The sequence below is a fragment of the Cajanus cajan genome, chromosome 6 (assembly GCF_000230855.2).
Source record: "Cajanus cajan strain Asha chromosome 6, NIPB_CcT2T_4, whole genome shotgun sequence".
NCBI classification, from domain to species: domain Eukaryota; kingdom Viridiplantae; phylum Streptophyta; class Magnoliopsida; order Fabales; family Fabaceae; genus Cajanus; species Cajanus cajan.
Genome location: NC_138522.1, coordinates 45265797 through 45408153, shown reverse-complemented (window position 1 = coordinate 45408153; position 142357 = coordinate 45265797). Strand labels below are relative to the sequence as shown.

Below are 142357 nucleotides of genomic sequence, written 5' to 3'. Positions count from 1 at the left end.
AAGACTAAATAGGAACAACTAAAACTAAAAATAAAAAAATCACACATAACAGAATATAAGAATTGTAGTTGAGCACAAATTAAAAATGTAGTCTCTCCAACAACTTTACATAATATAAAGACCGAGTCACATTTAATCAACAAATACTAGTTTTTGGCTGTCACTTGTCACCTTTAAAATACAGTGTGAACTGTGAACTATCCCTATAAACTTTAAAAAACAAAATAAACAAAAACTACAATCAGAAAACAACGAAATCAATACTAATTAGTAGTTAGCACTACCGGCAAGTGAGTAGTTTCTGTTGTGTAGCATCTAGAGAACCTTAAAAAATTTAAAAATAAAATGAAACGGCAATGACATTATAAGGAAAATGACGGTCTTAATAATATCATAAACGCCTAAATCTTTAAGAATATTGTTATGCTTGAATAACAATAATATATTTGGACAAAAGACCATTTTTTATTTATATTTTTTCATATTTGGTACAATTTGTTGCGTCCATATGATGGGAGTATTACCCGGTTCTGTTATCAGTGAGTGTTAACTACATCTTTTTCGCGACACTGTTCTGGACTCCATCTGGTGATTGTGCGTTCTTCAACGCTGTAATTTGCCAAACACAATGGAGACTCATTGTAGTTACCATTTTTATTAACATGTAAAACCAGTAAGCTTTTTGCAACGCTTCCAAGAAGTCGAGTTGCGCAATGAACATCAGACCATACTCTCAATCTTCCATCTAGATCGTTATCATCCCCATCTGATAAAACAAGCACACCATACTCCGAATGGACTCGAGCTGGATGATGACGATACACAATGAAGTCTACACCATACTGAGCTCCTGATCTCACCACCCAATTTTTCATTCTAAGGTGAGAATAAGCCTTGTAAAGACAAGGGAATGTTTCTTTCTGGGACTTCATGTAATGCCACAGCTCTTCATCATTTTGGGGACCAGTATCACTCTCATTAATATTAAGGCATTTCAAGGAATAGCTTAGGTAGAATGCCTCCTCGAAGCTTAGTTGAAACCATAATTTGTCCTTCTCAACTGTTCTCACAGGTCGACCAAAGCATGCTTTATCAAATAAATCAATTTGTTCTGCTCCCACTGCTAGGTGTACACTGTTATCAGATAGAAATCCACATGTATCTGATTGAACTAGAGAAGACTGAAGCTGAGATATAATCTTTGACATGGGTTCCTTGAGCGCTTCGGCTTCTGCATCCTTCTTAGCTTTTGCATCTTTTCCTTTCCATCTTGGTGCCATTTGGACTTACAACATGAGTTAACAATGCGTCAAATTCAAGTCAATGCTGATTTAACAAAGCTCAATCAAAAAGGTAATGACAAAGGATATGGAATTTCTTGCATGAAAAAGGGGGAAAGAGTCGAGTTCCCACCAAAAAATCACCAGAATGCATGGGAAAAAGGTCTACCCCATTTGCAATGAATACATTATTTAATTGAATATTATCACCAATAAGTCAATAGAATATACATCATCTTGATTGGATTTTGGGTAGCATCTTAGCATCTTTATATGCACCACCGGGTAGATTTTTGTTATCTCTAATAGCAAGTTTGCATTCATCTTACAAATAAACAAAATGTCCATTATTCCTATTCAAATTAATGTAACGTCGTCACCTAGAATAATATTATATGTGATGCAGTAAATGTTTTATATCGTACAAAATCATATTAAGAAACATTTAGGTGATCCTTGTTCACTAAAATAAGACTAATTTCAGAATTAAAAGTACAAGAACTGGATCAAAAAATGCTGAGTGGTGCTTAGTTTTACAATTTAAGCTAAAAAGTATATATACTGAAATCAATTAAGAGAACACTGAATGACTGACCAACAAAACATATAGAATTTCTTAATAGCCTCCAAACATACAACTTGAAACAAAATGATTGAGAAGCAAACAAGTCACAACACGTAGGAGTGTTCAAATTGTTGAACTGAACTACAATAAACAGTTCACCAAATTGAACTGAACTAGAACAAAAATTGACTAAACTGAATTTAACTATTTTCTAGTTTAGCGCACTATAATTTTACCTCAAACTAAACTATTATCTATATATTAAAAAAAAAATTATATATATATACACTAAACTGAACTACCGAATCACTGTCATTAACTATAAGTTCAATTTAAAATAGTTTGAAATGTAAAACAAACAAGTATAACATTGATAAAAATTCCCTACAGCCTACAGCCCTCTAATTCTGGCAAAGTAGGTTCCATCTAATTCTTTTCTCCCCTACAACCCTCACACCAAATTTTTTTTTTAAAAGAATAAGAACTTTCAATTTCCAATAGAAAAATATATTCAAAGATCAGTTCAAAACAGAAAAAAGATGCGCATTTTCCAATAAACAGCCTAAATTTAGCATTTGATATTACTGGAGGCAAAAAGTATAATAGAGCTAGAGTGAAATTCTTACAGCAGAGAATCCAGACGCCTATAACTATCAAGAGCATTCATCACAAGCTTTGAAGTTTGAACAGACTAACACATAAATGCAGGAAGTACCCTCATTAGCAAGGAGTTAGAAAATACTACAAATAGTTTTCTAATCCAACTCTGTTTAGTTAGCATCCAAAATTAGTTTTACATGCTGCAACATCCTAATTAATACATTCTAATTATATTTAATAATTTAAAATAAATTGTATTATAATATAATAAACTCCACTAAAATTTAAAATAAACACATGATGCAGCAAATATTGGAATATACTTTGCTCTCTGGACTCCCAATTCCCAAAAGCAAATTCCCTATTGAACTCATTTGAAAATCACTATGCTTAAATCAAAATATGAAGAAAGTATATAAAGCTCTCCCCACATTCTTGTCTGGAGATATGCAGATAATCTTATCAACAATTCTTGTTTCATAACATGTTGCATAGTGGCTTGCCTTTCAATGGGAAACTATTTCTTCAAAAACAAAATACTAGGTACAGTGGGTTGAAAAGAAAAGATAGTGGAACTTAACTCAAATCTAAAATGTGACTTCAATAAAGCTAGAATGCGTTCTCCCATGAAGTCCATTACAGTTTTTGTACCCCAAAGAAATGTCTATTACAATTATATACAGATCAATATAATATATGTGCTGTAAACTGAGCAAGTGCTAGCTGTTTAGAGGAATATTCTAAAATCTATTTGACTTATTAGCTGGATAAATTGTGTCTTGTCATATAAAAGTATGTACAAGAAGAATGCTCTTCCTTCTACTATCAAAGACAAAAACTCATTTCTAAAGAAAAATGTCATCTTGCATCAAAGGACAACTTATTCGCAAACAACCTGGTTACCGGTATGCTTTCTTAACTATAACTTTATTGACAACCTCATAATGCATACACCATATAGTACACGAGGTTTATCTTGCTGAACATGTAAAAGCATATAACTACTAAAGTGGAAGATTCAATATTCATCAATGTAATTTACTGTACTTTCTCTCTTTTTAAATAAATCTTAAATAAAATGATTATTCTCTCTTCGTATTAAACTAAAGCAAGGAGATTAAGGTGGTAATCCTCAATAAAATTCACAACTAATGGCATTTTAATTCCCTTAATAAGCACTCGTTAACATACCATACCAAACTCAGCATTGTTCAGACATATTTTAGTAGAGCTATGAGAGCTGACTTTATCCTGTACACCATTTAATTATCAAGAAAAATGACTGGACACAAGCTGTTTATAAATATACGTAGCTAATCCTGATTTTTCATCCTAAGGTAAAAATTTAAGCAGTACTATTACTTGTGTTAGCAATAACATGTAGACCACACTGAGTGCATGTTGATCTTTGAGAAACTGATTTCTCAAATTTAAATTCAAGAGCCAAAAATGCAATCAGGCTGATAATTAATTACTTATACCAATTAGGACTATTTTTAACACAGCCAAAGTTATCAATAGCAGATAACGGTCTATGGTATGAGGCCGAAAATCCTTTATAACTCTATGGCAGATGCCATGACGGACAAAATATATACATAAAGAAAACAACAAAATAAATAACAAGCAACAAAACTAAATTAAAAGCAACATAATATCAACTTAAATACTTAAATATCATAACAACAATATCATAATTCATTAAGACTCATAACATAATTGATTAAAACACAACAAAAAACATAGAAAAACAAGAGTGCAAGAAGTATTTTGCTAATCTAATCATCCTTCTCCTCAATAATAAAATAGGCACTCAATGTTAGTTTAAAATTTAAAAGAAAATAGGAATTTAAATGGACCCAATTGGTAGAAGAATTGGGATTAAAACTAAAAGAAGGAGGAGGATTAACCGATTAAAACTGAAAAGAAAAAAAAAAGGATTAAAACTGGAAAAAAATGGAGAATTAAAACTGAAAAAATAAAAGGAGGAGGAGGATTAAAACTGGAAAGAAAAAAAAAACCTGTTAAATTTTAAGTTTATCTATATCGCCGGAGTTGCTCGCCGGAGTTGCTCGCCGGAGTGCTGGGCCACCACGGTTCAGGTTGCCGACCAGCAAGGGACGGTGAACGAAGGTGGTTAGGGGCAGTTTCGACTTCCGTAAGTGCTGTTCACGCGTCGTGGACCCGTGGTTGCTTGCTGGAGTGTTGGGCCACCGCGGTTCAGATGGTCGGTCGCAGAGGTGACCGGAGAGCAGCGATCGGAGTTGAACGAAGGTGACCAAAGAGGTTTAAAACCTAGGGCAGATTGTGCGACTGTGCGTGACCTCCTCTTCCAAGTGCAGAACTTCGCCCGACTGAGGGAGAAGTGAGTCGAGCCAAAAAAAGAATTAGGGCTCACTCCATCTGGGCCTGTTTCGAAGCCCAAAAATAGGTTTTTTCAAGAAAAAACCCATCATGACCGCCATAAAGCTTCACGGCGCCATGACCATGGCGGGCGCCATATCGGAAATGGCGAACACCGCCATAAACCTTCATAAAACGGTTGGCGAATGACGTTTTTTCCGTTATAACGGCGTTATAACGGATATTTGACAACATTAGACACAGCAGTAGAGTTATCCATGCCACAATCATTTAACTGACATTTTTTCTGTTGTTTGCACTGTACTGTTCAAAATTCAGTACATTGAAAATTGCAGGTCTTCTGTCCAGTAAAATGTATCTCACGTTAGAAAACTCTCACCTATTGTAGACATTTAGACATCAAAACCCACATAAAAAGTCCAAAAAAACAAACAGTACAATACCAATGTAACAAAGAGGTATTGAGGAGGAATAGGAATTGATCAAATGTATAGCACTTCATCACGCTGTGACGATAAATGGAGAAGAAGAAATGCACCAGATTGATGATACAGACAAGCAGGACAACAAATGCACTACACGCAAGTTATCAAAAACATGGAGTGCAAGCAACAGAAAATTTTGCTTTACCTACGCAGAGCACACCAACAAGAACAGAAATTTCCAATCGTTCAATCAGAATAAAATAACTCATAAGGTTTAGGATTCTTACCTAGTGCGGTGTCGTCACTAAATGTCGAAGGAAATTGAGACAAAGGTATGAAGAGCACATCCAAAAATGGCGGTGTGATTCCAATTTGGGATTTAGGGTTTCAATTTAGCAGTAATATTTTGTTTGTCATTCATCATTTCACCTAATATGTTTTAACTGTATCTCCCATGCTTCTCACTTGAACAAAAGATTTCACAAATCAAGCCCCAAATCCAAATGACGGAAAATTGTAGAACAGAGCAAATATTAAGTAGCAGTGCAATTCAAAGGTTAAGCTTTTCAACCCCTTTCTCCTTCCTAATCTAAAGTAACTGACAAATTCGGAAAAATATCCAACTTGGTGAAGATTTGGATGTAACAAACAAACATTGACTTGGTGATGGAAGATTTTGCTCAATGGACTTAAACTTTGAAGAAACCCGAGAGTCCAGTTCAGAGGAAACAAGGGGAAAATGAGGTTAGGTTGAAGCAAAAGAGTGTGAGAAAAGAGAAAAGTGATATGGGATGGGTGATAAGCCTCTGAATGGCGAGAGAAAGGAGGGAGAATCACATAGGCATTTCGTCGAACAGTTACTATTCACCTTACATTACTCATTGGCTTCAATTCATTTTGGGGCTCTATTGAGCAGAATCTAGTTTACGAAATAAAATTAAAGGGAGAAGAAAGTGAGATACGAGAGAAACTAACAAGAGGTCTTGCTGCCTACGCATCCAAGGAATGCGGCAATCTCCTTCAACTGCGAGGTCTTGTTGCTTCAATCTTCTGCTCTATAGCTGCTTATTGCTTAATCCTCACTCACTTTTAGGCTTTGTTTGGATTTGTGGATAGAAAAGGAGGGATTTGAAGGGAAAGTGAGTGGAAAGTGAGGTTGTTTAGATTAAGGAAAAGTGAGTGAAAAGTGTAAAGAAAGTTTGTGAAAGTTTACGAGTGAATTGATTGATGTAATAGATAAAAATAAATTTTTAATTGATGATTTTGTAAGATTACTATTTTGCCCTTAGATTAAAAAAAAGTTTATAATTATTATAATTAAAAGATAAATATAAAAATTTTAACTAAAAAAATAAATATAAAATGTTAATTTAAAAATAATTTTATTTAAATATTTCCTTTAAATTTAATGATAGATAAAAATTAAAAATTTAATAGATGAATATGTAATTTACACTTTTACTCTCGGATTAAAAATGAGTATAATATTATTTATTGTAAATAATAATAATTACAATAAAATTATATTAATAGGTATAATTTATTAAAAAAATAATAAATAACGATAATATTAATAATAAATATTAGAAAAATAATAAGAATCATAATAAATAATAATAATATTAATAATAATGATAATAATAATAATATTTATAATAATAAATAATAATAACAAAATATATTATAATAATTATATTTTCTATTTTTTTTAATGTTTATGAAAGTGTTATTATTTTAATTTTATAAACATGTATTATTTTATTTTATTTTTATATTCCCACTTTTTGATGTCAATATTTAAATAATATAATTTTCTTAATATAAAAAAATGTACAATAAAATTTTTGAAAGTTAATTAATAAATTAAAAAAATGATAAATCATTGACATAAACTAAAAGGAAATGAAGATACATTTGTTAATTGTACAAGTTAATTTTTACCAATTAAAAAATTAAGAAATTTTTAACATTACAAAGTACATGGGTAATAACATATTTGTAAAATGGAACAGAAAATACAATTCAGTCATCAATTAAATAAACAATAATTAAATATGACATAAAATAATAGAAATGAAAAATGTTGCAACTAAATAAAACATATTTAAATTACAATAATAAAAAAGAAAATAAGATAACATAGTTTATTCAAATGAACGCTGAAAGTCATCAAATTTTTGTTCCAGGTCATCAAGCATGTTATGTACTCGATCGAAACCTGTGTTAACATTGATGGTCAAATTATTTAATCCTTCTTGTAACCCTTGAATGCCAGTCCATATTTGGGAAAGCATTTGACCATCATACTGGACTGAGGGTTGTTCTGTGATGTCGGCAGGCTGCTCGTCAGCATGGTCCTCAGGCATTGCATGCTCTTCATCTTCAACATTTTGGCCATGATGATGATTATCCCTGCCATGTATCCATTCCCCGTTGACATTCACGACATTTAATTTTTTCAAGGTATTTTTATTAAAAAAAATTTGCCCACCCTAATTCAACTGCAACATCAATTGATAAGTCTACGCCATAAACAGCCAAAATGTGTGAAATTAAAATGGGGTATGGAAGAAGCATCCCATTGTCCTTGCATTTGACCATGTGTTGCATGATATAATGGGGCCAGTTGATCAAAATGTTATTATTTAAGGCCCATAACAGAAAAATGTCTTCCTGCAAGAGTTGGGAAATGTTACTTGATCGGGGAGCCAATATATGGACGTAGACATAATGTAGGAGTCTGTCGTTAAGGTTAAGACTTCCTACATTTCTGACATTTCGGCCATGCAGCTCTAGTCTAATCATAGATGTCAGTGCTATGTGACGGTCGAACTGCATCTCCTTTGGGATGTTTGGATATGCTAATTTGTGCCCCTGATACTTCAAACCAGCCAGAGTTAACCAATCAGATGGTTTTATTTTTATCTTTGTTTTGTTCACCTCACTATAGAGGAAACCAGCTTCAGATACTCTCAAGTTGGAATAGAACACCTTAATAAGATCTTCAAAGAAATCACATTTGAGAGCCACAAAATGTTGTAAACCTTGATATTCTATATGGTGGTGAAAATACAACCCTGATGTGGCAAAGTAGTTAAAGTCCATAACCTTTGGATGAAGGACTATCCTGTGGTAAAACTCCTTGCCATATTTAATCATCTGATCACGCTGGCTGAAAAAACGTGTCTGATTTAGAACTTTTTCAATTTGTGGTAATCTAGGACCAGCTGCTCTGTCCGAGGTGGCAGGAGTTTTTCCTTTTCTTTCTTTTGAACTTCTTTTTCTTGAACCGGATGCCATACCTGAAAATTATATATAAAATAACCAATAACAAATATGATGTTAAACATAAGACATATTCCATAAAACATAATTGCAAGTAATAACATTAAAATGTATCTTTGACCATTAATAAATACTTTTATAACATTATGGTCAAGTTTACAATGTTTAAACCATTAGTAAAACATTACATACAATGCATAAAAAAAATACAATAATTACGAATCACAAATCAACCACTTTGACCCATGAACTTTAACAATTGGTTGAGGCGGAGATGTGGGGGTAAGCCAAAAAGTCGCCTAACATGTGATGGATTATTACACAAAAAATCATAACATTGAACCATAACTTGCTCGTCTTGCAAGTTCATAGCGACTAACATGTCCCAAATATTTGATTCTGAATATTGAACTGTTGATGTTCGCCTCAAGATATTAACTTGCTCATTAATTATTTCGTTTCTTCGTTCAATGGTGACCACTTGTCGTTCAACAATATCATATAATCTTTGGGTCAACGCATTACCTTGACCAAGGTAATCTGTAAATGCATCGAGCCTCGTAGTTAGCCTGTCAAATTGTGCATCCATCACATCAATCATTGGGGCTTTTCTTTTTGTGCCTCGAGATGACGATGTTCCAGTAGTACCACCAGATGCAGCAGATGGCACTGATTGAGTACCATCAACAGGACTACAGGAACCATAGTGTGGTGGCGACTGATATGCTGTATCAAACCCTGCCTGAAAAGGGTCGTCCTGTGGTATGTCATTCACATCATCGTTCAAGTCGACCGTTACACTTGGCATACCGATATTTCTACGGGCTTGTCGCGCAGTCCTAGCCATATGGCCTGTCGCCCGATCAACTCCCCATAATTCTTCCATCAAGTCATAGTACCTAATGGAAGACACTCTCCATTTAGCTGCAGCTAGCTTCGCCTGCAAATAAAAACCATGATTATCACTCATAATTACTATGTTTCACTAATTCAATAAAACTCAAATGTTAAAACATTACCTGCAGCAGGTCATCCCATACTTCAGGCTCAGCTGTAAACCGTTTTGTGAACTCATCCCACGCAAATCCACTAAGTCTACTAAACAAGTCGTGAACCTCCCACCATCTATCCTTCAGACTTTTTTGTTTATTTTTAACATTATTTTTCGTGATACCCGTTAATCTAGTCTGTCAGAGGGCTTCAACAATATTATTGTATGCTTGGGTTGTCCAACTACCATCAACCCGATTGCCCAACCTAGCCTCGTCAAGCATGGCAGTTAATAAACGAAAGTCCATGTCATCAGTCCATTTGGTGAACTCGCGGACCGTAGTCGAGGAATCAGGTACAACATTTTTTCCTCTATTCATTTTCTACCTAGTGGAAAAACAAGGCACACAATGATGATAATCATATGTAAAATTTATGAATGAAAAATTCTAACAGAATATTTTATTACAATTAAAACATGACATCTTATTAAATACATTATTAAATACATGATCTAATTATTAGTATAATTTGTCCACATTTCATATGCTATAGCATCTCGTATAGTTGACCCTTCCCTATGATCATCCTCACGAGCTTGATTCGGCATGGTATCCATAGGTTGTTCCATCAACTCTCGATCGACCTCTGATAACAACGATTCATCATTGTCTACGCCTCGAAGAAAATTGTGTAAAATGCAACATGCTAGTACAATATTCGTCATTGTATCGAACGAATAATGAGGTTCTGTTCCACTAGCTATTATAGGAAATCTTTTCTTCAAAACGCCAAATGTTCTTTCAATCACATTTCTAAGTGACGAATGTCGATGGTTAAACAATTCTCTTGGGTTTTGTGGAGCTCTTCGAGAATACTCTTTAAGGTGATATCGAACCCCTCGATACGGCGTAATTATTTGTCCTTTTAACATAAATCCAGCATCCCCAAGTAGTATTTACCTAATTAAAGTCATTGAAGTTATACTCATTATAATATCGTAAGTACGTTACTATACACTAATTACGAAGTAAATAATAACTAACCTTGTGGTATGATAAGTTGATCCTCTCTACCTAGGACATCCTTTAATATTCTTGAATCAGATGCTGTTCCTTCCCACCCTCCTAGAACATATGTGAATTTCATGTCGAAATCACAAGCTGCAAATACGTTTTGGGTTGGCCAATCTTTTCTTCCACGAAAACGGGGGGCATCTGATCTTCCTACTTTAACTCGGACATGAGTTCCATCTATTGCCCCTAAACAATCCTAAGTACAAACAATATGATAGTAATACCTTATTTTTAATGTTCAAATACGTCTATGTGATGTAATACTTTAGTTTGGCACTGAATTACCTTAAAGTACGAGTAAAACTGGCAATTGTTTAAGATGTAACGATGAACATTTCTGCCTGATGGCTGAACTAACATTTCTCCCTCCAACATAATGACTGCATTCAACACGTTATGAAAGTATCGACTAACGATTTCCCCATATTGATGGAAAAAAAATGAAACACTTCGATTTTTAACATTGTGTCCGATAATATGGAGGAACTTAGCCACTTATTCTTCCACTGTTGATCGGAAGGCATCATTGACCAATCCAGTTGCCCTTACTCGTTCACATAAGTTAATGAATGTCGCAGGTCCCATGCGAATAATGTCACGACATTGTTCGGTGTGAATAAGGTATGACATCAACTCATTCCTACGACGTTCTTTTTGAGAAATGAAGTCCCTAATGTTACTTGTGGGACAACATATGGTACACAACATATTTAACCCAAAAGCTACGAGACAAAGGATTGTCATTGCTCCTACTTGGGTTCGCATTTGTATTTGACTTTGTATTTGTGTAATTAAATTCAAGTCCAAATCATTATCCATTTCTTCATTGTCTAAACTAACAACATCGATATTTTCGTGTGCCATCTGAATATTTTTCAAAATAACAAATTTATTATTCTAATCAAATTTGATTAAAAACGAAAATATAAACCCTAAAAATACATAACCGAACTTTAATATATATCAAAGTGAGAACATAAAAATATTAATATTTAATATTAATATTTAATTTATATATATAAATTAAATAAATATTTAATTTATATATATATATATATTTAATATTTAATATTTAATATATATATAAATTAAATATTAATATTAAATAATTATATTTAATTTAAGGTATTATATATTAAATATTAATATTATATATATATATAGGGTATTAAATAACCATCATTTAATACAAAATTAATGTGGCCAGAACGGCCCGTTTCGAATCCGGAACGGGCCGTTCTGGGTGTGAAAATGAGGCATGGAAAATGAGTCCAGAACGGCCCGTTCCCAATGTGCAACGGCCCGTTCTACTGTCGCATATTGCTCATAAAATGCATTTTTGGAACGGGTCGTTCTAGGTTCCACTGGCAGCGAAAATACCCAGCATAATCGATTATGCTTGGCCAGATAATCGATTATGGCCTTGCATAATCGATTATCCCATAATCGATTAATCGATTATGCAAGGCCATAATCGATTATGTGGCCAACCATAATCGATTATGCTCATTCGTATATACCAAATGAGATCAAACTTACCTTCAATGGAGGACCTCCTTCCACTATCACTCACCACCAACACACACCAGCCACGCACCAGCCCCGTAACGTCGAGAATCAGTCACCAGCGGAGAACGTGGAGAATCAATGAGCAACACCAACCACCAGCGTCGAAATTTTGTGAAGACACACCACAAAGAGAGCTTCAAACTCTCTTATAATATTATTTCAAACGCACTCAACGACAAAACTTCTTCAATAATGGCAGTCAACAATGGTAGAGATTCCTGGCAGTATGCATTGTTAAGTCTCAATTTTACCTCTTTTTGGATGAGACTTATTGAACAAATTCCACTCATCCTTTGAACCATTGCAATATAATTGTTCTCTTTTTGGTTCATTTTGTGTGCAGATATAACTAACCCAAATTCATCTAACAATACCTTAATCCACCTCATTTTTTGTGCAGGTATTGAGGAAGAGTGGAAAGTTGAAGACTCTTAGGATTGGAAATCTAAGAAGCTAAGGAGCAGAGAAGAGGTTCTGCGCCGGGCGCAAGGTGATCCGCGCCAGGCGAGCAAAACAGAGTATCTCACCTCTGGGAGCCATTGCGCCGGGCGTAATGTGAATTGCGCCGGGCTTGTCCTAAGGCAGAGAGTATCTGGAAGGCCCCGCGCCGGGCGCGAAGACTTATGCGCCGGGCGCGAAACCCTAATCTGACTCCCCAAGCTCGTATTTGAAGCCATTTTCGGGGGAGAAACCCCCATTCTCACATTGGGCGCCTCCAGGAGCTGCGGAAGGGATTCCCAGGGCTTGGGATCGTCCGTGTGCGGATCTTTCCTTCGGTTCTTCACTTCCTCTTCCATCTCTATTTTGTATTTGCCCTCTTTGTTGAGTGATTTCACCCATTTTGTGGGGTTAGATGTAACCAACGTACTCTATTGTAATCTTTACGGTTTTAATGATATATATACATGTTGTTTTATTCGTTGTTGTGTTTGTTTCTATTCTTAATGCTTGCTTTGGATTTAATCTCATTGCATGATATAGGTTCCATTGGGTATTGGAAAATAACCCTTGAAACTAGCTCTGAAACAAATGCCTAGTGGGAAATGTATCTAGGAATGGAGCTTAGCCCATTAGTAGTCTTAAACCCTAGCCCGTAATGCGGATGTAGATATTGGGTACTCAAGGGATTGATATTCAATATCCACATCTAGGCTCTTGCTCTAAGGGATTAGGTTTGAGTAAACTTATGGGTTGACTAAGCAATAAATTCAATAAGAGATTAAGGATACATTAGTGTTACGTTTGGTGAAATCTGACCCCCACAACCTCACAATACCACAATACCATTCCTTACCTTTTCCACTCACAAAACAATATTTATTTACAGCTTTCATTCCAATAGTCACAACTTTGCATTCACTGCACAAACTATGAAATTGGAATTATTCTTTAGTCACGAATAGTCAATAAATGCTTATATTACCTTCTAATCCCTGTGGATACGATATTTTTACTACTTGAACGGCCGGTATACTTGCCGTGTTTGAGACCGTTGATAGAATTAAACGAATTTACAAATATTAACAAAAGTGTTTCAACGGAAATCTCAACAAGTTTTTGGCGCCGTTGCCGGGGATTAGAATGGCGATTTAGTATTTATAGCTATTTGTGATTTAATCCTTTATTATTTTCTGTTATTTTTTTTTTGTTAGCAATGAATTGATGAAGCTAACTTGTGTACTCTAGTCTTCAGCTTTCTCTTGTATGCAAGGTACTGTTCAAATTAGAATGACCAATTCCTCTGAGCAGTTGCTGAACAGTGCTCAGATTGAGCACAAAGTAAGGAGGAACAAGAGCAACAGGAGGAGAAGGAGAGTAGAGCACTTCAAGTTGGTCACTGTCAGGCTCGGGACAGTAAACAAGCGCTTCCTGGGAGGCAACCCAGAGATCTGAACTGTGTTTTAGATTTTTGTTGCATGTTGTTCTGTGTTATAAGTGTTGTTTTGTATTATGTGTTGTGTTTTGTGTTATATGTTTTGTGGTATATGTTGTTTGTGTTATGTGTTAGTTGTTAGAATCATGTTTGAATGGGTAAATATAGGGTACATTTTGTTTGGAATGTGAGGAATGAGGCAATTCTGTGTCTAGGTGGAAATAAGGCCTGATCCTAATTTAAAACCTGGGCAAATTGACCTTTTAAAGTGACTACGCGCCGGGCGTGACTCTTTTGCGCCCGGCCTAATACTCAATTTTTGGTCTCTGGAACCACCACGCCGGGCGCGTTTAACGCACGCCCGACGCGATATCAGATTTTGAAACCTCGTTGATTTTTACTGATATTAAGCCCGGCGCATCTGTGTTAAGCCCGGCGCACCACATTCCTGACAGCCTATATTTATCTGTTTTCAATCATGTTTCTTTATGTTCTGTTGTATGTTGTATGTTTGTGTGCTTTATGTTGCATTGTTATAGTTCATTTCCGTGTGCATGCATGTTGTGCTTAATTTTGGTCTAAGGATATTCTCCATTTTTGCTATATTTGCTTGGTCATCACTGTGTATAAATTTTGTGCTCACCATGTTCTTTCATGAGTACACTCTGCAATCACTTCTGGTTACCAGGACTTTCAGGCGTATACTGGTTGGCCTGGGGACCAGGCTCCTAAGTTTGGGGGAGTGGAGCTGCTGAGGTTGATGGAGTTGATGACGGTGGAGCAGCTCTTGGAGATGATGATGACCAGACCCCATAGATGGAAGCAGACGGAGCCTACCTTAGTTTACCTTTGTTATTGCAATTTACTTTTCTGTCTTTTATTTTCAGTATTTAACTATTTTTATATATAGTCTTTTTGATGATTACTCTGTTGGTTCTTTTTGTGAATAGTCTGCCTTAGCATGGTTTTTAATCTTGTTGATACTTGTTTTGCTTGTGGTCGATTCTGGATTATAGTTTGCTTGATGTTTATGGTGTGTGTACCTTAGACATTTTCAAGTCACATTAGATCTTTAGTTCATGACTAGTTGCATACGGGTTTCAATGTTGATCATAGAACTGAGCTGAGTTTGATAGTTTGTGGATGCATAGCCGGGTGAGGTTTGAGCCTAAATACCTATGAGTGAACTACGCTTAGGTTGCATGATAGACTTTGCTTGAGTTTCCTTGGTGGTTTGCTTATGTTGTGCACTTATATGATCAAGGCATTTACATTTCCATATTTTGTTAATCATCTAAGCCAAAAAGCCATATCCACTTTCCACTTGACCCATACCTTCCTAAGCCTAAACACCACACCTTCCACTTGTCCCAAACCATGGAAAATTAACCATAACCTTTGCCTTGGTTAAGAGAGCAAAATGATGACATCAAATAAGTTTGGGAGAGTTGAAGAATGAGGAAATTTTGGGAAGAAGAAAGTATGTGGTCAGCCATTACAAAACAAAATAAATAAAAAAAAAAAAAAAGAGAAAAACAAAGCAAAACAAAAACAAAAATATTAAGATGCAAAAATGTAAATATGCATCTCATAAAGGCTAATGGCTTGGATCAGGTAAAGGGCATGTGCCAAATTGTTGTAATGGGGTATGGAGAGGGACATCATTGTAAAATCTTATTTGCTCTCTTAAGCTATAGCACCTTCAATCCTTGAAAAACCATAAAACTGCTACCGCTTGACCCTACTTGACCCAGATTGCCCTAATAAAGACCTTGTGATAAGTGTCTACATTTGTTTTACCACTGGTTTCATTTGGAAACGAAGAGCAAAGTTGAATTATGTGGCGTGAGTAGTAGACTAGAGAGAAACACTCACCCTGATACACTAGTGTGCATAGAGAGAAACATTTTCCTAGTGAGGATGCATACACAGATAGTCATTACTCTTCTCAGCCCTTTGATCTCTTTTGAAACCTTTGTTTGCACCTTGTCATGTTCTATTACAATAATTGTGATTGGAAATTCATCTGAGGTTCATGCTTGCGAAAAAAAGATACAAGTAAACTAGGATGTAGAAATTGACTCACTTGCATTGCTTGTTATCTGCTAGATTAATTACCTTTTGCTTGAGGACAAGCAAGGTTCTAAGTTTGGGGGAGTTGTTAAGTCTCAATTTTACCTCTTTTTGGATGAGACTTATTGAACAAATTCCACTCATCCTTTGAACCATTGCAATATAATTGTTCTCTTTTTGGTTCATTTTGTGTGCAGATATAACTAACCCAAATTCATCTAACAATACCTTAATCCACCTCATTTTTTGTGCAGGTATTGAGGAAGAGTGGAAAGTTGAAGACTCTTAGGATTGGAAATCTAAGAAGCTAAGGAGCAGAGAAGAGGTTCTGCGCCGGGCGCAAGGTGATCCGCGCCAGGCGAGCAAAACAGAGTATCTCACCTCTGGGAGCCATTGCGCCGGGCGTAATGTGAATTGCGCCGGGCTTGTCCTAAGGCAGAGAGTATCTGGAAGGCCCCGCGCCGGGCGCGAAGACTTATGCGCCGGGCGCGAAACCCTAATCTGACTCCCCAAGCTCGTATTTGAAGCCATTTTCGGGGGAGAAACCCCCATTCTCACATTGGGCGCCTCCAGGAGCTGCGGAAGGGATTCCCAGGGCTTGGGATCGTCCGTGTGCGGATCTTTCCTTCGGTTCTTCACTTCCTCTTCCATCTCTATTTTGTATTTGCCCTCTTTGTTGAGTGGTTTCACCCATTTTGTGGGGTTAGATGTAACCAACGTACTCTATTGTAATCTTTACGGTTTTAATGATATATATACATGTTGTTTTATTCGTTGTTGTGTTTGTTTCTATTCTTAATGCTTGCTTTGGATTTAATCTCATTGCATGATATAGGTTCCATTGGGTATTGGAAAATAACCCTTGAAACTAGCTCTGAAACAAATGCCTAGTGGGAAATGTATCTAGGAATGGAGCTTAGCCCATTAGTAGTCTTAAACCCTAGCCCGTAATGCGGATGTAGATATTGGGTACTCAAGGGATTGATATTCAATATCCACATCTAGGCTCTTGCTCTAAGGGATTAGGTTTGAGTAAACTTATGGGTTGACTAAGCAATAAATTCAACAAGAGATTAAGGATACATTAGTGTTACGTTTGGTGAAATCTGACCCCCACAACCTCACAATACCACAATACCATTCCTTACCTTTTCCACTCACAAAACAATATTTATTTACAGCTTTCATTCCAATAGTCACAACTTTGCATTCACTGCACAAACTATGAAATTGGAATTATTCTTTAGTCACGAATAGTCAATAAATGCTTATATTACCTTCTAATCCCTGTGGATACGATATTTTTACTACTTGAACGGCCGGTATACTTGCCGTGTTTGAGACCGTTGATAGAATTAAACGAATTTACAAATATTAACAAAAGTGTTTCAACGGAAATCTCAACATGCATGCATGAGACAAGGATACAGGGAAGGTCCGTGAACCATGGCAGAGATTCCTCTGCTGCATGGCACATGCATGGGAGGGGCATTTCCGGGTTTTCACAAATCCTACGTGTCTTTCAGCTCCTTTCTTCGCTTTTGTGCGAGGACAGCAACAGTACTTCTCCTCCCTTTTCTTCGTCTTTCCTTCGTTCCAAATCACGGGAAACAAACACATACTTTCCTCGCCTTTGTTTGCTCGTAAACAGTACATCACCGAAAACAAACACTACCTTAGAGTGAGGAGGAGGGGTTTCGTTGCAATTTGCAACTTTTAAAAATTATAGCCACCAAATAAAATAGTAAACCCTAAACTCTTTATTATATGTTTCTTACATGAAAAGTGTATTTAGTGCTAATTAAAAAATTATATAGTAGTTTATTCATTCAACGTTAAAAAACTTATTTATAACTTGTTCGAACTTTGAACTTATCTGGTGATATAAGTATTTATGTAAAGTATTTAAAAAAAATACTTATTAATATAAGTTGTATGTTGTTAGAAAAAAAGCCATTTGTAGTTCTGAATTTGCATATGAAATTCGTTATTACATTTTTTTGTAATTTTATTTATACACAACGTTGGAGCTCTATATGTCATTTTTGGGTTCATTTTTGGGTTCATTGTAACAAGTGATCTTCACAGCACTTTTGTTTCTAAACGAAATTCAACCTTCAATGCTTCATAAACCCTGTCTATTTTGCAATTAAATGTCTCTTTAGTCTAACAAATAAAGCAATGAAGTCTTGGTAGAATAGAGGGAATTCGAGTGCAAAGTATAAACTAGCTGCACTGCTGCTGAATCAACAATAAACGAGGGACTAAATGCTTTGTGATTTGAGTGGGAAAAGAAAAAACGAAAAAGAAAGAAAATACTGCAAGTAATTCAAAATGAAAGTAGCTTGTTCAGGAAAACCCTCATAAAGAGCCAATCATTTAAGTAGCATTCAATGAACAAAGCATCTCACTCCGATGATAGTTCAGTAGCAGTCCGTTCTATGATTTTACAATCTTGAATCAATCATCTCATGGATTGAATAACCCCTATAGTTAGTATACATAGTAATAATAATATTATATAAGAATCGCATGCCAATTCATCTTCCCTTCTGGCCAAAGAAAATCCAGGTTTCCAACCGCCTCTGACAAATAGAAGACATGGAAATCCCGCTAAATGTTGAGACCGCTCAAATCACTGCTAACTGCGAATACTATATTTGATATATACACTACTAGGCTAATAGCTACCGAAACGGCTTCTGTACGCTTTCAGAGCTCCATCTTCAACTGATTTGAGTGCAGAGACGCTGTAACACAATTTAAATTGAACTTAAATACATTTAAAATTTTCACGTCGAGAAATAACAAAAGATTAAATTAAACAACTTTACTACCCATCTTTCTCACACTTAAATACTTTTGTATTTCGCATTTGAATTTACTCCTTTCCAGCAATTTGTAACATTAAATAAGCGACTGGAATGCCCAATTTATTGTTTTATGAGCAATGAGCAATGAGCATCCTTCCAAGATCCTCATTTGATTTTCATTATCGGAATATCCCATATTCCCATCAAAGACAGAAAACAATTCCAATCCCTTTCTATTTATGAACTCATGGCCAATGGAAGTAGGAATCATGATGCCATGGAGTCAGAAAAAGTTTTGTTAAACATGGCTTGTGAGACAATGGAGACTAAAATTCTGATCTACCTGAGTTTGCCGACGAGTCATAACTCAAAAGTGAGTTTTCCGGCGTTATGAAATTATGGTTGACTTCTTCCCTCTCCCATAGTGGTTGGTGGAATGCATCGAATTGCCACTGCTGTTGATAATGCTGTCGGTTGCCATTGAGTGGGATTTCTGGCCACATGAGAGGTGTCACCATGCTAGGTAAGTTACTGTCCATTAGAGATGCCCCCTGTAAGTTACAAAGGATATTTTATCAACATTAACCGAAAAGGTTGAACTGGCCCTAAAATGTTTTGTATTTCGTCAAAATCTCTCATGCCCCACTCCACCTATAGCTGAAGACATTCAAATACTCATTTTCAATTCTATAAACCAAGCTGGCCACCCCTGACCCTGATTTAAGGATTAAAATGCAATAACTTCAATTAAAAATAAGTCATTTGTCTAACATGCACATTGCTACTTAGTGCAATGTTATACTATTTCTTAGTTGCTCTGGCATGATATCCAACAGAATGCCATAAATCGCAGTAACTGTCTACAAGCCTCTATTTCACTGTCCCACATGTACCATTTCTGTTTTCAGACAAATATTAATTAAGCAAAGACCATTAAATAGGATGACAACAACATTTTGAAAATTTTATGAATCTCAGTCCAACTACATGATGCATAAAGCATAAGCGCCAATGGCTACAATGAAGGCAGAATAAAAAGCTTCAGAAAGAGAGTCATGCATTATCCCTCAAATAGAGCCTTTTAGCTAAGCCAAGGAATTTTAGGCTTCAGATTGCTCCCCCAATCAAAAATGAATAGATAAAATATATTTTTTTCCACAGAAGATAAAACTGAGTTAGATTAATTAATAACTTACATCAGTAGCCAATAAGCTGTCGAGGCTGAAATCAATTCTTGGGTTAACTGCTGCCAGTTTCATCGATAAGATCTGCAACCAGAGCATAAATCAGTGAGACCAAAATCATATTCATGAAAGTTAAAGTAGACAAAATATTATTACAAGAATATTGTAACTTTTGAGCATCTTCACTAAATAAAAAGATGAACAATTCCAAGAGTATGCCCTGTCTCGAGTCCAAAATATGAGGGGAGAATGGTATGTAGACCCATTAGGGAATATTTTAGTAGATTACAAACCATATAGTCCAAAATAATAGGACCATTACTGCTAATACTTGATGTTTGCTTACAGTTACAGGCAATCAATGTTTTATTTGTTCCAAATGATCCCCAAATCATTCCGGTATACGACACTGACTTTGGAGGGCACAATATCAACTTTTAAGAGTAAAAAAAGTTCGAAATTTGGGAAGGAAATCAAGCCCATTTTTTCAAAAAATTCTAATCATAATCCAAAATTAATTGAGAATCAAATAGATAATAATTAACAAGCATAGGTTGTTCATTGTAAAAATATTTATGCAAAATGTTTGCAATATGAGAGTTTGACCTCCACTTGACGCTGTAGAGATTGCACATGGTTTATGATTTCATCCAGAACCATTGCCGTTCCTGATATCTGTACAGAAAATCAATTCATATCAGCTATACTTGACCTACATCAGCTATTTTGAGAATATTAACGCAATCCAAATCCACTACAAAATCATAGAATGACTCTGTAATTAAAGCTTCCATATCAAACAAAAACAAAGGCCCATTTATGGTAACAACTTAAAACATATTATTCTTCCCCTATTTCCGAATATTACAGCCTAGAATAATTCGAATAGTACTTCAATATCATCAAGAAAGATGAGATAATTTTTTACACATTGCAGCAAAGCTCACTAATCTCTAATTTTTGCATCATAGTTGACAACTCAATTTAAAACCAACCCCTCAATTTTAGTTTCCGAAAATACAATAAAACTGGTGCTAAAATGCAAGTGCCATTTTGAATCGATTAATGAAGAGAACTGGTCCAAAACTATTTTGAACTAAAACTAAATGTGGCTTATTCACTAAGCAAACAAAAAGAAAGAAAGTAAGAAAACTGTTGATTGAAGCATCAATAAAAACGGAAAAAGGAAGTGATTTTCTTTTTTATAATTTATAATGCTAATATCATATTTGTTTTCATTTGCATTTGTTCTTCTAATACTGAAAAAAAAAAAAATAGTTGTCTGTTTGAAATATATTACATATTTTAGTTTGATAAATCTTTTCTTGTTTTTGTTGCTGACTATTTCATCTGTCAATATCACGTAAACAGCAATTTACATATAAATATGCGAATGTGATTTCAAAAACTGTATATTGTGCAGTGTATTATGTTGATATAAACACTTGAAATTTGATTTCCAATATCAATGCACATGACGTATATTATAACATGTTCTTTTGGGATAAATCTTGAGGTATGTATTTAGTTAATTAGTTTATGTTAACGTGACATTATTTTTATTACATAAAAAATGTGTTTAGGTGACATTAATTGGATCGTACAAATGACCCAAGTCAATTAGGTGAAAGGTTTGCTGGTTGGCAGCTGCACTCAGCGCGCATTCTTTTCTCGCCCAATTTTCTTCATCCCATAAATGATGGATACCAAACTCATAAAGATAACGGGACCATCCATGTCAAGTGATGGATTAAATATTAATTTCACTTGCCATAGGGACCCATGGCCATGGATCACTTGTTTGAAGTTCAAGTAGAACCACCCCCTGCCCCCTTCTCTGTCTCTTCCGCCCCCACACGCCCACCATTTTGTCTCTTTAATAAGCCAGAAGGCCGAAGAAAGGAACGATAGGGGACTACCAAAATTGTCGAGTATAACCCATGACGTGTGTTTGTGTAAGCATATATTGTCCTATTTAATAAGTAGCAAACTTATCACCCAAAAATTACCACTTTGTTCTATGTAATATTCTACATGTCAAATTTTTAGGAGTAATAACTTTTTTCTTCTTCTGCATTTTAAGGCTATTTAACTTTTTTTCTTCTGCATTTTATGTTTAGAATATAACTGAATGGGATGGAATGGGATGAGAATATCATTCTATTTTGGTTTTGGATATTTTATAATGGAACGAAAAGAAAATCATTCCATTGTTTGGAAAAAAGATGGAATGAGATGAGTTATAACTTTTTAATTCTTATATTATTCTTATTTTAAATATATTATCCTCAAGAGACTAATGATTAGGATAAATTGGGCAAAATAATAGGAGTTAAGCAATGGAATGGCATGAATTATGATTCATCTTCTTTCATTGTGTTCTACTCTTAATTTTACAAACCAAATAATGGAACTTCTTTTCCCTCCACTTTATGCCTCTCAATTTCGTCCTCTACCACCAATTTAAACATAGTCAAAGAAAATTAAAGGTATATCCAGTTATTTTCTAGAATGAGTTCATTAACAAATTATAACTACAATTATCCTTACATAGATTGGGGTATAACTTGTAAACGTACACCTAAAAAATAATAACTAGGTTACTTTAAAACTTCTCATAGAATTTGCTAACTAGGGGTCATAAACAATAGTACTGTTCACGCAATGCTTCCAAGTCCTGATCAGTCAGAGTGAGGGATGTCTAACTAAACCTGGCCTGAAAAGGCCAAACGGTGATGATGTCGCCTAGCTCTGTTGCCTGCCCATTTATGCTTGGAGGAGCTTTAACGACAGGCGGGATTCTTGGGATCACAGTTATAATTTGGTAAAATTTATTCCTAATTGAGCTGAATTTGTGGAATATATGTGATTCCGATACGGGCCATAACAAGTCATTATGAGGATTTAGTCAGTCGTCGATTCCTTCGTATGATCCTCAGCAGTCAGCAGTAATTAGTGGTGGCATCATGCCCATTAGAACTTACCTAATGTGATAATTAGTTTCAAAAGAGTCTAGATTGATAAATTCTAATGGGTCCTGAAAATCTTGTGAAGAAAACATCACAATCACGACTTTGCCAAACATATTTCTTGTGGATAAAACTCAATTTGCACTCTACCAATAATTGTTTGGGGTGTGCAAACTGTAATCAATCATGCTTTAATAAAGCATGTAAGGCTACACATAGATCACGTTCAATCAGATTTGGTATAAAAAAATGATCCAATCAATAGAGATCGAGTTTTGACATCATTTTCTACAATTAGATTGCACTTGTTTATAAAAATCAAAATTAAAGAATAAAAAATAAAGGTTGGGGTTGAATTACCTAGGAATATTAACCTGATTGCTTAATCAATTCAATTGGATTTAACATAATTCAACCTTTTATAATTAGATCAAGTTGGATTGAGTGAGTTGGTTAAGTTAGTCAGGTTAGTCTAATCCATGTGCAGCCCTAGGAACGCCCTACATAATTGTCAATTGTGTACAAGGCACAACTTATTTTTGCTTTCTTCATAAAAATACTTGAATCTAATTAAAAGTTAACTAACATGTAATACAAACAAAATCAAGACAAAAGTAAGGATTCACTTAAACCCGTGCCGTTGATCATGTGCTGCCACGTAGCTAACATGCGCACCACCCCTACATATAATCTGTTTTTCTTCCCTGACTTTGTACTATAAGTGTCTAAAAATTACTCAAAAAAATAAGATTTAAAGATTTTGTACTCATCAAATAGGTATAGATTTAGGCTTGGATAATTATTTGCGATACTTTGCACGTTTAAGTGAGTTTTGATACTATAATATAATATTCACCCCACACCACAGTACCTACATATAATACAGACTATTATATAATTACATATTTATTATATTTTATAAAAGATTTTTTTAAAAAGAATTCAGTTTATATATTGCACTTTTAATTAAAAAAAATCTCGTTTTGTTGATTTTTCATTTTTAACTTTAATATTAAAATAACATCTTATTTTACTAATTTGTTAAGAAAAGATAAGTTAAAAGCACAAAATATTCTATTCAACCAAAAGGCAAGTAATGAATCCATATCCAAAGGTACTAAAATTACACTTTTTGGATATAAGTAGAAGACTAGTTACAAGTATTTCTTTTATAGAGCTTGGGTATGAACACCAATGCCCTATTTCCTATTTACACACTACCAATTATCATCCCTATCAATACTTCCAGGGACGGAGCCAGGATTTCAATACTGGGGGTGCCATATAGGGGGTGCCATATAGTAATATACATATGAGTTTATATTAAAAATATGAGTTTATATTAAAAATAGGGGGTGCCATATAGTAATATATATGTATATAAAAAAAAATTAAAATTGTTGGGGGGGGCCGTGGCACCCGTAGGTCCCCCCTTAGCTCCGTCCTTGAATACTTCCACCTTCTTTATTCCTTCCTTTATACTCTCTTTTTCTTCCTTCAACCAGTAGTGGACCGTGATGAAATAGACAATGCATTTATTTATTTTCCATTTTAGTTCAGTTTGACATTGACTGAGATCCATGTTCAAGTGTTGGCAGCTCACGTACCACTACTAACATCGAAAGCTCATACAAATTTGGTTTCCTTCACTAATTGTATTTTAAATTCACTTATTTTTTTATAAAAAATTCCATAAATTCCCAAGAAATTTAAAAATGCCTTTTTTAAATCATTCTTTTTCAAACATTTATATAAATAAACTCATGCATAATTGCCAGTGTTGGGGCCTTCACCACGTGATAGCACTAGGTGAAAAGCACAAGTGCCGTCTTGTTAGAAGCCACGTCGAGTTGAGTCTTTTCTTTAGTACAGCTCGTTTTATGGTTAAAGCCTTATTTATTTATTCATTTTCATTTCATGCACATCAGCATATTTGTTATCACATTAAAAGGTTGTGAATTAATTTTATGGAAAAAAATTATGCCTTAAACTGAGTGAGGACACGTGTCCCAATTATCCAATCAAGCATGATCATGTAAAGAAGGCCCAACTTCACGTGGCTTATACATGATTACACATGAAGTTGTGCCTTAAGAGTTGTCCACTTAGGCTGTTCAAAGAAACAGAGTAAATAAATAAAAGAAAAATAAAATAAGGGTAGAAGGCAAGTATATTGTATATATATATATATATATATATATATATATATATATATATATATATATATATATATATATATATATATATGGGAATGCTAATATACTCCACCTATTTTTTAGTGGGAGTATATTAACAACCTACACCAAAATTTTAGAACAAAAAAACCAGTCATTTCTTTTAATTTAGTTAATTCGTACAAAGGATATTATAGTAATTTAATTTTATTTTAAAATAAAATTAAATATTTTCTCTCTTATTAACTTCATTCATTAAGTCATTTCTTTTTTCTATTAATTAATTTTTATTTGTTCAGAGAGAGAGGGGGAGACATCATGAAAGATGAGAGAGAAATGAATTAAAGAAAGAATTTAATAGGAGAGAGATAAATAAGTTAGAGAAAAAATTTAATAGGAAAGATGAATGGGTTGAAGAAGGAATTTAATAGGAGAAAGGAATGACTTAGTGAAATAAATTAATAAGAAAAAAAAAATATTTAATTTTTATTTAAAATTAAATTAAATTATTATAATATCCTTTATAGAAATTAACCAAATCAAAAGAAATGAGTGATTTTTTTGTCCTAAAATTTTAGTGTAGGTTACTAACATACTCTCACTAAAAAATAGGTGGGAGTATCATATATATATATATAAATTAAAAATTTTAGTTTATAAAATTATTTATAATTTTTATGATATAAACAATTTGTTTAATTTTTTTTTTTTAAGTTAAAAAATCTCACTTTAGGAATTTATATGTGTGTGTGGAATTCAAAAAAAAAAAGTCATTTTTTTATCAAACAAACAATAAAAAAAAAAACTTAACAATTTCATCCTATTTCATTCATTTCTGTTTCAATTATTTTTATTTACATTCAAATAAAATAGGATAAGAAAATACAGATACACTCAGGTCCCTAACGTCTCAGCTTAAAAAGGAGTTAGGTAAAAATAACGAGATTCTTTTTAATAATGTTTAAGGCTTTTTTATCCGTGAATTATCCATCTCTTTGTTTAAGTTCAAGGTATGTATGTAGGCTAGGCTATATTTGGTTGAATAGTGCAAAATATTGCATCGTAGAGCTCAGCTCATGTGTTTTTTTCGACTTAAATATGGGCTAGGTACACAAGCTGATTTAGACTCAGTTTATGAGCCTCCAAATTTGAAAACGGGCCGAAACGTACTATAGGGGGTCCGTTCCTATTGTTACACAAAAAAAAGGCCCCAAATCAAACAATAAATTTAAAATATTCTAATTTAATATGTTATTTCGGAAAGTGACTAATTTGTTCAAAAAGTCCCCCTTTACTTACTTCGCTCTATTGAGGCTAATATCAAAGATATTAAAAGTTAAAAGTTTGAAATGACTAAACTAACCTTAAAAAAAAAAACTGTAACCACTAACAAGAAAGAAACCCCCAAAAGGCAAAAGCAAAGGAGATGGTGAAATTACTCAGATGCCACGTTTGACACTCGGTGCTAGTAAGCACTTATCCCTTGATGTAAAAGGGAAAACTTTTTTTTAGAGGGTTGAAAAGGTGACAATGACAAAAACCGTTGTTAAAGCCCGTAACCTAGATATATAATTGCACTTTTGGGAGACAAATTAGAGGGAAAAGGATGGCATAATCCAAAAGAACGAATAAAGCACAATTAATTAATTACGGTTTTAAGCTTTTAGGGGTTTAAGGTTTTAAGATTAAGACGACGAGGAAAACAAACTGACCTTGTCGCAGCCTGGGACCAGCTCTTGTAAAAGCTTCATGCGAGCATTGATCTTCTCTCTCCTAGCCTACATAAGAAAAGAAACTCAGTTACACATACTTACATCATAAAAAATTATTAAAAAATAAAATTCGGTAAAATACCCTAAAGTGATGAAAATTAAACAAATTAATTAGTGATTAATCAAAGCGTTTACCCTTTCTGCCAAGCTATGGCTGTCTGTGGCTTGACCTCGACGAACTCGAACGTGGACGTAGGGAAGCTTCTCGCCGTCACCGGAAGTATCATCGGCGGCGCTCTTACTCTTCTTCGACGATCCTTTAACCTGAATTCCACAAAACAATCTATTATTTCACGTTTTGAGCATTCAATTCAACGGATAGCAGAAACCCTAATTCTCGGATTAGTCGCAATCAGAACATTACCGTTACCTTCTTCTCTCGCTCCTTCCTCTTCGCGGTCCTCTGATTCTTGTTCTCGACCGCGGGATCCGAAACGCAACCATGCGTCGAGGACGGGTTCGAATCGGTCTCTTGCGGCTCGTTCTTCACCAAATTCCAACCGGACGCGGCCGGGACCAGGCGCGCGTCTCCCGGCGGCGGTGGCGAGTTATCGCCGGCGAACACGGAGAACTTGGCGGCGCGTTCGATTAAGGCGGCGTTGGAAGGGAAAGTTAAATTGGTGGTGCCGAAAGAGTTGAGCTGGAAGGGCTTCTGATTCGCGCTGACGTGGCAATTAGGCGGTTTGCGAGCGGCGGCGTTGTCGGAGTCCGGCGAGTGAAGGAGCTCCACCGCCTGCGTGGGGGGGAGCTCGAGCAGCGCGGTGAAGGAGCTAGCGTTTTCCGGCGCCATGATTCCCTGAATTTCTTCGTTGAATTGAATGGAGTCGAGTGTGGTGCCGTCGTGCACGGATCCGCGCAATCCTCCCGGAGCTTGCTCCATTGAGCGAACAAAACGCAGAGTGGAACCGTAGAAGATCCAATTGAACCGTAGGCACCTGAATTGTGGTAATTGGAGGAGTTGTGAGTGGAAATTGGAGAAAATGAGTGTGTGCTTCAATGGCGGTCAATGAATTTCTCTCTCTATCTTTTTCTCTCCGGTTCTGTGATTCTGTCTCTGAGATTGCTTCTCAGCCATTTGAAGTACTGCGAAAGCAACGTTGCTACGCTACGGTTACTCTGCTACTGTTGAATCATACGCGTACGGTTCTAGCCACAGTTTTGTTGAGGTAAGGTTGGGACCACCACCTACTGAGGGCCCCATGATGTGAGAATATCATTTTTTTTATTTTTTTTTATTTCACAAACATTGATTTCAGTTCGATACCCTTCCTTCGATCTCCACCGTTCATTTTCTTAACTCATAATGTGTTTCCTCCTTTTTACGATTACGGAGATTCGATTACACCCCGTTCAAGTGTTGGACCATTCCGTTGAGAATTTTTCATAATAAGGTATCCATCGGAAAAGTGATTGACATTATAAAGCAGTTTTGCTATATTTGGGTCATTGAAAGCGCTTCTAATTCATTCATTATCTCTTTATGGAAGTTCTCATCTTGCCTAATCTCCTTCCTTCAATAATTTATTACTTCCCCCAATAACGTGCTTCACATGAGGATAAAGTTAGCGCTAAAATTCCTATGATCAAAAAGTTTGGCTTTGTTTTTAACTCCCCACTCAATAGTAAAATCATTTTCATTTTAACTTAATACTCTCTCTTGACTTCTAAGTGAGAAATTATAATTGTGGAAAAAATTATATAATACTTTATGCAATATTTATCTTTCTATGATATATTATTTTCTCAGTATTCTAAATTATAAGCAAATGTTAACTAATTTTGTAATATTTAGTAATATCATTTTTAAAATATTTCTTATTTAATAAAAATTTGGTTCTTAAAGATTTTTTTATTTTTAATATCAAGCTGTAACGAAAACACAATTTAGGAAAGTGTACTTTTAAATAAAATTAGTAAAATTAAAAGATAATAATTAATTTTCTTAATTAGTATATGAACAGAGTTTATTTAGATTTGAATTATACATTACTAACAAATCTCGAGTTATTTGTGAATTTTGTTAGATCCAATATTTCTTTGCAAATTTTGGTTTGCTTAAAATAATTTTCAGTGATTGAGAGAGTCATTTCTGCAATTGGAACATGCACGTTTTGTTTCATAACTATGGGGTTGTACACAAAGTTTCTACAACTTATCATCTCTAAATTAATAGGCAAGCTAAAGTTTTAATAGAGAGATAAAACAGATTTTGTAGAAGATAGTTTACCTCAATAAGAAATACTCGAGTAGGATGTTGGAGGATGTTGTTTGGGATAATAGGATGGTTTACATGACACTGATTGGGATGTCCCCTTATCGGATTGTCTTTAGTAAAACATGTCACCTACCTGTAGAGGCTGGGTATCATGCCTAATGGATGATCAAGAATTGTAACTTAGTATTTGACCAAGTGAGCTTATAAAGAAAGCTTCAATTGCAAGAACTTGAGGAGTTTCGCTTAAAGGTCTATAAGAACTCCAAGAACTACAAGAAGAAAGTCAAACACTTACATGATAGTATGATATTGAGGAAGAAGTTTAAAGCTGGACAAAAAGTATTTTTATTCAATACTCACCTAAAACTTATAATCGGTAATCTTCGTTCTAAATGGGATAGATCTTTTGTTATTGTTAATGTTTTTTCTCCATGGTGCAGTTGATATCAGGAATGACGTTGCCAAAAAAACTTTCAAAGTACATGGTCAACGATTCAAAGAATTCCATGAGAGTCGTTAGTTAAAAGAGGAGGATGTGGAGAACATATTATTAAAAAGATATATATTGTTTTCTATATTTTGTATTTTATTTTTATGTCTGTTTTTTGTTTTTTGTTTACTATTCTTGTATTAGTTTTTGTAATATGTTTTTATTTTACTTTTTATTTATGTTTTTGTATTTTCTCTATTTTTTATATTTATTTTTACCATACAAATTCTCTTCATCTTTTTCTTCATTTCATATTTAATTTTCGTTCTCACGATGATGAATTTCATTTTAATTAGATTTGGAATCGAGATATAAGTTCATTTTTGGATCTAGATCTAAAATAACTTAAATTGCATAAATCAATTGTTTACCATTTTTGAATTTCATGAAAATTGTGAGATTGTGATTTCATTTTATGTTTTTTATGAAATTCAATAGATTTAAATACAAATTTACATTTTAATTATGTTCGTATTAATTTAAGGTTGATTGAATTCACATTATATTTTGAACCGTTAAAATTTTACTGTAAGGATTGAAATCTTGAATTGACACAAATTTTTATTAAAATTTTTGATTTTTTTTTGCATTTTTAATATTCAATTATTGTTTTGCTATCTAAAATCCCTTTTCCTGACATTTACATGATAAATTCAAAATTTAATCAACTTGTGTATTTTATAATGGTTGTTCCTTGTATTATAAATTTAAGGAGAAATCTAATAATTTTTTTGTAGTGATTCGGTAACACTATTAAAAACATGTTCTCATTCGAGTAAAAACTCAGATGGATTTTCCAAATATAAAATCAAGGTCGATAAGTTCTCATTTGGTCAACAAGTTATCATCTGAGAAGCTGACAAGTTCTCATCAAAGTAAAAATTCTCGGACTTTTCCAAACATAAAATCTTGGTCGATAAGTTCGCAATCGAGAAATCGACATGTTTTCATTTGAAAAAAAAAATTATTGGATGGGTTTTTTCAAATATAAAATTTCAACCAACTAGTTACCATTCAAGAAGTCGACATGTTATCACCCAAGTAAAAACTCACATGGATTTTCATAAGTATAAAATTGACTGACAAGTTCTCATCCAACCGACAAGTTCACATCAAGAAGCTAACTTATTCTCATTCGAATAAATACTTTTGGATGATTTTTTCCAGGTATAAATTCTAATTGTAAAATCTTAGTAAAATTGACTAAATAAAATTTTTAGTCGATAAATTTCAAGTGATGTTTTTAACAATTAATTCTAATACAAAAATTTCACTCAATCAAGAAGGTAGCTATTGCTTAATGGGATTGAATTTTCAGTCATGACATGATAAAGTGATAAACAAAACCTATCATTTTTTAGTTAAAATTTTTATAGATGCACTTTAAATAGTTAAACTTCTTCTTTCATAAGCTCGAGACTTGATCATGTATCGGATATGACCAAATAATAAATAAATGAGGAGAAAAATATAATATAATATCCAATTATTACTCATTATTTAAAGATTTTAAATATTCTTTAGTGTATCATCTATTATTTATAATTTTGCACTTCATCCTCAGAAGAAAACCAAAGACTTTCAACAACTTTGAACGAGTACTTTTCCAACAAATACAATTACCTTCCTCAATAAATTAACATAAAATGATGCATAAATAAGTACTTTTTGCTTTAAAAACTTTGTTTTTTTTTTTTTAAATTAGTTTGGACTTGTTAGCTTAACTAGCCCAATGAGAACTAGTACACTTCGTTCACTCCGAAAAAAACGAAGCATCTCAACATCAATGAAAATCAATCAAGGCGATGAAAATTGGTGTGAAAAACTAGTTTGAATCAACGTTTTCATTTTTTTTTAATCTTTTGTTTAATTTTCTAAAATATTTTTAAAATGAACAAGCCATATACGCAAAATAAATTATTTTATTAACTATTATCACTTTTCATCTTATAAAACATATGATTTAGTTATTTATATTAATTAATAATTTTTCAATCCCAATTTCTCATAATTTATACTATTTCGTTATTTAAAATATTTTATAATATTAAAATATAAATTTTATTATTACATGATCAACCACGCTTTAATTATGATTAGTCTATTAAATATTGAATCACTGTTTTCATTAGTTTAATTATTGGTCCAATTTTACAAAAAAAGCATTATTAAAATTGATGATGCACGTTAGTGTTAGGATGCCAAACCAAACACCAATTAAGTGAACTGGGGATTTCTAGAAAATCCTCAGTAAAGTCTTGAAGTATCCATGAAAACATATTGAAATTGTAGTTGATGAGTTAGTTTTGAATTTTGTTCAACAAAAGAAATATAATCAACGATTAGATTGTTTATTACAAAAATTACATCTTATAATTATGAGAATATTTCATTTTTTAATTCTAAATATTACAAGAATAACAACAAAATTTAAATATGAGATCTTCTGTTTATTATTTCAGCCTCTTTCACTAAAAGAATATATCATATATAATTTTATGTTTTTTCAAATAGTTAATACTTGTAAATGTAATTGAATTTTAAATTCAAGTCATTTTATTAATTTTTTTTGGATAACACTTATTCTTATCTTAATTATAAGCATATTATGATTGTTGTTCTTGTGGAGCTTTCTATCATGTCATCAACTTTAGGCTTAGACTTTGTTTGATAAAAAGTTAGAGAAGATGAGAGGGGGAGGGGGTGAGGAGGGAAGGGGCACGAACCGTGAAAGTGGAGGTCACAATTAATTGAATCAATTAAATAAATAGTTTAAAACTTAATTATATAATTAACTCATTGAAATTGGTTCATATTTATACTAAAAATTGACCTTAATACATGAATGAGTCAAATTTGAGTTATGTATAATTTGACTTATTTAATTTATAGATCGATTCAACATATAAATATATAATTTATATAATTAATTTTTTTTAATGTAATTTTAACTTATTAAAATTTGAAAGATCTTTCAAAGCTATATGAGTTCATAATAATAAAAGAAGTGGACTAGACACCTTAAAGCTTTATGGTTATAGATTGAATTTTGCATTATTTTATGTAAGATGAGTTAATTTTTATTTATGCAAACTTTGATTGTAATTATGTTTCTTGGAAATTACACCTTGTAACCTTATCTTGTTAAACTAATAAAATAAGTTATGTTTTAATTTTTAAATTAAATAATTATTTTATTTAAGATCTATTAATAAAATATAATTTTGAAATATGTGAGATTAATAAGAATTGACTCTTAATTCATGTGATTTGAGTTAACAAGATAAATTGAGTTGTTAGTAAGCTCAAATTAAGTTGAATTCAAGTTTTAAAAAAAAGTTATAGGTTCACGTCGAATTCAAGTCAAATTTCAACTTAAGTTCAATATTATTAAGACAAATCAAACTAAATCGAACTCGACTCATTTTCAGCCCTACTAATTAGTAACATATATAATTTTATATTTATTTATTTATTTTAGAGAATAAATAATTTAAAATATAAATAATAAATATAATTATTATAATAAATAAAATAATAATAAAAATATTTAATAAGTTAAATTTTATTTAATTCGATGTTAAATAATTAAAAAAATATATTCTCTTCTATTTTTCTTTTAAAACAACTTTATTTTTACTATATTTCTTACTTGTCTCCCATAATATTTTTTTTCTTTTTTTTTACCAAACATTGCGTTTGAATGAAAAACATAAATGTACGATGTAATCTAATGATTTTTGAAAGGACCTTCTTGTATGATAACAAAGTGACACAACAACAAAATTGTTATAGTTCACACAAAGTAAGGAGTCAAATCATTTATTTACGTTGAAATTGATTTTGACTTCTTCAATAACTAATACACATTGGCTAATATGTGGAATAAAATTATTTCATTCGATATTTATTTAATCTTATGTAAGACATATCACTAGCTACTGTCATCTCATTTTGATTAAAATGCGTACAATAACATACACGAAATACATGTCTATAACATAATAACTAATTTTGTAAGGTAAATTGATTTTTCAAATATCTTTTCATGAAGGTTTCAAAAAAATAAAATTCCATGATGTCATAAGTAGATGAATTATCAAAAAATAATGTATTTTCTTAAATAACTTCAATCTAACAGTGAGACATGTTACAAAAACTGATAAATTTACTATTTAACTTCTAAACCTTGTGAATTAAATGATTTGTCAAATATTTGTAATTTACAATAATACAAGTTGTTCACAAATAAGAAGTTAAACAAATCTTAGTTGAAACATTAGACATACCAGTTTAAGCTCCTCTTATCTTTCATGTATAAATGCAAAACATAAACTTTAAGTTTCTCCTTATATATTAATTATCTCTTTTATTATATATTTAATACTTTATCCAACTTCTGCTCCTTTTAAATTCAACAAATTTAAAAGGTAATTATCTCATTTGCATAACTTTTACATTTCAGTACATACACCTATAAACAATTCATTTTAATTCATATATATATATATATATATATATATATATATATATATATATATTATGTTTTAATTCATATCGACACCTCCCCTTTCTTCTTTTTTTATCCTTCATTTTTGTTTCCATCTTTTCTTTTTTCCCAATTAACATCTCCTTATTCTTTTTATTTTATAAATTCTATTTCTTTAAGTCCTCTTACTTGAACTAATTCTCATGATCCTACATTTAAAGAGTTTCTAAGTTATAAAATTCAAATTAAATGTTTTTTTATTATCAAATGAGATGATTTTGAAATAACAATTTGTGTTTACATTATTTAGTGGTGAAAATTCATTGTATCGTTTTGATATTGACACATAGAACACTTGAAAACACGGAAGTTTTTCATTTAGTGTTTTCTACACATAAAATTCTGTCAAGCGTTGCCACCAAAAGTTGCCCATGGCAAAAATGTGCAACAAAAACATTTTTCCTTTTCAAATTTTTGAAAGTTCAACATCTTTTAGAAAGTTTTTTTCTGTTTCAATTTTATGGCGGTGTTAAAGAGCATAGTGCTAAAAAAGTTACATGACAATTGATGACCAAGTTTAAAGCATAAACAAGTTACTTATAGTAATAGCATGAATGTACAAACATTTAATGGAATAAGTTTAAAATGTTTAAAATAATTTAACAATGATTTGATGCATCATATATATACTTAAGCCTTTTATATAGTAAGATTGAAATGATTAAACAAGTGTATGCCATTCCAAGTGTAACATCTCGTTAAATTAAGATTTTATAATAACCATAATAACAACAACAACAATAATAATAATAATAATAATAATAATAATAATAATAATAATAATAATAATAATAAGATACAAATAAATTTAGATGATTAGTTGGGGGATTAGTTTAGAGCTGATGACTTCTAAAACAAGAAAATTAGTCTTTAGGGTCAATGAAAAATTAATGTTTATAAATTAATCATATTACACACACTAGAGTCACACATTCTCACCTTTTCTCATGACCTAAAAAGATATAGAGAAGGAAGAGAGATAGAAAAAGGATAATGAAATCACATACCATAAAACAATCCATGGGATTCATACAGTAGAAACTCTTTAAATCAATACTCGGTAAATTAATAAACTCTCTAAAATAATAAATTTGTCCGGTCCTGACTTGGGCCAATATAAAAAATTGAAAAACTCGATAAAATAATAAGATAATAATTTTTCGGGAGATCCCTTTATAATTTTCGGTCCCAAGAAAATCATAAATTAATAATTCATAGAAACTAAAAAAATATATTACACTCTATTGAAATATGATTCAATAGTTGTCTATTTTCCTTTAAAGTTCAAGTCTATTTGGAGCTCATCTCTAACTTTTCTTATTGCATCCAATAGCTCAGGTGTTGTATTTTTGTATTGTATCATAAAGTTGTGAAGAGTGTTCGACGCATAGACTAATTTGCCTTTTTATTTGGTATGTACAGTATAATTACTTAAAAACTCTTTAAATTAATAATTATTAATTTATCGATAAATTAATAACTCTCTAAATTAATAAATTTCTCCGGTCCTGACATTATTAATTTAAAGAGTTTCTACTGTATCTTCAAATGAGTGTAGCATCTAACATGTTATCCTTTCTCATAATTGTTTGTTGTTTGTATGGTCGTTACTTAAAAGGAAATTTCATTATTTATAATTATATTTTTTGATTGAATCATTAATTATGATTATGAATATGTCAAGTTAGGGTTTAAAAAGAGACTTTAATAAGTGAATTCATGATGTTATATTTTGAGGATTTAGATAGTTATATTGATGCTATATATATATATGAATGTAATAAGCATGCAAAACTTTTTATATGTATAAATATAAAAAGAGTCTCATTCTAACATGGAAGAGTATTACTCCTTAGAATCTCCAAAAGATGACAAGAATTAAAACATAACATTCCCATTTTCTCCTTTAATCCTCAAGGGTGCTATCAACATATGGTAATTAAGGGAAGGTTGTACCACAATACAAAGGAACACTCTTTATAACGTTTATTAAACTTATTGCTTGAAAATTGCATGCTTAATTATTGAAGATTATTACCACATGTATCTATATGTGTTTTACTCATTGTGCGTCTCTAGGACACTTGCTAAAATCTCATTAGTTTAATTTTAATTGTCACAAAACATGTGGATTGAGACAAAGTCACAAACATTTCTTTAAAAAAAACACGTCCATTTATTTATTTATTTTTTATCTTGACCTAAATTTTAAACCTCATGTGTGTGAGTTTGTTTTATTTTGAAATTTTATAGGGTTTTTATTTTTAATCTTGGGTTGTTATGTTTTTTTCCTTTTAATGAAATCAACATGAATTTTCGTTTTAAGTTTGCACATTTTCACTAATATATCCATGAATGTATATCAAGGTGTACCTAATATACTTTGTTGGTCATAATTTACGTTATTTTATTAGAAAGGTGTATATGAACTTTATAACTTCAAGACTCTTCGATTTAGGATCACTGATAATTAATTGATGTAAGAAAACATATAAGAGAAAAGAGAAGAAGAAAAATGAAAAATGTTAATAAAGACTAGAAAAAAAAAAGTTTATATATAGAGACTAAAAAAATAGTTTTAAGTATAGATTAAAATATAAAGATTGTAAAAATATAAAGACCAAAGTGTAAAAATAATGAAAATATATAATCTAAAATATAAAGAGTAACATATGTTAATTTCACAAAAGTTTCACATTATCCATCATTAATGACATTAACTTTTTTTAAAATCGTAAAACTCAGGTGAATTAAATGTAATTAGTCCTATATTTTTCTTTCGAAACCCTTGGTAAAAAATGATTACTAAGTATAAGGGGTAAAGGATAAAATTGGAATTAGCAAATATTTTAGAGATTAAAATAATATTTTTTTTAATTTCAATAACTAAATCAGACTGAAATTTATAATTTTAAAGACTAATTTGATACACTACTATTAAAATGCAAGCAAAGTGGTCCTCACAAAAAATAAATCATGGTTGTTTAGACCATTTAATGAAGGAAATAAAACCATTTAAAGGAATCTTTTATTATGAATTTGCAGCTGACCATTAAGGTATTGTCACATACGAGCAAGGCCGTTAGGCCGAATTGAAGAGATAAGATCGTGATGTATATAATAATATTCTATGCGTAAAAGGGGTAAATAGTTTGAAGGGAAAAACTACTCCATTCAATATATACTAGAAAAAAAATATATAGTTTTTTTTTATAATAATATTGGGAGGAAAAGGTGCTACTACATTTTTTTTATATAAATATTAATTATTTTCTGAATTTCAGCATTTGGCTCAACAACATATTATTTGCAAATGGCATGTACGTATAAAAAGTGAACAAATTATATTAAACTATTAATATCCACTATTTCAATTACATAATTAATAAAATTACTGTTTTTCTTAATATTGTCCAGAAGAAAAAAAGAGTACAATAAAAGTGAGCGATGTGTATAAATACATAAATTATATTATCATCTAATATAAATCAATATATTAGGATGAAATTATTTTAACTTAATTAGTGTTTTGGATTTCAAGCTGTGAAGATATGTATCACATTAGATACTCAAAATAGAGCTACCAATTTGAGTATGGACAAATCCGAACAACTTGTAACTAGCTTAGAACTAAGTAAGGTTCTTCAAATAAAGGTTTGAAACATCGAACCTATTTGACTCAACCTAATTGTCAAATGAGTTGGATGTATTGTTAAAAAAGTCGTTAAAAAGAATTTAGCCTATTTATTTCATATATTAGAATTTTATACATTAAACATGTTTAAATTTATTTATTTTTTGTTTATTTTACTTGGGGTCAATTGTGTCATTGTGATATAGGACTAGATTAGGTCATTAAAATCGCAACTCCAAAAAGTCTGAATATAACCCGATTTACACTTAGGTTAAGTGAGTTTAGGATAGATTGGATTCTCAATTTGCCAATTTTAACTTAAGGAGAAAGTTTATTATTTATAGTAATTATACTTTAACTCAAGTAAGATCGTCTATTTCTTATAAAAGATTTATGTGCCCCTTAAGAAAAAGTCTACAATGCAATTAACTTTGTTCTCTCATTGTTAACTTGAAGAAAAAGAAAAACGTAATGTTAATTAACTCAATTAAGAGTGTATATCCGCTAGCCATATTATTTCGGTAAATATTTCTTCTATAACATATACAATGAACGTGTTTGTTATTCTCAATCATTTTTTATTATTTAATATCGCTAGAGTTTTTCTTTTCTGATTAAACTATACTCACAATTATTTTATCTTAAGATTACTTTTTGAGCAAACAATCTAATGCATAAAAACTTAAAATGATTGCAATAATATTCGATGAGTGTGAATCACTCAACACGTAATATTTGGCGAACATATTAACGATGTGATTTTAGTTGAAAATTAGTTATGAGCTAGTCCTAAGTAAACTAACTTATATATAACCTTCTTGAGTGACTTGCCTAACCACTATAAAAATAGACAATAAAAAGTATTAAGAAGTAAAAATTTATTGATTTATCACTAAATTAATGAGGATTACAGTAATTTTAGCGATGAACATTTTATATTATTAAATATTAATTATTTAATTAACAGTTTAATTGAAAGAAAGATATTTTATACAAATTACATATATAAAAGTTGGTTAAAGAAGAGTGAAAATAAAAGAATAGTAGTAGACACTAAAAAGTTTTCACAATCGAGTATCTTTCTTTAAATTGTTAAATGATCTCACGCGTACATATAACTCAGTTTTAATATTTTACAAGTTAACCAATTATTGTTTTCAGTCTAGTATCTATTTTTTACACTATACATTTTAAATGGGTCTCACTATTAAACATTTCTTATTTTTTCTATCCTTTAATGCATTATAATTTTAGTTTTTTACTAAATAAACGTCATTTATCATTAAAAATATTTTTGATGGAAATCACTTGCCTTTTAGGCACAAATACTTGTATAAGCATCTAAATCAAACCTAAGTTCTCGTACATTTACTTTTAACTCTTTTACTTTCAAATACTAAACCAACTTTAGTGATCTACTGGCGTGTTTAGTCACTAGGTGAGTTTTAATTTATAATCCAAAACTACTTGCGGTAGAGTTTGGATGTTCGAGGTGATTTAGCGTGTGGAAACTTAATTATTTCCAAACAAATTATACGTCCACCCAAACAAATATTATCAAACCTATTACCCTGCTGAGTTTGGCCATTATGGGTGTTGTTATTTTTCTGTTACTTTAAAATTATTATAAAGTATTTACTTGTATGAGGTGCACCAACCAAAATATTAAGTAAAATGAAATATCTAATACCTGTATTTTTTATTAATACTTTTTATTTATATATCCATGAGATGATAGTGGGGCAAGTCTATCGAAATCAAAACATGGAAGTGTAACTAGTGGAATATGTTTCCAATCTCTAACAAGCAGTAAAATCTGTCCACCGTACTATTTTAGTGCGATAGCAATTATAGGTTTTGATATTAATGACAAAAAAAGTTGTAAGAGGGCAGAAAACGTATAATAACTGGTTATGAGAGTTTGACCTGACACATTTCAATGTTGCTGGTAGCCTCATCTCTGCGACCTGGTTTATGTTATGTTATCAATGGGTCATTCATCAGTGTATGGTGGACTTTGTGTGGCTCTAGATGCAAAGGGTACGTAGCTAAATGCTATTCATACACAACAGAGCATTCAGTAATATGTGGTCCAAAACCTTAAAACTATTGAAAAACGTCACCATTTTTATTAAATGTCATTGATTATTGATGAAAGAAGTAGAGTTACCCACTTACAATACACTACTCAGTTTCAAGTAGCAACTAGTTGTTTATAGCTCTGATTACGACTCAACCATGATCCATACATGCTTGTACCTATATATGTTGTCCATGGCTATTAAATACTACCTCAGCTCTGTTGAAATGTGGCCAACATACAAATGTACAGTTGACAGTTCTCAGAAATTATGCTCTTCCATTATTCAATAATTTAATATAATAAGACTACTTATATGTTAAACCTGTTCATATTACATCAATTTATATTTAGGTAGAACATCAAATTTTTTTTTTTATTGCAAGCAAGATAGGTTTTTGTTTTAACTTAAATGATAGAAAAACATATGGTGACTATAGGAATGACTAAAACATAAGAAAAAGTCGTGTTCCTTAATGAGAGTATGAAATGTAAATGAGGTTTGGTGGATAACAAAAACATGAGCTGGTTTGGTTAGGTAGCTGTACTGTGTGGAAGATTGATGCGAGACAGACAGCAACCAGACATGTGCTGACAACACCAGTTGGGCTTGTTCTATGGAAAGGCCCATGGAGCTCTTTAGGATTTAATTTTACTTAGCAAATATTATGATTTTATTATTATTTGACATAAGATCTTCAATATTTACATAAAATTGTTTTAATTTAATTAATTATATCAAATTTAAATTTTAAATATATAATTACATTAAATATCCGAAAAGAAAAAATTATGATCCTTGATAACTTTATCAACTCAAGTAGGTTTGTCTGGTAAAAGAATATCTGTGGTTGATTAAAAAAAATGGGCTAATCCAAATTGCTGACCCCATAACTTTTTGTTCCATAGCAGCTGTATGATCTCTCTCCATCTAGTGATGGAGATTTCTCTGGCTGGGGATCTTATAAGGAGTTCACTTACCCATCAATGAATTGTAATGGTAAGTATTATTGGCCCCAGGAAGAGAAAGAAGAAGAAAACAAAGAGAGAGACCAAGGTTGGCAGCTTGACATTGGCATTTGTACTTGGTGTTGAGGTTCGAATCAACAGTGAAATGACAATTAGAAGGGTACCTCCATTTATGGATTTTCCAACTGTGTAAAGCGACACAAGGGTATAGAGAGTATTCCCAGTTTCCACTTTTCAGTAATAACTAATAAGCCCACTGGTCCACTCAGCTCCAATAAATCCCAAGATATGTTTGAGGGTATCTTGAGCAAAACTTCATATTCATCCACTGTGAATCCAAATTTTAAATTTGTTTGGGTGCTTTATTAGACAAACGCTGACAATTTGTCCATTTCAATTTTTCTGGCTTTCACAGAATGTAGTGTAGATAGTTAGCCAGATACAATAATGCATCTTCAATCTATGATTTTATTCAATTGTTTTGTCAAATACTTTCTTTTTACAAGCAAGAGAATTCGTATAAGGGAAAGAAAGTGTCTCAGCAAGAAAACCGGGAGCAAATGACATTACTCGTACCAAACAAATGTAACATCTTTTTAGCCTTTTCTTTTTCTTAAGAAAATTGTAGGGAAATCTGATCCATTCATGAAAAGTTTTTGAGCTTTGGTCCCCCCAACCATCTCAATATTCAACATAGTGCTTTCAATATTTAATAAATTGTTTGGAAATTATTTCTAAATTCTAAGTCACTTTGTTATAGTTTATAGTTTTTACGAGAGAAAAAAAATAATGATTATCAATTTTTTTTCTTTTGTTATGATTACAGTTTTTTTTATTTTTTATTATTATCAACATTATTCAAATTTTACATTTAAACTTTTATTCAAAGAAAAATCCGAGTAACAGCTACACAACTACGTTTGTCATATGCACACACGTTATGTCATGTCTCACATCAGCACCCAACTCTCTCGTTTAGCTGTATCTTTCTTGTTTGCTAATAATTAAAACGGGAGGATAATTACTATTACTAATACAATCATAAATAAATAGTTAATAGTCATTTTCTTAACGTATAATTTTGTTACTAATATTAACTTTTTTCACATTAACATGTGTTGGTTCATAATCAATGGCAACTATTCCACCTAACAAGATTAACAAATTTTTTTCCCTAAAAGAAGATCAACATAGGCCCAGTCATATTTAATATTTTTAATTGAAGACCTTTTTTGACAGCTTTTTAATTGAAGACTTAAAACAGTGATAAAGGCCCATTCACACATTCTCATGCATTACTTGCATCATATCAAATTACACATAAAATATTTACGAGAGTCAATTTAATATAAACAACTAGTTTATATATATATATATATATATATATATATATATATATATTTTTTTTTTTTTTTTTCAAGAGTAAATTTATTCTACTAAATAACTCATGTTTTATATTAAATTTTAACAATTTATTACTAAATTCAAAATTCTTAATATATAAATTAAGTTTATAAATTTTTTAAAAATAAAAAATTAGATAATACTTCATTTCATTAATTCAACTCAACGTATAAAATATTTTTATAATTATCTATCAATTTGAGTTAATGAAATAAAGTATCAAATAATTTTTAATTTTTTAAAAAAATTGCAGCATGCATAAAGAAATTTTAGTTCAATGGTGTGATTGTTTAAAGAGTTAATCACTTATACACTATCAATGTAAAGTTTTTTTACACTGACAACCAATCATATCTTTTAGTAGTGTCATGTCAGTTGCTTATTTAATGAAATAAAAATAAAATAAAATAATTCAAAAGATACGATTGGTTGCCAGTATAAAAAACTTTAACTGGTAGTGTATGGATGATTAACTCTTGTTTAAATTTAATGTAAAATATAAATTATTGAGCGAAATAAATTTAAGTAGATTTGCTTTTGGAGCAAGTGAATCCTTTCATTATAAATATATAAATAAATGTATTTTATTCTTTTTATTAAGGAAACAATTATATTTCATATTTAATTGTGCTATGAATAAAATTACTTTTCTTAAAAGCATACTTGTAAACAATTAAAAAAATATAAAGAAGAAGATTTAAAATTTAATATTATGACATTTAAAAACCTAACTAATATAACACTTAAAGGAAATAGAGGATCTATCTATTTATCAATATATATCTATATGTATATATATACATATATATCTTTATATATATATATATATATATATATATATATATATATATATATGAGGAGGGTTCAAATGACACCGGTGTAACTTTTACTAAGTGTTACACCGCTTAATAACTTTAAATTAAATGTGAATTTTGTAAATCCAACCGTTAGATTGAAAGTTCTTTACTCTTAGATCATATATACAAAATTTTATATTAATCCAACATGATTTGATACTTCATTCTTATAAAACAAAATTAACGTAATATATTTATTTTAAAATATACTAAAATATGAATACTTTGACTATCCTTAAGTTGTTGTTCAATTTTAACAAAATTTGATATACACATATAAAATGATATGAATTTTCAATCTAACGGTTAGATTTACAAAATTCACATTTAATTTAAAGTTATTGAGCGGTGTAACAGTTAGTAAAAGTTACACCGTTGTCGTTTGAACCCTTATATATATATATATATATATATATATATATATATATATATATATAATTTGTGGTTATATAACAAGTTATCAACAGTAGTTTAGTGGCAACTCATTACTCTCGGAGAAAATGTTCAAGGTTCGAATAAGTTGAATGTTATTTTGTATTTTGTGTGATTTTGTAACTGATACAAGTTGGACTACAATAAAATAAAATAAAACTCTAATGAAAACATGTGTGCAAAATTGTTAAGGCTAAAAATTGTCTATGAAAATAAGTTTCTTTTTAAATTAAAATTAGCTCTTCCATAAGATAAAAGTTTGTTATTTTGCACTTTGTGTGATTTTGCAATTGGTACAAGTTGGATTCATGAAACAACTCTTATGAAAATATGTTGAGCTAATTGAGTATTCATTGTACAAAATTACCTATGAAAATAAGTTTTTCCTTAAATTAAAGTTAACTCCTCCAAAAGTTAAAAATAGAGGTGGCAAAACAGGTCAGTTCGATCTGTTTTGGCCAGCAAAAAAAGGGGTCAGGTCAAGCCAACCCGTCAATGAAAAACGGGTTGGGAACATTGGCCTGCCATGCCTAAGGATGGGCTGGCAGGTCGGTGGGTCAGCCCTCATACCACAAAAAAAGTTGCAAAAAAATGGAAAAAAATATTATACATACATAAACTTAGAACAAATAAAAAAACTGCTACAAATAAATAAATATAACCATATAAAATTAAAAATACATACATATTGTACATAATATATGTTCAGCAAAAGTAAATTACAAACTTAGAACAAAATCAAATAGAAATTAGTCTACCTATACCAAAATCAAAATCAAATTATAAACTTACAAATTACTAATAATCTAAATTTTTTGCTAATCCACAAAACAAGTCCAAACACAATTAATCAACTTTCACTTTCTATTTCAAGAACATTAGAAGCTCCTTTAGAAGAAGTTGTCTATACTTTTTCGTCTTGATCATCTTCATCCTCATGCGAGTTGGTGAGTTGTGACAGGCGAACCCACCATTTGGCCCGACGGGTTGGCAGATTTGGCGGGTTAGAATGATGGGCCTGTCGTGCCAATTTTTGGCAAACCAACGAGTTAGCCCGCAGATCATAGTCCATTTTGTCATTTCTAGTTAAAAAATAATTATTTTGCATTTTTGTGTGATTTTACAATTGGTAAAAGTTAGAGCACAATGAAATAGCCCTTATGAAAACATATGTGAAAACTGCTTATGAAAATGTGCACCATATGAAAACATGTGTTCTTGAAGAAAAGCCTATTAAAATGTGCACCTACTTTGTTGTTGCGAAAATTGAGTAATCGTGCAAATCTGCTCATGAAAATGTGCTTGTACTGTACAATTAAGCCAATTGAGTATTCATTATGTAAAACTGCCTAAGAAAATAAGTTTGTCCTAGAATTAAAAATAACTCCTCCATAAGTTAAAAGTATGTTATTTTGCATTTTGTGCGATTTTGTAATTGGTACAAGTTGGAGTCCAATAAAATAGTCCATAAAAAGACATATTGCATGCAAAATTGCCTATGAAAATGTGCACCTGAAAACTTGTGTGAAAAACTGCCTATTTTAATGTGTACCTTATGAAAATGTGTGTGAAAATGATGGCTATTAAAATGTGCACTTACTCTGTTATTGTGAAAATTGAGTATTCATGTAAAATTGCCATTGAAAATATTCACCTACTCTCCCGTTGCGCCAATTGAGTATTCATTATGCAAAAATGTGTAGGAAATTGTACACCTATTCTGCTATTAAGCCAATTGATTGCTCATTGTGTAAAAACTGCCAATGAAAATAATTTTTTCTTAAATTAAAATTTACCCCTCCATAAATTAAAAATTAGCTTATAGAGTGTAAGAAGTAACTTGGTAAAGCAAGACAAACAGGAAACACCAAATCCACCCATGACGTGATTTTTTTAGATAAAGAATGATCACACTTGGCTTCTTCTAATATTTCTGGACCATGGAGCAACACAATTTTCTTCCTTGGTTCAACATCACTTAAACTTAGGAATCTCTCAATCCCACATTTTCTTTAGGATATTTATAATTTTGCAAATCCAAACAAAGGCTTTGATTATGGGCTCCAGTTTGTGAATTTACCTTAAAGCCCTAAACCTAGCTATCTAGAGTAAATGGGTAGGCAAGGTTGAATAGGACTATGGGCAAATTTGAGTAGCCCAAACTAGGGCTTGATGGCGAAGGGCCCACATCGAAAAACAGGCAGACACGAAAATGACCCAACATTTTGCTAAACGTCACGGACCAAATGTGTAGGGTCAACTCATTAAGTGGCTACAAAGTTCCTTGGAGGTAGGGTGTTCATGGATAGATTTTTTAAAAAACTCAAACCAATATGAACTGAACCGAACCGTTTTATAAAAATAGATCGGTTAATCAAACTATTTTTTATAAAATGAATTGATTTGATTTTTTTTAAATATAGATCAATTTTTTTGAAAATGGATCGGTTCGGTACAGTGTAATTATCCATTTTTTATTCATATGGATCAGTTTTTTTTTTAAACTAAACCGAACCGAACTGATCTACTTCACAAAAATGGATCGGATAACTAAACCAGTTTTATAAAGTGGATCGGTTTAGATGTTTTTCAAAATGAATCAGTTTTTTCAATACAAATCGGATTAATTTGGATTTTTTTTTTTGCATATCTTACTTGGAGGTAGGGAAGGAAATGGTGGAGTGGGGAAAACGGGGAATTGATGAATCCGTTGAAATGGAGCCAATCATGAATGTTACGAGAGAAAGTTGAGAGGATAAAGGAAAAAAGTTGTGGAAAGAAAGGCACACTGTTTTGAAGCCTCTAACAGCATGTCGGGTCTGCCAAGATGCTTATTGCCTTCAGTCATTTTCAAGGGTCACTCAGCCACACCCCCTATCTATCTTTTCCTTCCAGATCAAAATATATCTCTCAATTAATACCATTTGTATCTTTGCCCTTGGAGAATCTTCCCATATTTAATACTATGAAAGACACTTGATATCAAAAGATGTAGCAAATCAAGAGATTGATTGACACAGGACACATAAGTACTCCCTTTATACTTTTGTTTGATTTCCATGGATCTTAAAAATTTATATGTGATTAAGCTTTCTCAAAAATGAATTTCAGATCATTTCTTTAAGGTCGAGAATTTAAATGATGAACCTTCTAACAATTTATTATCCAGCTTATTTGCAAGTCTTTTTTTTTTTGTGTTTTTGGTGGATTGTATATAATTGAGTCAGACCCGGTTTTTTTTAATTATTATTATTATGACTATGGACCAACAATATGATTTTCTAAACAAATTTAATATTTATGTACCGACAATGTAAAATTACAGTTGATTAACTTATCATACATAATAATTTATGATTAGATGAGAGTGTAATGTAAAACTGCTTTACTCTTTCAGTCTATTATGTATTTTCCCTTTCTAAACAAACTAAAACCTAAAGCAAATCAAAATGGAATATATATATATATATATGGGCTTCCATATTTATCACGTTCTGGTAATCGAGCATCAAAAAGCTGACAATAATGAGTATGAGGCCCATGTATAACAGCTAACTCAACCCACCAATGTTTTGGGCTCAGACGTAGCAAGTATATCTCAGGTCCAAAAACACCAGCTTTAGCCCCATGTAACATGTTGCCTTAAAAATTATACTGTTTTCAGCACAAGATGAAAAATATATTTATCACATTATCATTGTTACAGCTCAACTTTTTATTCTAGGTTCATGCTAAATTTACACAAGGTGTTGCTACTTTATAACAATTTGTTATATTCTTAGGAAATAGTTCATTAAGGCATGTTTATATTGCTACTGTGTGCCAGCTTTGAACATCCAAATCACCTGCCAAATATTATCTTCCAATTCCATTATTATTAGTTACCATAAAATTCAGTTGGCAAACTATTTAATGGAAAAAATGCTAAATAGGATTCAAACAACTGGTATACCTGAGTTGGCAATATTCATTCAAATTAGTGACAGATTTCTGTTCCTTAGAGCTGTGATTTTTAAGTTCTAAATCTTATGCTATAGAACTCAACCACACCCTCAAAAAAGAATTGACAAAAAAACAAGACAAAGAAAAAGACGAAGCACCTTACACATGGGTTGCCATATTGCACAAGTAGTGGGTATTAAAAAATCAAAGGTTTGTCGACTTCATTCATCTTCAGAATCTAAATAGTAGACACCCATCAATACAAGCCTGCAAATGGACAGTGGGTAGAGAAGTTGACCTTCAGGTTCCTCGATGTAATGATAAATAGCAAGTCATGAGAAACGTCGTTTAAGTGTACGTTTGGGAGTTAAGTCTTGTTTTAAAATAAAAGAAATAAAATGATAGATTAACATATATTTAATGTGTTAATCTATTGTTTTTTTTTATAAACATTATAGAAGTTTATTAATTTAAAAATGTAATATTTGTCCTTCCCCTCCAAAAACAATAATTGTAGAGTATTTGATTCACATGCCTAGAGCAAAACATGCATCATATTTTCTCGTGATAAGATAAAAGTAAAGAACACCGATCAAATTTGAAAAAGCAAGAAGGCAAGTGAACAAGTGTTTTCCATTGCATTCCGTTATTTTACAGTCTGAGAAGGTTTACAAGAGAGATATATTAGTGTTCACCAACCTAATACCCCTCACATAACCTTCCTAAAAGAACCCTTTGCTGACGAACAATTAGCATGGCAACAAGGATCTTTCAGTTCTAGTTAGCTAATAATATATGAAGAACAAGCTTGAATATAGTAATTAGTAAACACTTTATTTTTTGTGTTTGTTTAAGTTAATCATAAAATTTAGGTCCAGAAGAGGAATGCACCACCAAGTAAAGTGAAAAATATAACTTTCCTTGTTTTGGTCATTTCAAAATGCTGCTATCTTGTCTTTCCTTCATAATGTTAACAGTTTAGCACACTTAAAGCCAAGCATACGTTTCAAACACCAAATAATACAGATTTGTCATGTATATAGTATCCAAAGAAAGAAAATTCAAGCTTCTCATATAATGGCATAAATAAATGCATGCAATTAAAGACCCGAAACAAGAGTTCCCAATTGTGTTTGAAGCAATTCATTGCAGCCTCCTCCAAGCAATTTAGACTATTTTCAAATACAATAAGACATCGACTATGGGAATAATTTGAAAGGAATATTAGGAACCTGTTGAAGGATCCATCCTCAACAATTATCAACTGCAACTCTGCCTCGTGATGACAAGTATGGAAGTTATTTTGTTTACTGAGGTTGACATATGGAACATAATTTAAAAATTCATAGAAGACCATAATGAAGCCGACTTGAGGGCAAATTTAGTACACCTTACATGCTGCAGTACTGTATCTATTTAGATGCCTTTAATGGCCAGTGCACACATGGCTATCTAATAACATGATATCACAAAGGCTAAAACTCAAGATATGAACAACAGCACTTCAGAAGGCCAGTTGTATGTCATTAAATAAAGTATTAAACTTAAACCCAACTATATTTAGATAATCAATAAAAGGTCTTGGCAAGTCACTTTTCTAACCACTATGAATAGTTGTCAAGATATACATATAAAATAGGACAGTAAAGATGGGTCATGTGCTGGTTCTTTATGAAGTAACCACAAAAGGCAGGATGAATTTCTCCATGGAAAAACATTAATATCAAGTTTCAACTTCATTACTTCAACTTCAAGCAGTTGCTGTTCTTTCATGAAACCTACTCAATCCCCATGTTCAGAATCTACTGCCAGGCTATTTTATTTTATTTGATGAGAGGATAGGTTCCCACATAGATTACAATATGACTTAATTAGACTTTTACTAAAAATCTAGTGACTAACCCCAAAATGCATTTTGGGCATAAGTTACATTTTGGGCATAAGAAAAAAGTTTTACATTCTTACAATTTTTTCACCTAAATCGTGGCCAAATATCTAACTTTTCAAATTTAGAATAGTAAAATAATACGCTTCCTGCAGTATGAATCTGATAATTACTGGTTCAGAGAACAGAGAAAGAATGAATATTGTAGTTGTTCCTCTAAGGATTTTGAGAGCCTGAGATCTTTCCCTACAAAAACCAATCTCCATCTAAACAGAATACCACCAATCTTCTCTCACTGTCTAAACCTTATACACTCGTCAATTACAGAATACCTCAAATCTTCCCTCATTAACAATAACTAACTCTAACCCCCTCAGCTAACAGAAACCAGCCCGTTGCACTTGCCTAACACAGTCCTAATGCTTCACAGTTCACATTAATAAGAAAAATAAATAGACAAAATTAAGCAGTAAGAATGTAGAACCCGAAGCACAGTAGATCAGAATATGCTATTTTAAGGGCATCGCAAACAAACCTGAAGACAGTTATAATGATGATTGTTAAGTAATAAGCAAGTTTGGCAATCCGAAATTTCTTCTCTGCATTAAGTACCCTAAAAACTTCAGTAACATCAATGAGATGCTGTCGTTTCATGTACCTGAATCATTGAAATGGAACAATAATGAACTGAAAAGAGAACATAAAAGTTCATAAGCTAAGCCTTATATGGAAATACAGAACAAAGTATGAGCACAGTGGTTCAACCCCAAAATATATTCACATTAATTGTAAATACACAACAAAAGTCAGAAATTTTCAAACATGAAACTAGTTTTGGCATATTGGATGCACCACAAGTTCATTTCAATTGTCAACGGCACAACCAAATAGCAGGATATAACAAATTAAAACCTCAAGAACACAAAATAGTAATGTCAATTAATTAAGCAATAACCCTCGATATAGAAAACAGAGAGTTTATAGGAGTCCAACTAATTTGTCTGCATCAATAATCCTAAGGTTAAAAAGGCAAAAAGAGAAAAATATAATATGAGGTAATGCAGTTTCAATCATAATACCCAGATGGCAATAAACAGAGGATAAAACAATTAGTTAAAGCTTCTAGCCAGGGCAGTCAAAAACCATTATTCCATGTATCCTCCCACTCTCAATCACAATTCTGAAACAAAATCGATAATCAACAGCACGCATAGCTGCTATGTTTTAAAAATTTTGCAATGTCTTTAATATCAATTATATAGCAATATTGGAAAATGAAGTCGAGTTGAGCCAAATTCTCAGATGTTAAATTGTTGCAGATAGCTTTCTTTAAATCTTTACCAATGAAAGATAATTGAATAAACAAATGAAGAGTACTCCGTAAGTGGCACAAAATGTATTTGAATCAATTACTTATAATTTAATCATATGCATCTAAACTCCAAGTCTCAAACTGTTACCCTTTCCTTAGTTCTCCACTCCCTTTACCACCCAAAACAAAGTAGATCCAGGTTTGTAATTTCTGTAAGGAAAAAAAAAAACTAAAAACCCCAAATACATGTTTGGCTCAAGTTAACTATTTTAAAAGCTAAATCCTGACACTAGCAACCAATGAGCCTTATCTCAGGTGGCACTAAGATCCTTGGGGGACTACTCCAATCTATTCAAGGTGCTTTACCTATTAATGTAATGTAATGCACTCAACATAATTAGAGCAGCACATTGTTCACTTTTTGCTATAAAATTTAGTACTTACAGCATCACATGATAGCATGTAACAGGAACCGTCAGCAAGAACATGATCCAATGACCTGTGAAAAGGCAGAGAGCGCAAAATAGCCCTTGCCCAATAAACTCAGGAAGGATGAAGTAATTAATCCGAGATGAAGCATCATACGGGTTGACAAAGTCGGATTCCAAGTCAGACAAGATCAAAACCTTCAACCCAAAAGTAAAAAAAAATGATTTTTTTTTATAGATTTATTGAAGCTCAAAATCAACATGAACGTGAATCACCTTTTACAGTTTACTATCCAATCACATTGGAATAAAAGAATGATCTTTGGCTGGGGAAAAAGCTTGAAATAGGAAGAAAAAGAAAAGTCAAATACCTGGTAGAACGCTGAGGCTAAAAAGGCAACGTTGAGAGGGAAACAAATCACAAGCCAAAAGATCAAATCCAAACCCATTAACAAAGAAGCAGAGATAAGTAAAGTAATAAACTGATAATTGATTGGACGAAGGTGGTGAAGCTTCTACAAACAGTTGACACAGTCTTTGAGATGTTGGATTGGGACACAGAACACACAGACAAGGTGGTCAAGCTTCTACAGTTGTACATTCCCTGTTCGGTTTAGTTAGATAGAATATTTTAAACAATAATTTTAAATCTTCCTACAATTTTTTCCTATTAATCCTCTAATTTATTTTGTAGAATAAATATCGATTTTTTTTAGTATATCGTTCGTTAAGATGTTAAATATATTTAAACTCTTATTTACTATTGTTATGAAATATTAAGAAAATTTGTCGAAAAAATTATTCTTTTTTATAAAAAAAAAACTGTTAAAAATGTCATTCTAGAACAAATTAGTCTAGGAATCTCTAATTACTTTAAAACCACAATTTAAGAAAAGTAATTATAAGTAAAAAATTAAAATTATTTTTGACATATGTATATGTAGTGTATTGATTAATAAATTGTGAATAAAAAAAATATTGATTTATTAATTAAAAATGATTTTTTTTTATAGGAATCAATGGATCTCAAACAATAATTTTCAAGAATTACTGAACTTGGTTTAGTAGTAAAAATTGAGTTACTATGCATGAGTTCACAAAATGAAGCTAAGTTAATTATGAGTCCTCTGTTAATAAATCTACAAAGAGGGAGAAAGCTTGCACTGAACTAGAATTGTTTAATGTTAAGGGTAATTAAATAATTACATATTATTTATGTTTAAATTAAATTTAAGTCATCTAGTTTGTTTAGATATTTTTTAAAATCAATTCTATATAATAAAATCGTGGTGAAAAACTAAGAATAAAGTAACTATTTGCTGCTTTGAACATCAATGTAATTATGTAATTAATTTTATTTTAGTAGAATTAAAAACTATTCCAAACGTATGAATTTCATGCATAGGTTTTTTATCGTGTTATTGACATTGAGTTTCAACAAGAACTTGTAGCACTGGGCTTCATGATATATGGGCCTTAGTCTAGTCCATGACACATTCATAAAAAAAAAATCAATAGATGAGTTAGACAATTTTAATTAAACGAGCCATTTTGATATTTTTCAACCCAGTTTTAATGGATTATAAGTGAATAATATATATTTTTTTATCTATCTATCTATTATAATTCGATTAAGATATATTCTAACCATTCAATTAAGGCTCGTATTCAATGGACACGTTGAAAACAAACAGAAATTGAAGAACTGGGGAGTAAAAGCAGCGGTAAAAAACAAACTATCTGACATAGTATTTTTGATATCGATTAAAATTTATTAAAAAGTATGTCCATTTTAATAAATTTTAAAACAACAAAATATATTAAAAAAAAAGTGTCAGGTAATATGTTCTAACATTTCTATAAGTGTAGTATTATTAATTAAATAATGGACTTGTTTCATTTATTTATTTTAAAAGTCACTTATTATATCAAATTCTCAGGAGATGTTTTAAAAATAATAATATGTATTAAAAGTTTAAACACGTGCTCAGTTGTATGAGGCAGAAGGGACAGATTTTGATTTTAGGTAAATTAAATTAAATTAAATTAATTTGGAGGGACGTAATTTAAGTTCAAAAGGAGTAATTTTGAATCCCGTAATGGAATTGTTGGATCTAAAGCACTAAGAAGTAAGAAGTAAGAAGGTAGCAGCATGAGCCCATTTTGGTGGCAACTGGAAAAGTGAAAAGAGAGTCACAAGCGTCGTGTCGTGTCCTTGTTAAATGATTTTCTGACACACATAAAAATACGCTAAACTACAATCTCATAACTGCTGCTCCATTTTTCTGACACCACAAAAGAAATCTCTCCTAAAATAATTAAGTGTATTTGAAATTGATTAAAGTGAAGTGATTAAGAAGTAGAGTAGTAGCATTATTATTATTTATTTATGTATGTATTCTCCAGCGATAATAGAAGCAGTGCAGAGGGAAGGTCAGAAAAATTCAAAGTTTCAAACGCAGCACATGACCTCGAGAAGTAAACCAAATTCAAAAACTAAACCATTCTAATGCCAATGCTTCTTGTGATGCTTCTCTTCTTCCTGGCTCCTCCAGGGGCCACCTCTCTGAGCTCCGACGGCCTCTCCCTGCTGGCCCTGAAAGCCGCCGTGGGATCCGACCCCAGCGGCGTGCTGAGCTCGTGGTCGGAAAGCGACGCCAGCCCATGCGAGTGGGAGGGAGTGTCCTGCAACGAGGGGCAGGGGCACGTGACGCATCTCTCACTCCCAAACAAGAGGCTCTCCGGCTACATCCCCTCGGAGCTGGGCTTCCTAACCTCTCTCAGAAGCCTCTCCCTCCCTTACAACAACTTCTCCAACGCCATTCCCCCACCGCTCTTCAACGCCACCACGCTCCTCCTCCTCGACCTCTCCCACAACGCCCTCTCCGGTCCCCTCCCCGCCGACCTCGCCTCTCTCACCTCCCTCCGCCATTTCGACCTCTCCTCCAACGCCCTCAACGGCACACTCCCCGACACCCTCTCCCACCTCACCTCCCTCGCCGGAACGCTCAACCTCTCCTTTAACCACTTCTCCGGCGGCATTCCCCCCTCCCTCGGGGCTCTCCCCGTCGCCGTCAGCCTCGACCTCCGCCACAACAACCTCACCGGGAAAATCCCCCAGGTGGGGGCCCTCTTGAACCAGGGCCCCACCGCCTTCGCCGGTAACCCTGGTCTCTGTGGTTTTCCCTTGCAGAACGCCTGCCCCGAGGCGGAAAGGTCCGGTTTTTATTCAAACCCTGAAGAGGGTAATCCTGAGAATCCCAATGCGCTTCACCCTCAAGGGGTATCCGAGGGAGGGAGACAGCACGCCGGCGGCGGCGGTGGGTCCGTCGCGGTTTTGGTCATCTCCGGGCTCTCCGTCGCGGTTGGGGCGGTGTGTCTTTCTTTGTGGGTTTTCCGGCGGCGGCGGGGCGGCGGGGAGGAGGAAAAATTGGGGAATGGTGGGAAGTTGGAGAATGAGGTGGATGGGGGAGAGGGGCAAGAGGGTAAATTTGTGGTTGTGGATGAAGGGTTTGAGTTGGAGTTGGAGGATTTGTTGAGGGCTTCTGCTTATGTTGTTGGGAAGAGCAGGAGTGGGATTGTGTACAAGGTTGTCGGTGTTGGGAGAGGGTCGTCCACGGCGGCGAATGTGGTGGCCGTGCGCCGGCTCAGTGAGGGAGATGCCACGTGGCGGTTCAAGGAGTTTGAGGCTGAGGTGGAGGCCATTGCTAGGGTTCGTCACCCCAGTGTTGTGCCTCTGAGGGCTTATTATTACGCGCATGATGAGAAGCTTCTTATCACTGATTTCATTCGCAATGGAAGCTTGCACACTGCGTTACATGGTATTAATTCTTTTTCTTTTTTTGTTAAATTGAAGTTGGGGTAGTTTGATGCTTCAATTAATTATGATATGGTGTTGTTGTGTGCTTTATTATGCCAAGTCACGTGTGTGTTATGCGTTTCTTGTTGCTCTTAAAATGGGGCTTGTAAGCTTGCAAGCGTGGTTGAATTTGCTTATAGTGTTGTAGCATGAGGTTACACGGATGGTTTCTGGTTTCGGGGAAGTGAAAACATGCCTCTCATTCCGAGTGCGGGGCTTTGAATTGGGGATGTTCTCCATGTGATGACTTAAAATTCTAACTTTTACTTTCAAGAGTCAATTATGTGATCATGTGATTACCACCATCATGATTGTACTGGGAGTCTGGGACATATGCAGGAGATGGTGGATGAAACCTTTACCTGTTGCTCCTTGCTACTTTTACATGTGATTTTTCTTTTCTATCCTTTAAGTGGTGTTTCGTATTTGCACTACATATTTAAGGGGCTGGCCATGGCCATCGTGTCCTTTTGTGAATTTTGTGCCTCTGCTCCTGAGAACCAAAGTCCCTTTTTATGTCTTTTGTCCGTGATCACAAGAACTATAGCTTTATGCTGGTGAATGCTTGGTATCTTAGTCATGAGCGATGCTGGCAACTAACTATTTATTGTTAGTTATAATTATGCATGGACCTTTATTTAAGGCAGGTCCCACACTCCCACTCCCCATTTAACGAGTCAAACATAAATTTTAACCAGTGATACAAATGCAAATTGGGAACAGTATGAAAGTGTGTGTTGTTAATTGCTACCATTTCTCTTAAAGGTGTGTTGCTAGTGAGCATTCAATCAAATTCATCCAAAATATCTTGCATGGTCCTATTTTTGTGCCAATAGAGTTAGCTGCAAAAAGATAATTTATATTTTTGCCTAACCCATTTGGTGATTGACAATCACATGGTCCCAATGCAATCATTTTCACACCTCAGTGATTTGCACCCGATGATCATTGTCTTCTAGTGATTCTGGTTGCATCCACCGGATTTCTTTATGCTTTTACTTGTAGTGTGGTGGTCCTCAAAGTACCAAGACTTTTTTTCTGCTCCGTGGTGTGTTGAGCATTCTAACTATGAAGTCTCGATCTATCAAATTTTATGTTCAAGTGAATTGATTTGTTCCAATTCTATAACATATGTTGTGCTAGACTATTAGGGAGAGGTCATTGGCATTGTTTGCTGTGCAACATACAAATCCTCGCATGATTATGGAATATGGATGTTCTGCTTCTCAATTTTGGCAGTCGTACTTAATTTAACTAAAACTCTGGTTTTGGTGGTTCTGAGGTCACTTTCACTTCCCACTTTTGAGGACCGGTTTTCAATTATTTTGTGCTGTGTTTGGTGTTTTATGGTTGTAGGTGGTCCTTCCAATTCATTGCCACCGTTATCATGGTCAGCAAGGTTAAGAATTGCTCAAGAGGCAGCAAGGGGCTTGATGTACATACACGAGTTCAGCGGTCGCAAATACATTCATGGCAACCTGAAGTCAACAAAAATCTTACTGGATGATGAGTTCCATCCATACGTGTCGGGTTTTGGACTTACTCGGCTTGGTTTGGGCCCACCAAAGTCCACTACGGTGGCGCCAAAACGGCACAGCTTGAACCAATCTAGTATAACCACTGCAATGAGTTCAAAGATTACAGCTTCATTTAACCACTACTTGGCACCCGAGGTGCGCATGGCTGGTGGCAAGTTCACTCAGAAATGTGATGTATATTCTTTTGGAATTGTGCTCTTGGAACTTTTGACGGGTAGGATGCCAGAATTTGGATCAGAAAATGATGACATAGTGCTAGAGAGTTTTGTGAGGAAAGCGTTCAAGGAGGAGCAGCCATTGTCTGATATCATAGACCCAGCACTTATCCCTGAAGTTTATGCTAAAAAGCAAGTCATTGCTGCATTTCATGTTGCTCTGAACTGCACTGAACTTGATCCGGAGTTGCGACCTAGGATGAAAACCGTGTCAGAGAACCTTGATCGCATCAAAGTACAGTGAAAAACAAGAGAGAACCTTGTAAAGTTTTAGTTGTACCTGGCTCCTTTGTTTTTCTTTGATGTCTTGAATGGTGTTCATTTTGTAGCACAAGGGCAAGTAGGTGTACCTTTTTTCCATGTCTCAATGGAAATTGTTTCCTTTCATCTACATCCGAAATCAAGGGACACCCCGAATTGATAGATAGACGAGTTAAATATTTCTTATTTTCATCCTGCTTACTACAAAATGCAAAAATACCTATAGCTGTTGGTGCTGGCATTGAACAATGAACACTGCATACAAGTTAACCTTGGTAATTTTAGTGCTTCAAAGTTCGAATCTATGCAGTATGTTATGCAATAAATTATTGGCACCAACTACTTTCATCTGTTTGCTATTGTCATTCTTTGTTTTGACTTTGCAACATTAATTCCCACACTTTTTTTAAGATCCAGCCTACCACGCCTTATTTAACGTGTCTATATTGATTTAAGGCATGATTAGTTTCACGTTGAAAAGCTACGAAATCAATATTCTAAATGACAAAGTTAATAAACTCATGAATTGGGGAAAAAAAATGTGGGTTACATTGAATTTATCGTTTTTTCAAACACATACTTAATGGGTGAATTCATGAAAATGTTTATTTTTTAATATATTTTAACCAATAAAGTAAGTGTTAGATATGAAACATTGATTTTGACACAGATACCGAACATGATAAATTCTAAAACATTCCAAATTATAAGACTTGGAGACACCATTATATATATAGTTAATTACTTATACATTGTCAGTGTAAAATTTTTTTACACTAGTAACTAATTAGAACTAATTTGATCTTTTAATTCTGTCATGTCACTGTTAAAAGTAAATGTGTTTATAGTGACATGGCACAATTAAAAGATCTAATTTGTTGTCAGTGTAAAAAAGCTTTACACTGACAGTATATAGGTGATTAACTCTTTTATATATATATATATATATATGTGTGTGTGTGTGTGTGTATAAAGTGGTCGTCAAATAAAGTAAATGATTATCTATTTGTCAGTTTTGACTATCAACAAAAGAATTCAAAAAATTAATAATAAAGGTTAGTTCGGCCAACCAATAAGAAGTGTCAAGTAGAAATGACAATCAATAAGAAGTGTTTATGAATTTTGTAATTATAAATATCCTTAATTGTAAGGAGGAGACATCAATCATCTCACCCTTAATTTGAATCTTTCTCTATTGCAATTTTTCCAAAATTAATTATTTGCGTTGAAATTGTTTGTAATTCTTAAGAATTATCTTGTAAGTAAATAAACTCTTTCATCAATTCTTAATAAAGTATATTAAGATCTAATTCTACTCTACAAAATTTATTTGTAAGGTGTGAATTATTATTTATTTATATACATTATTATGATTTTATTCATAGATGACGTGGAATCTCTAACATAAATTGCTATCTTATAGTTTCTAATATAAGCTTTAAAATTTTTATATAATAATAACTCTTAAAAGATGTATTATATTTTTTAAAAAATTAAAATAATTAGTAATTTTAAGAAAAATGAGTTTTGTAATATTTATAGATAAGTTGATTAAGAGAAGTTGTTGGTTTACTCTCTTAACTAATGTCTAAATCATGCAGAAAGTGTTCAAATCGTGTCTAGGAGATGTCTCAACCAATTAAATAAAAATAATTATAACACAATATATAAGTGTTAGATGTGTGTTTAAACATGTCTAACAAATATTATATTTAAAACGTGTGGAACATGTCAAACATAACATAATAGTCTTTAAATATTTCCATACTTATAAGGAGCATGTTCTATTCGACTTCACAACAAACGGTCTTACCAATTAGTTGGTACTCTATGCGAAATATTGTAAATTACCGAAGAAAAGTATGTATACAAAGGGGAAAAAAAAGTGTTTAAAGACCTCTTCATTGAAGACATGAGGTTGAGGATGCACCCCACCAAACTGACCAGATGATTAACAAAGGGAAAATGTGAGACTTGCATAGTGGCATGGTTTGAGGGTGAAGGGCTTGTCACTTCAAACTTCACTTTAGCTTAGGTTTTATATGCTCACAAGTTTCACTTAGAGTACCTCCAGCGGAGGGTACTTGTGCTGTGCCTTAAAAATAAACAACGGAGCTTATTAAAAATTCTCATTGGAATGATCTTATGAGTAATATGGTACAGTGGAACCCATTTAAAGTGATTGGAAGTTGCTTATAAGCAACTCCCATTGTAGATGCTCTTAGTGGTTATACATGCATTTGAGATACGACAATTTATTTTTTTGCCTTTGATCAAGTATTCCCACTTTCGAATAGCTTTAAAAAGGGTACGAAATACATTATAAAATTTACCTGAAAGATATGCATCATTTGGACTTAGACTAGTGCGCTTTACATTCGCTTTTTACAGAGAAAAAGATATTACAATCTAGTGATATCTTTAATTGTATACGATACCATTTTTTTTTTTTATGTATAGAGAGAATATAAACTTTATCGTTTTTAAATAATAAATTATTACGCATAACATGTTATAAACTTTGAAGACGTCAAATCAAACTTAAAGTAGGGTTAGTTATCATGCGTTAGTCCAAGTAAAAACGGTTTAATCAAACTATTAAGCATGTGATTTTAGTTAATTTTTAGAATTATTTTTTGCCAAAGATCTTTTTTTTTTTCTTCTTCTTTTGATCTGAGTTTAATTTTAGAATTTGTGTATGAAAAAATCCCGTCAAAAGGTACTTTTTATTTTTTGACACCACACCATAGCTGGAAAATTAATATCTGATAAATAAAAAAACTGGCAAAATCGAGAAAAATGTATAAATAAGCCCAATTGTTATTGAGTTGAACAGTAAACCCATTAAACAAAAATATACTGTGCCCATGTGAGGATAAATTGATGGGCCTACTACTGCCTTCAATATAAATCACATGTGGCCCGTTTGACTTTTCCTTTGGATACTATGCTTTCACTTTTGGGCCTGTCATTTCTACACTTGTTTCAAAATTCACATTTGAATTGATATTCATGATATATACATCTTCTTTCTTCTTCTTCTTTTTTTTTTTTTTCTTAATAAGTACACATATTTTATTTTTTTTAAAATAAATTTTAAAATATTCTTAATCTTTTTTATTCTTTATTTTTTTTAAATTTTTTACCTTCAACTTTAAATTTAATATTTTTTTTCTTTTTCATACACCTCATTCCTTCTCTTTTTTAATTTTGACATGTATTCCTTGTCTTTTTTTCATTCCTCTCTCAGGTAGTTTTAATTCTTTGGATTTTTGCATTATTCTCTTCTCCCTTCACCTCTTTCATTTTTCACATGCACTTGAACCATATGACTGATGCACGACGACATTATTGACATGTGTGGCTTCCTCAGTAGTTTATGAAGTCAAATGCACAATTTTTCTTCTAACACTTCCTCCTTTTTCATTAAATTTATTATTCTAAAAATAACTTTATGAAATTATGTAAAATAACACACTTTCGAAAAGTACTTTTTTGAAAGTCTATTATTTTACATAATTCTAGAAAGTTCTTTCCAGACTATAAATTTAGTATTTTGAAAAGTATTTTCCGAAATAGTGAAAGATTTTACCTTTTGAAAGTATGTTAAAAACTAGGTATACGTTCTAGGTGCATGTAAAAACTAAGAGGAGAGTGAAAAGATAATAGTGTGAAAACTGAAATATGAGAGTGAAAGAAAGTAACATAAAATCATAAAAATTAAAATCACTTACCAAAATAAGTAAATAATAAAAGAAAGGTAACATGGTACTCGTCAAAACTAAAAAGAGAAGTGAAAAAGATGTATAAAAAAAATAGAATAAAATAAAAAATGTTAATTATAATAATATTTTAAGAATTTAATTTTTTGAACGGAGATGTAATTATAAATAAATAAATAAAAAGGTGTACTGAGCCATTCTTTTATGATATTTTTATTTGGTAAATTTATTATGAGCTTCATGTTATTATTGTTAAACCTTACAAGCTTTTAAAAACCTGTTTATTCAGAATGAACAGAGATAATACATGCATATATAAGGAGCTTCATTTTCTTTTCCTTCTTTTTTTTTCCACCCTTTTCTCTATCAAACACGTTTGAAATCATTTCACTTTTTGCTGATTTTCTTTCCTTCTCTCTTATTTTTCTATTATTTTTTTTTTCTTAAATCAGCACATTATAAGTTAATGACCAAGGACTCTAGCTCAATTGGTTGAGCGTGACATCTAAATGTCGTAAACCCTTCCATTTCCAAATTTGATTCCCACATAGCTAATAGCTAATGTTTTCAACATGTAAATTGATTTCTAGAGTTTTGTGTGAGCAATGCCTACTTTAAAAAACAAAACTTATTTAAATTCTGAAAAGGGTTGTTTTTAAATAATATTTAACAAGTAGGAAGTTTAATTATTAAAAGGAAATAACATTAATTTTTACCATTTAAAAATAAAAAGTAAAGGCGATATAAAGGAAGAAAATACAGCTCACGTGTCTTTAGTTCATTCCACAGAAACAGTACCTTTTGACATCACTTTAATTTGGAGAGATTAGAATGCGTGCCCCTCTTCTCTGTACTTTTTTTTTTTTTTTTTTTTTTTCCTTTTTTGGCTTCCTTTTTTCTTTATCTTTATCATGACACGAGGTACCACGGTTGAAAGAGACAACAGGACCAATGTTTCTATTTTCTAACATTACTCTAAATTCTTTCCAGAAATATCACAAGAATGTGATAGGGAAGTTTATCTTTTCGCTTAAAACAGATGTTTTCATATCCTTCATGTGACTTTCGCTTCTTCTTAATTATAAAATTATTTTTATATATCACAGTTTTAAGTTACAAAATATAATCAAGTAAAAGATGAATATGAAGTGGGGATTGGATTCTATCCAAAGTTGTCTTTGTGGGTTCCAACTTCCACAAATGCGAGAATTCAACATATTGAAATTCTGAAGTATTGTTTTCTTTTTGAATCTAATGATCTTAATTTTACCTCATTTGGGAATCAGAGGCATATTTCCGTTGCATACGATTTTTGGTACCAAGAATTTGTTCCATAATTGACTGCACATGATTGTCAATATTCACCTCTGATGGATAGAGATTGGAATTGGATCTATGCGTTATGCAGTGTTCTGCTTTATTGCTGCCCGCCCAATAAAAGAAAAGGGAATGAAAGATAAAAGGTTGTTTCTCTTGTACAATAAGGAAAATATCTTCAGATCACATTAATGTAATAAATTTGAGTTTTCATTAAACATCATTTCTTTTAGTACGTATTTTTAGTCCTTTTAGTGTTTCAAAAATTTAAGATAAATTTATTTTTATTTTTTAAATTTAAAATTCATTTTTTTTATTTATATAATTAAAAAAAATATATGTTTTAGTTGTTATATTTAAATTTTGTCAAAGAATCTATTAAATATTATTACATAAAATTTACCTATTGATATGTTTTTTGAGAGATCAAATAACCTAGTTGAAATATGCCACACGTTGTGGTTCATAATGGTCTAGCCACTTAAACTACTCGCATATGTTGAAGGAGATCTCTTTAATTAATATGTGTGACGATGCATTAGTTGAATATTGATATTGATGATTAAAAGTGTAATATGTTAAAGTTGTTATATGTTGTAATAATTTGCAAGTTATTTGTATAATACTCAATGATAAGTGAAAGTTGTATAATGAGTTGGATGTTATTGCTTAGTTGATTCAAGTTGTTACTCAATATTGTTATTACATGTTGATTATTTCACAAGCTAATCTTGTGTTTTTCTAGTAGTTGGAACTGCAATAATTATATTATGTATGAAAGTAGGGCAAGGTTAGTAGGTTGGTTTGTTTAACTATGGAAGATCATGTTGGAGTTGACCAATTTTATTTTTTATGATATTGCTCTTATAATTTTGGTCTTGTGTAGGCACTTAATTGATAAGTAGATTTTTATAGTGTATAATGATCTCATGTAAATGATGTGTGTGCGTGTAAGAACTGATTTTAGTTTTCTAATTCCTTACATATATCTATATACAAGATATTTGTTATCTGTTACATGATAACTCTTGATTAGTTAACATTTGTTATTTCTTCCCATTACATACTAACTAAATCATAGTGAATATGACATGCCATTACAATCACTAATAATGTAAGAAACTAGTATTTCCATCAATACTAATTAACTACCCACTTATTTTTCTTTAATAAAAATATGATATATCTTTTTCTTTTTCAGAATATAAATGGAGGACTCATCTAATTTTTTTAACAATAATCATAACTATATATATATATATATATATATATATTATTTTTATCTCATTTATATTTTGTTATTCTTCATTTTATCACAACACTTATTATATTTGACTCCTTTCTTTCTATATTTTTATTATTTATCTTTTTTACTTTTGCCACTCAACTAAATTTTAGGGGTTAATATATCTTTTTAATAATGAATTATTGAATTTTTCTACTTTTTTTTACATTGCATGTACCTAATAAAAGAAATAGTTAATCATCTATACATTGTCAGTGTAAAATTTTTTTATACTGACAACCAATTATATCTTTTAATTGTACCATGTAAATGTGTTTATATTAACATGACACAATTAAAAAATATAATTAGTTATCGATATAAAATTTATTTATATTAACAATGTATATAGATGATTAACTCTAAAAAAAAATATAAATCAAATTTTAAGAAAATAATAATAATGTATTAAATAATAATTCACTATTATAGTGTAATTTACATGTCTCTTCTCGTCTGGTGTGGTGTGCACCGAATTGCAAATTAATATTATGTGAATTGTGAAAGCATTTGCAATGTCATTTTCACTTCCCCTTCCATATTGCTTTTGCAGGCGCCGTCTTTTCATAAATAAAACTCTATAGTTTATAATATCTTTTCCGATATTCTTCATATTCACCAATTTATCATTCTCTTCAAACTTTACAGCAACATTCACCCTAGAAAAAAGTGAAGACAATTTTAACAGACACTAAAAAAGTAAACCATTTTTTATATATTTATGTAAATATTGTATTAAAAATATTAAATGTTTTTATAAATATTTGTTTTCATGATTAATTTACTTATATATATTAATTAATTTTATATATTATATTAATACAAATTTAAATATTAAAATTATGTTTTATAAATTATTTTGTGTCATATTATATTATATATAAAAATCTACTTAGTTACATATTTATATAATTGTATACATATATTTGTGTGTGAATGTGTGGGTGTGCTTGTTCCTACCTCTTATTGTCTCAAAATTATCTATTATCATTAACTTAACTAATAATTATTATGTATAGTTAAAAGTTGTAAAATAAATAAGTGTGAAAATTTTGTGTTATTCTTTATTCATTCAATAATATACGAAATAAAAAATTTAATAATTTAAATTTTTATCATTTGTTAACTTTTTTATTTATTTATTGTATATTAGTGTATATCAAATATACTTATATATATCATTTTAATTTTTACGATTTCATAAATTTTACTTTTTAATCGTTACGATAAATAAATAACAAAGACAACTCTTCTTATAAAGTATTTTAGTGTGCATCAAACACACTCTTATATTTAAAAACATTATATTTTATTATTTATACATATCAATCATTTTTTTTAAAATTCTTATAATTTCATAACTTTTACTTTTAATCCTTATGATAAATAGATAGACAAAATAAAAATATAAATATAAATTAAAATAAAATATTTTAATTATAAGAATTAATATATAAAATTTATGAAATTATAAATACCATGTGAGTATTTAAATCAATAAATATATAAATAATTAATAAGCCTGATAAAAAAATAGATAATAATTTAATAAAAGTTCTTAATTCTTCCACCATAATTTTAGTCTCTTTTTGAAAAAGAAAACAAAAGGAATATATGAAAAAGAACTAGTGATTAAATGAGGTTGAAATGAAGAACTTAAGAGTGATGGTTGCCTACTCATTGGTCATGTCTTGTTTATTCTTGCTCTGGATATTAAATTGCACGCTCGAGTCTTTCAACCATTGATGCAATGAATTTTCAGTGTTTTATTTGTTTAAACGTTAAACTGTAAACCATTAGCGCTCATTTGTTTGTGTACCCCTTATTGTTTATTTAATAGATTTAATTTAATAAAGGACAAGATTGAACAAGTAGTGAGTGAAAGGCTTTGAATTTCATAATTTGCCACCAAAGAAACCACTCTTTATTTTCGAGAGTTGTTATGCACTTAAAAAAAATATTAATTTCAATTAACCAACCTAAAAAGATAATCATTTATAAAAACTAAATTTGCACAACCGAATAAATTTTATAACACAGTCAAATAAAGTAATATTTTGTGTTTTTGGAATTATCAAGCAATCTAAAAACAGACAAACAGTATCGGGTCCTGTGACGCTGGTTGATGTACTCATGTAATCTCTCATTGGCTCAACATAACTGCATAGACAAAAATTAAATATTAATTTCTATTATTCATATAGTTTTTTTTTTAATCTCGATTATAGAACTTCTTTGTTTTATGTGTGTGAAATTAATCATTAATAAAATTCTTTTAGCTCATTCTCTTTCTTCTTCGTCCACCTCTCTCTGCATAAACTTTCTCCTTTGTGTGTTTTTTTTTTCTCTCTCTCTATACCTCTCATTCACAAGATCTTGCTTGTTCTTACTCTTTTATTTTTCTTTTTCAAAAAGCAAATAATGATTTTTCTGAAACTGCACTAACTCTTTTTTTTTTTTTTTTAATTTATTTATCTGGAAGCCGAAAACATATCTATGTTTGTCCTTTTCACTGCTTGGGTGTTTTATCTGTTGCGCTTCTGCACAACACCGACCCCTCAACCTTCCCTTTAAATCAATTCCTCCTTGAATTTTGTGCAACCAAGTTTTCTCTTCCTTCCCATTTGGGTTACTTCTCACATAAGATCCTTCTCATTTTTCATTTTTTTATTTTTATTTTTTTTTGTTTTTCGTTTTTCACCTCTAATGATTCTCTAGCTTCTGGTATCTTTGGAAGTATGGATTCGAATTCCCGTTACCAAGTTCAGCAACCCAATTCTGGGTTACTTCGTTTTCGCTCTGCTCCTGCTCCAGTTCTGGCCAATTTCAAACAAGGCCAAGCTGTGAATAACGGTAACCCGTGGGAGGGTTCTGAAACCGTTTTCAGATTCTTCAATTCCGACACGACCACGTGGCCCAGGTTACGAGAATTCGTGGATAATAAGGTGGCTCCTAATAACGCAGCCAAGGAATCATCATCACCTCTGGGTCGCATGAATTCCCAACAGGGTTATACTACTTCTTCTTCTTCTGTGTTACCCTTACCCCCGAGGCATGACTCTGGTGTAACTTCAGATATCATGCTGGGTTCTATAGGAATGGATCAGAGTACAAACAAAAGTTTTAATTCTCATCTTCTCCGCCAGAGTAGCTTCCCTAACAACATCTCCTTTCAGAACGGTACCCTACTTGTTCTATCTGCACTTTTGTTCTAATTACTCTGCAATAATATTCTCTTTTAACACTCTTTGTTATTCAATAATCATCTCACATATCATTTGATCTTTATCTCACTTATTAAAAATTTGTGATTTTTAATTGATTTCGGTTAATCTTAAAAAACTCACCACCTTTTAGGTCATTTTAATGTTTTTGAGATGTCCGCATCTTTTTAGCATTACATGGGAAATATTTCGTGCCGAATGAAATAAAGTTGGTGAAAGAAGGTTGTATCTAGACCGAATTCAATTGCAATACATGTTCTGACTTTTGAAATCAGACGGCTATTAATAGGATATGTTTAATTATTTATGATTAACAGCCTAATATATAAAATGTTTAATGATAACAGAACTGTGATATAACTTTTTAAAGCTGTGGTGCTTGTACGGAACACTATAGTGGAAATTTAAGAATATTTTTGTTTTGTAGTAACTTCTGTTTGAGAATCTACGAGCTTTTGACTTTCACGTTGGTATTATGTTGAAAAGAAGAAAGTCTTCATTGTTGTTACTGAGAAGTGATGTATATTACAGGGTATGATGCTATGAAAGGTGTTGGAAACTACGGTGGGGTTAATGACAATGATGGTGAACTTAGTCTATCTATGAACAGAATGAAGAGTCAAATTAGCTTCTCTTCAAGGAATCCTTCTTCCTTAGGAATGCTATCACCAAACTCCAAAATGGGAAATGAAGGTGTTGGGATAAATAGCCCTGAGGATGGGAGACATGAAGGTAGCAATGGTGATGCTCGATATTTTGGCCCTGGATTCTCTTATGCTTCATGGGATGACACTTCACATCTGAAAAGAAAGAGAAATAGTAATGATGAGTTGCTTTCTGATGCACAGGTATATTGGATTTTCAATTTTGTTACTGTATTAATTGTTCCAAAGTCTTTTCTGTTGTTAATACAATATACTGTCATGCTCAGCATGGAGAGGTGGGAAATCAAGTTCATACACTTTCGCATCAGTTGAGTTTGCCAAGAACTTCGTCGGAGATGTTTGCTATGGATAATTTGCTTCAGTTCACGGATTCTGTTCCTTGTAAAATCAGAGCAAAGAGGGGCTTTGCTACTCATCCTCGAAGCATTGCTGAAAGGGTAAAGATATATTATCTGTATAAGCCAAAACGTGTTTTCACAAACAATGAGTAATGGATGATTAGGTCCAATTCACGGACTAATTTGTAAAATATTATTGTTTTCAGGTGAGAAGAACTCGAATAAGTGAACGAATAAGAAAATTGCAAGAGCTTGTTCCAAACATGGAGAAGGTTAGCTTCATAACACAAGTTGATTTGATAACACTTTATTTAGAATGTGTTTAGATAAAAGTTTAGTTTTGAGATCTTTTTTTTACCCAAAATAAACAACTTTTTTTCAAACACTCTTACTATTTATAGTATTTGGAATTTTAACATTCTTGAGCAATTGGCAGCAAACCAGCACGGCAGAGATGTTGGACTTGGCTGTAGAGTACATAAAAGATCTTCAGAAACAATTCAAGGTACTTAAATAAAAGGGACAAGTTATTTGGATCCTCATACTCATACTCATAGTCGTGCAATTAATGACTCGTTCATGCATGCACTAATTAACATTTTTACTACCTTGCTGCAGACACTGAGCGAAAGACGAGCTAAATGCAAATGTATAAACATTCACAAGTCAGAAACAAATCAAATTGCTTGAGTTTCTTTTGTAGAGGTAATAAAAGGAACTATGCAGACATGGATTGGACCCGGGTTTATATTTTGACGTGCTGAAAATCAGCAGAAAAAAAAGTTAATATAAGATGCAGAAAGCCAGCTTTTAACTCTTCCCGGCTACATTGTGTACTTTAAGTTAACGGGGTTTCATCCACACAGACAATAAATCAAACAGTTTAATTTGTAATTTTGTATACGAAAATTCTATTGTTTTAATTTAGCGTTATATATATATATTTTTTGTTATGGTTACCAAAGATTCCACAGAGTTTGGATTAGGATATTTATCGCTTATTATCATTGAATTGATGCATTATGGAATATATGAATTAAACTGTGCAGTAATTACTCTACTTATGTTAGTGATGGCAAATTGTGTGAAGAAACTAAATACTGTAGTAGAAAATAGCGAAGTGATGCAGTTATGACCGTAAGAGGTGCTTCACGCTTGGATCCTTGCACGGAGATTCTGAAAATGGTTATTGAATATGACTCACAAAGTTGACGGTTATACTAAATATAGCAAATAGGTTCATGTCATAAAACGGGCTTCAGCTTGAAATCATATTTTTAGCCCTACTTTTAGTTTTTAGTCAAAATATATAGAAAGATAAAATAGGCAAACTATACAGCTCTTATAAATTTTGTACCCAAAAAACAGCTCATTAGAATTTGAGCTGAACAAGAAAATACTTATATATATATATATATATATACGAGTTACTTTTCTTCTCCTCTTGAATTACATAAAAAAAAAGTATTATTGTTCATAAATTTTTCTTCTTTAGTTTTTCCCTTTCTTCCAAACATACAATTAATGTAATTAATCATTTAAACTTATCAAGCTAAGTGAGGAGTTTGGCAATATTGCACGCGGATTGAATGTGTCTTGTTTCATGTTATATATGGCTATCACATGTAGATCATTGACAACAATGATTTATCTCATATTAATTGTATTTCATTCCATTTTGGCGGCTATTTGTTTTGTACACTTGCTTTCAATTTGCATTTTAATATAAGGTCCCAAATAGAGTAGGTGTTGGTAAATTACGTGGAATGTTCTTTGAGTTATTATATAATGATAAAACGAACTGCCATTCTAACGTTATTATGATATATTGGCAAATTTTCTTTTATAAACCTCTTGACCCAATACAGAAGTTTTTGACTTTAATGAACTCAAAAGATAAATAAATTTTAGGGCATAGAAAACCATCAAAGTATTTTGCATGTATTAATAAGACAAAGGTACAACTTAGATTAATTTTTTAATTATATAATAATGCATGTGTAAAAAATTCTAATATCAAACAAAAATCATTTCGTGAAAATTATTGTGACTTAATTGTTATTGGACAAACCAATTATAGATTATCCAATTAAGAAAACACCCTTATATTTCTTAGTCCTGTCATTTAAGGGGTTGTTGGTTGAGTGATTATAAATTGTTTAATTAAACAAATGTTTGAATCTTTTAAATTTGACACTTGTAAGACTATAGGCTAATCGATTATAGATTGTTTAGCCATATGCAAGTACCTAAACCTATCAGACTTTACACTTAAGGGGTTATGGACTATTCAAACTAAGGTCTATTTGATATGATTAAGTCTCTAATCCTTGGAGCAAACAATACTCAATAAACAAACATGATCTCACTTGGTCATCATATAAAGTCACTCATAAAAAGCTTGTTGAGATTATTGAGTTCTTAATTGACTTTATGACTACTTAATATATTTTTGGATGTAAACGTCAACGTTTGCGTGGGACTGATAAAACTCTTCTTGGTAGTCACCATACTTGCAATTCACAACCATGAGGTTAATATTGAAATCGATTCAATTCTTACCTGGATTTTATCAAATTCAAATTACAATTAAATCAATTTGATGATGAATTGAGAAATTGAATGACTACATTAGATGAATTTTACTTTAGAAATTGATCTAATTCAATTTTACTTTACAAAAGAGTTTGTATGAATTTTTTTAACTTTTTATTTAATTTGATTTTTATTTAGAATAATTATTTATGAATTAAATATTGATAATTTAAAAAGAAATTATTAATAATTAAAAATATAATTTTTGTTACAATATAAATTATATATCATAATTATTAAATATAATTTATTTGTTCAAAATATTTATGTACACTAATTTTAAATATAATTTATATATTCAAACATAATATATATATGAGGTGAGTTATAATAGCAATGATGTAACTTTTACTAAGTATTACACCGCTTAATAATATTATATTAAATATTAATTTTGTAAATCCAATTATTAGATCGAAAGTTCTTTACTCTTATATCACTCTTATATCATATATACAAAATTTTATATTAATCAAATATGATTTGATATTTCATTCTTATAAAACAAAATTGACGTAATATATACATTTCATAATATACTAAAATATGAATACTTTGATTACCTTTTCAAGTTATTATTTTATTTTAGCAAAATTTGATATGAGTATATAAAGTGATATGAACTTCTAATCTAACGGTTGGATTTACAAAATTTACATTTAATATAAAATTATTGAGCGGTGTAATATTTGCTAAAATTACACCGGTATTATTATAGCCTTCCTATATATATAATTTATTATAAAATTTAATTATATATAATAAATATGTATGTACATTCGACAAAATAAAATATTAGTATTAAATAGAATAATTGAATGCAAAAATCATAGGAAAAATAATAAAAAGTAACATTGCTGGAGAAAATAAAATTGACCTCGTTGATTTAAAAATGATTTCATCTCAAATACGAATCCTTCTCAAACACAAGTACCAAGAGTGACAGATTGAAGAAGGGCGAGGGTGTGTTCGACATCCTAATTATTTTTGTTTTAAAAATATATGTGGTTTTCAATTTTATATAAAATATACTAGGTAAATTTGTAATTTATATATATATATATATAATTATTAATTTAAGTTTAAAATGTCACATTCTCACATGCAATAATGATTTTAATTTGGTATGTTGTATAGTTTTGTTTTTGACCCAACCCTTAGGTGTTGTTTATGTGCGTGGAAAAGTAGGGAAAAAACATAAGCGAAATCAGGTGAATTGGGAAGCCCATATAAGTTAGCGGTGGAAGAAAAGCCCAAAGATTTGAAAAGAAAGAATAGGGGAAGAAATTTGAATGCAGGAGAGGATCTCCCGCCCATTGGGGGATTTGAAATTCGAAAGTGGCCGTTTCATTTTGGAGAGAGATTAGTTTGATATAAGTGCGCCCTTTTTCAATTTTAAAAATTTGCCATTACGGTCTTAACTCTAAACCCTTTTCCTTCTTCATATTTGCTCTCGCAAATACACCACCCAAACCCCTCCAGCCATGCCCCAATCACGTGACCGACGCGTACTCCCCGCCGAAGACCTCGCCGCAATCTTCGCCCGCCGCCGCGCCGCCCTCATCTTCCACGACCACTCTCCTCCCCCTCCAAGAACACCCGCCGCCGCCTCCCGCGCACGCGCTCTCCACGCGCGGGGCTCCGAGAACACTCCTCCCTCCGGAAGTGTCCGACGCGGAAGGCCGCGCGTTCCCTCACGCTCCCTCCTACCTCCTTGGTACCCCCGCACCCCGCTCCGCGACATCACCGCCGTCGTTAGGGTAAGTTTAACCCTAAACCCCAAAACGCCACGTCGTTTCGCTTCTTTCGTTTTTGTTTCGCTCTTTGCTTCATTTCGATCTTTTGCGTTTAGGCCATTGAGAGAAGGAGAGCTAGGTTAGGGGAAGACCAAGGCCAGCGAACTGAGAACGCTGTTCCCGCCCAGACTCAACTGCTTCCAGAACTTTCTCAACCTGCGTCTGCGTCTGCGTCTGCGTCCGCGTCCGCCTCAGCTTCAGCGTCTAGGGTTTCTGCGTTGAAATCTCCCAAATCCGTTGGTGTTAAGCTCCGAACACCTCTCGGGAGCAAAGCGCCCAAGGTTTTTCTCGATATCTCTGATCTTCCCGAAGGGGAATCGGAAACTCTCACGCCGCAGAAGAAGCTTCTCAACAACATTGACCAAGTTGAGGAGGCTGTTCGTGAAGAGTTGAAGAAGCTCAAGAGAACTCCCAGTGCCAAGAAAGCAGAAAGGGAAAAGCGCGTTCGCACTTTGATGTCTATGAGGTGAATTGGATAATTGAATAATTCGAAGAAAATAATAATAAAAAAAAATAACTTAGATTGGATTATACAGAGCCAGAGGCTGCAGCGCAGGCGAGTTAAAATTTGTTCTCTGGAGGTTGATTCAGCTGGGATAGTGTTTTTCGATTTGCTTAGTTTGCATCTGCGACTTGAAGGTGCAAGATTGATATTCTTTATAGTTGTTCTAATTTCTTGGTTAGAGCTTCTTGGAGCAGGTTGATAGATAGCATGCCCTATTATCTTTTCCATCATTCTTTGATGGTTTTGGTTAGGTTTGGTTGGGGTAGTTGTTGTTATCCCCGGGCCCTGTACATATTTTCGATGTATTTTCAGTTGGGGATGATACTTGTGTACCAATTGATAATGTGTTCAAGAAGATTAATGCTTCATTTTTGGGTACAAACTTCACTCCATTTCTTGATTTGTCTTACCTTTGTCATATATGGAACCGTGTCTTATAACTCGAGGTCTGCTAAAAATAAGAAAACAGGTTTTAGTTTGTGCAAATGGGTAGCTGAACTTGGTTTTGGCCTTTTTGGTAAATGGTTTAGTTTAAATTAAACAGCACACGCACAATCAATGAGTTTACTAGTTAACATGTGATGAAATGGAGGTAACAGAGGACTCCGATGAAAATGAATTTTCTGCTAATCATGATATACCCATTTTTTGACAAGTGAGTTAAACTGTGCAAAGAGGTTGTTGCTTGATTTTATGGGTACAACTACTAACTTTCCATTTCTTGGAATGTTGTTTTCACTCATAAAAATCCATTCCACCATCTTTGTTGCAGAAGAGAAGCTGAACTTGATTTGGACCTGCTTGCAAAATGGTTTTATAATAACCGAAGGTCTGTTAAAAGTTTATTTTCAGGGATGTCATGGTAACCAATGTGTTATTTCTGCTATCCATAATCAACCCATTTTTTTTTACGTGTTTGTTTCAGTAGCATTGTGCTTTTGCCCCGTTTGGAAGGTCCGCAATAAAAACAGTCTAAACATGACTACAAGCTCACGTGCCACTTATTAAATGGCGTTGGTGCAACAAGAGTGCAGGTGTGTCGTTTCTAATCTTTAGGAGTAAAATCTACAAACTTTCTCTGATCTGTATGATTGTTTTCAAGACCGGGTTAATAATTGAATTGGCGAAGGCATTAATTAAAGGTTGAAATGTGGCCCCGAAAGATTATTTTGTACAAAGACTTTTTGTAAAGAGGTTTAAATGCTTGTTATTAATTTAAGGGTAAAATATCATTACACTAATCCAAATAATTGTAGTGACGGATGATAAACTACTATTACGTTGATATATAAAAAGAAAATTAAAAGTATTTTTTTAAAATATAATGATTAAAAGTTTAACTATAATTTAAATGCCTTATAGAAAATTAATTACATACATTTAAATATGTTTTAAATTATATAAAAAAAATTATATTACTAGTCAAGAGTGACCATACCAAGTTACCAACACACTCCGCCACCGACCAATATTGGTCAAACTTAATTCAATTTTCCACACGATTAGGGGATTGAGTAATTACTAATAGGTTATTTGTCAAACTAGTAAGTTATTGGTCAAACGGTATGATTGAGTATATTTAGCAAAAATTCAGAACTGTTTGAATGATTATATTTTATAAAAAACATCCAAAACATTTACAACATAAATTATTTTCTTTAAAAGTTATAAAATCTCAAAAAATTGACACACTTTTACTCAATTCATTCAGGTCAATTTCGTTAGTCAATTATGTAATTCGAGTGATAAATCGACTGGACTATATTACGTCTATAATATTTGTGATCAATCAATTAATCCACACCTATTCCATAACACTTCTACCTGCCAAAATTTGTTTGAAGTTATCTAAAGTTTCGCAAATAAAAATGATTTTTGAACACTAATTGTTCAATATTTTACATGGTAATATGCATATTATTAATGATAAATTCTTTTAAATATAGGCATGTTGGGAAAAAAGATTAATTAAGTTTTTAAATATCTTATCACGTGACAATTTAATTAAAATTTATTAAAATATATTAAAAAGAAATTTCATGAATTATAAGTTTTTTTTTTTAATTCTACATAGTTTTAGTAAAAATACTTCTAAAAACTACATTGGAGGATATTGTCACTTCTTTCTTATAATAAATTGAATCCTTTTATAAAATTGTATTTGGTTTAGAAAGTTGTAAAGCCGTTTTATCAGTTCTTGGATTCGATTTTTGAATATTAGTATGATTCTTAGGATCAAAGTAGTGAGTCTTCAATTCATATACTTCAATTTAGTCGACTCAATTCAATTAGTTAGTGTGATTTAGGGTTTAAAACATTATTGGGTTGTCAATACTCAATAGAGCTTCATTAATTCATTTTTATCTCAATGGTGAGTCGACGAGTAAAATTTTATTATTTATGAACTTTTTAGGGGATCAAACGTAAATAGATTATTAAGTCTTAAATTTTTAGTATTTAGAAATATTTTATTAATCACCTTTGTTCTTTTTTTCTTTTTAGTATAATAAGGATGTATAACTTTCTTGTATTGAATTTTGATTTAAATATAAAGTAATACTTCCATTGGTAACTTTGTATGTAAATTAAAATTTGAATCTCAATCTTTGATTAAGAAATACCTAGTATTTGCCCACTGCATGATGATGTTACTTTTTTATTTACACTCAAATTTGTAATGTACATTTTTTTAATAATAGGTTTATATTTACATTGTGGAATGAAATAATGTATTTTTATATTTAAAAAAATAAAAATTTGCCATTTTTTCAAAGGAAAACCAAGTAATCAAAATCAAACTAACTCATTATTAATTTGTTTGGTTTGTTTTAAATGAATTTTGTAAATTCGATCCAAACTAATCTAATAAATCAATCCATGAACACCCCCTAATACACTTGTTTAGTACTTGTTACTTTCTTGAAAGCAACTTTTGCAGTCAAATTAGTTTATTCAGTAAGTTATATATAAATAAGAAAATTAGTAAATTTTTTAAGAATCTATTTCATCAAAATTTGAAATCATGCATGTTTAGAACAATTATACATAACAAAGTTGATATTGATCCACAAGATGTGTGAAGTTTGTTTTTGTTTTGTGTTTTTTATTGATCATGATGTTTTGATGTGTTAGAAACATGATTTCATGTTGCAGACTTAAATGCGTGTTTGAATATGCATTGATATAATTGATTTAGAATTAGTGTGAATTTGTAAAATTGATTTTAAGTAAATATGAATAAAAATAACCTAATTTTCTTTTGAATGATAAAAGATATGAATTTGATTTTTATATTAAATATTGTTTTCAAACTTAATATCAGAATTGATTTTAAATGTATAATTATAATTGATTTTGTTTGATGAAGAAACTAACGGATAAGATTTTCACATCTTAAAATCAATTATGTTAATAATCAAACATACTACAAATATGATTTCAGTCATTTGAATGTGAAACCAAACATACTCCAAATCATATTGAGGTAAATAAAAGTAACTTTTGCATAATCTTAACTTCAGTCATCATCTATTCCAACTTCCAAGTATATTCTTTCTTAATAGACTTGCTATAATGTCCGGTATGAATTTGGGTGAGTTATTTTTATAATCATACACTGAAAATTAATTTTGAATATAAGTTAAAATAACATTACATATCTTAAACAATTTTCTAATATACGTTGTTCAAACAAAAATCATATTACGACAAATTCACATTTATTTAAAATCAATTGCATAAAATTACGCGTGTTTAAATCGTAATCTGAATCGCACATCTATAAGCAAAATCAGGTCTAAGTGAGTAAAAGGCAGTAGAAACCACATGAAGTTGCTTCGTCTTGAAGCATGTTGAGTAATGTGGTCTCAAATATTTACGCTGATTCAAAATTAATTCTACAAGCACATATTCAAACATACCCTTAGCCCTCAACAGTTAACAGATTATATTATAAGACGCAAACTTGTTAAAACTTTTATATAAATAAAAACTTGAACAGAAAAAGAAAAAGGCTGTATATCTGAAGGAATATCTGTTATTCTACTAGTGGAGACATTTTGCTTGTTGAATTAGTCACATGGTGCACCATCAAGCTCCACGGTGATTCATGTGGAACCCCACTATTTCCACATAAAAAACTTGCCACGTGATAAGCAAGAGAATCTATTCCTAGCCATTTATGTTCCATTGCTAAGATGGACGTGGAATCCGAACTGTAGCTATCAATGAAAAGGTCATTAATTAATAAACAACATGGTTCCATGATGCAAGCATTTCATTATTCCATGTTGTCGTTTGTATATTAGTTGTTTGCCCGATGGTTTTGGATTTTAGTGTGGTTGGTCACACGTTGAACAATTTTGGATGTAGAATATTTTAGTGTGGTTTTGAACTTTTGATGTGATTTTGTGCTTGATCTGAGATCTCGTGGAAACGAGAAACCAAACAGGTGTAACAAGTTCCCCTGAGATCCGGTAGAAGCGAGCATGAGTAGGTGTAGGTGAGCTTGAATAATAGTAACATAAGCTAACTAATGCATTACGCGTTCTCAACTTGAGTCTATGCTAATTATATTCATAAAAATCTTAAAATTAAGCTAGTTATTAATGTTTCAGTTTAACGCGTGTCCAATCTTTCAGACGCTGATGTAAATACACTATGTTTGGATGCCCTCAACTTGAGTATATAGTTATTAAACATGATGTTTTTCATCAAAATTAACTAGACTCGTGATGTTTATGCCACATGTATACCCTTAATATATATATTTTCGGTGTGAGAAATTAGTTGTTTCAGAATCTATTTCATGATTTTTTGCCGTATATGTTGGAGATCCTACGACGTGCACGAGTCACAACCTCACGTTCCATCCTCGGCTAGTTACTTAATTACAATACTATAGCTGTAATTAAACACCAACTACGTACCAAAAAGAAAACACCAATTTTACTGATAAGTAGTTAGAGTCAAATCCTTATCCATAACTCTTGTTGATGGCGCTGGAGCTACATAACAATTACAATGAGAATGATTAAATGTATCTCCTAATTTTATATATTGAACTGATATTTATGTTTAATATTTTTTTTATATATAATGATAATAATAATAATTTTTTATTTTTAAGAAAAAATATCTCTATTAATCTAAGATTTTGGATCCACCACTGATTCTTGCAAACATAGAAAACATAAGTTAAGGGGAAATGTTCACTTATTGAGTACTTTCAAATTTAAAGAAGGTTAGCTTGCAAACATAGAAAACTTTAGTTGTCTTTCAAACTTAAAGAAGATTAGTTTTCGTATTTGACAGAAATACTCCACAATAAACCATATAAAGAAAAAACACCAACTACGTATATCCTTATTTATAAGATGATGAATAGCTGCAGTTGTTAAATGATTACACTATGATCTGTAGTTTGAATTATTTCTCTTATTAATTCGTACCTTTTTCTAGATACCCTGTTGTCATGTGAAATATTTATTTTCCAAGTTTTTATTAAGGTGATGCATTTTATTTCAACATTCAAAAACTACATATTTTGTTAATATTTTTTTTTTTGTAAATATAGTTATTTAATTTTCTTGTAAAAAAATTTGCAAATTTTAGCTATTTAATTCTGAATTATATACATACACATATATCCATTAAAACTCATTTAAACAATTACTCATAAAATTAATTTTGGTTTCAGCTTTATAAACAAATCAAAGTGTGTGACTCGATCAAAACCACGTCGAAACAGATGTGCTAAAAATAAATTGCAGCGCGCTGCACACTGCAGTCCAGCTCAAATTTATTGTGTAATGAAACGCTATAATTGATGAATATATAGAAAGTGTAACGAATGTTTGGTTTGTATCATATCAGAGGAAGTTTTTGGCATTTACACGCTCCCATTTATTCTACAATTGGTATGCCATTGAAGCCAAAATAAAATCCAAACAAGACAGAATGTTGGAAAACGTTAAAACAAATTACAGAAACGTAATCGCTGAGAGTAGGAGTTGTTGAAACTTTGAATAAGAAGCACGCTATGAACCTTTTGTATATGACATTGATTAAGTAGTGGGTAGCTACTAGGAATGAAAAGCAAGCGCAAGCATCTGTGTAGTGGGTAAGTCCGAATAAAGGCCAAGATGGATTATTGGGGTGAATAATTGGCTCCAGCATCGAGCCAGTGATGAAGACATTGATCTGTTACCCAATAGGAATATTTTGACATGTAGAAACTTAACGTGGCCTAAGCTTTCCATGAAGAAGGTTACACTAGAGACAAACCAGAGAAGGAACAAGAGACAGTAGTATTGGCTACCGATTAAGGTTGCCATGGGAGCTGAAGGCACACACATTCAGAGTAACCAAAGCCTCTGTCTTATAATGTCACATAACACGTTTCGCGGCTACTTTTATTTTTTATTAGATGCGTGGAGCGCGAGGCCTCCTAGTAAACGCAAATAATATTTATGCTCCCCATGTTTTCTCTCAATACAAATAACTGCAAATATAATTCAATTTATTCTCAAAATAACCATATATTTTCAACAAAAAAAAAATCTGTATTAAATAATCTTTATCTACTAAAATTCTTTTCAGAATAGAGGTTTAGATATTGAGATCTTTTTTATTTAAAGAAAATGTATTAAGTAATTTTATATATAAAAAAGATAGGAGGTGTATTTAATAAATAATGGAAGTATAAATAACAAAACTTTTTTTTTCTTCTTTTCATATACGATCCGTATATTTACTTATTTAGTAGTGTTTGATGTAATTTGTAAAGGAGGACCCACTCCCCCATATAAACAAACACTTGATGCACTTGAAGATTTACTTTTCAGCTTTTCATTATGATGGTACAATGGAGTTTAGCCGACATGAATATGGTGATTGTCTTCCCAGAGTTGCCTCACGTGCTGTTGTAAAAATAGAAAATCTTGCTAGAAGATCCTGCAGATTTTATAAGGAGGGCTATCCATCTTCCCCCGTTATAGTTAAAGTCATATTTTCATTTTAAATGGTAATCTTTTTTTGTTTATTTTTGTTGATTTATAAATTTAATTTTTTAATTTTAAAATAAAGATATTTAATCTTTTTATTTTTAAAAATATAAAATTTTGATTCTATGATCAATTTGATATTCATTAATCATTAGATTTTGACATTTTTTTATTAATGTGTCATTATTTAAGTAATGCTATATTTAATGACAAGATATGTGAGAATAAAAATTACATATAAAAATATACTTGTTTGTATCTATTTTAAAAAGTGATTAATATTTATTTTATTAATAAATTTTATTTGTATAATTTTTTTTATTTTCAAATGTCATATTATTAAATGTTTTATAACTTAAGTATGTCTAAATTTTAAAATTTAACAATTAATATATGTCAATTTGATGTAAAAATCAAAATTTTATATTCTTAAAATTAAATAGACTAAATATTTCTACTTTAAAATATATAATTTAGTTTTTTTTATAAGCAAGAATTACAATTACAACGATAATAACAATATTCAAAGATAAGATCATATTCAAAATTAAGATCTTTTGTATATTAAGTTATTTTGTTCTTTTAATAGGAGTGTGTTAATAAACTAACTTTTGTGTATATTCATTTTTACACCAAGTATAGTTAAAAAATTGTAATTATAACTTATTAACATGAAATTAAAAAATAAATGGGCGTCCATCAACAATTCTTATGACTTATATTTTAAGACAAAATGAATGCATTTTATTAAGACAATTGCAATTATAACTTATATTTAAACTAAAAGGTTAAATGGGTGTTAACAAATCCATGTATTGCTCTGAAGAAGAAAACAAAATCCATATATGTAAAAATATCATCAAAAAATGTAACCAAAAAAAATATTTATTAAAAGAAATGTCTTCATCACTTATATTTATTTTATTTACGACTAATTCACCGAGGACCACTTTCATAATTGAGGTGTTGGACCTTTTGATGTCTTTTCTCATTCGCTTCTGACTTTCCCTATTATTTAACCCTAGTTGGTTTACATAAAGCCATCAGTTGCGTCATGGTTTAAAAAAAAAATACATTATTATTGCCGGATAGTCGATGACAAAAAATAAACCCATATTAATTATTGAGTTCACATAAAAAATATTAATTATATATTTGTCATGTTAAAAATTTGTTGATGAACTTTGCAAACAAATTGAAAGAAAAGACTTTCATCCATGTTTGATAATTTTCAAAATTATAAACATGGATATGTTGTTTTAGTAAAGCATATTATAGATAGTGTAAGTATCACCTTTATGCTTTGTTATTGAGAGAGGAACCTGGAACCTGGAACCATATAAGATCAAATTTATGGAGTATGGTGTTTATGGGGCTTAATGTGTTACTTTGTTAGTTATAACTTTTGATGGAGTGGCCAATGATTTGAGAGACAAAAAACTAATAATTCATTACAAGAGACAATAACATAAGATGGAGTAATCGTACGTAGTGAATTAATTAGTATATCACTAAGCTTATTTATATAATGCATCGAAAATTTAGCATCACCAACACGATAGAGACGTTCTAACTTCTAAGGTCTAAGCAAGACGTATTGAAAGTTCTGCAACTTAGTAAGGCTTTTCAGTTTCCACCACGCCTGAATGAATCCATGCATGGATGCTTCTGGTGCTACTGTTTTGTGTTTCATCTTCTTTTCCACCATAGCTTTTCTTATCTTCAAGTCCCTTATCACACGAAGCAAAAATAGTAGAACCCCACCAAGTCCACCAAGACTTCCCATCATTGGCCACCTTCACCTTCTAGGCTCAGTCATACCAAAATCATTCCAAGCTCTCGCTCTTCGCCATGGCCCTCTCATTCAGCTTCGCTTAGGTGCCTCAACATGCGTGGTTGTCTCCAACGCGCAAGTTGCCAAAGAAGTGATGAAAACTCACGAACTCAATTTCTGTAACCGACCCCAGTTTGGATCCTCCGAGTACTTCTTATACAAAGGTTCTGGTTTCGTCACTGCCCCTTATGGCCCTTATTGGCGCTTCATTAAAAAACTTTGCGTCACTCAACTGCTCTCAAGCTCACAGCTTGCACGCTTCGTGCACATACGAGAGCATGAGATAGAGAAGCTATTGAAATCTCTTATGGTGTGTTCCACCGAAGGAAGGGCATCGGATTTGAGCTTTGACCTCACTGCTTTGACCAACAGTATCCTGTGTCGGATGGCTATGAGCACCACTTGCTTCGACCAAGTTAATGATGCTGAGGAGATTCTTGGCTTGGTTCGAGAGTTTTTGCATGTGGGTGCTATGTTGAGCATGGGTGAGGTGTTGGGACCTTTGGGAAAGTTTGACTTGTTTGGCTTTGGGAAGAAGCTTGTGAAAATAGTTGACAAATTCGACCGGGTTTTGGAGCGTGTCTTGGAGGAACATGAAGACAAAAACTCAGAAGCACATGGAGGACATACATGTGACATGATGGATATTCTATTGCAGGTTTGTAAAGATCCAAATACTGAAGTCAGGTTAACCAGGAATGATATCAAGGCCTTCTTCCTAGTAAGTTCTTCTTTTCCTATGGGTATTTATGGTTTTATTGTATATCACAAACTAAGGATAGCTTTTAAGACTCAAAGAATACTTGATAGCAGGATTCAAACTCTCATTACAAGAAAAAGTCGTTTTAGACGCTAAATTTCAGTCACTAAATTCCAAAAGTTGGTCGCTAAATTATTTAGCATCTTTCGTGGGATATGAATTTGATCCTTATTATCTAGACCAACTTTTTTCTGTTATTGTATGCAAACCAATTTTAATACTTGACTCTTGAAATTTAAAGTGTAAGGTAGCACATGAGTGGAATATTACAAAGTGAGTAATGCTAATTTTGTGGTGTGTTGAAAGGATATTTTCCTTGCAGGAACTGACACGTCTTCAGCGGCGTTACAATGGACCATGGCGGAGATCTTGAACAATCCAGGAGTGTTAAAGAAAGTGAGGGCGGAGATTGATGCAGTGGTGGGGACTAGCAGGTTGGTGAATGAATCAGACGTTCCAAATCTGCGTTACCTCCAGTCTGTTGTGAAGGAAGCGCTGAGACTCCATCCAACGGCACCGTTTGTTCTTAGACAATCATCAGAGGACTGCAGCATCAACGGCTATGATGTAAAGGGCCAGACACGGACACTGATCAATGTCTACGCCATCATGCGGGATCCTCAAGTGTGGGTCAACGCAGAGGAGTTTAAACCAGAGAGGTTCTTGGAAGAAACTGATGGGAGTGGAGGTCAACGTGTGATTGCAATGGACGGTGGTGATTTCAGGTATCTTCCGTTTGGGTTTGGAAGAAGAGGGTGTCCTGGTTCTTCACTTGCCTTAACAGTCATACATGTGACAGTTGCATCGCTCATCCAATGTTTTCAGTGGAAAATCAAAGATGGGGTAAGTATGGAAGAAGGGTCTTCGTTTTCTGCAGGATTGGCAAAGCCTCTTGTTTGTTACCCTGTTACTTGTTTTAATCCTTTTTAGCCCAACTTAGTGCATTTTCGCACATTATGATATATCATATGTTGACACTGTATTGTCTTCGTTATGAAAGGGTACCACTGTTGTGTAAAGTAAATTGTTTTACTTCAAAAAGTAAAATCATTAATTGCCATCTAAATGTGACTTTCTAACTTGTCAACACTTTTATGCCAAATAATGAGGATTTGCTCTCATCAGTAAATAAGCACACATATCACATCATAATGCCAAAAGTTAGGAATAAGCCGAACAAAAAAACAAGAGAAGGATTAAGATCGTTTAATTAATTAGCCGACTAAAAAGGACAAACAGAAAAAGAGATTTGATTTTCATTATTCATATATTATTTTCGAGTGATGCAACCTAACGAAAAGTGGACGTAAATAAAAATGGTAGCCGTCGCAGATTAAAAAAAATTAAACACTCTTAATATGATTTAATTTTGATGCACCCGATCACCAATTATTCTATTCTATATATTCACAATCATTACTAAAAGCCCAAGCTCTTTCAATAATATACTAATACGTACGTCATAATAGTATACAAAACTTCACTTGAATATTCTGTTCAATTTACACTCTTTACAATATACATCAAGCTTTCATGTGATTAAATTTCAACCTGCAGAAAATTAAAATTAAATCAGATACCTTTTATAAGTACGTCAAGCTTCTGTTTCCGTGCATCAGCATGTGCAAATATAACTTGAACCGCTATGATCTCTCAACAAATGGAGCTTTCCTTGCAAACACAGACAACCGGGTGACGTTTTTATTAGTCACAATCAAAATGTCTTTGTTTGAAAACTAAAATGTTGCCGGCCAGCAATACATAAATGTCTGTTTCCAAAACAAAAAAATAGTATCAAACATAAACTAGAAATTAAGCAGTTCACGCTAGAGTCAGGAGGAAGAAGTCCTTTCCTTCTTATATATGAGGCAAGAAACAAATTTTCGTTTACTTGGAAAAGATCAAATCAAACATGGCTGATTACCAAGGCTACATCATACTTTTCATCACATGGCTAGTCTCCACAATTGTAGTTAGATTCATACTCAACAGAAAACAGAACAAGACTAATAGACCACCAAGTCCATTAGCCTTACCCATCATTGGACATCTCCACCTTCTTGCTCCAATACCTCACCAAGCACTTCACAAGCTCTCTACCCGCTATGGACCCATAATGCAACTTTTCCTTGGTTCCGTGCCCTGTGTCGTAGCTTCCACGCCAGAAGCAGCCCGAGAATTCCTCAAAACTCACGAAACACATTTCTCCAACCGCCCTCAAAGTTCTGCAGTTGATTATCTAACCTATGGCTCTCAGGACTTCTCCTTTGCCCCATATGGACCATATTGGAAGTTCATGAAGAAAATATGCATGTCTGAACTTCTGGGGGGTCACACACTGAGTCAGCTTCTTCCTGTGAGGAGACAGGAGACATTGAGGTTTCTGAGACTTATGCTGGGGAAAGGGAAGGAAGGTGATGATGGGTTTGGTATTTGTTTTGTATAGATATATTTTTCAAGAAGATTATTATATCTTGTTGTGTACAGTATATTTATAAATGTTTTCACATTGGAATGATATTATTTACTTTGGAATTAAATTATCGTGAATTTGCTTTTAATCATCATCCAAAAGACCTTGAACCAATGAAAACTTTATGTGTGTTTATAAACTAATGTTAATTCTCTTGTTCTAATAATGTAAGATTTTATCTGTATATCAACAGTTGAGGCTGTTGATGTTGGAGGAGAACTATTGAGACTCTCAAATAACGTCGTGTCAAGGATGCTTATGAGCCAAACATGTACTGAAAATGAGAGTGAAGCAGAAGAGGTGAGGAAGTTGGTGCATGACACTGTACAACTGACGGGGAAGTTTAATGTGTCGGACTTCATTTGGTTTTTTAGGAACTGGGATGTGCAGGGGTTCGGGAAAAGACTCAAGGAAATTCGGGACAGCTTTGATACCATGATGGATAAGGTGATCAAGGAACATGAAGAAGAGAGGAGGAAAAGAAATGAAATGGGAAGTGGAGGAGAGGGTCAAATCAAGGATCTACTTGATATATTGTTGGACATACATTATGATGAGAATTCTGACATAAAATTGTCAATAGAGAACATAAAGGCCTTCATCTTGGTAAGGCAATCTCTGACCAAAATTTCATTTTCCTTTCAAAGACTGCTACTCTTCCATATTGCTATGATGCAAATAAGGGACTGACAACTAAGTTTGTTAAACTTGTGAGAAAATAGGTTATGCATATTACAATGTAAAAGGATCTCATCTGATCACAAATTGTTAAATTGATATGTATGATAATTTGTTGACTTATTACTCTAAAACAATACTTATTATGAATAGTGTAAAGATTGATAGAGTATATAAATTAAACTCTAGAGTTAAACATTAAAAAAAACTGATTATGTATTTTTTTAAATTTGCAGGATGTATTTATGGCAGGAACAGACACTGCAGCCTTAACAACTGTGTGGGCTCTAGCCGAGTTGATTAATCACCCACATATGATGGAGAGAGCAAGAAAAGAGATTGATGCTGTGATCGGAAATAGTAGAATAGTAGAAGAATCAGACATTGTCAACCTTCCTTACCTGCAAGCTGTAGTCAAGGAAACGCTGAGGATTCACCCCACGGGTCCATTAATTGTTAGAGAATCATCTGAAAGCTGCACTATCTGGGGCTATGAGATTCCAGCAAAGACTCAGTTGTTTGTTAATATTTGGGCTATTGGAAGGGACCCAAATCACTGGGAGAACCCACTCGAGTTCAGGCCAGAGAGGTTTATCAGTGAAGAGGGAAGTGGGAAGAGCCTTTTAGATGTGAGGGGGCAGCATTTTCACCTGATTCCATTTGGGAGTGGAAGAAGAGGGTGCCCTGGAACCTCACTGGCTTTGCAGTTTGTGCAGACCAACCTTGCTGCTATGCTTCAGTGCTTTGAATGGAAGGTTAAAGGAGGCAAACAGACTGTTGACATGGAAGAGAAACCCGGGATAACTCTTCTAAAGGCTCATCCGTTGATTTGTGTCCCATTGCCTAGGCTTGATCCATTCCCTCCCCAGTGATTGTAATCAAAAGTTGAAAATTCACATTTGGGTTCCTTGTTTCTCTGTAATGTTCATCATCATCTTCATCAATTTCACTGAATGTATTTTCTTAGTTGTTTTTGGTGTAAAATTCGAGTTTTACTTTGGTACCATCTTTAATACAAACTTTTATTAAGTAGATCATCAAAATGAAACTTCAATTCTGATAAATAAATAAAAAAATTTAAAAACGTTATAAACACTTAGATTATTACATCCAAGTTGTCTTCTTTTCCCAATAGGAATTATAGCCTGTATAAAGAAGGTCATAGGGTGGCATTCTTATTATCTATATTAATCACAAACCGGGTCTGAGGTTTGCAAAATGGTTGACTAACTTTCATGTGGTTTCAAGTCCAAATGTGATTTACAGCCTGTTATTTTAGGTTCAAAATAAAAATTGAAGCCATAAAGATATTTGTCAACTTACTAGCTATGATAATTTTAAAATGAATATACTGGATATAGCCCAGCCCCCACTACTAAAAAGAGTGAATTTTAAAATATATTCATGAAAAGTTATTGCTCAAACAAAACAATTAAATTACAGAATTCAAAGTAGACCTTGCATCGCAGCAACTTGTGCTAGCCCCCATTACTGACCAGTAAGGCTGTTCTGGAGTGAGTTCAGAAACGATGCTCTCTAAATATACCCTATACCCTTTTTCATAAGTCTAATTTTCAAACTCCTCAACTAGTCAAAAAACTCCAGCTAGTACAAACTATAAAGATCTGAAGTTGTAGATGAGTGGTAAGATTATGAGGATGTCTATTTAGTCTCACTTTTGAGTTTCTTTTGTGTACTCAAGATATGGCTTTTCCAATCTTGCTCTTGTGTTTGGTCTCCACCATTGTGTTTTTTGCATCCATACTGTGGAGAAAACAAAACAAGACGCTTCTTCCACCAGGTCCCATAGCCCTTCCCATCATTGGCCACCTCCACCTTCTCTCCCCAACACCACACCAAGATTTTCACAAGCTCTCAATCCGCTACGGACCCATCATACACCTTTTCCTTGGCTCAGTCCCTTGTGTCGTAGCTTCCACCGCAGAAGCCGCCAAAGAGTTCCTCAAAACTCACGAAACCTCCTTCTCCAACCGCCCCGCTAAAACCGTCGCCGTTGAGGCCTTAACCTACGGTTTCCAAGACTTCTTGTTCGCACCCTACGGACCCTATTGGAAGTTCCTGAAGAAACTCTGCATGTCTGAACTTCTCGGTGGCCACATGCTGGACATGTTCCTTCCCGTGAGGATGCAAGAGACTCGGAGATTCATCAAACGCGTGCTCCACAAAGCTGGTGAAGCTGTGGATTTCGGAGGAGAGTTCATGACGCTTTCGAATAACATCGTGTCGAGAATGAGCGTGAGCCAGACGAGTTCCGAGAACGAGGACGAAGACGAAGAGATGAGGAAGCTAGTGGCGGATACCGCAGAGCTCGTGGGGAAGTTCAACATATCGGACTTCATTTGGTTCTTGAAGAGCTTTGATTTGCAGGGATTCAACACGAGGTTGAAGGAAATTCACGACAGGTTCGACGCCGTGATGGACAGAATCATAAAGGAGCGTGAAGAGGAAAGAAGGAAGAACAAGGAAACGGGTGGAACACGTCGGTTTAAGGATATGCTTGATGTTTTGTTGGACATATTCGAAGATGAGAATTCTGAAATGAAATTGGACAAAGACAACATTAAAGCCTTCATCATGGTAAGCCATTCAGGAAATTAATGCAGTTTAGTTTTGATTTTTTTCATGACATAATTTAAATGCAATGCACGCACGTATTTTGTTTCTAATGACAATATTTAGGACATACTTGTTGCTGGGACTGACACGTCAGCTGTAACCATGGAATGGGGTATGGCAGAGTTAATAAACAATCCACGTGTGTTGGAGAAGGCAAGACACGAGATAGATTCAGTGATTGGGAAAAGTAGAATAGTAGAAGAATCTGATATTGTGAATCTTCCTTACTTGCAAGCCATTGTTAAAGAAACATTGAGGATTCACCCAGCTGGTCCATTGATTTTTAGAGAGTCATCAAGAAGTGATGTAGTTTGTGGGTATAATATTCCAGCGAAGACTCGACTATTTATCAATGTTTGGGCTATTGGTAGGGACCCCATACACTGGGAAAGCCCACTTGAATTCAGGCCAGAGAGGTTTATTGAAAATGGGCCGAGTCAGAGTCAATTGGATGTTAGGGGACAACATTATCATCTAATTCCGTTCGGGAGTGGAACAAGAGTGTGTCCTGGCACTTCTCTAGCGTTGCAGGTTGTGCATGTCAATCTTGCTGTTATGATTCAGTGTTTCCAATGGAAGGTTTATGGCAATGGCACAGTGGACATGGAAGAGAAATCTGGAATCACTCTTCCGAGGGCTCACCCCATAGTTTGTGTCCCTTCTCCCAGGCTTAACCCGTTTCCTTCTATGTGATCGATCAACCATAAGATGTCACCTAAAGATTTATGGCGAGTATGTTTAGATACAAAATATAAATAAATAAAAGTACTTTTTTTTTTTTTTTATCTAAACAGATTTATTGGCAAAGATTAAATGATGTGTAATTTATAAATAATATTAGGCCAAGAAATTATAAATTTAGAATCAATCGGACTAATAAGCTTGACAACTATTAATAATAATTAGGATAAACTCTAAAAATATCTTTAAAAAGTGGAATTAAAATCAATTCTACATTACAAAATTATCTTATATGTTAAAGATTAATACTCCTTTATATATTATTCATTTTATTCTCTATTATGAGAAGAAGAAAAGAAATATATTGTTTATTTTATATAAGCAAATTTTTATTACTTTTCTCTTATTTAACAATATTTTTCAAAAAATATCTTTCTTTAATGTATAATTTTTTAGTTGTACCGCTTCTCTTAATATTTATAACAGAGAAGATTTAAGAAAAATATTATAAGATTAATAAAATTTAATGTAGATAACTGATTTTTTTTTTAATATGTGCAAAAACAGTTTTTTCTATTTATAATTGAGAACATAGAGAGTATAATTTTCTTTTATATTTTAACATATGAAGGGGATAATGCAATATTTGTATCTTTCAATAGAAAGCATGTAATTTACTTTAAAGATGTTAAGTTAAATGAATTAAATTATATATTTTAAAAGCAATGTAATTAGGAGTGTTTAAAACTAAATCAATCTAAATGAAAAATTACAAATCAATCCAAAAAATCGAAAAAGATATAAAATCACAAATTAGCAATTTAATTTTTAAATTTTCAAAATCGCACAATTTGATTCAATTTTTGGATTGAAATGTTAAATCTCTCAAAACCAAACAAAATTACACTTATTTGTAAGTATTTTTTTCTTTCAAATATACATGACACAAGTATATACAAAATTGGCACATAATCCAAAAGGTGTTTTATAAAATTATAAGCTACTATGTTGTTTTCCAACCTAATATATGTTATAATATTTAAAAGATATTTTATAAAATTACAAGCTACTCAATTGAATTTTAGAATGAAAAGTTATTAATTATTTATAACATTTAAAAATATATATTTTTTAATTGAGAAACTATATATATATATATATATATATATATATATAAGAAAAATATTTAATATGATAACTAAAATTTTATTAAAGAAATATTTTTACTAAAGTAATAAAATAAGAATTGATGTTAAATACATTAAGTGATTAAAATATTTTAATATTTTTATACTTTTAGTTTTATATTTGGCATACGATCTTAAACAAATAACAAAATAATACATATTTTTAGTTTATTTTCAAATAAAAAATTTAAAAATCGCAACTGAATCAAACCAAATTACAAAAGTAGTTTTGTTCAAATTTCATAATTCATTCAAATTTGTAATGACCTGACTACACTAAATAGAATGGATCCATGTAGCAGAAAACATAAACTATTCAACTACTCTAGGATTCTCGTGCAACAATTCTTGGTCATTTATGTAATTCCATATATGTTTAAGTTGAAAACATAATGAACTAAAATCATAAATCCCCTTATTAGGTTACATATACACTGTGTACACATATATAACTTACATAAACTACATATTTGTACACAAAAAGATCTCTAATTGTCAGTTAAGCGTCTATCCAACAAACTTGTCATATTAGAGTGACATCACCAAAACTGAGCCATCAACCACATGTCTCTCCACCAGCTGAACAAGCTATCCTGTTAATCTCGTCCTGCTCCTATACAAAGTATAATCATGTAGTTTTAACTAGAAGAAAAAAGAAAAGGAAAGTTTGTGAAAAGATTCAACATACAAAAGCAACATTAAGTGATAATATAAGTAACTTAAACAACAACAAATGATCTCAAAACACATTTTCAACTTATCACCAGTTACATCACGTACAACTTACAACACAACCCAACTTAACAATTTTTAACACAACAACATTCTCAATATAAATAACGATAAGCAAAAAATATGTTGTCATGCATGTCAACTACGGAGATCCCCTACAACAAAGGTGAACAATTTAAGTGGTTAGACCCTACCAAATCACAACGTTTGACCTATCACAATCAGGTTAAATATAAATAGTGTTAGGTCTCTTAGAGTGTCAAGTATACAACTTAAACTAATTTATCAGGTTTCACTACTTAAACTTGGAAAATCTGGTATGCATAAATTAAGCCTCCTATGAAATTAGTCATCCAACTATCTTTTAAATACTATGTACCCTTCCAGTAATCAGTTAAAGATTTTAAACCTCAACTTCATATCTTACTCAATTGGTTGTTTTATACATGTATAACCCGATCTTTCCCTTATACGAATTTCACATAAAACTTAGAGGATGCAACTCAAAACAACTACTCATTTAGAAGTCAACTTACTTACTGAAAAGTTGTCAACTTGGGCTCTCAAAGCACCATAACTTATATCCACATAATGAGATATTTTAATTTCTAAACAACTTTACTCTCCTCTATGTATCTCAACTAAGACATATATCTTCATCACATGTCTAATGTTATCTCCCTTGGCAAGTGTACCAAATCGTATAAGTAGTTCAATGAAAGTATGAGTATCGTCTCCCAAGGGACTTGCGCAACACTTTGCAATTTCACTTGTTATACTAATTAAGCTACTAGAAAGCAATAAGAGTGCAATTTGTTGCAGTAAATAATGTAAGCAAATAATAAGAATTCTTTTTAGTATTTTGGTAAATACTTAGAGTACAAAACTTAATTCTAATGCAATATTAATAAATTGTTGGGGTTTGGCTTCACTAAACATTCCTCTCATGTTTATCACTAAGCTCACAATAATTATTATTCAGAATTTATCAATCTCTCTCAAAAGTAACCAACCCTAATCTCTTACAAGTTGGCATCTAAGTTTCTAACTTAAACTATCAATCTCTTGCATAGTTTAACCAAGAAACCAGCTTTAAAAACCAGAGTTTAAGAGAGACCAATGGCATTTACTCTATCTCTAGCAATAAGCACCATTAGCTGCTCTATTTCAAGTCAAAGGTTTAAAATCATTTCTCAATCTCTTAAAAACCTCAAGTTCAAGTTAAGGGTGATCAAGGCATAACAAGCATTATGCACAAAAATAGAACAATAAAACTGAATAACAACTTAGATTGATTGCTTAGAGTTTACACATGAGAATGAGTTTAGTTACATCAAACCCCAACAAGGGTGAAGTTAGCTACACATACATGTAGAACTTTACAAATGATGAAGAAAGGAAGAAGCTTGATCTTGAAGGTTCCAGAGCTCTCCAGCCGCGACACAGACTCCAAGAATGATTCTCCTCCCTTTTTCCTCGAAAATCCCACTTTTAGGTCATAAAAGCTTTTGTCTTATGTGAATAATGACATATCAGCACAATCCACGCTAAGCATGAGATGCCACGCTAAGCTTGAGGATGGGTCTGGAGTGAAATGAAGTTTTGGGACTCCCACACTCAGCCCCAATTCCATGCTCAACTTGAAGGCTAAATTTTTGTTCCAGTGATTCTCTGCCAAGCTGAGGCTAAGCGTGGATCTGAGGCTTAGCTTGGGGACTTAACCAAAAATTCCTTCAACTTCGAATTCACCACTTTGTGCTTGACTTCCTTCCTTCTTTCCTAGCTTTCTCCTAAACTATAAAACAACAACCAAATACTTGTAAGTTACCTAAAAACATGATTCAAAGACAAAATGTGATCACCTGACAATTTAGATATGTTTTGAGTTAAAAACAAGGTCTAAAACAAGGAAAATTGATATAAGTGTTTCAAACTAGGCCATAAACTTAATGAAATCATAGCACTTATCATCTAACAATTTTACAACTTAATCAACTAAAACAACATATAACTTCACAACTTCATCAATTATCAATATACAACTTAAAACAACATACACCTTATAACTTAATCAACTCTCATCTATAGGCAACTTTGAACATCATCATTCATAAAAATAATTATCATACTTCAAAATTTAGGCAAGTTACAATATCAATACGCTTTCAACATATCATGGTTGGCACCATCTTTCCCCCACTCGACATCAACTAAGGCAAAGAGCCTTTGGCTCGCCCACGCTTGATGCCAATTTGCTTGTGTCCAACGTAGATGAGGCAGAGAGCCTCTAAGTCAATAACGCTTAGCGTGGCCAAATCCATGTCTAGCTTTAATCAGACAGAGAACCTCTGCTAGACTCACGCCCAACATCACTACATTGGCGCTTAGCATCATTTAAACAGAGTCTATGTCTCGGTCATGTCTAACGCCACTCATCTTGTGTCTGATGTCACCAAGTCAGAGAGTTCACCAAGTTTTCATGCTCAATGCCTCTAATTATCACATCTGGCGTGATTAAGTCAAAGAGTTCCTCACTTAGTTATGTCTTACATTATCAATCCCACGCTTAGCGTGATCAGTGCAAAGAACCCTTAACTTGAACTATGCTCAGTGCCATGAAGGCATGCTCAGTGTGATGAGAATTTTCGCACTTGACAGAATTTTATTTTGGCTTAATTCTCTTAAAACTTAAAAAAGAACCAACATGCAACACACAATACAATATCTAGGCATAAAGTTTTCTTCAAATGCCACCAAGGAACCAAAACTTATTTACAATCTACTAACTCTTCTTAATTCAACCAAACCAGACATACATGAATGAATTCAAACAGAAATCATCACTACAACACAAAAATCATCAATCATAAACTTTCCTTACCTCTAATCGATCCAAAAATGAGAAAAGGGGGAGAAGATGAAAGAAGAGCTCAAAAACTTCATACAATTTTTAACTTGAGATTCTCAACTTTGGAAGCTTTGAATCACTAACTTGGCCTCTTAGATCAACTATAAGGAAGGGTAAGGAAATGATTTTTAGTAGAAGAATAGAAGAATGATTCCTTGGGTTTTAAAGAACTTGTCTATAGCTTTTCTCTTACAACATAAACTTACGAGGTTCACATCTTAAGAAAAACCTTATTATTCTTCCTTATGTTAGACACACGTGACACCGTGTAACAAAACCAAACCAAATTGCACTTAATTTTTTTATTTAGTTTGGATGACTTTTAAGACATAAACTAAACCAAATTGCACCCACTTTTTGTGTAACACTTATATTTCTCATGAGAGGTAACACAATTTATCTTTTTCTTTTCTCGTATATATATATATGTATATATATATATATATATATAATATAATGTAATATAAAAATGTAATTATCAATGACTTTTTAAATTGGTAGCTATTGATTTTATGAAACAGTGTATCATTCACATATAAATATTAATAATTAATAAAATTAAAATAGACACAATATAATAAAAACAAAAATAAATATAATGTGTATATAAATAGGTTGTTAATGTAATATAAATTGTATTTTATAATAAAAAACAATTTTTTTCATCAATCAAAAGTATACAATGTTGTTAATAATAAAATTATAATATATATATATATTAATTTAAAAATTGATATTAAATTAATATTTTTATTTTGATTCTTAAAATCTATTATTATTTCAGGAAGTCATGAAATATATTAATGAGTTATGAAACTCTAACAATTAATATATGGGAAGAAAATGAAAAAAATTAGATAAATTATCTCAATATATAAATTATTTTAAAAATATTGGATTTTTATTTTTGCAAAATTTATGTAAAAGTGCATTAATTGAAAGATATCCTCATCACTATCATTATTTTATAAAGATATCCTTATATTCACACACTCAAAAATCGTCATCATTATTTTTTATCAAGTTCATTGCGCAATTTATGACAGCTGTTATAAAGTTCAAGTCTTTATCAAGTAGTGAAAGTCTATTATTATTAATGGAGGTTAGAGTGATGCTTTGTTACCGTAATTATAACTTGTATGATTTATTTTAGTAAGTTGGGTCATTTGATATTAAATTGATTATATAAATAAAAATTGACGATAATAATACATATAAAATATAATAATATTAAAAATAAGTTAAAAATAATATTAAAAAATAAATATATATTAATTTATTACAAATTATTAAAAAATTTATAAATAACATTAGAACATATATTTAAATCTTCATTTTCATCGATAGTAACTAAAATTTTTAATCTTTTCTTTGATATAACTCTTGAAATTGTTATATATAGTTGACCATGAAAAATAAACTGATTTTGGAAGATACACCTCTAACATGTTTTAAAAATTGACCTTGACTTTTGTTAATAGTCGTTACAAACGAAAGAATCAATGTAAACTATCCTCATTGAAATTTAAATGGAACGTTAGCATTTAAAGTAATTAATGATAATATATATATATATATATATATATATATATATATATATATATATATATATATATATACATTAACGCCAATTTGACTACCTTATATGACTATTCCTTCTACAACATATTTTTACAATTTTGTAATTACCAACTTTGTGTCATTACACAATTCTGATGATTGGCCTATGTTTCTTAATAATATCACTGATATTCCAACTTTCAGATATAGAATGTGGCATGGAAGACCTACAACAAAAATTGTATTTAAAAATTTTGGAGTATACACAAAATCTAGGGAATCAATAGAATCATTTGCAAACAAAGTAGTATCCAAACTTAAATATTTCTTCACCAAGAATTAATGACATCATATATTCATTGATGGTGTGAACAATGACATTTGTATGAGCTAAAATAACCTTATCTTTAAAGAAAGTTTGATCATTTAAAATTTCTAAAAACAAATGACAGGTAGTGTTGACAATTTATGATAGTGAATCACCTTTCATGCTTATAAACAAATCATTTAGAATAACAACATTCATAAGTTTATCACTAGTTTCTCCAACAATTCATTCTCCAACCTCTAAAACCCAATTTGAAAAAGCGAATTCTCTCAATAACATCAAAATATGTACAACTAGATAAAAGTCTCATATTTGTTGTTGATGTTAAAACTTGACAATATTTCCAAACAAAAGATGAGTTTATTGTAACTTGAAGTATTTCTTGTCTAGTGCCTTTTGGAATAATCAGAAGTGTTTGTTGACAATCTCCTCCTAAAGCCACAATTTTACCTTAAAATGGTAGATTCAAATTTCTATTGTTACCAAAACAAAGAATATCTTGAAAAGTTTTATCAACTGCTTCAAAATAATATTTGTGAGTCATAGGAGCTTTATCTCAAATGATAAGTTTAGATTTAGCAATCAATTCTGCTAACATATTACTTTGTTTGATGTTGTTACATGTTGAATCTTCATTAACATTTATAGGTATTGCAAATCTAGAATGTATTATTCTTCCATATGATATTAACAAAGTAATGATTCCGCTTGATGTTACTATTAAAACAAATTTTCCTTTTAAACACAATGTTGCATACATAGCTCTCAAAATAAAAAGTCTTTCTAGTTTCACTAAATCCATATATGAAAAAAATATAGCTTATTTTGATTCACCCTTTTCATAATTGTGTCATATTTTTCTTTGTTCCATTATCATTGTGGACACCAATTTAATATGTTTTTAAGCCAAACATTTCATATAAGAATAATTTTGGAACGAAAAATAATTGTTAATTATTAGTAATAATATTTAAAATTGTTAGTAATTAGTAATTACTAACTACTAAATAGTAATAAATAACATAAATGTTACATTCAATAAGAATTTATGATAGCTTTAATATTTACAAAATCGATAATTGTTACAGAATTTTTTTATAGTGATATTATAACTTTGATATTTATAAAATTGATAATTGATTACAGATTTTTTTTTTCTAGTGACACCATGACTTTGATATTTTCAAAATCAATAATTAATTATGACCAGTGTTCAAATTGAAATGAAAGATGTTGAATTAAATTGAAGCTTATCAAACATATTAAATAAAATGAATATATTAAATATTAATAAAAATAATTTTAGAATGATAAATATTTAACAATAATTAAATATAAACCAAAATTAACGTTTAAGACCCGTAAATAATTTTTATAATTATTATAACAAAAACTGCCTTTCATTTTGATATATTATTTTGATGTTATCAAAATATATTTATCATTAAAATTATAAATCTATAATAAATATATTCATTAAAAAAAATATGTTAAAATTGGCATTATCAAAATTAAAGTCATGATGACGATCAATTGGTCAGTGAATAAATATTATTTTTTTAAATTTATTTTGATATATTATTTTATCGTTATCAAAATATATTTATTATTAAAATTTTAAATCTATAATAAATATTTTCATTAAAATAAATATATTAAATTTGATGTTATCAATACTAAACTCATATATTTTAATTATTAATTTTTTTTTGTTTTGATAAAAAATATAATATTTAAATATATTCATTAAAACAAATATATTAAATTTGATGTTATCAAAATTAAAGTCATAATAATTATGATAAACCGGTCCGTTCATAGATATATTTTTATATATTTTGATATATTATTTTGGTGTGATCAAAATATATTTATTATTAATATTTTAGATTTATAATGAATAAGAAATATATTAAATTTGATGTTGTCAAAACCAAAGTCATATATTTTAATTATTAAAAATATGTTTTGATAAAAAAAAATAATATATAAATAATATTCATTTTCTTCTTTTTATTTTGATATATTTGGAGGGGGTTTTGAAAATAAATATTTCCTTTTAAAAAATTTATTTTTGTGCATTAACATAAAATATATATTTTTGTTTTATTTATTAAAATATTTTCTCCAAATTTTTTCTTTAATTTTAATATATTATTTTTTATATATCTGTTTTTTTGTTTATATTCAGTAGTAGTTTTGAACCCCTAACCTCGCTTAAACCTTGATTCGAACCCCGAGTGAATGGTGCTTATTTGCCTGTTTTCTTTTAATCTATCATGAATAATACATATTTTCCCATCGTAATTAATTCCCTACGAATCTATCTCTAATGCCCTCTATCTCAAGTCTATTGCCAAGCTTCAAAACTTGTAAAAGAAAAAAATTAAATATAGTTTTATCCTTCAAGCATAATTGTATAATTTTAGTGTTTTAAATTTTAATTCAACAAATTTATCTCATTAAATATTAAAGTTATGAGATTTTTAACTTTCAAAATATTATAATTATATAACTTTAGTTCCTTCTATTAAAAAAATGTAATAATTTTTAAAAAAACAAAGTTTAATTAGTATATTTATAATTAATTTTTTTATTATTTATATTTTATCTAATATATTTATATTTTGCTAAAATATATTAATATATACTAATTTATATTTTTGAAATTAATGATTTAATATAAATATACTTATAATATTATTGATATTAATTTATAAGTAATAGTATAATATTAATAATATATAAATTTTATTAATTTAATAATAATAAATATATCTTTTTTTTTTAAAGATAGGAAAGATTACAAAGATAGTCGTAATAAAGATTGAACCTAGGTCTTCATGCTTTTAACTACCCTAATCCTCCCCACCCAACTACTAGGTTAACCCTAGTGGTTCAATATATCTCATTTGATACATCAACAAAAATTATAATATATATTAACTTAAATAGACAAATAATTATATAATTTAAAATATTACATTATACACATATATATATATATATATATTGATTTTAAATTTATTAAATTTTTAATAAAAGAGATTAAAATCACATATTTATAATATTTGAAAAATTAAAATTATTTAATTAAAAATTTAGAAATTAAAACTATATAATATTTAAAAGATTAAAATTACTTAATCAAAATATTAAAAATAAATATTATATAATTATAAATTATAAATACAATTAAACTAAAAAAAATTAAAAAAAATTAAAGCTAATGTAAAGATATATACGAAGTTGTGGATGAGTGGTAAGATAACACAAGCACGATGTCTATTTAGTATCACTCTTTCTTTCCCCTTCAATCTTCATAGTATTCAAGGTATGGCTTTTCAAGTCTTACTCATCTGTTTGATGTTCACCATCATAATCATGTTTACATCCATATTGGGTAGAAAGCAAAACAAAACCTTAATCCACCTTCCACCAAGTCCCATAGCCCTTCCCATCATTGGCCACCTCCACCTTCTTTCCCCAATACCTCATAATTTTCATAAGCTCTCAATCCATTATGGACCCATCATACATCTTTTCCTTGGATCAGTCCCTTGTGTGGTGGTTTCCACGGCAGAAGCCGCCAAAGAGTTCCTCAAAACTCACGGAAACTCCTTCTCTGACCGCCCTCGATCTATTTCCATCAAGGCCATATCCTACGGCTATAAAGACTTCATGTTTGCACAATACGGATCTTATTGGAAGTTCATGAAGAAACTTTGCATGTCTCAACTTCTCGGTGCTCGCATGCTAGACCAGTTCCTTCCCGTGAGACGACAAGAGACACAAAGATTCATTAAACGTGTGCTCCATAATGGGGTCGCTCGTGAAGCCATGGATTTTGGAAAAGAGTTCATGACACTTTCGAATCGCATCGTGTCAAGAATGAGCATGAGTCGGACAAGTTCTGAGAACGAAAATGAAGATGTAGAGATTAGGAAGCTCATGGCCGATACCGCAGAACTCATGGGGAAGTTCAACATATCAGACTTTATTTGCTTCTTGAAGAATTTTGATTCGCAGTTGCAGGGATTCAACAAGAGGCTCAAGCAAATTCGGCACAGGTTTGACACCTTGATGGATACAATTATTAAGGAACGTGAAGAGCAAAGAAGGAAGAATAAGGAAATAGGTGGAACACGTCAACTTAGGGATATGCTTGATGTTTTACTAGACATACTTGAAGATGAGAATTCTGAAATGAAATTGGACAAAGAGAACATCAAGGCCTTCTTCTTGGTAAGATATTAAAGGATGTTTGCAATCATATCAATTGTTATATTTAAAATTCATTTTAGTCATCATTCCAAGAACAATTTCTTTTGGTATTGTAATAAGAACAATTTTAAAAAAATATTATGAGACTAATAAAATTTAGTGTAAATAATTAGTTTTCTTAATATGTATAAAATTAATTATTTTTCCTTAAAATAAATAATATAGAAAATGTATTTTAGTTCATGTAAAATCTCTAATATTTAACCTAAGATAATTTTTAGTTTCTCACATAACATATATTCCATTTTTAATAACTTGTAAAAAAATAGATTATGGGTCACACAAAGAGGAATCATGAAAATCATATAATAATTTCTTGTTAGTGAGGTGTTTAAAGTAGTACTGATTATATGTACTAATTATATTTACACTTCCTTCCCTTGTATCTTCTTCCTCTCTCAATTTTTATTAGCATGTAAGTATCATCCATCATTTTCCTTCATGCAAGCATGACTAACATGTACATATTTTGTTTCTAATGACAACATATAGAATATATTTGTTGCTGGAACCGACACGTCAGCTATAACCATGGAATGGGCTATGGCAGAGTTAATCAACAATCCACATGTGTTGGAGAAGGCAAGGCAAGAAATGGATGTAGTGATTGGGAAGAGTAGAATAGTAGAAGAATCAGATATTGTGAACCTTCCATACCTGCAAGCCATTGTTAAAGAAACATTGAGAATTCACCCAGCTGGTCCATTGCTTTTTAGAGCCTCATCAAAAAGTGCAGTAATTTGTGGTTATGATATTCCAGCCAAGACTCGATTATTTATTAATGTTTGGGCTATTGGTAGGGACCCCAATCACTGGGAGAACCCACTTGAGTTCAAGCCAGAGAGGTTTATTGGAAATGGGCAGAGTCAATTGGATGTTAGGGGACAACATTATCATCTAATTCCGTTTGGGAGTGGAACAAGAGGGTGTCCTGGTACTTCTCTAGCATTGCAGGTTATGCATGTCAATCTGGCTGCTATGATTCAGTGTTTCCAATGGAAGGTTTATGGCAATGGCACGGTGGACATGAAAGAGAAGTCTGCTGGCATCACTGTTCCTAGGGCTCACCCTATCATTTGTGTTCCTGTTCCAAGGCTTAACCCATTCCCTCTATGTGATTAATCATAAGATGGCATGTCAAAGTTTTAGATAGAGTATTTTTTTTATACAAAATTTCAAAAGACTTTTCACAACTTTCTATCGAAAATAAATATTTTTTTTCCAATAAAAGAAACTCTATCTTAAAAATGTTTTTAATTTATATCGAAATAAATTTATAGTTAGAGATTAAATGATATGTAATTTTTAAATGATATTTGTGATAGTTGATTAAAAATTTTAATGCTTTTATTATAAAATTTGTATTAACATATTGTATTAAAAATTAAATTATATAATATATAATATATAAAAAATTATAGACGTATATGTTCTCATCTATCAATAATAACATTTTATAATATTAAGTGTCGAAAAGTTTAAACATAGGGCAGATAATTTGATGGTAAAAGAATTTTATGTCGAAAGAAAGTCTAATTTAGTTGGTTAAATAGCATGTGTTATTTGGTATAGATTTTTTTGTGAGTAATTTTTTATTTTCATGAAAGAAAGTTTAACTTTTTTATTTTTTATTCTATGTCGAAAGAAAGTCTAATTTTAATATATTCAACTTTTTGCAATTTTAAGATGTTCTCCTTATATGAAAATGATGAATAACACAAACTTTGATTGATGTTCACTGAGTCAAGTATTGGTATGAGTTTTGAGACTCTTTGATTTCGAAATCATTTAGTTAAACAAATTTTAACTTAAGTGTGTTTGAAAAATTTGTTCAATCAAATATTTTTTCCTGATAAATTCTGGCTTATATAGTAGGTCTCTAAACGTTTTGACTTATGCTTTTGAATTCGTGATTTGTAAACTTTTAGTTAAATTATAAACTAGTATTACTAAATACATTTTTATAAATTTTTAATTTTTTAACTCTTATAGTTTATAAGCTTCATCATGCTTAAAAGTTAGTTTTAGAAAAACATATCTTATTTATATAAATACATTATCTTTTTCACCAAAAAAAAATTATATTATAAAAAAATAAAGTCACTAATCTCTACTTTAAATTCTAAATATTAAATATATCATAGATTATCAAATTATCTAAAAAAATTTAAATTTTAAATTTTAAATATGATAGTTACAAAAGAAAAACACTAAACTTAAAAATTTGTAAATGATTTTCATCATAAGATAATGCTATTTTAAGAATTCTCAATCTATTTATAATCTTTTATCATGTTTTTACAAGAATTTCTTAAAGAAACCTTTTCTTGATAAGATCACATTTATATAAGTTATATTCCATGAGATTTTTTTTTGGAATTATTTTTCAACAAGAGTATCTTTAACAATTTTTTTAATAACAATATCTTTTAAATATTCTGTTTTGCTTCTTATATCTTTTAATTTATCATTTTTATTTTAAATTAAATTTCAACATTTTAAAAACATTGTCGATAATTAAAAATAAGTCAATATTTACAATTTATTTATTATAAATCTAAATAAAATTTATACAATTAAAATATTTATTTATCATAAATTTAAATTATATAAAATAAATATTATTACATATTATATAAACTAAAATTTAAGTTATAAAAAAACTTTGAAAAGAAGGACTTGTTTAAAAGAAGTCAAAGTCCAACAACTTTAATATATATATAGCTATTGAGTATGTAACCGCTTTTGGTCTCCACTTTTTAGTGGATCATTATATCCTTCTGATATAAAAAAAAATTATATCCTTTTTAAATAATTACACACAACTTTCTAATATTATGTCTGTGTATAACTATTAGAGGCATAGAGTGTCTTGACCTCTTTAGTATATATTATAAGGAAGATATCGAGACATGTAATCGTTTTTGGTCTCTAACCTTCTTATAATATGTTGTTTGTGTCTCGACCCTTCTAATAATAATAATAATAAATAATATTTTAGTACTATTTTTAAATGAAGATATAAATATATTAAAAATAAATTTAATCATTTTAAAATATTTAAAGACTTTTGTGTCTTATTTCTATAATGTTGAAATTATTTTTATCTTTATTTTAAAATAATAAAAAAATTACCATGAGATAAAAATATAAGTAAAATATTGAAAACGAATTTAACATTATTTAAAAAAAATTTATTCTTCACTTATAAAAAAAAATTAAATATTTTAATTCATATTAAAATAATCAAAGTTTTAATTTTAAAAATTATTTTAATTCACCTGTAATGTTTAAAATAATTTGTTTATGATACAAGAAAGATTGAAAAAATAAATATATCTAATCAATTCTTGTATATATAAAAGAGATATCAAATATATTATTTTTTACCTTCACTTTTTTAATATTTTGTTATATTTTTTTATGTAAAAAAGTTATATTTTATTTAAATATTTATATAATTTTTTTTTAATATTTTATCTATCAATAACTATTAAAAATACGAAATATCTTGATAAAATGATAACGGCAAGAAAAAGGATAAGAAAGTTATTTATTAAGAATAATTTGAATTATTTATTTAGTTGGAACAAGGAAATCCTAAAAGGTGAGTTTTCTAAGTTATTGTGCGCGGAGAGTTGAATGTTTTGGTTGGATCGCGTTGTTCTCGGTTTGTGTGTGTGATCGATATCCCTTTGGATCTCTTGAGAATCTATGGTGGTGTGAGAGATCTAAGGTGGGGATGGTGACGGTGAATCTGGGTATGCTTCATTATGTGTTGGACCATATATACGGAGCATTCATGCACAGAACTAAGATGAGCACGCCGTTCTTCTCGCGAGGGTGGGGTGGGACGAAACTGGAGATGCTGGAGAGGATGATAAAGCAATTGTTCCCGGAAGTGCAAGTGGCGGGGCAGAATTGGCCTCCCACTATGATTGAACCGGTTTGGAGAACCCTTTGGGAGACCAAGACGGCTACTTTGAGAGAAGGGGTATTCAGAACCCCTTGTGAGGACCAACTGCTTGCTGCATTGCCCCCTGAGAGCCACACTGCAAGGGTTGCATTCCTCATCCCCAAGCCTCTCCCCCCTCACAAAATGGCCTGCGTCCTTCATCTTGCTGGTAAATCTCTCTTTCACATCTTTCCATTTCAATCTTCTCTTTCATATCTTTCCATTTTCTTATGCTCTGCAGGAACCGGAGACCACTCATTTGAGAGAAGATTGCGCCTTGGTGGACCTCTCGTCAAGCAAAACATTGCAACCATGGTACTTGAGAGGTCATGCTCTTTTCTCAAACCCACCCTTTTCTCCTTCAAACTATTCATTTAATGTATTCCTCTCTTTATGCAAATGCAGTCCATTTTATGGACAAAGACGGCCTATGCTGCAGCGTGGTGCAAAACTTTTGTGTGTTAGTGACTTGCTTTTATTAGGAAGAGCAACCATTGAAGAGGCACGCAGTCTCTTACACTGGTTGGACTCTCAGGCAGGTTTTGGCAAGATGGGTGTTTGTGGACTTAGTATGGGTAATTTTCATATTTTAACCTCATCCATACACAAATCAACTCCTTTTAGATCCAACAACATACCGCTTGTCCCATCACTGTAACCAAACAAGTTTTCACTTTTCCAATCTCCTGGCTTCTCCTTTTATGTAATTTTTTCAATATTTCTATGTAGTCCAGGAGGAGTGCATGCTGCTATGGTTGGATCACTTCACCCTACACCTGTTGCAACACTCCCTTTTCTATCTCCACATTCTGCCGTTGTCGCATTCTGTGAGGGGATTTTGCAGCATGGCACTGCCTGGGAAGCGCTCAGGGAGGATCTTGCTGCCCAGAAGGTTGCAATGACTCTCGAGGAGGTTAGAGAACGAATGAGAAATGTTCTGTCTCTCACAGATGTCACACGCTTTCCAATTCCCAAAAACCCCAATGCTGTAATCTTTGTTGCTGCCACTGTAAGTTTCATCTTTCATCATCATCACCTTATGAATGTGTATAGTGAAACTGGGAAGAAATTTACATCTAACAGTCGTTCATTTAAATTGCTTTTCCATTTCCATGTCTTTTTGGATCCTTTTATTGATATGTTTTAAATGTGTATCGACTATGTTCTTTTTCATGGAAATACAGCAATCTGAAAACACAAACTTTTCTGCCTTATTTTCTTCCTGTTCCTAAATCTGGCTATTGCTGTGACAATCAAAATCAAGCTAAAAGTTTATCAAACCTGAGAGAATATCAGTTAGGTGCACTGGTACATATGAAGTGCATTTGATACATATTAAGGTACAAGACAAGGTAACAGTAAATGCACCATAGAAGGAAGGGAATAATCTGTATATTATTCACTCTTATCAAATGATACAAACGAAAGGGTCTATATAGCCAACGTTTGAAGCAAGGCGACAAAAGAGAGGAATGAAAAACGTGCAGCACTAGAAACAGAAAAGGAAAAATAGAATCTAGTTTGTTACACGAGAGAGAAAGAAAATATCCACTATTGAGCATGACTCCGTTGAGCATGACTGCATCATGCATGCAATCACTCATCACCATCATTTATGCTCTACGATAATACCCCCTCTCAAGCTGGTGGGCGAAAAATATCAAGCACACCAAGCTTGGTTAGGAAGTCATGGAAGAGCTTTGGAAACAAGGCTTTAGTGAAGAAATCAGCCAGCTGAGCTTTGGAAGGTATGGGAAGAAGATGCATGAGTCCAGCTTGCAGCTTTTCTCTGACCAAGTGACAATCCATTTCCAAATACTTTGTGCGTTCATGAAACACAGGATTGTGTGCTATGTCTAAAGCACTTTGGTTGTCACAGAACAACAAATGAGATTTTGGCAAGCAAACTCTGAGATCTTGCAGCAAGAAATGAATCCATTGAAGTTCACAAGTGGCAACACCAAGGGCTCTGTACTCTACCTCAGCAGAAGACCCGACAACTGTGGGTTGTTTCTTGGATCTCCAGCTAATTAGAGCATCTCCAACAAAGAAACAATACCCTGTAATTGATCTACGAGTATCCAAACATCCGCCCCAATTTGCATCACAGAAGCCCTTCACTTGAAGTTGAGAATTTCTAGGAAAGAATAACCCAAGACCAGGGGATCCTTTTAAGTATCTCAGTATCCTAGTGGTAGCTTTATAATGAGCCTGAGTTGGGGAATTCATGAACTGGCTGACTTGCTGAGTAGCAAAGGTGATGTCTGGTCGTGTTGCTGTTAAATAGAGCAATCTCCCTACAAGTCTGCGATAGGAAGGAGCATCTGTATAAGGGGGGCTTGTATCTTGTTGAAGATGAATGGCTGGGTCTAATGGTGTGGAGGCTGGTTTACTGCCTAAGAGAGCTGTATCTGTGAGAAGCTCCAAACAGTATTTCCTTTGGCACAAAGAAATTCCAACTGATGAATGAGCAATTTCTAAGCCGAGAAAATACTTCAAGGGACCAAGATCTTTTATGCCAAAAGCTGCATGTAGAATCCCTTTAACAAAGTCAAACTCAGTTAAGAAGATGTATTATGTTTTAAGAAAAGAGAATGGTCTACAACAGAGTGAGAATAGCCCAGATTCGGTAGAAAAGTTGATAGCTTCTCAAACCATTGTCTGCTAGCTTGTTTGAGCCCATATAGAGACTTGGTGAGTTTGCAAACTTGATTTGGACTTGTAACAGTCATGCCTTATGGAACAATCATGTAGATACCTTCCTTCAAATCCCCATGGAGGAAAGCATTATTCACATCAAGTTGGTGAAGATGCCATCCTTTAATAGCAGCTAAGGCAAGAATGACTCTAATGGTGGTTAGCTTGGCAACTAGAGAAAAGGTGTCCAAATAGTCTAACCCTTCAATTTGAGTATATCCCTTTGCTACCAACCGAGCTTTGAACCTTTCTATGGTGCCATCAGATTTTCTCTTTACCTTGTAAACCCATTTATTACCTATGGGAATCACTCCCGGAGGGAGTTCAACAATCTTCCATGTTCCATTGAGTTCAAGAGCTGAGATTTCAGCTTCCATGGCCTTTTCCAGTGATCAAACTTGCTAGCTTCAGAAAAGGATTTAGGTTCTGGGACGTCTGACAAACAAGCACTATAGACAGCATGTGAAGGTGACAAGGCATGGAAAGAAACATAAGACTCTATTGGATAAGGAATACCTGAATGATGATGCTGGGAAGAGATGGATGTATTACAGTGATAGTCTTGTAAATATGTGGGCCTTGTTTTATCTCTGAGGGATCTCCTGCAGATTGTAGTAGGCTGTTCTTGGTTTGTTGGTGATGGGGAAGAAGCTGTGGGAGAAAGAAGAGTAGGAGATACCTAAGTATGTGAAGATGAAATTTCTGTGTTAGTTTCCCCTGGCTGAATAGGATCTGAATTGGTGAAAGAGGTGGGTGAAAATGGTATGGAGATGCATTGTGGTGCAGAAAAATCTCCTGGTTGTGCAACATTTAAGACATAAGAAAAAATGAGTTCTTCAAACTGCACATTTCTAGAAACATGTATCAGCTTTGTATTTAGATCATAAACCATGTAACCTTTCGTTCCTGGTTTATATCCAATAAAAAATCATTTGTGAGCTCTAGAATCAAATTTTTTTCTATGAAGAGAAATGCTAGAAATGTAGCATAGACACCCAAAAACCCTCAAATGTTTTAAATCAGGAAGCTCACCATATAAAATCTGATAAGGTGATTTTGAACCTAAAACTTGGGTTGGAACTTTATTAATTAAATGTACAACATGAGTCACTGCAAAACCCCAAAAGGATTTTGGCAAATTTCCTTGGAAAAGAAGTGCTCTAGCAACATTTAAAATGGTTTGATGTCTCCTTTCTACTCTACCATTTTGTTGTGGAGTTTCTACACAAGAAGTCTGATGAATGATGCCTTCTTCTTGATAGAAAGAATGCAAGAAAAATTCAGGCCCATTGTCTGTTCTTATTGTTTTGATTTTGCTGTGAAATTGTCTATCAACCAATTTTGAAAAATGTCTTAGTGATTGTTCAGTCTGAGATTTGTTTTTTAAGAGAATTACCCAAGTATACCTACTATAATCATCCACAATGGTTAAAAAATATCTTTGATGATTTACAGTTTGTATACTATAAGGGCCCCATAAATCTAAATGCAATAATTCAAAAGGTCTTGAAGTTTTAGAATTACTAACTGAAAAAGGTAGCTTCCTCTGTTTGGCAAAATGACAAACATCACATACATGCTTGTGATTACAATTGTTTATGAAGGAATACAATTCTGATAACATGTTTAGCCTAGACTCAGAAATGTGCCCAAGTCTAAAATGCCACAAAGCATTAGGAGAATAGGTAGAATTGTGTGTTGAAGATGTGTTGATTTGTGAAGTATTTGTAGTAGGTTTTTGGCAAGTCTTGATCAAGTAATACAATCCATCAACTTCTTCAGCAAAACCAATCATCCTCACAGACTTCAGATCCTGTATGAGACAAGCATTAGGCAAGAAAGTAATTGTACAATGTAGAGAAGTGATCAGTTTAGACACATAAATGATGTTTAAGGAAAAATCTGGGAGATATAAGACCTGTGTTAGAATTAGATGAGGATTTAAAAGGACCTTACCAGAATGTGTTGCTAAAACTGTGTTACCATTTGGAAGTTTTACTAATATAGATTGTGATTTCAATGGTTCTAAGAAGGTGAACAAGGATTTATTGGAGCAAATGTGGTCTGTTGCACCCGAATCTAATATCCAGGTGCATGAGGTTTTGGAATCGGCTAAACAAATCAGAGAAGTTGGTTTACCTAAGTTCAGAGTCAGATTGGAAATTGGAGTAGTGGTTAAAGCTGCAACCTGATTGCTTCCTGAAGAACTAGCAGGGTTAGAAGACTGGATAAGGGCCATGAGAGCCTTATATTGCATCTCTCCCAAGCATCGAAACTTGGATCGAAGGTAGAAGGTGCCGGTAAAGAATCATTTACGAACTTGAACTTATCTTTGGAAATTAATGACTGCTTCATAGCCCTGGACCAGCTATGATAGTTCTTCACAGTAAGCAATGGTGAGACCAAAGGTGTTGAGGGATGTTCTCCTGGATGAATGTAATATTCACTGAGGGGATTCAAAGCCGGGTCCGAAGGTGGAGGTGAAGACGCTCCTCCACTGCCTGAACCACCACCTCTTGCCATGGAAATGATTGAAACCTACAGAGCTCTTGAACTTCAAGAGCTCTGATACCATATCAGTAAATGCATCATAGAAGGAAGGGAATAATCTGTATATTATTCACTCTTATCAAATGATACAAACGAAAGGGTCTATATAGCCAACGTATGAAGCAGAAGGCGGCAAAAGAGAGGAATGAAAAACGTGCAGCACTAGAAACAGAAAAGGAAAAATAGAATCTAGTTTGTTACATGAGAGAGAAAGAAAATATCCACTGTTGAGCATGACTCCGTTGAGCATGACTGCATCATGCATGCAATCACTCATCACCATCATTTAAGCTCTACGATAATACAAGGAGAAGAACACATGACTAATGCTCAATTTTCTGAATAACTTTTTGTTATGTACATTGTTTGGTGAATAGTGGACAGAACAAACAAATTAATGTTAAATTTATTGCAATATCCTTTTAATACTAATTATCATAATGAATTATTATTATTATCTTAATGAAAATGATAGTGACAAGAATTGTAATGACTATAATAACATTGGTGATAGTGTTGGCTGCAGTAGCAGCAACGATACTGATGACGATGGTAAGGGTTGAAGTGGTGTTGGTACGGCATTATGGTAGTGAGTATTTTTTTTACTCCGAACAAAATATTGTCCCGTGATTTATTGAGTAACAATAAAATTAGACTTTTGTTATGTTCTTCATTTTTTGTCCAGTCCCATGACCCCTTTATAAATCAAACTGGAAACAGTTATATTTGTCTTGTTCAATACAATGAATTTTAGTGAATTAAACGAACTCATGTGACATTTGTCCTGGCTTTAATTAATCAAAGATAATTTGTTTTCTTATATTTGGTTGAAATTAAAAACTGTTATTGACGAATTGTAAGCACATAAAAGGTTGATCCAAATCACTTGAGTTTTTGAACCTTCTGAAATCCTCAGAATGAAGGGACACTTTGCTGTCCATAAAATCATGTTTTATTGAGTTGTCTGCATTTGTCACTGCTCTTAATCATTGTCGCATTGTTTTGCAGGATGATGGATACATCCCAAAACACTCAGTCCTGGAACTTCAAAAAGCTTGGCCCGGTTCTGAGGTGAGATGGGTCACAGGTGGGCATGTCTCATCCTTCATTCTCCACAATGATCATTTTCGAAGAGCCATTGTGGATGGTCTTGACAGATTACCATGGAAAGAGTCTCCGTTGTGATACGATTATTGCACATGAAGAAGAAATTGTTTTAAGATTGTTGATTGATACAGTCAGTGGTCATTTCCACTTCTCATACTCCCCTAAACTTGTAACATTGATCTCAGATCTCCATCCCCAAATTAAGAGGGAAGGGGTTGTAAATAATTTTCATCCAGAAAATATACATTGAAGTCATAACAAGGGGGATAGAAGTTTCTGAAGAAACTGATGAAATTGTTGTATCGGAATTTAACTGTTCTGATCTCTCTTTAACCCTGTCAAAAAATAAATAAATTCTTATAAAAGTAAAATGTTTATTCAGGTCCTTTTGATGTATCTCCATCACCATATTACTTTTTTTGCTAATTAGCAGCATTAAATTGTTCTTTCAATAATTATTAATTATTCTAAATTTCGTCTTTTAAGTATTAATTTGATAGGAAGAGCAAAATGTTGAAAGATAAATTTGATGGCTCGTTAGATTCAAATAATCATTTATACTGCATTTTGGTGAATGGGACTAAGTGTCCGTTTATTATTAAGGGGGGAAATATGAAAAATAGTGTAGATGAAAAAAAAAAAAGAGGAATAAAAGGAAAATTAAAGGGTTTGGTTTCAGAATAACATGATTGATTAAAAATTGAGGTGAGAAATAAAGAAAATGTAAAATGAGGAAGGAAATAAGTTGAATGTAAATAAATGAGAAATATAGTTAAAATATAAGTGTTTGATTTAAAAGATATATAAAAGAAGAAAAAAAACTACTTCGGGTGATTTTTTTAATCAATTAAAATTGATTTTATGTGCTTAATAATCGACTATGTTCATTCACAATCACCAATTTTTATATCCAGTCCTGTATAATTGATTAACAAGGTTTGGACAAAGAAAAGTTTAACTAATACAATGTCTTAATCTTTTAATAGTTAATTAATTATAGTTTCAGCTCTTCATATTAAGGTAATATCCTAAAGGTAGATTAAACTCCCTATTTATACAAATGGGTAGATAATTTCTTTTAGCTAGATGCTATATAATTTTGTGTGATTGTTTTATTATTTTTTATTAAGGAGAAATAAAAGAAAACAAACAACTACTACTTAACAAAAAGGAAGCCTATAACTTCAACTAAAAGGGGAGTATAAAGTTGAAATAGATAAGCTTCTATAGTAGTGAGTGAATGATTTGATTTTACTCCATGGTTGGCAAGTTAGCCCCCCCTAGAGTTCCCTTCACAATGTATGATTGAAGGAAACATTTCAATTTAGTGATATAAGAGATTCTTGATATTAGATAATAAAACAATAAAAGGATGCAGGTAGTGAACCTCATTTTTAATAAGATCCGAGACACTTTTACAGTCAAACTCATTGCACATTATGATAACTTTTATCTCAAGCTAAACATAAACCATAGAGCTTGACTAATAATTTTGCTTTAGATTTGTAGCAGTTTTAGTACTTGATTTATTACCTTAATGAATTCCTTTTCTTATTAAAAAAAATTATATACTAAAAAGGGTAAGGTTTTCTTATCTTTTTTTTTTTTTAATTACCTAACATCATGTTAATTCAAGTGAAATTTTTTGAAACATAAATTCAAGTTTGAATATTATGAATAAAAAATATGTTAAAAAAAAGATCTTACAAAAAAATGGTCATCCAAATAAAAATGATAAAATCAATGAATATTGAATACCTTGCAATTATAATATAACACCTAAAAAAATCTCTAAATCTTTGTATTTTTATTAAATTTTCTTAACTTATTTATTTAATTTGTGTTTTTTCCTTATTTTTAAATTAAATTTAATATATATTTTAAATTACCAATAAATTTTTTTTGTAATTTATATATTTTAAAAATATTTATTAAAAATTATAATATAATTTATATATTCAAATTATTTATTTATTATAAATTTTAACTATATATAAAATAAACATTGTAACTTTTTGTTGAAAAATTAATACTAACACTAAACATAAAAGCACCGAACACTTTGATTACCTTCCCATTTAGTAACATTTTGTTGAAAAATTAATACTAGCACTAAAAGTTAAAGATTACTATTTCATCAAATATACTAAAATAATAATGTAATATTAATATAATTTTGCTACACCCATAACCTTCAGAAAAATGTATATTAAATGTAAATCTGATTTATATCATCCAAACAATATTATTTTGTCGACAAGTCTTGAAATCAAACTATCCTAACATGAAAAACAAACTCGGTATAAAATAAAGTTGATTCAAATTAGTTTGTAAACACTATCATGAAAATGCACTACACTTAATTAAGATTGCGGAAGTTTCCTAACGAGGATTGATGTCAGGGTCGAAAGGATAAATATCTCGCTTTCCAAAAGTTGGCTCGAATCAGGCCTTCTTGCAGTGAGATTAGCCCAATACAAACAGACCATAAATGGAACGTAACATATTTGCATTTCACCTGGTTTTCTTTTGGTTCTCAGACGAAAGATTATGTAAAACTAGTTCACTTCTACTTTCAGGTTTAAAAATTTGCTGGATGTGATGATAAAGGAAAAGATATAATGTTAGCTGGATACATAACAAATGATTTGTAATAATATCAAAGCAGATATATGAAAGATTCTTGAATATATTAAGGTGACATTTCTCTGGTATTCATCAATGTCCTGTCCACAACCGTAAAACTAAAGAAAAGAAACCAACTCCGTCCCACAACCAAAACTAACAAAATACAGAAAAGGGGGGGCAAAACTAGGAAGCATGACAGTTAAAATTTGGTTCAAGATCAAGCATCTGCAATGGTCACCTCAACTTCCACACCTGGTTCAATTGTGATAGAAGTAATCTGCTTGACTACATCTGGGGAACTGTAGAGGTCAATGACTCTCTTGTGCACACGGAGTTCAAATCTGTCCCATGTGTTGGTACCTAAAACAAAACAAAATTTCATGAACACATGGAAAAATATCATGTATTCAACAAAACACAACATTTAGAAAGTCTACAAATTGAACACAATACTTCAAAAACCAAATCAGTAAGCTATGTAACACAACAGTATTAGTGTTTCATAAGAACAGGACGGAATTCAGACTCAATAAGACAAGAAAGCACAACACTTTTTAAGCTTTTAGCCCCAACTACAGGCCTTCCATGTTTCGGGTGGTGAGAATGCTCATGCATATATCATCAATTGCATGATATCAAATGACAAAAGAGCCAATCCCACATGTCATGCGCATAGGATAGTCAATTTGTTTCATATAATGACCACCACAGTTGAAGAACTGATTTAAATACCAAATATCATTCAATAAAAATGAATTAAAAAATAGATATAACTTGAACAATTGCCCCGTCTTCAACTAAAAGAATGAAAGTTGAAACAAACCATACTATTCATCTCACACTTAATTTTTTGGAATGAAAAAAAAAACAATAGATTATTAATGAAACCTTCTAACCATCCTGTTCATTTTTGTGCAAACAATATAACTCAATTAAAAAAAAAAAAACTTCCCTTTTCATTCAGAACCTTCCGTCCAAACAAATCTAGAACACAGACATTCACCACAACTCTAGAACAACCATATACATTGAGGCACACCAAACAAGCGATGTGCGCAGTGTATAATTGCAAAATAAACATGAATCAAACCAACAAGATAAGCAGAGAAAAAAAGGGGAAAAGTTAATGACACAACAACCATAAAAAGTGAGAAATAGTGAAAATACCTTCACCACAAGGAGACTTCCTAGTAGTGATGTGAAGAACCTTAGTGGGCATCCTAACAGGTCCTTTTACCCTGAGCCTCTTGTCCCTAGCACCACGAACCAAGTCTGCACAAACTAAAATTTACACAAAAATTGAATCATAAGCCTAAGGACTCAAAGCGAGGATCTTAAAAAGCAGAACTTGGAGCAATTGATGATACCCTTTTCGAGATTTTTGACGTGCTTGGAGGAAAGGGTGATCCTTATCTTGTGGATCTGATCCTGGGGCTCCTCTAAGCCGGGTTTAGTTGGCTTCATCGCAGCGTACGCCATTGTTGACACAGATGGAGAAAGGAGGGAAGAAGCCGCTGCGTCAGATAGCTAAGACAGTTATGGTTTTAGGGCAAAAATATAAAATAAAACCCTAACTCTCCATCCATCTAAGCCCACTACCAAAATTTCTTGGCCCAACTTACAATACTTTCCGGACTTCTTTTTTAAGCCCTAATTACTAAACATATCTTTCCATTTTCTTAATTTAATTTTCTTACTAAAATACTCTCTATATATAATGACTCCTGTTAACATCAATTGTAAATCTAAAATACTTATACTATATCTTTTATTTTAATATTTTTTAAATAATATAAATTTAATTGATTTAAATATTGAATCATATGATATTATATTTAAGATTATGTATATCAAATTTTTTATTATTTAAATTTTTTAAGATATATTTTTTAAAAATGAGTATTTACACATATTTTAAATATCATATTATATGTAAAAATAAAACAATATAATGAAATACTAAATAAATTTGGAATCATGTGAATTTTGATACAAATGATCTTAGGTAATAATATCAAATGATTTAATAATTAGATCGGTTAAATTTGTATTACACAAAAAAATTATTAAAATTATAAGATTTACTCATAAAATATAGTGTTAATTATGCTTTTTGTTCATTAATTATTTCAAAATTTTATTTTTCCTCTCTATAATTTTTTTGTTATCTAGTTTTAATCCCTCGTTTAGTTTTATTCATCAATATTAATTCTTGAGAGGGACTAAAATGAGGAGGGAGAAAAGAGAGAAATAGTTCTCTTAGAGACTAGTATTGACAAATAAAAATAAACTCATAACTAAAAATGGGCAAAAAAAAAGGTTATAAATGCCAAAAAAAAATAAAAATTTAAATAGTTGAGTGACAAAAACTTAACTGACCCTATAATATATTTCATACAAATATAATAACATTTTAATTATTTGAGAGAAATTAAAGTTTCAATCTTCAAAAATGTTGAAAGATACCAAGTTTTGTTATTTTAATCCTAATATAATTAACATAGACTATAAATAATATTTCCAAGCTTTGTTGAAACTTATATTTGTCTCGAATGGATTCTTAGAGAAGGGAAAGGTTGTCATTTTTTAGCAAGCTTTGCTGATCCCTTGAATGGTGCTTAACTAGTTATACCATTTTGTATTGCTTTTTTGTATGTGTTAGACAATTTGCTAAATCTCACTCGTTTTGTCATATTACAAGTTGCTCTTTTACGTGGATAAGGTTTTTTTTTTCCTTCTCCTAATATTTATACTTTTAATTAACAAAAAACAATTAAATCATACTTTTAACTTTTAAGTTTTAAGGGTTGTTAGATTTGTTCAATATTTTTTCTCACATGCTATTTCAAGGAATTTGTTTGCATATGATTTATCCAAAGTGGAGATCCTATAAATAGGATGATTATGTTAAGGTTATTTAATTAACTTAAGTAAAATTATTTAATAATCATTTATGAATGTATTATTAATTACTAGTATTTTAGTATGTGTATGAATATTTATTATATTTAATTAAAATGTATTATAAATTATAAATAAAAACTATATTTAAATATATAACTATATTATATATAAATTTTGAAAAATAAATATTTTTAGACAAATTATTTAGATTGTGATGCAAGATTGTTTTTAATTATTAAAAATTTATTTTGAAAATATGAAAATTTAATTAGAAATAAATATAAATTAAAATATATAAGTTAAAAAAATCCTTAAAAGACTTATCATTGAGAAAAAATATCTAGAAATACTCTATTAAAAAGAAACACCTAAAAAATATTCTAATAATTTAAAAATTATTTTAAAAAATAATATTTTAAGATCAAATTAATAGTTTATTCAAAATATATTGTTTTTGGTTGCTCAACATAATGGAGGTTACCAAACAATAAAAGTAAAAGCATTGATGTAATAAAAACAAGCTCTAAAACTGCTATAAATCTTGAGTAGAATTGTTAGCCAAGCTCTATGGTTTATGTTTAGCTTGAAATAAAAGTTATCGTAATGTGTAATGAGTTTGACTGTAAAAGTGTTTTTGATCTTATGAAAAACAAGGTTCACCACCTGTATTCTTTTACTGTTTTATTATCCAATATCAAGGATATCTTATATCACTAAATTGAAATATTTCCTTCAACCATACAGTTCGTGAAGGGAACTTTAGTGAGGGCTAACTTGTCAAACATTTAATAAAATCAGATCATTCACTCACTACAACGGAAGCTTATCCATTTCAACTTTATACTCCCCTTTTAGTTGATGTTATAGACTTCCTTTTTGTTAAGTACTTAAGTAGTAGTTGATTTTTTGTTTTCCTTTATTTCTCCTTAATCAAAAATAATAAGACAATCAAAAAATTTTATAAAGCATCTAGTCAAAATAAATTATCTATGCATATATGTATTTTAATAGGGAGTTTAATCCACCCTTTAGGATATTACCTTAATATGAAGACATGAAACTATAATTAATTAATTATTAGGAGATTAAAAAAATATTGCATTAAACTTTTCTTTATCCAAACATTGTTAATAAATTATATTGGAATGGATTTAGAAATCAGTAATTGTAAATGAACATAGTCGATTATTAAGCATATAAAAATCAATTTTAATCGATTATATTATTGATTAAAAAAAATCACCCGAATTAATTTTTTTCTTTTATATATCTTTTAAATCAAATACTTATATTTTAGCTATATTTCTCGTTTATTTACATTCAACTTATTTCTTTCCTCTTTTAGTATTTCCTCTATTTTTCACCTCAATTTTCATTCAATCATTTTATTTTCACAGCTCTATTTATTTTATTAAATAAAATGCTTATTATATTTCTATTTCTTTCCTATTTATTTTTTATTTTTCTGAAACCAAACCCTTTAATTTTCAATTTTTTTCTCTTTTTTTTTTCATCTACACTATTTCTCATATTTTCCCCCCTTATTAATAAACGGACGCTTAGTCCCATTCATCAAAAAACAGTATAAATGATCATTTGAATCTAACAAGCCATCAAATTTATCTCTCAACATTTTGCACTTCCTATCAAAATAATTCATAAAAGATGAAATTTGGAATAATTAGTAATTATTGAAAGACCAATTTAATGCTGCTAATTCCTTCTTCTAATTTGAATCATGAGTTCATTTCTTCATTTGAATTTGATTGTGCATCTAACTATGGAACTTCATTTATTTTGCTACCTAAGACAAAATTGTATATCAAGGATCAATGGACAAGACAATTTAGAGAAGAAGTAGAATAATATGAGATGGAAACATATCAAAATAAACATTTTACTTTTAAAAGAATTTATTTATTTTTTGACAGGTTTAAAAGGATTTATTGTTAATCCGAAAACATTGATATTATTACATTTGGTGAGTTTAAAGATACTAAAATAGCACAATTTGTTAGTTGAGAATTTGGATGATATTAATAAGGTGATGGTGTCAAGGTGCAAATGTATTACGCATGAGGAGACTAATAACAAGGTGTTGTCCAGAATTTACTCTAAAAGCTTTGAAGAGAGATCAGAACAGTCAAATTCACATACAACAATTTCATCAGTTTCTTCAGAAACTTCTATTCCCCTTGTTATGACTTCAATGTACATTTTCTGGATGATAATTATTTCCAACCCCTTCCCTCATAATTTGGGGATGGAGATCTGAGATCAATGTTACAAGTTTAGACGAGTATGCGAAGTGGGAAGGACCACTGACTGTATCAATCAACAATGTTATAACAAATTCTTCTTCATGTGCAATAATCGTATCACAACGGAGACTCTTTCCATGGTAATCTGTCAAGACCATCCATAATGGCTCTTCGAAAATGATCATTGTGGAGAATGAAGGATGAGACATGCCCACCTGTGACCCATCTCACCTCAGAACCGGGCCAAGCTTTTTGAAGTTCCAGGACTGAGTGTTTTGGGATGTATCCATCATCCTGCAAAACAATGCGACAATGATTAAGAGCAGTGACAAATGCAGACAACTCAATAAAACATGATTTTATGGACAGCAAAGTGTCCCTTCATTCTGAGGATTTCAGAAGGTTCAAAAACTCTAGTGATTTGGATCAACCTTTTACGTGCTTACAATTTGTCAATACCGGTTTTTAATTTCAACCAAATATAAGAAAACAAATTATCTTTTGATTAATTAAAGCCAGGACAAAAGTCACATGAGTTCGTTTAATTCACTAAAATTCATTGTATTGAATAAAACAAATATAATTGTTTCCAGTTTGATTTATAAAGGGGTCATGGGACTGGACAAAAAATTGAAGAACATAACAGAAGTCTAATTTTTTTGTTACTCAATGAATCATGGGACAATTTTTTGTTCTGAGCACAAAAACACTCACTACCATAATGTCGTACCAACACCACTTCAAACCTTACCATCACCGTCAGCGTCATTGCTGCTACTGCAGCCAACACTATCACCAATATTATTATTATCATTACAATTCTTGCCACTATCATTTTCATTATGATAATAATAATAATAATAATAATAATAATTCATTATGATAATTAGTATTAAAAGGATATTGTAATAAATTTAACATTATTTTGTTTGTTCTGTCCACTATTCACCAAACAATGTACATAACAAAAAGTTATTCAGAAAATTAAGCATTTGTACCTTAATATGTATCAAATGCACTTCATATGTACCAGTGCACCTAACTGAAATTCTCTCAGGTTTGATAAACTTTTAGCTTGATTTTGATTGTCACAGCAATAGCCAGATTTAGGAACAGGAAGAAAATAAGGCAGAAAAGTTTGTGTTTTCAGATTGCTGTATTTCCATGAAAAAGAACATAGTCGATACACATTTAAAACATATCAATAAAAGGATCCAAAAAGACATGGAAATGGAAAAGCAATTTAAATGAACGACTGTTAGATGTAAATTTCTTCCCAGTTTCACTATACACATTCATAAGGTGATGATGATGAAATATGAAACTTACAGTGGCAGCAACAAAGATTACAGCATTGGGGTTTTTGGGAATTGGAAAGCGTGTGACATCTGTGAGAGACAGAACATTTCTCATTCGTTCTCTAACCTCCTCGAGAGTCATTGCAACCTTCTGGGCAGCAAGATCCTCCCTGAGCGCTTCCCAGGCAGTGCCATGCTGCAAAATCCCCTCACAGAATGCGACAACGGCAGAATGTGGAGATAGAAAAGGGAGTGTTGCAACAGGTGTAGGGTGAAGTGATCCAACCATAGCAGCATGCACTCCTCCTGGACTACATAGAAATATTGAAAAAATTACATAAAAGGAGAAGCCAGGAGATTGGAAAAGTGAAAACTTGTTTGGTTACAGTGATGGGACAAGCGGTATGTTGTTGGATCTAAAAGGAGTTGATTTGTGTATGGATGAGGTTAAAATATGAAAATTACCCATACTAAGTCCACAAACACCCATCTTGCCAAAACCTGCCTGAGAGTCCAACCAGTGTAAGAGACTGCGTGCCTCTTCAATGGTTGCTCTTCCTAATAAAAGCAAGTCACTAACACACAAAAGTTTTGCACCACGCTGCAGCATAGGCCGTCTTTGTCCATAAAATGGACTGCATTTGCATAAAGAGAGGAATACATTAAATGAATAGTTTGAAGGAGAAAAGGGTGGGTTTGAGAAAAGAGCATGACCTCTCAAGTACCATGGTTGCAATGTTTTGCTTGACGAGAGGTCCACCAAGGCGCAATCTTCTCTCAAATGAGTGGTCTCCGGTTCCTGCAGAGCATAAGAAAATGGAAAGATATGAAAGAGAAGATTGAAATGGAAAGATGTGAAAGAGAGATTTACCAGCAAGATGAAGGACGCAGGCCATTTTGTGAGGGGGGAGAGGCTTGGGGATGAGGAATGCAACCCTTGCAGTGTGGCTCTCAGGGGGCAATGCAGCAAGCAGTTGGTCCTCACAAGGGGTTCTGAATACCCCTTCTCTCAAAGTAGCCGTCTTGGTCTCCCAAAGGGTTCTCCAAACCGGTTCAATCATAGTGGGAGGCCAATTCTGCCCCGCCACTTGCACTTCCGGGAACAATTGCTTTATCATCCTCTCCAGCATCTCCAGTTTCGTCCCACCCCACCCTCGCGAGAAGAACGGCGTGCTCATCTTAGTTCTGTGCATGAATGCTCCGTATATATGGTCCAACACATAATGAAGCATACCCAGATTCACCGTCACCATCCCCACCTTAGATCTCTCACACCACCATAGATTCTCAAGAGATCCAAAGGGATATCGATCACACACACAAACCGAGAACAACGCGATCCAACCAAAACATTCAACTCTCCGCGCACAATAACTTAGAAAACTCACCTTTTAGGATTTCCTTGTTCCAACTAAATAAATAATTCAAATTATTCTTATGTTAAAGTTTTAATTTGATCTCTTATAATATTTTAAAATTTTTATTTAATTTTACTTTAATTTTTAGATTTAATTTAGTCTCACATAATAAAAATTTTAATCATGTTTTTTTTTGTCTAAAATTTTCAAATGTCATTTAAGAGTGTTCATGTGATTGAGAATCATAAACGTGATTCTTACTGCTCTTATTTAATAGATTTTTTTATGTGATTTACACCGTGCAAATCACGAGCGTGATTCTCATGACTTTTAAATGACGTTTGAGAAATTTAGACGAAAAATAAATATTGTTAGTATTTTTGATACGTGAGACTAAATTGAATCAAAAAATTAAAGTAGAACTAAATTAAAATTTTAAAATATTATAAGGAATCAAATTAGAATTTTAGCCTTATAAATAACTTTCTTATCTTTCTATTTATTGTTATTATTATATGCTAAAATAATAGAGATATTTCGTATTTTTAATAGTTATAGACAGATAAAATATTAAAAGATTTTATATAGATATTTAAATAAGATATAAATATTTTTTTTCACATCCAAGAAAATTTTTAAAAATATTTTTACTAAAAAAAATTTCAAGACACTAGTAGAAAAATAATTTCAAAGAACATTCTCATGGAATCTAATTTATATAAACATCATTGTATCAAGAAGAAGTTTCTTTAATAAATCTCTTGTAAGAGCATGAAAAAAGATTATAAATAGATTGACAATTCTTGAAACAACATTGTCTTATGATGAAAATGATTTATAAATCTCTTAAGTTTAATAATTTTCTTTTGTAACTACCACAATTAAAATTTAGATCTTTAAATTTTTGGATAATTTGATAATTTATGATATATTTAATATTTAGGGTTTAAAGTAAAGTTTAGTAACTTTATTTTCTTATAATATACTATTTTTGTGTGTGTAAAAGATAATGTATTTATATAGATATGATATCTTTTTCTAAAGCTAAATTTTAAGCATAATGAAGCTTATAATTATAAGAGTTAAAAAAATAATTTTTTTTATAAAAATGTATTTAGTAATACTAGTTTATAATTTAGCTGACAGTTTACAAATTAGAAATTCAAAAACTTACAAGTCAAGACATTTAGAGTCCTACTAAATAAGTCAAAAATTGTCAAGAAAAAATATCTCATTGAATAATTTTTTCAAATACACTTACATAAGTTAAAATTTGTTTAACCAAACTAAATCAAAGAGTTTGAAGACTCATACAAATATTTGACTTAGTAAACATCAATCAAAGTTTACGTTATTCATCATTTTTACATAAGGAGAACATCTTCAAATCGTAAAAAGTTGAATATATTAAACATATAATGTATGGATACATTTTATTTTTCATGCATGAAAATAAAAAATAGTAAAAAAAAACCATAAAAAAATAACGAATAACACAAGTTATTTAACCAACTAAAATTAGACTTTTTTTTGACATAAAACTCTTTTACCATCAAATTGTCTACCCTATGTTTAAACTTTTTGACACTTAATATTATAAACCTTCTATACTAAGTCCTTCTATTAAGGTATAAACATTAGGAGAAGGAAAAAAGACCTTATCCACATATAAGAGCAACTTATATTATTTTATAAGAAATAAAATAATATTATTTTAATAAACACTAATTTTAATAAAACTTAGAAATATTATTTTATAGTCTATGTTAATTATTTTAATATTAAAATAACAAAAAATATTGGTATCTTTCAACATTTTTAACAATAAAAAATTTATTTTCTCTCAAATAATTAATATATTATTATATTTGTATAAATATATTATAGGGTTAATTAATTTTTTTTCATTCAACTATTTCAAAATTTCATTTTTAGGGAGAGAGAGAGAGGATTTTAGTAAGAAAAAACAAATTAAAAAAATGGGAAGTATGTTTAGTAATGAGGGCTTAGAAGAAAAGTCCGGAAAGCTTTGTAAGTTGGGCCAAGAAATGGGATATTGGGCTTAGATGGATGGAGACTTAGGGTTTTATTTTAATAATTTGAGAGAGTTTTGCCCTAAAACCATAACTCTCTTAGCTATCTCACGCAGCGACTTCTTCCTTCCTTTCTCCATCTGTGTCGACAATGGCGTACACTGCGATGAAGCCGATTAAGCAAGGGTTGGAGGACCCCCAGGAGCAGATTCACAAGATAAGGATCACGCTTTCCTCCAAGCACGTCAAAAATCTCGAAAAGGGTATGCATCAATTCATTCAAGTTCTTGTTTTTATGATTGTCTCTGTCAATCCTTAGCATAAATTTTGAGTTTTCGTGTTACTATTAGTTTGTGCGGACTTGGTTCGCGGTGCCAAGGATAAGCGTCTCAGGGTTAAGGGACCCGTCAGAATGCCCACTAAGGTTCTTCACATTACTACCAGGAAGTCCCCTTGTGGTGAAGGTATTTTCACTCTTTTGTCATTTCTTGTCATATGAAATTCAAATTTTATGTGAGTATCAGCACCTCGAAACACGGTAACACTGCTGTTGGGGAGATGTTTGGATGGGGCTTTATGAAGGGGAAGGGGAAGGGAAAAAAGTGGTTTTCTATTTTTTTATTTTATTTTTTATTTTGAGTTATATTCTGTTCAAAGTTCAGAAATGGACAAAGTATTAAGTGTGAAATGAATAATATGGTTTGTTTCAATTATCATTCTTTTAGTTGAAGTACAGGGTAAATTGTATCTACATTATGTTTTCTTCATTTTTATTCAATTAAATCTGGTACTTAAATCAGATTTTTCTTCAACAAATTCTGATGTTTATACAATAGGATATAAATTTATTGTTTTACACCATGGCTTGGAAGTTTGGCTCTTTTATCGGTTGTTATCATGCAATTGATTTGTGACTGGGGTGAACATGAGAATTCTTGCAGCCTGTAAAATGGAAAGACTTCTGTTAGGGCTAAAAGCTTGAAAAGTGTTGTGCTTTTTTTTTGTCACAATTCCTTCCTGTTCATATGTTTTTATGAAACACTAATATTGTTGTGTTACATAGCTTAATGACTTGGTTTTGAAGTATTATGTTCAATGTCTAGACTTTCTGAATGTTTTTTATTGTTGAATGAATGATATTTTTGCGTTTTGTTTAGGTACCAACACATGGGACAGATTTGAACTCCGTGTTCACAAGAGAGTCATTGATCTCTACAGTTCCCCAGATGTGGTTAAGCAGATTACCTCTATCACGATTGAACCTGGTGTGGAGGTTGAGGTTACCATTGCAGATGCTTGATCATATCCATATTTTAACTTTTTGCTATGCTTCATATTTTTTTTTCTTATGTATCTGTAAGTTTTGATTGGGGACTAAGTTAGTTGTTTTCTCTAGTGTTACGGTTGTGAACTGATGAATACACGAGAAATGTTATGCTTCATATATGTTAGAATGTTTGGATTTTATCATAGATCACAAATAATTTGTTGTGTACTCAGCTAACATTATATCTTGATAATTGCTTTTATCATGTCTCACAGATTTTTAAACCTAATAATACTTATTCTGATATAGTTCGACATACTTTTCCATTTAGAAAAGAAATAAAAACCAGGCAAGATACCGAAATGTTGCATTTCCGTTTTTATATTGTTAATTTCACTTCCGAAGACGTTGCCGTAACCAATTTTTCTGAAAAGATAATTTTTTTCTTTCGTCTAATTCTCCTTTGGAAACTGTCATTAAACTTAGAGAGGTCTTTGGTGCATTTTTCTTTAGTGCATTCTCGTTTACAAACTTGAGGCTGAATCGACTTGGTTTTAAATGAGTGTTATCTGTGTACCATTTAGTTTTATCTCAGCATTCACACATAAGTTCAGAATTTAATTGGAATACAGTGTAACCGTTATACTGTCATCTAATGGTTGCATTCTCTAGCGAGAATGCAACATGGGAGAACAGCAATAGGAAATGTGCCCTTCGTTTTTCTTCAATGTCAAACGCGTTGGAATTTATAGAATGCCGTGGGAATGGGGGGCATACATTTAATTTAATAATTTATAAAGAAGAGAAAAAGTTAACTTTTCTAAACTCCAACTCATTCATTCCCATCTTGCTACATATCCAAAGCACCTAAATACACCTCACTAATCTATTGCTTTTATATACAATTTTTTTCATGATTTAGTTATACACGGCAACACAAACTAAGCAGGACTCATTACAACCATCAGACCAGATAAAATTAACAAAATTCAATTATCATGTGTGTAATTTCTTTTTAAGTATATATGTTGGATAGGGCATTAGGCCTAGGAAAAAAAAAATATTAATATTGCTGCCCGAATTGGTCAAAAAAGAACAAAGAGAGAATCGAATCCTTCAAGTTGATGTGCCAAATTTGCATGTCTTATCTGTATTGCAATGAATGAAGCACTGGACTCCCAGCAACTTCTACTGATGAGAGGCAAATGTCAATACTTTTGTAAGGCACTAAACCCTAGTCTGTGGGCCAAAAATCATTAAACGCAGCCCTCCCCAAGCAATAATTGAAGCAAGACATTGCATCCTTTCAAGATATTTCTACACCTTTTTTTACTATCTAAAAAAAATTGAACATATTTATATTACATAAGTGAATTTTGTTTAGATATTCTTGTAATTATTTGTATGTAAAGGTATATAATTTTTTTAAGAAGAGCATTATACTTTAAAGAGTATTCGAAATTTACACGTATGATATGATATTATTTATTTTAAATTTAAATTTAATATGATATATATGCTTTATCAATGACAATGACAAACAGTCTAAGCATGCAACTTTTGGAGGCCCGATGGACTACAGATTTCCACACAACTTTCGTTTGTCTCAGAAACCAAAAGCTTTTATAAACAATTGTATGTTTAATTTTCATATAATGTTAACATTACATTTATTAAATGATATAAGATAATTATATTTAATAGATATAAATTTGGATAAAATATGTTTTTATCTTTCAAAGTATTTTGAAATGTTAGTTTTAGTTTTTATAAAAATTTAATACATTTTTATGTCATACATTTATTAAAAAAAAGCATTTTTAGTTTCTAATAAGAAACTAAAATCATATTATTTTGATAAATGTAAGAACTAAAAATGTATTAATTTTAGTCTTTCATTAGGAACTAGAAATGTTTATGTGTTCTCTGTGTGTGTGTGTTTTTTTTTAAATGTAGAGACTAAAATTGTGTTAAATAAATTTAGAGACTAAAACATTCTGAAATATTTTGAAGGATTAAAAAAAAAATTCTTTCTATTTTATAGTATTATTTAAATTAATCATACAATTAATATTATATAAAAATATCATTATTTAAATATTTATAAAAAAATTTAATACATTATTTAACTACTATCTTAGTAAGCACACATGTGTTCACATACAAACACACATATCAAAAGAAAGTATATATCTAAATAAACGGAGAAACTATAGTGTAATATTTGTATGTTTGAGAATGTATTTGAAAAAATATTAGTGTAAAAGATGTTTTAATAATAATATTTTAAAAAGTTAATGTAACTCTAATGAAAACTTTTAAAAAATAAATAGTGTTATATATTCAAATATTCAAGGAGATGAGATTAATCTTTTTAATAAGGAGAAAGAATAATGTAATATTTATATTATCATAAGAGGAGTAAAATTTACTTAAAATAAAATTTAGAAGTTGCCTATAACTCATTTCTCTTGTGTTTATTGTTTTATTTTTCTGTTTTAATTTTGTTTTTACACGACTAAGACTTTATATTTATCCATTGAAATTGAACTCGATAATTGACTAGTTCGTATTGAAAAATTTATGATGATTCACACATTATACTTAATCAATCAAGTTAGATCTTCTATTGATTAAGACTTAAAATACAAACAAAAATTTAAAATTTGTGTCAGAAGTTTATTATAATTATCAAAGAAATTCACAGGTACTTAGTTGGAATAACAAGTTTATCCAAAAGAAAAAAATATACATCTTTTTGTCACATATATACATATAGTTTTGCTATAAAATATAAAATATATGATGATATTTTATAGTTTGCAGATATACAGTTTTTACATTGTCAATTAATTAAAAAATAATTTTGATATAATTTTTAAAATAATTATTATTAAGTGAAAAGAGATACTTTTTATCTCTATATTTTAAAATAAAAATAAATTAAAAATAACAGGTTGGGTAGTTATTGTGTCACTAGAGTGAGTGAAGGTAGAGATAACTGTAAAGTGAAAAAAAAATTAAGAGAAAAGGATGTAAAAAGAAAGGTGGAGTAAAAGTAAAGATAATTAATCTGTTTGGCTAAATTTTGATTACTCTATTTTTATTAATATACAATTTTGGTCCTTATTTTAAATTTTAAAATAGAAATATTTAATTTTAAAAATATAAAATTTTAATTCTCTTGTCAAATTAACATCTATTAATAATTAAGTTTTAATGTTTATTTATATGCAAGTAATATGACATTTGTAGATAAAAAAATATAAATAAAATTTATTAATGAAATGAACACTAATTACTTGTTAAAATAGATACACAAATGATAATTTTTGTATGTTATTTTTTTTCAAAAAAACTCCTACAAGAAGTTTACCATAATTCTTGCAAGAATAAAGAAGTCAACAATCAAACTAAAATAGAAGTGAAAATCTTATAGAATTAAAAACTTACCATCAATATCTCTAAGAGGTTCAGGAGATCTATGCAACTCAATCAAATACCTAAAAGAAAGGTTGTAGGAAATAATATTAAGAAAAGAAAGATTTGAACGCTCTTCGAGGACAAATAATCAATAGAAAGTTCACATACCACCCTGACACACGAGTTCAATATAGAGGAAAAAGAGGCTTACCAGTATTATCAAAAAATGTGCATGACCAAAAGAGTAAATCCCAACTTTAACAAAACTAACTTCAAAATCTTTATATGAATAAGTATAAGGCTTTAAAAGTTTATGGGAAGGGTGACGGGCTAACAATACCAGTATTATGGAAAGGGTTTAGAGTGATGGACTCCTTCATGTTCAAGGGGTTCAGCGCTAAAAATGTCAAAAGGAATATGATGAGACACTAACACTTCTTGAGGAACATAAAAAAGGCACCTAGTTAGCCTAGGAATAGGTCCTTTTCAATTTAACAAAATAATAACAATAAATAAATCTTCAAGACTTAGGGACATGTATATTGATAAAATATAGGTGGAGAACTATTTGGGTCTTAGTTGAGGACTATTAAAGAAGAATTTCGTGTTGAGGGCATATAAAAAACCTATTAGTATCAAGAATTGAGAAGAAGTTCATCATCAAGGTATACGCTTAATAAAGGTATAATATAAATTAGGCCTAGGCAAAGATTTCCGGCCATTCGAAATCGACCAAAAAACACTCAAATTTGATGAAGCAGATTGCTTCTAATGGATTTTGGATTTTTTCAAATGTAAATTTCAGGTTCAAATGGGTTTGAATGGTCGGGTTTAATGTTGAAATTTTCTAATCTGATATTCCTGAACTCGACCCCTCATCTTCTTCGTCCTCATCTTCTTCGTCCTCATCTTCATATTCTTCATCATTCATCATCTTCATCATCTTCATCAATCTTCATCTTCATCTTCTTCACTCCACAAACATCCTCTTCTCTTCAACTTTTCCTTCTTCTTCACGTTGCAAACATCCTATTCTCTTCAACCTTTCCTTCTTCTTCACGCTGCAAACATCTTCTTCTCTTCAACCTTTCCTTGCCATGGCCACCACCACTGAGAAGCTCGTTGTTCCATATTCTGGTTGACAAGGGTGGTGATGCGGAGATCTGAAACTCAACAATTTCCCCCAACAAAGTAGTGATAAAGCCCAATGAAGGACGACGGTGTAGGACGACATATATAAGACATGAGAGAAAGCTTCTCAAACTGATGAACCCAACTAGTTAACCCACAACCCACACGCATTGAGCCCGCCAAAAATCGGGGCCTTCGTTGGTTAGAGATGACTCTTGATTTTTCTTAATCGGTTTCAAGAAATTTTAAAGATTTTAGTCTGAATAATAATCATGTTGGGTAAAATAATAATACACTTTTTAGATCACATTTATTACAACATTTAATAAGTCATCTCAATAAGGCTAAATATTGATTTGATTGTTGAAGTGACTTTTATAAGTACACTCCAATCCATCTTAGGTATTTAAGACCAAAGACTATGATGGGGACCGAAAGCATGCAAGGAAGAGAAAAGAATTATCCGTGTATCCTTATGTAACTATCATAACTAATATATTAATTGGTTAAATTACACTTTTGGTTTCTCTATATTTTATTAATATGTAATTTTGGTTTGTCTATTTTAAATTTTAAGTTTTAAAATAAAGATGTACATTTAGTTCCTTTAATTTTAAAGATACATAATTTTGATTCTCTTATCAAATTGACATTTATTAATCATAAATTTTATTCAAAATAAAATTTATTCATAAAATAAATACTAATCACTCGATAAAATAAATACATAAAAAAAATTATGTTATTTATTTTTAATTTTTTTACATATCACCTTACTAAATATCACATACTTAAGTAATAATAAGTAACAACATTAAAATTTAATTATTAATGAAGATCAAATTTATGACACGACTAAAATTTTGTATTTTAAAAATATAAAAAATCAAAATTACGAATTGACAAAAATAAAATGATCAAAAGTACAATTTAATCTATATATTTATATGTATTTGAGGGTAAAATAATCTTAAAAAATAAAGATAAAAAATAGTTAAAGATTTCAATATTCTTTTTATTTATTAGTATATGTAGTATAGATTAAAATCAACAAATTATGATAATTTGTTATTGAAAAATGTTATAAAAAAAAACTTTACACTCGTAGTAATTTTTTTGTTTTTTTCACTTTTGTTACTATCTTCGAATAATCGATAGGGAGTACTCATGAATTTATTTTTTTCTTCCTGACATGAAGTTGACTATTACAACTTACAACCTACTTTCAGGATGGACCATCTAATTTACTCCATTCACAATCACAAGGATGAAACAAAATAGGATACCGATAATCGAAAATATCATATTAAGAAACAAAAAAAAATGGTGACTAAACCAATGTATATATGATTCATCAATGGCAATGACAAAAGAGCCTATGCATGCAACCTTCAGAAGCCAAATGGCCGATAGAGTTTAGCACAAGCTTCCGTTTGTGTCTCAGAAACCAAAATCCTTGTCTTACTCTCTTTATCTCAAGTCACATAACTTCCACGCATACCAAACAAAACCAAATTAAATTTCTTTCAATATTATATCTTTATTAATAAACTCAACCTCCATTAATTCTCCCTCCCCCTTCCATGTTCTCTTTCTTTCACAAAAATGGCTCCATACACACCTTCAAAAATTTGCAGAAAGAAAGAAATAGGAAGGGAGAGCTAGCTACAGTTGTTAACATTTAATTCTATATTAATTATCTGTCTATCTATACAGCTGATAGAGAGGGAGGGTGGTGCCAAAGTGAAGAGAGACAACATTTAATTTATAATTTAAGAATCTATAAATTAAGGGCATACATATATATATATAGCTAGCTAGGGATGCATGCATGCAACCACTATCACTTGCTATTCTGGACGAGGGCGTGCCAACCACAACGAACTAAGGGCTCTCAGACGATGGAAGTACTCCGCTATGGCCAGAAAACACCTTGCTGCTTGACGGGTCGTTAGGATCTGGTGCAGACGGTGAATCGTTTGCTGCCTCAGATTATCTGCCTGTAAGTTCGTTTCAATCTCAAACAAATTATTTCTTCCAGTACAAAACTTGAACACAATTGTATATAAAAGTACTATTCTAGAGAAATGTTAGTGACACTTCCTATTTTAGCTAATAATAAAAATAGTTAATATTGTTACCAATTTTCTGTTGTAAAAATAGAGACAAGTTTTATGAGATGAAACGTGTTAATTTTAATTAAAAAAATTACGCTGTTAATTACTGATATACTTTATGGGTCGATTCTTGTTGTGAATTCAACATATGTATATGGGTAGGAAATTAACCTTTGCATGCAACTTCAACTGAAAAGATAGAAAATGAAATCATGATGGTCAGAAATAGACAAAAAAGAGGTTGGAGGAGAAACTGGATCAGTGGCTTCCTTTTCTCTTTCTGCTTTGAAACAACAACATGATTTGAAAACACGATCTACCCACTTATTTTCCAGCTTGTGATGAGTTTTCGTAGTCAAATTTTGGAACATTTAATCAAAATTTGGATCTTTTAACCTTAAAAGCACTTTAATATGAAAGAAGGTAGTAGAAGATTGGTACACCTTATTATATTCATACTAGTATATAATTTATGCATTTTTTTTCAAAGAGGTTGACAATTATTGTTCAGCATAGAGACAATGTATTCAAACATTGGATTTCTGAAACCGAAATGGCGACAACATAACAATAATGATCACCGTAAACCCTGGACCATGGTAGGAGTAACTTGAAGTCAGCATTGTGACCAAAAGAAGTCTAGAACAAATTAATAATACAAAATGGTCAAACAACTACCGGATGAGCTTACAGATGAATTAAGGCAAAAGGTTTGTTGTAAAACTCACATCATTATGATTAGTCTATTCTATCTACCTAAAGATTCCTTCTGGTTTTTCGTTTCCCATTGTTTTGATTGGTTATAACTGGTTCAACGAGGATGTATATTCTTGGTTTCCTTGTAATTAATTAAACCATCTATTCATCTGTTGAAAAATTACTTGTACAAGTTGGTGAACCAGCTTTGGTCACATGAATACAACCCATGCATATAAATGAAGATGTGCGGTGAAGATTAGCTGCCATATATACACTATTACATTTTAACTTTTTTTTTTAGTAATATTATCTTATTTACATTTGTTGAAATGTCACTATATATTAAATAAATAAATTTTTTTAATATTTTTTAAAAATAATATTATTATAGATAGAATAATATTTCTTTATTTTAATATTATTATTTTTAATTATTTTTAAAATTAAAGTCTTATATCGAGTAAAAAAATGTTATATAGGTTAGTTTGTAACATTTTTCTTAAAAGTAACATTTTTTTTCCTTAATATTTTTTTTTTAGTTACTCCTAAAATTAAAGCAGCGCATCAAGTAAAAAAGGTTATATAATCTCTTATTTCTAATTATTTTTCATAATTAAAGTTTTATATTGAGTAAATAAATGATCCATAAAGAATATATATTATATCATATAAATGAACTTTGATATTTGATATATAATTAATTATATTAATTAAAAATGTCTTCAACATTTTCTTAGAGAACTTGTAAGAATTTAAGAAACATAAAATATAATAATTAATAACAATATCTATATTAAAATTAATTCATTTTATAAGTTAAAACTTTTTTTAGCAACACCATTAAAATGTTACAAACATACTATTTTGATAATATTTAAAAATGTTATTCAATTATATAAAAATATTATTAAGTTTTTTAATAACAAATTATATACATTTAATAATATGTTCCAAAAAACAAATTAACAATATTTATACACAAAACTCTTTTTATTGTAGTAATATTTCTCAAAAAAAAAAAATCACGTTCATTTTACCAAAACTGTTAACAGATTTCAACGAATATAATTCAAAAATCAAATCCTATTTCTATTTAGAAAAGGAAGCATATGCCCCATTTGCCATTTCATTCAAAACTCGTACGTCTACACCTTGTGATGCATTACCCAAATTCCACTAACCAAACACAACACCGTATTAGACACGAACATTGTTAGTTTGTTAGAAGTAGTAAAAAAGAATGGAGACGGGTCTATGCAGTGTCTTCAAGTCAAACGGTTATGACCATGACATCAGACAGATATGGGACTAGAGATATCTTTTAATTAGAACTTTATCGGTGAGGTAAGGGACCACTGATCTGTCCTAGTATCACGTGTATATGATCAATAGTACACACTACACACTAACACTAACACCTTTGGCATTCAATGTTTAAATGAAATGTTCAAAATAATATAAAACTTTCAGCACTGCAGTTACTGTACTTGAGCCAATATGTTTTATTGTTCTTATATGGTAACTAATATGTATGAGTACTAAACTATATCAAATCATTTTCAAAAAATAAACATGTGTATTAATCTTAACTAGTACTATAACCAGGAAATAATTTTCCTACTACTTTTAAGCTTTACTACACACACCTTGCATGTAATTTTCCTTATTAAGGTGCATGTTTGTGGTATGCATATAAATATAATGTATCCAAGTACCTGTACCTGACAGATCCGAAAGGAATCAGAGTCCTTTTCGAGATATAAACATTAGCCACCCCAATGTACGTCTAAATAAGAAGCAGATTTTATAATGTTTGTAGATTCCATGTAACAACCTCAAGTGAGAGACATGCATGGAAGGAGTAGTTCATGGGGTTGGAGCAGGTCTCCCTACCCTAAGAACAACAGATTCTTCTTCCTACCTGACCCCACGAGATTCCTTATGAAAACTTGGTCGTGGGGGACCACAAAACTAAACCAAGATCAGAGGGTCACGAAACTCCCTCACCAAATCACCAATGCCAAATTCAATGTCCATGATGAACATTTTTTTAATGAGTGATGACATTGACACACATAAAATATTACATTATTTTAGTTAGCAAGAGAATATATATTTTTTTCTTTCTTTACTTAAAAGGTCAATTGTTGTGAACATTTTGAGGTGTAATAAATATGTTACTATATATATCCACACATTAAAAAAATTACGAGAAACAGTTATAAGTCAAAGTAATGCAATGTACCTGTCTCACGAAACCTTCAAGCGTGGAGAGTTTGTTCATGGCCACGGCCATCTGTCCCATGTAGTTAGCCATATTGGGAGGATAACTCAGAGAATCTGATGTTATAGTGTCTGAGAGAGATTGATTGAGAGCATCAAGCCCTTGTGAGAGAGCCTCTTCTGATTCTTGCGTAGATTGTTGCAACCCACATATACCCAATATTTGTTGCTCCGTCAGAGGCTCAATTTGATTCAGAATAATCTAAAACACATAAATCAAATCAATATAATTAAACTAACGTTGCAACCAGCTATTTTTAAAGATGGTAGATTATAAAAAATAAAATAAAAAATTGTTCTTATATATGCAAATAGCTAAACTATGAAGTATAAAATCATAAATATTTATTGATTAACTACAATACAAAGAAAGAGATGGGCATGGAAAGAACTTTATTCCATTTCCCATCAACAACATTTTGAAAAGAAGAAAATGAGAGATAAAGACCCGTGCCATTCTCTTTCTCTTTACTGGCTAATTTCTCAATCGATCTCCAGTTCTAATTAACTAGAGATTAGAGTAAAAGGTATAGCTTTATGGGAATGAAGCCTAGCTCTACCGTTACTGGAAACCTTCATGATTCCTGTCATCATTCATTGATGACGTTGAATTCATACCAGTCGTATTTTCTGGTGACCCCACCGACAAAACGGAGTTCAAGCATTTATAAGATTAACTTCTTGTAATGAATACAATGTATAACGCACCCCAATTTTCTCCCCCACTATCCGCATACAAGTTATCAAAATTAAATTCACCCCACACCCCAAATTTTAATTATGGACTGTAATATATTAAAATTGAAAATAAAATAAAGAGACTTTTTGGAGAGAAAAATCTCAAGAAACTTGATCACTTGCAATTTTACTAATTAATAGACCTCCAAGTTCATCTAGTTTGGTTTTTGTCTTATAGCTGTCACATCATATAGTGTTGAGTCATGAATCATGACTATAATATGTGGATATATAGCATTTCTGAACCAGATTTGGTTAATTACAATAAATTTATATGTACCTTAATGAGTTCAGATGGTCTGAATCCACCGATCCACATGAAGCAACGTTCAGCTGGGGTCTTCCACATGCCAGAAACAAGATGGAACACATCTGTTTTGGCCACTAAGCTCTTGAGGTTCATTACTTGATCATGATGCGCCAAACAATTGTCCACAAACATTCTAAGCTCGTTCTCGGGAAGGTGCTCTTGCACTGCAGCTCTTAGCTCACACACTATGCGGTGGTGTTCCTCTAGCCATCTAGCATATTCCACGTCAAACATTGCAGCCTCTGAAAGAAAAGAAAAACATATGAATTGGAAAGTCTATGAGAATAAAGCATGCATAGCATCATATAATAAGAGATAAATATTGTTAGTGGGGAAAGAGACCCGAGCTAGTGGTATTCATAGCGACAGGAAGGCCTTGCTCTCCTCCCATAAGTGCACCTCCACCTAAGAACATGCCCTAAAATAGATACACGAATTATTACTTGAAAGTTGCAAAAGCCACAGGTGTTTGAACTTGAAAACTTTAACAATGTCATGACTAGTTATAGCATATGGCTTACTTGAGATCTAGCACGTTGTAGCTCTTGTTCCAGCTGATTAAGCCTAATCCTACTCGACTCTAGTTGTTGAACATATGCCTGTGAGAAAGAGAAAGAGGACAAACAAAATGGTACATGAGTGATATGTAAGATCCTTTGACAAGTCTTACGAAAGAGTGTAAAACAACAGAGAGTTGAGTTAAAATTATCTTCCTGGGGAATCACTTACCTTTTTCCTAAGCCTGCTTTTCCTAGCTGCCTCTCTATTCTGAGCAAGTCTTCTCAGTGTCTGTGCACAACGTTTTTAAACCGCATATATTAGCATCAATTTTTAAAAGGTAATAATTAACTAGCATGAAAAGAAGGATATATACGTGGAAGAAAGAAAAATTTAAGAGTTTATAACCTTAGGATCCGGTGTTTTAGGTCCTTCTTGTTCAGAACTTGACGTTGGACCTTTGCGATTGCCCTCTCGCTGCCACGGTAAACGCATAGGTAATTATTTAGTTAAAGAAATTTCAGATGATAATAATAATAATTATTATTATACTTAAGGTCAGATCAGAATTGAAGCTCAGTCTTCAAAGATGCTAGCTACCAAACTCTGATTCTTATTGTAGTCATTTATATAACTTATAACTATATATAAATTTAAGAGATAGATATGTTTTTTTCTGGTATATATTATATTATGTTATTCGTACCTTGACAGCTTTGGGTGGTTGAGGGGCAGAAGCAGTTTCGTTTCGAGGGTTGGCCATCTCCATAGACTGTTCTGATGGTCTCTTAGATCCACTTGTTTGCGGAGAAACTAGCTCCACGTTAGCCTAACAAAGTCAAATGTAAATAGAATCTATTAATATAGTGTTATTGTTTAATACGATTAATATTGACCAAACTTACAACCACATAATAATAACAGAAAGAGTGTAAGTGTATAGCAACGAATACAATTGACTGTGAGATAATGATTACACCTTGGACTTGGATGATGATGGCTCTACGTGCATAGGCTTGGACGGGAAAATGTTGAGAGTTGGAGGCCTCATTCCTGATGACGAGTTCTCTGCCGAGACGCATACATGCACAAAATTCAGCATCATCAATTGTGTGTAAATATGTCTAAGCAAGTTAATACAAGTTAATATATGTGCCTGTATAATTTAGAGAGAAAGTGAGAGAAATGAAGGACGGAAAGAGGGTATGTGGTTTCCAAGGGACAGAATGATTAGGATATGACCCGAATGTGAAAACAAGAGAAGTGTGAGAGTGAGGCGAAGAAATTGGTGTGGTAATGAATTATCATGCATTTTTGGCTCTCATTCGAAACTGAAAAAAGAAGGAAAGTAAAGAAAGTAAAGGCAGAAGGCACCCCCATACCCTACTCGTTTTCCTTTTCTGTACAAGTGGTGTTTTTGTTTGAAGGAGATCATGACACCCGGTTTGTTACATGTCATGGTCTCACACCTCCAAGCAATAAAACAAAAAATAAATTAAATAAATATAGAGAGAGAAAGAAAGAGAGGAGAAAATTTTCATTTTCTTTAATTTCATTTTTGGAAATGGAAAAATGTCCACTCCATTTTTTGCCCCTCTCTGAGAAGGGAGGATCTGGTCAAAGGAAGTACGATGCTGCAGATACGAATCAGCCAAACATACTTTTGGTGTGAGCCAAGCCAACAAAGAGAATCTCCTAAACGAACCAAAAGTGACTGGGAAGGAGACCCTTTTGTGAATTTGGAAGCAAAAAGGAAAATTTTCCTCTGTGAGAAAAAGTGTTGATGAGAAAGCTCACGTCTTTGATCTTGAACACTAGAGGGGTCTGCTTGTCCATCAAGGTAGAGGAAAAAGGCTTGATCCAATTCCCCCAAGTCATAAGCTCCAGAGTCCTTGCTTCTGCTGACATAAACACGCGCATAAATAAAATAAAATAAAACTGGAAGGAAAATAATGCAAGACAAAAACAAAATCTCACAGAACATAGTTTCCGGGGATAGAGGAAGATGAAGAAGAAGATTGCATCATTCCGAAAGAAATATGATGGTCATGTATCTGATGATGATGATGAGGATGACGGTGTTGTGGTGGTGGGAGTGGTTCCAATTGAGTAGTTGGTGTTGGGTTGGTGGCCTTGGAAGCCATGACCAGAAGAGAAGAATCTAAAAGCTTTGTTGTTGTTTTGGTCTCTTCTGGTAACCCTCATGAATGGCGAAACCGCCTTGTGTGTCTTCTCCCACTTGAGATCATTTTGTTCTTCCACGGAAAAAGATAGAGTCGGTTATAGTCGAATAGCTTGTAGCAAGTAACTAGAGAGAGAGAGAGAGAGTTGAATTGAATGCAAAGTTAGAAACAAACAAAAGACAACTCTTTTTTTTTTTTTTTTTTTTTTCTATTACACCTCTTTCTCTCTCCCAAGATGACTTTCTGCGAAGCAAAATCTTTATTTCAGATAAAGCGGTCCTCTCAGGACATCCTCTCTCTCTCTCTCAGTGAAGCAACAAAACCAAAAGCTGTCTTTGTTGTTGTGTTTGGTTTTTAGGGAGAGAAAACCAATTTTGAATTGAAAGATGGAATTGAAAAACCACCTTAAAGTTAAAAGCTTCCGTGTGTAATCTACTTATTCTATATAGCGTGAAATGACCAAAAACTCTTCTGCAATATATCTTCAACTTTTTTACTGTTCACAATTCATGCAAACACTTACACGTCCATTCCTTAGGCCGCCTTCTTTATTCTATACCTCAATGTAACACAGATCACATCAATCAAAGTGATATAAAATTGTTTTAATTAACTAAATTTGAGTTATAAGAGTGTTGTTGAATAAATAGTTGAAACAAGAATTTCATCCATAATCATTCTTATACAAAGGAATATAATCGATATGCATTTAATCCAACAAAAGTTAATTTAGTTGGTAAACAAGACACTCATAATTTTTAAAAAATGGGTTTGATTCTTATTATAATTTGAGAATCTTATCAATAAATAATTTATAAATATTTTTGTAAATATAGAATTTTAAAGTTTACCTTGTCTCTATTGAATTTTTAAGGACTTAACTCATCTAATTTTTTTGTGAAAAAAAAAGTACTTATATACATATAATATAATATAGACAAGCACATCTCACAATTTATACATTTTTATATTTATTAAAAATTTCTAAATTTTGTCTCTATTTAGATGATAAATTAATATCTACCTTGCTAATTAAATATTTATTGTTTATTAAAAATTATACTTTGTATCATTTAGTTTTGTTACTTGGTCACATTTGTTTTCAGACATTTAGTCCCTTTTTATCTAAATACATTCAATATTTTGAAGAAAAAAAACAATGATTTAACTTATATGTATATTATCCCCTCTCTTTTTATTTTATTTTATTTGGTTTGATACAAAGCTCATATCGAATAAAACAAGGTAATTGTTACTGTATATTTTTATATAACAAATAATTATTATTTTTTATGTGGTAATTTTTTTTTATGTTTTAAAATCCCTTGTCAACTTGGAGAGGTAATATATATTCACCCTTAATGATTTCGAAGGAGATATATTAAAATATATTTCCACATGTCTTCTTAATTAATCATGTCGTTGTAGAAATAGTAGACAATGATATTCCTCAATTTTGAAAATGATTTTATCACAGGTTGAATCTTATAAATCGTTTTCAAAACGAAGAATTTATCGATTGAATGGATATAGTCATATGAAGCGAGCTTTCAGACGTAAGTTATTATCTCCACGGTGGATGGTTGAAAATACTTCAATTTATAATCTATTTTAAAGTTGTTATCAACATAGACAAAATTGACTTTGAAAAACAATAAAATTGTGAAGGGAGATTACAAGTTAAAAGTCACTAATTCAAGGCCAATTATATAATCCTAAAAGGCGTTACAAGCAAAAAATAAATAAATAGGAAGAAGCAAATAATACATTAAAAGAAAAAAAAAACTTGGACAAAGTTCATTTAAAATTTGCTTAGATTCAAAGACGGAGGTAAGAATTATTTATTTATACAAAAGTCATTAACAAGGCTAACTCATTAATAATTATGATTTAAGCGAAAAATTCTCGGTAGTTATGTATTTATCAACGATTAATGAGAAGTATATAATATACATAATAAGGTTTCTATTGAAATGGTACGCAATTAAGATGTTAATTAACTATGGGACAACATTGACTTTGAGAATCATTTTGCTATGTGAAGGCCATCAAGTTGATTCCGGATAAATAAAGATTTTTTTTTATTTCTAAATATATATTTTTTTGAATATGAAAATTAATTTATCTGTTTATCAACAATATTAAAATAATATATACATACCCCACCAAAGTCAACACCTCTTGAAATCTTATGCCACAAAACTTGTTTGTCCCCAACTATTTGTTTGTCATTACCTCAAACATTCTTAAGCCTTGTTGAAAATGCTGAAGGCAGGACTCTTCAACCTGTCTCTTGTATATATTAAATTTGTTTAAGTTTTGATTAGTATCAGTACGTCGCCAATATCAATTGCTAATCTGAAACTTCACAAAAGGGGTGAAATGGCTTTTCGAGGGACACGTGGAATTTCATTGACCCAAGAATATCATTAAGGTTTTCAAATTGAGAGACATAGATTTTCATTATAAGTGTGCTAGCTACTTATTTCTTTACTGTTGTCAACACCATCGCATAGAAACAACGCAAATGTGCTATATATATTGGTGAACTTAAGGAACAATACGTAGTTAGTTTCTTAATTAATAAGCAATTGAATTGGGGTCATAACATGGCAATCTCTTTTCCATGTGTATTGGTGAGGAAATTAAGTATTAGCATATATACGACTGCAAGTCTAACATGACCCACCACAATTCCAATATCAAGATATTGCAAATCATGTTGCACGTTTAATTTGGAAGTCACTATTGTCATTTTAGAATACATTTAATTTTCATTAACATAATTTTCCCATATATGTTTGTGCAGATGCATTAAGGATATTAATATAGCAAAATAATTTTATGAACTATTTTAGTTATTATATAAAAGTATTATATTTTTTTTTTTATATTATCTATATACTAAATGTATTTTTTGTTTAATTATTTTCTTTATAAAATATTAAGAAGAATTAATAAAGAAATAGCATAAGATATAATACTACTTTCAAAAACACTTCAAATATATATTCTTAATCAATAATTTGTAGTAAACTTTTTTTTTTTAAATAAAAGTTAGGCATGCACAACATTATTATAGGATAGAGAGATATTAGCACCTCAAAGTTTATCATTCATTTGTAGCACACTAAAATATATAAAATAAGAAGAAAAAAGTATAATAAAGAACAAGGAGACTAGACCAAAATCCATGAAAAAATTAACAAAACTTAAAGCAAGGAAGACCACAATGACTATGAAAAAACCTTGATTGGATAAAAGACGACATAGTGTCCCACCAAACAAATTCACTCCTATGTGTTAAACCATGTGCCACCAGTCTATTAGCACATTGATTACCCTCTCTAAAAATATGAGGAGCTTGAAATTGCATCTTAGACACAAAAGCAAACAATGTTTCCATCTATTCAAATAGACCAAGGCACCAAGTTAATTAGGATTGTGAAAGGCATGTAGAATCACCCTGGAATCACATTCAAACCATAACTTGTGCCACCTTGTTAAAAATGCATGCTCAATTGCCTACATAATAGTAACCAACTTCACCCTCAAAGCATCAACGCCAATGTATAAAGTGAACCCTTCTAAGAAAGTCCCACTACTATCTCTAAACAAACCACCACCAGTAGTGTGTCTTAGGGAACCTCTCGCACCATCATTTGTGTTACATTTGATGAATCCACAAGTAGGAGGATGCCACTTGAGTCACACGAGAAAGCCTAAGAGGATAATAGAAACTTGAAAATACAAAATTCCACCATAGAGTGATGTGTGTCTATTAGAAACAAATTAGATAATGAGATTATCGAAATAACCATAAAAAGTACGAAAAGGTTAGAGATTCTAACATTTTAAAACACAAGTTGTTTCTAGATAACTAGATCACCCATATAACATGTGTCAAGGCAGAGCAAAACATTTTTCACGTAAGAGCTCTATCTCTTGTCAACCAGCGATAGTAGAGACTTCATAAATATGAGATATATCCAATGACATGTTTAACACATGTTGCAACCAAGTCCATAGTGAGTTAGGAGTAGTAAACATGAGTACAAGTATGAGTAATACCCAATTTATTAAATTCATATGAGGATGGGATAAGTATATACATACTAGTTCCATATATGTACTCGTACTCATACCCACTTTAAATTTATAGAAACTTAATTTTTTTAAAAATTTATTGTCATTTCTAATTGCGAGCAAAAGCCACACCTTAGAAATTAATACTCTAAAGATTCATCTATAAGCCACAAAGGCTACAAACCGAGTCCATGGTCAAAAATACTGACATTAAAATATTTAACTTATTTGAGGAATGAGTTTTGAATTTTTTAGTATATAAAATATTTAACTGATATGCAATTTTGGTGTAAGAATTATATTAACATTAACCGGTATTTTAATATAACATTATAATAAGAAAATTAATAATATGTTAAAATAACAGCCGATGCCATCCTAAAACTTATGCTAGTAATTGAATTTAGTAAACAAAATTATGATCAGATGGATGGATGAATAAATGGTATCATTTTAGTCTTTAGATGTATTGGAAGTGTAAATAATTATGTAAAAATAATAATTAACACGTTAAATAATTTTTTTGAATAAATTAAATTATTGTATCTATATAGATTTTTGTTTGGTGAACTTTATATGGTGTAAGTTTTTTTTTTAAAAATAATTATATTATGTTTTTACAATAATTTTGATTTTTTTTTACAATGGCTGTAACAAAATTATAATATCTAGGACCTTATCTATGAAAAAAGAAAAACGAAATAGACACACACAAAGTAAAGTGGATGAATTATGTGGGAGTGTGTTTAGCAAATTTATTAGCAAAACAGATAAATTTTGAGAAACAATTGATGAGATCGTCCAGTGTGTCCAACAAAAAAGTAGAGTGAGAGAAATACGCAAAGTTTATATCAAATTTTTTTATAACTTCGAGTTACATCTAGTTCTTTCAATTCCTAATTAAATAATCGATTTTCACTAATCACATCACGTAGTTCAGTAAGTATTCTTGAATCATTTTCAGATCTTACACTTCTAATAATCTTTAGCCGCAATAATGTACTCACAAATCTTTTGAGCTGAATTTCTTCAAGCTCTTATAAAATTTTGTAAGAAATCTGCTCACTAGGTTATTACAATGAAAAAATAATACGCTCAAATATCTTAGTTTTTCTCATGTCTTCTTTCAGACTAACAAGTCTCCCTTTTATAATCTTCAGAAAGAGACATTGAAAAGAGGAACTTCTCATTATGAGAAGGTTAACCAGAAAAATATGATTTTTTGTCAGACAGGTG

General features: G+C 31.4%; 15 protein-coding genes and 1 long non-coding RNA gene across 30 annotated transcripts; 9 read left to right on the top strand and 7 right to left on the bottom strand.

Moving 5' to 3' along the window:
* Positions 1 to 445: 445 nt before the first annotated feature.
* Positions 446 to 6381, bottom strand: SEN1 (splicing endonuclease 1). 5 transcript variants are annotated; one of them, XM_029270965.2, is made up of 3 exons: positions 5522 to 6378; positions 4467 to 5149; positions 446 to 1285 (listed from the first exon to the last, which is right to left on the bottom strand). In XM_029270965.2, the coding sequence occupies exon 3, from the start codon at positions 1278 to 1280 to the stop codon at positions 537 to 539; it is 744 nt and encodes a 247-aa protein (XP_029126798.1). In that variant the 5' UTR covers positions 1281 to 1285; positions 4467 to 5149; positions 5522 to 6378; the 3' UTR covers positions 446 to 536. The 5 variants fall into 5 exon arrangements, with proteins under 5 accessions (XP_029126798.1, XP_029126799.1, XP_020212008.1 ...); XM_029270966.2 differs by having other exon boundaries at positions 4467 to 5146; XM_020356419.3 differs by lacking the exon at positions 4467 to 5149 and having other exon boundaries at positions 6210 to 6381.
* Positions 6382 to 18445: 12064 nt separating this feature from the next.
* LOC109797683 (transcription factor bHLH48) lies at positions 18446 to 28160 on the bottom strand. Of its 2 annotated transcripts, none has more exons than XM_020357793.3 (7): positions 27377 to 28160; positions 27148 to 27276; positions 26953 to 27018; positions 20704 to 20772; positions 20110 to 20181; positions 19257 to 19464; positions 18446 to 18850 (listed from the first exon to the last, which is right to left on the bottom strand). In XM_020357793.3, the coding sequence occupies exons 1-7, from the start codon at positions 27890 to 27892 to the stop codon at positions 18813 to 18815; spliced, it is 1098 nt and encodes a 365-aa protein (XP_020213382.1). In that variant the 5' UTR covers positions 27893 to 28160; the 3' UTR covers positions 18446 to 18812. The 2 variants fall into 2 exon arrangements, with proteins under 2 accessions (XP_020213382.1, XP_020213383.1); XM_020357794.3 differs by having other exon boundaries at positions 27383 to 28159.
* A 16148-nt stretch (positions 28161 to 44308) lies between these two features.
* On the bottom strand, positions 44309 to 51826 carry LOC109797176 (protein cornichon homolog 1). Of its 2 annotated transcripts, XR_002239685.3 has the most exons (5): positions 51581 to 51826; positions 51226 to 51407; positions 50005 to 50127; positions 47743 to 47851; positions 44309 to 44660 (listed from the first exon to the last, which is right to left on the bottom strand). XR_002239685.3 is itself a non-coding variant. In XM_020357123.3 (4 exons), exons 1-4 carry the CDS (start codon positions 51656 to 51658, stop codon positions 47806 to 47808), a joined length of 429 nt encoding a protein of 142 aa, XP_020212712.1. In that variant the 5' UTR covers positions 51659 to 51825; the 3' UTR covers positions 47572 to 47805. The 2 variants fall into 2 exon arrangements, 1 of the variants encoding a protein (XP_020212712.1); XM_020357123.3 differs by lacking the exon at positions 44309 to 44660 and having other exon boundaries at positions 47572 to 47851; positions 51581 to 51825.
* Positions 51827 to 53460: 1634 nt separating this feature from the next.
* LOC109795757 (Leucine-rich repeat protein kinase family protein) lies at positions 53461 to 57274 on the top strand. The gene is made up of 2 exons (XM_083077193.1): positions 53461 to 55030; positions 56425 to 57274. Exons 1-2 carry the CDS (start codon positions 53719 to 53721, stop codon positions 57063 to 57065), a joined length of 1953 nt encoding a protein of 650 aa, XP_082933319.1. The 5' UTR covers positions 53461 to 53718; the 3' UTR covers positions 57066 to 57274.
* Positions 57275 to 65703: 8429 nt separating this feature from the next.
* LOC109798084 (transcription factor bHLH130) lies at positions 65704 to 68597 on the top strand. Its single transcript, XM_020358292.3, has 6 exons — positions 65704 to 66586; positions 67162 to 67478; positions 67562 to 67732; positions 67840 to 67905; positions 68070 to 68138; positions 68252 to 68597. The coding sequence occupies exons 1-6, from the start codon at positions 66145 to 66147 to the stop codon at positions 68321 to 68323; spliced, it is 1137 nt and encodes a 378-aa protein (XP_020213881.1). The 5' UTR covers positions 65704 to 66144; the 3' UTR covers positions 68324 to 68597.
* Positions 68598 to 71511: 2914 nt separating this feature from the next.
* LOC109797847 (protein POLYCHOME) lies at positions 71512 to 72916 on the top strand. The gene is made up of 2 exons (XM_020357998.3): positions 71512 to 71988; positions 72081 to 72916. The coding sequence occupies exons 1-2, from the start codon at positions 71713 to 71715 to the stop codon at positions 72492 to 72494; spliced, it is 690 nt and encodes a 229-aa protein (XP_020213587.1). The 5' UTR covers positions 71512 to 71712; the 3' UTR covers positions 72495 to 72916.
* An 8176-nt stretch (positions 72917 to 81092) lies between these two features.
* LOC109796357 (cytochrome P450 93A2-like) lies at positions 81093 to 83181 on the top strand. Its single transcript, XM_020356033.3, has 2 exons — positions 81093 to 82088; positions 82434 to 83181. Exons 1-2 carry the CDS (start codon positions 81180 to 81182, stop codon positions 83055 to 83057), a joined length of 1533 nt encoding a protein of 510 aa, XP_020211622.2. The 5' UTR covers positions 81093 to 81179; the 3' UTR covers positions 83058 to 83181.
* A 366-nt stretch (positions 83182 to 83547) lies between these two features.
* On the bottom strand, positions 83548 to 85799 carry LOC145959091 (uncharacterized). The gene is made up of 2 exons (XR_014434720.1): positions 85680 to 85799; positions 83548 to 84481 (listed from the first exon to the last, which is right to left on the bottom strand). It is a non-coding gene; the product is annotated as an uncharacterized LOC145959091 (long non-coding RNA).
* On the top strand, positions 84040 to 86150 carry LOC109795690 (cytochrome P450 93A3-like). The gene is made up of 3 exons (XM_020355186.3): positions 84040 to 84541; positions 84794 to 85206; positions 85515 to 86150. Exons 1-3 carry the CDS (start codon positions 84040 to 84042, stop codon positions 86148 to 86150), a joined length of 1551 nt encoding a protein of 516 aa, XP_020210775.1.
* Positions 86151 to 86706: 556 nt separating this feature from the next.
* LOC109797803 (cytochrome P450 93A3) lies at positions 86707 to 88697 on the top strand. Its single transcript, XM_020357942.3, has 2 exons — positions 86707 to 87876; positions 87979 to 88697. Exons 1-2 carry the CDS (start codon positions 86983 to 86985, stop codon positions 88606 to 88608), a joined length of 1524 nt encoding a protein of 507 aa, XP_020213531.1. The 5' UTR covers positions 86707 to 86982; the 3' UTR covers positions 88609 to 88697.
* Positions 88698 to 98233: 9536 nt separating this feature from the next.
* LOC109797817 (cytochrome P450 93A3) lies at positions 98234 to 101237 on the top strand. The gene is made up of 2 exons (XM_020357960.3): positions 98234 to 99556; positions 100088 to 101237. The coding sequence occupies exons 1-2, from the start codon at positions 98567 to 98569 to the stop codon at positions 100715 to 100717; spliced, it is 1620 nt and encodes a 539-aa protein (XP_020213549.2). The 5' UTR covers positions 98234 to 98566; the 3' UTR covers positions 100718 to 101237.
* A 1937-nt stretch (positions 101238 to 103174) lies between these two features.
* Positions 103175 to 110300, top strand: LOC109796158 (uncharacterized). Of its 5 annotated transcripts, none has more exons than XR_014434719.1 (6): positions 103175 to 103719; positions 103792 to 103876; positions 103956 to 104125; positions 104285 to 104559; positions 109324 to 109386; positions 109806 to 109947. XR_014434719.1 is itself a non-coding variant. In XM_020355818.3 (5 exons), exons 1-5 carry the CDS (start codon positions 103338 to 103340, stop codon positions 104780 to 104782), a joined length of 960 nt encoding a protein of 319 aa, XP_020211407.2. In that variant the 5' UTR covers positions 103175 to 103337; the 3' UTR covers positions 104783 to 105995. The 5 variants fall into 5 exon arrangements, 3 of the variants coding, with proteins under 3 accessions (XP_020211407.2, XP_020211408.1, XP_020211405.2); XR_014434718.1 differs by having other exon boundaries at positions 109312 to 109386; XM_020355818.3 differs by lacking the exons at positions 109324 to 109386; positions 109806 to 109947 and adding an exon at positions 104735 to 105995.
* A 2275-nt stretch (positions 110301 to 112575) lies between these two features.
* On the bottom strand, positions 112576 to 114079 carry LOC109797095 (small ribosomal subunit protein uS10y). Its single transcript, XM_020357011.3, has 3 exons — positions 113900 to 114079; positions 113700 to 113813; positions 112576 to 112892 (listed from the first exon to the last, which is right to left on the bottom strand). Exons 1-3 carry the CDS (start codon positions 114009 to 114011, stop codon positions 112750 to 112752), a joined length of 369 nt encoding a protein of 122 aa, XP_020212600.1. The 5' UTR covers positions 114012 to 114079; the 3' UTR covers positions 112576 to 112749.
* A 3505-nt stretch (positions 114080 to 117584) lies between these two features.
* Positions 117585 to 120410, bottom strand: LOC109796873 (uncharacterized). 3 transcript variants are annotated; one of them, XR_003803981.2, is made up of 6 exons: positions 119867 to 120410; positions 119710 to 119794; positions 119461 to 119630; positions 119027 to 119301; positions 118696 to 118851; positions 117854 to 117991 (listed from the first exon to the last, which is right to left on the bottom strand). XR_003803981.2 is itself a non-coding variant. In XM_020356705.3 (5 exons), exons 1-5 carry the CDS (start codon positions 120246 to 120248, stop codon positions 117815 to 117817), a joined length of 1089 nt encoding a protein of 362 aa, XP_020212294.2. In that variant the 5' UTR covers positions 120249 to 120408; the 3' UTR covers positions 117585 to 117814. The 3 variants fall into 3 exon arrangements, 2 of the variants coding, with proteins under 2 accessions (XP_020212294.2, XP_020212298.2); XM_020356705.3 differs by lacking the exon at positions 118696 to 118851 and having other exon boundaries at positions 117585 to 117991; positions 119867 to 120408; XM_020356709.3 differs by lacking the exons at positions 118696 to 118851; positions 119461 to 119630 and having other exon boundaries at positions 117585 to 117991; positions 119027 to 119306; positions 119867 to 120409.
* A 2047-nt stretch (positions 120411 to 122457) lies between these two features.
* On the top strand, positions 122458 to 123890 carry LOC109797194 (small ribosomal subunit protein uS10y). The gene is made up of 3 exons (XM_020357150.3): positions 122458 to 122649; positions 122737 to 122850; positions 123544 to 123890. Exons 1-3 carry the CDS (start codon positions 122538 to 122540, stop codon positions 123684 to 123686), a joined length of 369 nt encoding a protein of 122 aa, XP_020212739.1. The 5' UTR covers positions 122458 to 122537; the 3' UTR covers positions 123687 to 123890.
* A 5752-nt stretch (positions 123891 to 129642) lies between these two features.
* On the bottom strand, positions 129643 to 137446 carry LOC109797142 (bZIP transcription factor TGA10). 3 transcript variants are annotated; one of them, XM_020357069.3, is made up of 11 exons: positions 136830 to 137446; positions 136650 to 136753; positions 135832 to 135920; positions 135559 to 135681; positions 135261 to 135329; positions 135084 to 135143; positions 134876 to 134953; positions 134697 to 134772; positions 134325 to 134596; positions 133269 to 133508; positions 129649 to 130207 (listed from the first exon to the last, which is right to left on the bottom strand). In XM_020357069.3, the coding sequence occupies exons 1-11, from the start codon at positions 136994 to 136996 to the stop codon at positions 130058 to 130060; spliced, it is 1428 nt and encodes a 475-aa protein (XP_020212658.1). In that variant the 5' UTR covers positions 136997 to 137446; the 3' UTR covers positions 129649 to 130057. The 3 variants fall into 3 exon arrangements, with proteins under 3 accessions (XP_020212660.1, XP_020212658.1, XP_020212659.1); XM_020357070.3 differs by having other exon boundaries at positions 129659 to 130207; positions 136650 to 136750; positions 136830 to 137444; XM_020357071.3 differs by lacking the exons at positions 136650 to 136753; positions 136830 to 137446 and adding an exon at positions 136095 to 136208 and having other exon boundaries at positions 129643 to 130207.
* Positions 137447 to 142357: the final 4911 nt, after the last annotated feature.

What these genes read in the sequence shown, in the direction of transcription:
- LOC109797095 (XM_020357011.3), bottom strand. Translation starts at nt 114,011, where the DNA reads ATGGCGTACGCTGCGATGAAGCCAACTAAACCCGGCTTAGAGGAGCCC. An exon ending in CGTCAAAAATCTCGAAAAGG is followed by an intron (nt 113,814 to 113,899) that starts GTATCATCAATT and finishes TGTAAATTTTAG; the next exon opens with TTTGTGCAGACTTGGTTCGT. An exon ending in GAAGTCTCCTTGTGGTGAAG is followed by an intron (nt 112,893 to 113,699) that starts GTATTTTCACTA and finishes GTTTTGTTTTAG; the next exon opens with GTACCAACACATGGGACAGA.
- LOC109795757 (XM_083077193.1), top strand. Translation starts at nt 53,719, where the DNA reads ATGCCAATGCTTCTTGTGATGCTTCTCTTCTTCCTGGCTCCTCCAGGG. An exon ending in CTTGCACACTGCGTTACATG is followed by an intron (nt 55,031 to 56,424) that starts GTATTAATTCTT and finishes TTATGGTTGTAG; the next exon opens with GTGGTCCTTCCAATTCATTG.
- LOC109797194 (XM_020357150.3), top strand. Translation starts at nt 122,538, where the DNA reads ATGGCGTACACTGCGATGAAGCCGATTAAGCAAGGGTTGGAGGACCCC. An exon ending in CGTCAAAAATCTCGAAAAGG is followed by an intron (nt 122,650 to 122,736) that starts GTATGCATCAAT and finishes TGTTACTATTAG; the next exon opens with TTTGTGCGGACTTGGTTCGC. An exon ending in GAAGTCCCCTTGTGGTGAAG is followed by an intron (nt 122,851 to 123,543) that starts GTATTTTCACTC and finishes CGTTTTGTTTAG; the next exon opens with GTACCAACACATGGGACAGA.
- LOC109797176 (XM_020357123.3), bottom strand. Translation starts at nt 51,658, where the DNA reads ATGGGTTTGGATTTGATCTTTTGGCTTGTGATTTGTTTCCCTCTCAAC. An exon ending in TAGCCTCAGCGTTCTACCAG is followed by an intron (nt 51,408 to 51,580) that starts GTATTTGACTTT and finishes TTTGGGTTGAAG; the next exon opens with GTTTTGATCTTGTCTGACTT. An exon ending in ATCATTATAACTGTCTTCAG is followed by an intron (nt 47,852 to 50,004) that starts GTTTGTTTGCGA and finishes GTCCATTTGCAG; the next exon opens with GCTTGTATTGATGGGTGTCT.
- LOC109798084 (XM_020358292.3), top strand. Translation starts at nt 66,145, where the DNA reads ATGGATTCGAATTCCCGTTACCAAGTTCAGCAACCCAATTCTGGGTTA. An exon ending in CTCGAAGCATTGCTGAAAGG is followed by an intron (nt 67,733 to 67,839) that starts GTAAAGATATAT and finishes TATTGTTTTCAG; the next exon opens with GTGAGAAGAACTCGAATAAG. An exon ending in ATCTTCAGAAACAATTCAAG is followed by an intron (nt 68,139 to 68,251) that starts GTACTTAAATAA and finishes ACCTTGCTGCAG; the next exon opens with ACACTGAGCGAAAGACGAGC.
- LOC109796873 (XM_020356705.3), bottom strand. Translation starts at nt 120,248, where the DNA reads ATGGTGACGGTGAATCTGGGTATGCTTCATTATGTGTTGGACCATATA. An exon ending in GCAACCATGGTACTTGAGAG is followed by an intron (nt 119,631 to 119,709) that starts GTCATGCTCTTT and finishes ATGCAAATGCAG; the next exon opens with TCCATTTTATGGACAAAGAC. An exon ending in TGTTTGTGGACTTAGTATGG is followed by an intron (nt 119,302 to 119,460) that starts GTAATTTTCATA and finishes TATGTAGTCCAG; the next exon opens with GAGGAGTGCATGCTGCTATG.
- LOC109797817 (XM_020357960.3), top strand. Translation starts at nt 98,567, where the DNA reads ATGAGTGGTAAGATAACACAAGCACGATGTCTATTTAGTATCACTCTT. An exon ending in ACATCAAGGCCTTCTTCTTG is followed by an intron (nt 99,557 to 100,087) that starts GTAAGATATTAA and finishes GACAACATATAG; the next exon opens with AATATATTTGTTGCTGGAAC.
- LOC109796158 (XM_020355816.3), top strand. Translation starts at nt 103,338, where the DNA reads ATGGTGACGGTGAATCTGGGTATGCTTCATTATGTGTTGGACCATATA. An exon ending in CTGCGTCCTTCATCTTGCTG is followed by an intron (nt 103,720 to 103,791) that starts GTAAATCTCTCT and finishes TATGCTCTGCAG; the next exon opens with GAACCGGAGACCACTCATTT. An exon ending in TAATCTTTGTTGCTGCCACT is followed by an intron (nt 104,560 to 109,805) that starts GTAAGTTTCATC and finishes ATTGTTTTGCAG; the next exon opens with GATGATGGATACATCCCAAA.
- LOC109797683 (XM_020357793.3), bottom strand. Translation starts at nt 27,892, where the DNA reads ATGGAGCAAGCTCCGGGAGGATTGCGCGGATCCGTGCACGACGGCACC. An exon ending in AGCGAGAGAAGAAGGTAACG is followed by an intron (nt 27,277 to 27,376) that starts GTAATGTTCTGA and finishes TGTGGAATTCAG; the next exon opens with GTTAAAGGATCGTCGAAGAA. An exon ending in TGACTCGTCGGCAAACTCAG is followed by an intron (nt 18,851 to 19,256) that starts GTAGATCAGAAT and finishes ATTGTGTTACAG; the next exon opens with CGTCTCTGCACTCAAATCAG.
- LOC109797803 (XM_020357942.3), top strand. Translation starts at nt 86,983, where the DNA reads ATGGCTTTTCCAATCTTGCTCTTGTGTTTGGTCTCCACCATTGTGTTT. An exon ending in ACATTAAAGCCTTCATCATG is followed by an intron (nt 87,877 to 87,978) that starts GTAAGCCATTCA and finishes GACAATATTTAG; the next exon opens with GACATACTTGTTGCTGGGAC.
- LOC109795690 (XM_020355186.3), top strand. Translation starts at nt 84,040, where the DNA reads ATGGCTGATTACCAAGGCTACATCATACTTTTCATCACATGGCTAGTC. An exon ending in GCTGGGGAAAGGGAAGGAAG is followed by an intron (nt 84,542 to 84,793) that starts GTGATGATGGGT and finishes GTATATCAACAG; the next exon opens with TTGAGGCTGTTGATGTTGGA. An exon ending in ACATAAAGGCCTTCATCTTG is followed by an intron (nt 85,207 to 85,514) that starts GTAAGGCAATCT and finishes TTAAATTTGCAG; the next exon opens with GATGTATTTATGGCAGGAAC.
- LOC109797847 (XM_020357998.3), top strand. Translation starts at nt 71,713, where the DNA reads ATGCCCCAATCACGTGACCGACGCGTACTCCCCGCCGAAGACCTCGCC. An exon ending in ACATCACCGCCGTCGTTAGG is followed by an intron (nt 71,989 to 72,080) that starts GTAAGTTTAACC and finishes TTTTGCGTTTAG; the next exon opens with GCCATTGAGAGAAGGAGAGC.
- LOC109796357 (XM_020356033.3), top strand. Translation starts at nt 81,180, where the DNA reads ATGAATCCATGCATGGATGCTTCTGGTGCTACTGTTTTGTGTTTCATC. An exon ending in ATATCAAGGCCTTCTTCCTA is followed by an intron (nt 82,089 to 82,433) that starts GTAAGTTCTTCT and finishes GTGTGTTGAAAG; the next exon opens with GATATTTTCCTTGCAGGAAC.
- SEN1 (XM_020356419.3), bottom strand. Translation starts at nt 1,280, where the DNA reads ATGGCACCAAGATGGAAAGGAAAAGATGCAAAAGCTAAGAAGGATGCA.
- LOC109797142 (XM_020357069.3), bottom strand. Translation starts at nt 136,996, where the DNA reads ATGGCTTCCAAGGCCACCAACCCAACACCAACTACTCAATTGGAACCA. An exon ending in AACCACCCAAAGCTGTCAAG is followed by an intron (nt 135,330 to 135,558) that starts GTACGAATAACA and finishes TTACCGTGGCAG; the next exon opens with CGAGAGGGCAATCGCAAAGG. An exon ending in TTGAAGGTTTCGTGAGACAG is followed by an intron (nt 130,208 to 133,268) that starts GTACATTGCATT and finishes ACGAACTTACAG; the next exon opens with GCAGATAATCTGAGGCAGCA.